At 43.5% G+C, this 144,179-nt stretch overlaps 3 protein-coding genes across 6 annotated transcripts; 2 read left to right on the forward strand and 1 right to left on the reverse strand.

The window, feature by feature from the left end:
- Window positions 1–38,525: 38,525 nt before the first annotated feature.
- On the reverse strand, window positions 38,526–58,602 carry CMPK1 (cytidine/uridine monophosphate kinase 1). Its single transcript, XM_050961755.1, has 6 exons — window positions 58,343–58,602; window positions 47,278–47,424; window positions 44,930–45,082; window positions 42,727–42,803; window positions 42,551–42,647; window positions 38,526–40,872 (listed from the first exon to the last, which is right to left on the reverse strand). Exons 1-6 carry the CDS (start codon window positions 58,508–58,510, stop codon window positions 40,831–40,833), a joined length of 684 nt encoding a protein of 227 aa, XP_050817712.1. The 5' UTR covers window positions 58,511–58,602; the 3' UTR covers window positions 38,526–40,830.
- Window positions 58,603–60,741: 2,139 nt separating this feature from the next.
- STIL (STIL centriolar assembly protein) lies at window positions 60,742–91,215 on the forward strand. Of its 2 annotated transcripts, none has more exons than XM_050961697.1 (17): window positions 60,742–61,178; window positions 61,851–61,913; window positions 65,819–65,926; window positions 67,851–67,966; window positions 68,155–68,342; window positions 70,464–70,711; window positions 71,654–71,737; window positions 71,870–71,956; window positions 73,829–73,976; window positions 75,262–75,371; window positions 76,548–76,662; window positions 78,727–79,809; window positions 81,396–81,522; window positions 83,319–83,541; window positions 85,780–85,969; window positions 86,478–86,734; window positions 89,307–91,215. In XM_050961697.1, the coding sequence occupies exons 2-17, from the start codon at window positions 61,870–61,872 to the stop codon at window positions 90,136–90,138; spliced, it is 3,960 nt and encodes a 1,319-aa protein (XP_050817654.1). In that variant the 5' UTR covers window positions 60,742–61,178; window positions 61,851–61,869; the 3' UTR covers window positions 90,139–91,215. The 2 variants fall into 2 exon arrangements, with proteins under 2 accessions (XP_050817654.1, XP_050817653.1); XM_050961696.1 differs by lacking the exon at window positions 60,742–61,178 and adding an exon at window positions 61,234–61,307.
- Window positions 91,216–98,386: 7,171 nt separating this feature from the next.
- On the forward strand, window positions 98,387–113,047 carry TAL1 (TAL bHLH transcription factor 1, erythroid differentiation factor). Of its 3 annotated transcripts, none has more exons than XM_050961742.1 (4): window positions 98,387–98,516; window positions 103,750–104,169; window positions 105,420–105,511; window positions 112,029–113,047. In XM_050961742.1, exons 1-4 carry the CDS (start codon window positions 98,503–98,505, stop codon window positions 112,445–112,447), a joined length of 945 nt encoding a protein of 314 aa, XP_050817699.1. In that variant the 5' UTR covers window positions 98,387–98,502; the 3' UTR covers window positions 112,448–113,047. The 3 variants fall into 3 exon arrangements, with proteins under 3 accessions (XP_050817699.1, XP_050817701.1, XP_050817700.1); XM_050961743.1 differs by lacking the exon at window positions 98,387–98,516 and adding an exon at window positions 102,487–103,433; XM_050961744.1 differs by lacking the exon at window positions 103,750–104,169 and having other exon boundaries at window positions 98,392–98,516.
- Window positions 113,048–144,179: the final 31,132 nt, after the last annotated feature.

Consider the following 144,179-nt stretch of genomic DNA (forward strand, 5'->3'; position numbering starts at 1 on the left):
TCCAATCCTTATTTGCCATATCATAAAGCTCCTAACACTGGGATGCACTTGAATTTTGGGATCCAGGACAAACTGCCTCCCGTTAAAGTCTCCTTATTTACCGGAGCATAGCGCACATTCAGAGATGGATATGGAGCTCTTCAAAGAAATGTTTTGGGCTCCCAAAAGCTAGAGGACTCACACACAACAAATAATTGGACTTATGAATGGGCTGAAAACTCAACTAGCAAAGTGAAGAAACCTAGTGGGGATCTCACGTTTCAGGTGAACTGGCAAAGCTACAGATGGAGATGTTTCTCCAGACTTGGAGAACTCCAAGGAAATGCTTCTTCATGAGATCCCATAACAGACCCATAACTCTTTTGCAGCATCTGGGCATTTTGGCCTTCTATTTTGGCTCCGTGTAGAGGCAGAGTGCAAATGAAAGATAAAGGGAGAACACAGTTATCAGGGCTCTTTCAAACCATCTACAGAGTCTCTGTAAGGTAGAATCTAGAAGAGGAAATATTTGAGGCAATAGAAGTAGGAGGAGAAGTTGGATGAAATTAACAAAAGGGAAATGTAGGTTCGATATCAGGAAATGTGTTCTCTCTGTGAGGGCTGTCACACTGCGGTAGCCTCTGCTGAAATCAGGATCTCTGGGATGCCATAGTTGTTTTGACTTAAAAGGCAAGGAGTCCATTAAAGGCGGCATTATGGAAGCAGAGTCAGATGCTAGTAGACACCCAGCGGTATTCAGCACTAACTGCACATGCCAGAATAAGACCCAGTGGAAATGGTTAGTAGGGCCCACAGTGTTGGCCAACACTCTTCCTGAAGATGTTATGCAGCTACTCAGCCTCTTCCACGAGTGCTAAATCCAGGACTTAGAGAGGGCCAGTGAAGTGGCAGCTAGCTAGGGAGCCAGAGGGACCCACAGGATCTGTCTGTGTCCAGGGGTCTCAGTAAAGGCTCCTTCTCTTCCCTTCCACTCCAAAACTGCTTCCCCCAACACAAAAATATTCAGAGAACCCAGCGCTCTAGTCCTGTATCTTAATCCCAAAACCATCCTTCTCCCTCTTCGTGATTCCAGCTCCCTGGAGCCCAATTCATAGAATCATAGAATATCAGGGTTGAAAGGGACCTCACGGAGATCATCTAGTCCAACCCCCTGCTCAAAGCAGGACTAATCCCCAACTAAATCATCTCAGCCAGGGCTTTGTCAAGCTGGGCCTTAAAAATTCAAAACAATGCATCAAGAAGCGTCCTTGTGTCAGATCCTTCCCAGTGCCGATCAAGGTCGCCAAGAGTCTGCTGCCAAAAACACCTAATACAACCCTTCCTTCCCTTTACAGAAACCACCACACTGGGAGATCAGGCATAGCAGTTAGGGTTTCAGAGATGGAAACTTGGCTTTTCAAAAGAAAGGGGAGGGGACGATAGATGACTGCAAACAGTTAAAAACAAATGAAGAAGGGGCTGGTCCGTAGTCAGAGCTTTAAGGAACCTCAGGGAAAGCCCCGTGTGTGGTTTACAATGTTTTGACTATAACAGCTGTGGCTACATTTCCCACCCTCCCTTCTCATTCTGTATCGGTTGATTGTTCCCACCTCTAAGCCTGAAGTGTAATAATCACTTCCTTGTGGCTTTTATGGCAATAACCATCTTCAGATGTGACCTCTGCCGGGTGCGTTTAGCACAAAGCTGTTTACAAGAGATCCCTGGGACGCCCAAATTGTTTTGAATTAAAAGGCAGCGGAGTCCATTAAAGTAGGAGAGGCAACATTGTGGAAGCGGAGTCAGTTGCTGATAGACAGCTAACTGCACATACCAGAATAAAATCCGGTGTAAACGGTTAGGGCCCAAAATGTTGGCCAACACTCTTCCTGAAGATGCTAAGCAGCTACTCAGCTTCTTCTGTGAGTGCCAAATCCAGGCCAGGACTTGGAGAGGACTAGGGAGCCAGAGAGAATCACAGGATCTGTCTGTGCCCAGGGGTCTCAATAAAGGCTCCTTCTCGTCTCTTGCTGCTTCCCCCAAAAATAAAATATTCAGAAATTCTGCATGCCAAGTTGGCTGAGGTGTCTGGAGTCGAAAACACAAGAGATCTCTGTATAGAGAGAGGCAGCTGCTTATGACACGCTGGGATAGAATTCAACTCCACTCACCGTGAATCCAGGTAAAAGCCTCTAATCACTTCCCGGTTGCTGGGCACAGGCAGCAGTTCTGGTGCAAACCTTGGCAGCTGAGTTGGGGGATAAAATGCTGCTCTTGGATCCACATGGCAGATCTTGATGCCCTGCTTCTCCCTGTCTCTGCAGGACTCCCGCAGGCAGGGAATATGAGATTCTAGATGCACAGCAAGGAAATGAGAGAATTGTATGGTCTTTAGGCAGCTTGCTGTGTGGGCAGTGGGGGCTATGGATTTGCTATAAACAGGGGCTCTGTGGTAGGCAGAGTTAGGCTTTTAAAGTTACATTAATACAAGGATGACACTGACGGGACAGAGGGTGCTTCACAGCAGCTGAACTCCTCAGAGAAAGCCTGGCTGACTTCTCCAGAATTCCTGCAGGGGATCTCTGGTAGCACACACTGGCACCATGCTTACATCCTCTGGAGTACTGTCTCTGGACCTTGGTTTCACAAGGGGAGGGATAGCTCAGTGGTTTGAGCATTGGCCTACTGTCATAACTTTCCTACTCAGATCTGAACCTTAGAGTTCAGAACATGAGAAGCTAGCATGAAACCTCCAGACTTAATTACCAGCTTGGATCTGATATCGCTGCCACCAGCCAGAAGATTCCAGTGTCTGGCTCACTGTGGTCACCCCAAAACCTTCCCTGGGGGACCCCAAGACTCAGATTCCTTGAGTCGCACAACAAAGGGGAATAGACCATTTCCCTTCCCCCTCCTCCCCTCCAGGTGTTCCCTCCCTGGGTTCCTCGAGAGATATACAGATTCAAGCTCTGTGAATCTAAACAAAGGGATTCCACCCTCTTTACCTCCTCCCAGATTTCCCCGCCCTGGGTACTCTAGGAGATTCCCTGCTTCGAGTCCTTGAAACACCACACCGAGAAATCAAATATTTCTCTCCCCTCACCCAGAGGTTATGCATATTCAGGCTTAGTAAATCTAACACAAAGAGATTTTCTCTTCCCCCCTGTCTTCTTCCTCCCACCAATTCCCTGGTGAGCTGCAGACTCAATCCCTTTGAGCCCCCACTAAAAAAAAAATCCACAGGTATTAAAAAGAAAGCTTTATATAAAAAGAAAGAAAAAGACATAAAATGGTCTCTGTATCAAGTTGATAATATACAAGGTCAATTTCTTAAAAGAAAAAATGAATAAACAGCCTTATCCAAAAAGAATACAATTTAAAACATTCCAGCAACTACACACATGTAAATACAAAAAAAAAATATAAACCTATTGTCTTACTATCCTTGTACTTACAACTGGGAAACAGAAGATTAGAAAGCCTGGAGATAGAGAGAGCACTCTCAGAGCCGAGAAAGAGAACAGACCAAGAACAAAGGACTCAAACCCAAAACTTCCCTCCACCCAGATTTGAAAAAGTCTTGTTTCCTGATTGGTCCTCTGGTCAGGTGTTTCAGGTCACTGTTTGTTAACCCTTTTATAGGTGAAAGAGACATTAACCCTTAGCTATCTGTTTATGACACCTACTCAACCCAGTGTTGTGAGTTCAATCCTTGAGGGGGCCATTTAGAGATCTGGGGCAAAAATCTGTCCGAGGATTGGTCCTGCTTTGAGCAGGAGGTTGGACTAGATGAGCTCCTGAGGTCCCTTCCAACCCTGATATTCTATGAATCACCCTACCCCACCCTTGTTCCTTTCCAGGCACTAGCAGGGAAAAGACCTACCAATGAGATAGTGTCAGGGCACAAGAAGTGTCACTTTCCCCCACACACACCCCCCAAGCGGGAAGTAGCTGGTGTCACTGTGTAAGGATGTGGGAAGTAGCCGATGAGCTTATAAAAGGCCACCCTGTATGTTGGCAGGAAGGGCTCAGTGGCTGCTGAGCAGAACAGATTTCTGCAGGATGCAGCAGCAGGCAGGGTCGTGTGTGTTAGATGTTTCACACGGCAAGAATAAAAGAATCATAACTGTTGAACACACGCTCTCCTTGCTTTAATGACAGAAGGGGCAGGGGGGCCAGCCTGTTCAGAGCCTATACCCTAGAGCAGAACCATCGCTAACAAAAGCCAGGGGCCCACCCAACCACTGAACTTTTTAAAAGTTCAGAACTGAATCCAAACTTTGTCTAACTCTCCTTTAAACCGACACCAATTTCTAAAGAGATTCAAAAACAACTGACATTGGCCCCTCCAAACATTGGTCCTTAGAACAGTAGCTGGTGCCACATCGAGGATCTGGGGTCTAAATTAACCTGTCAGTAATACCTGAGCAAACATTTTCAGTTTGCGACTTAATATACCTGGGAATGTCTGCAGTCTCTCAGGTGGATCTCAGGATAAACAAGGTCAGCTAAGCTATAATTTGACCATAAAAGGCTGTCAGTTAGTCAAGGAGGTCTGATTACAAGGTCAAATGGGTCCTGAAGGCTGAGTTTGGCATGTCACTCATTTTAAGTGCTGCTTTGTTTTCTCATTTCAATGTCAGGTATCCACAATTTTGGATTAACTGTCAGCTACATAATATTATTCCTAAAATAATAATAAACACAAAAAAATCTCCCCACTGCATAGGATTATGTAATGCCCCCATTGACTACCAAGCGCCTCGTACAGCCAAACTGCAGTTGACAGCTGCAAAGAAAACAGCATTTACTGAACTGACCTTCCCACACTGCATGTCGCATTTCCCAACACAAAAGAACCTGAAGGCATTTAGCAAAATCTGTCAGTCAAAATGTTTACCTGGATTGGGAGCAGGTAGGACAGGCATCCATAAAAAGGTCTGATGCCAGGGAAACACGTTGCCCTTCACCCCTAGATTGCTGGTTTGAAGCTCTCCTGGGTCAATGGTGAGCAAAAGCTGTTAGCATTGGATGACTCTTTGGTGGCACATACAGAGGGGGAAAAACGGTGGCAGTCGCCCTCTAATTCCCACTGTCCACAGCAAAGGATGAATGGCCAACGGAGACTCGGAGGTGATTTCTCCAGGTCAAGGCTAAGTCGCGTTGATTGAGTCACGTGAAGAAGCAGCATGGCCTACAGGATAAGGCAATAGGTGGGATGCAGAAGATCTGGATCCAACTTCTATCTTGGCAACCAACCTGCTGTGTGACCTTTCCGTACCTCTGTTTCCTCTTCCACCCTTTGTTTTGTCTATTTAGATTGTAACTGCTTTGGGGCAGGGATTCTCTCTTCCTATCATAGACTATCGGGGGGAAGGATAGCTCAGTGGTTTGAGCATTGGCCTGCTAAACCCAGGGTTGTAAGTTCAATCCTTGAGGGGACCATTTAGGTGTCTGGGGATTGGTCCTGCTTTGAGCAGGGGGTTGGACTAGATGATCTCCTGAGGTCCCTTCCAACCCTGATATTCTATTCTATTCTAAGGGGCCTCAGGAAGTCATCTAGTCCAACCCCCTGCTCAAAGCAGGACCAACCCCCAACTAAATCCCCAAATCCCTAAATGGTCCCCTCAAGGATTGAACTCACAACCCTGGGTTTAGCAGGCTTGTACAGAATCTAGAACACTAAAACTGCATTTCCGTATTAAAAAAAAAACACCTATATTGCACACTCAGTTATCCCCTAAGGTATAAAAGAATGAACAAACCACATGTGACAGATTTTAGTCAGGTCACTTAATGCATGACATGCAGGTGCTCAGATATTACAGTGACGAAAGGGGTTAAGAACCTATACAGAAGAGAATAACACCCCGGGTCTTGGCTGGAGACTCTAAGTGCTACCATAATGTGACACCCAGAGCCAGCTCTAGGCACCAGCGGAGGAAGCACATGCTGGGGCGACACATGGTCAGGGGCGACATTCCAGCTATTCTTGGAGTGGCACAGTCGGAGGTGGGGTTTTTTGGGTTTTTTTGCTTGGGGAAGCAAAAATGGTAGAGCTGGCCCTAGTGACACATGATCAATAATGGGGTGGGAGCATGATGGGAACTGCTCTGTGCATAAAAGGAAACCTGCAGAAAACGACCTTACAGAAAGAGCAGTGGGGAAGGACGCTACTGGTATATGTAAGTGTTCAGGTATCATGGTGAGGGGTGCAGCTTCGTAAACTAGTTAGAACAGAACAGAATCAGTCATTAATGACATAACAATTCCAGGTCTCTGGCTACTGCGGCAACATTTAAAACTAAACCCATGTATTACTGCTGGCAGCATGTCTCTGAAACATGGCATCTGTTAGCAGGTGTTGAGCCTGAGGGAAAGAGATGTCTGAGTTTTGCTGATGCCCTGGCATATTATTGTAGTACAGATCTCTTCAGTCCAGTGCCTTGACCTCAAGGCCAGCCTTCTTCTCAGATGTTATGGTCTTTGGGGTAAGGACTCCAGTAAATCAGGAATAAACCTGGTACAGTCATTGGTGTTATGTGGTGTAAAACCTTTGGAAGAGACAGGGAAATCAGGCTCTGTCTCCATGTTTGTCTGGTGAGTACCTGGTCCACTTTCAGCGCTGATAAAAACACCTTTTAAAATCATCCCATTTGCTCTAAATCACTCTTTCAAAGCCAGCCCGGGTCTGTCGTGACCAAAAGTTGCTCACATCAAATGCTTGCCTGAAATGAATGGTCCGAAGTTCAGTTCTTACTGGACAAATGTCCATATCACAAAAAAACCAGCAGTGTGAGTGGCAGTCATTTCATATCCAGCTTGTTTAATCCATATCAAATATTCATTGCTTCCGCCTGCATTTGTCTATTTCCCCTCACTCCTCTGAAGCGGGAACCTTTCTGAGCAAATAGTGCCCAAAGTGATCAGGGCAGAAAAGCTACTGGGAATGCATTTAAGAACTTAAGAGAGTCTGAATCTAGTGTTTAGGTCTTTTTAATGCATGTGTGTAATAACCTTAGTCCCAGATTTGGACCTTAGCGTCCAAAATATGGGGGTTAGCATGAAAACCTCCAAGCTTAGTTACCAGCTTGGACCTGGTACCTGCTGCCACCACCCAAAAAATTAGAGTGTTTTGGGGCACTCTGGTCCCTCTGAAAAAACCTTCCCTGGGGACCCCAAGACCCAAATCCCTTGAGTCTCACAACAAAGGGAAATAATCCTTTTTCCCTTCCCCCCTCCAGGTGCTCCTGGAGAGATACACAGACACCAGCTCTGTGAATCCAAACAGAGTGAATCTCCCTCTCTGTTCCCAATCCTGGAAACAAAAAGTACTTTCCTATTCCCCCAGAGGGAATGCAACATCAGGCTAGCAATCCAACACACAGATCTCCCCGATTCCTTCCTCCCACCAATTCCCTGGTGAGTACAGACTCAATTTCCCTGAAGTAAAGAAAAACTCCAACAGGTCTTAAAAAAAAGCTTTATATAAAAAGAAAGAAAAATAAGTACAAATGTTCTCTCTGTATTAGATGATACAACACAGGGTCAATTGCTTAAAAGAATATTGAATAAACAGCCTTATTCCAAAAGAATACAAATCAAAGCACTCCAGCACTTATATTCATGCAAATACCAAAGAAAAGAAACCATATAACTTACTATCTGATCTCTTTGTCCTTACACTTAGAAACAGAAGACTAGAAAGTAGAACTACTTCTCCAAAGCTCAGAGAAAGCAGGCAGCCAGAAAACAAAAGACTCAGACACTCAAATCCCTCCACCCAAAGTTGAAAAAATCCGGTTTCCTGATTGGTCCTCTGGTCAGGTGCTTCAGGTGAAAGAGACATTAACCCTTAGCTATCTGTTTATGACAATGTGCAATCAGAAGGATACCCCAGCCAACTAAAAAAGACAAAACTAAACTGGCCTCCTGGAGAAGAAATCCTCAAACTCCCATACAAAGAGTAGATCATCTAAAGAGACTTGTGCTCCAGTGAAATGAGGCTGATGAGTAACAGCAGCCTATTTCACCCTCTTGCTTTGCCTGCTTTATCTGACAGGGTGATTTTTCCCTTTTGCAACACAGCTCCTCGCAAGCTGCAGTTGTTAGAGGTGGTTGACTTCCCGTTTCAATGCCTGCAAATGGACTACGCTGAGATGCCTAAGAGCTCAGGGTTTCACCACCTCCTGGTAGTAGTGGACCAACTTGCTGGGTGGCCAGAAGCAATACCAGCTAGGAAAGCAGATGCAAGATCCGTGATAAAATTTCTAATGAAGGGCATTGTGCCTCGGTTTGATGTCCCTGAGGTTATTGACTCTGAGCGTGGTTCACACTTTACCACAAAGATTTTGGAGGAACTATACCGATGACTACAAATCAATAGACAATTACACACCCCGTATCATCCCCAATCTGCAGGACAGGTGAAGCATATGAACAGGACTATAAAAACAATGACGGCAAAGTTCTGTAAGGAAACTGGACTGAAATGGCCAAACATAGCCTATAGTCCTGTGGCACATAAGGCGGACCCCACGCACGCCGCTGGGTCTGTCTCCATTTGAAATATTGTTAGGCAGACCTACCTTGGTCCCACGAACCTACGTTCCTGCACACTCTAGCCTCTTGGATGGAGATGAAACACTGGCCAGATATGTCACAGGATTGCAGAAGGAACTGACTGATAATCAGTCAGAGGCTCAGTTGTTCCAGATTGCACCGCTGGGGTTACAGGTTCACTCTTTTAAGCCAGGATATTGGGTATTGGTGAAAAAGATTCCCTGTACTAATCCCCTAGAGCCCCGGTGGGACAGGCCATATCATGTTTTATTGTGTACTTATTCTGTTTTAAAGGTGGCAGGCAAGACCTTGTGGATCCATCATAGCCATGCCAAACAGGCTCCCTCACCTGAGGAAGCGTCAACAGGATCACCTACGTGAATGAACGATACCACCCATCCATGGACTATACCGTCTAACTACTACAATCTTGATACCCCACCTGGGCTCCTGATCCTATCGCTTTTTGGGCTTGGAATCATGGGTTTGTTTCTGATAGAGTACAAAAGGCAATGGCCTTGTTGGTATGGCTTGTCCTGGGTCTCCCCCTATTCCCGAGTCCAGTATGGGAGTGGAAGGATAACAGTTTCTTGAATTTGACCCGGGCCGTTCTGCTAAGTGTAAACCGCACCCAGTCCTGGATTTGCGTGCATTCTCCTTATCCATAGACCAGGGGATTCCCCTAATGGGAATACCTCTCCCAATGCCCAAATGGAGGTTGGCTCAAATTATTGCCAGTGGATCATATGATTTCCTTCATGCCTCTACCCGGTCTTGGGGTGTTGTGGTACCCTCGGAGGGAAAGTATGCTTACTGTATCTCCAGGCCTCCGTCTATCAATTGTATCAGGTTCATGGGTAACTTTACACAGTGTAATATTACGTGCCCCTATGACAATTCTGCTTACAGCCACTCTGGGGCTTCCAAATGGACTCCATGGCCCGTCCCAGGAGGGCTAGGGTGGTATTGGTTGTGCAACCACATGGGTTATAAAGCCCTCCCAAGCAATTGGTGGGGAACCCGCACCTTGGGATCCATAGTCCTTGCAGTAACAGTCCACCAGGCCTTAGCCCCCGAGGACATCCAGAATTTAGGAAGAAGAAATTGGCGAAGTGCCCCTAGTAACCCCCTTGCCAACCGGCCCACTGGATTTCACTCCTTTGTCCAGTGGTTCCTGCCATGGCTGGGGGTTAGTGAAGTGGAAAAGGCTATAGTTAATATTTCTGCGGCTATTGAAATCATGGCCAATGCTACAGCCGATGCGTTATCCACCCTACAAACTAAAATAACCCGATTATCTAAAATAACTGTCCAGAATCGTTTAGCCCTAGATTACCTTCTCGCTAATCAAGATGGGGTTTATGCCTTGGTAAATTCTAGTTGCTGTGTATTTGTGAATCAACACTGCCAGGTGGAAACAGACATCCATATCACCCGAGAGCAAGCAGCCCAGTTTCACCGTGCCAGCCTGGACGACACCTGGATGGGATTCCAAGAGGCTTGGAGCTGGTTGACTTCGTGGTTTCAGGACTTGGGGGTGTGGGGCCAGCTCATTCTGTATTTAATACTCTGTGTTGTGTCTGGTTTTGTACTTATGTTTGTATGCTTACAATGCTGTAGTATGTGCTGTTGGCAGTTTTTGACTTTGCATCACCCCAATATAGCTCACTGACGTACAAAAGAAAAGGAGGGACTGTTAGGGGTGGTTAGCCTGAGTGACTCCATCTTGTAAGTTCCCCCATTCTGCAAGGTACAGTTCTGCCATTAGCTAAAGGCAAACACATCATATATCAGGAAAATCACAAGGGCAGTGTTGAGACAGAAGGGTAAAACCACCAAAACAGGAAAAGGCATAACGGTTAGCGACAACCAAATAAGGAAAAGTTCTACTATGGTAAATAGCTATTTGCTTGTTAGCTATCGTGCAGGGCTTAGTTAAACGTAATACGTTAAAGATAAGTAAATAACTTTCTTATTGGCTAGGGGGTACGGTGCACGAGGGATGCATGCATTGCTAAAAGGTATATAGGTTCCTCAAAACCTATACTCTGGGTCGGCTCCCGACTAGCAGGGGCCCACCACATTCGAATGTTGTAACAAATTGCACAATAAGACTTTGGTCTCTTTTAAAACACTCTGAGTGTCTTGAATTCGTGTGCGTCAGTCTTGAAACGAACTGTGCGTATCCTAAAGAGATAATTCGCAGCACAGTGAACCATTTTCAAAGCAGAGAGCTCTGAGCACTGAAGCATCTTCAACCTCAGTGACGGGGGCTTGGATACTTGGTCAATATAAAGTACAGCACACAGTCACCATTGGGGATCTTCATCCTGATGGTAGAGCTGGACAGCTATCAAACTAGCCGCGTCACGGACTTGTTCTCTCTCAAGCATACCTGGGAGTCTGAGGTGGGGTTGAAAGGACTCTCTGTAACTCACCTCTGGTTATGTCTGAGAGACTAGGTAGCTCAGGGGTTTAGCAAGAGCAGAGCCTGTTCTCTCTGGTTGACACGCAGCCCAGGTCACTAAAAGTTAGCAGCAGTTGGTGGCCTGTGGGAAATGGATTTGGCAGAATCAGCCCAGGGCCTAGAGACTAACACAAAACCACAAATTGTAGGTGGTCTCAGCAGAGACACCGAGGACACAATACAGACTGCAATACTGCTCCCAGGTTGGCCATGGATTTTGGTACCTACCTACCATACCAGAGTGACAGTATCCTGCAGCCCTCTGATTGGCCAAACACCCTATTTAACCCCAGGGGTTACCCCAGAACATTGTCTGGGCAACCATACAGGCTTCAGCCTGTTGTGACTCCAGACTTTGCCTTGTCTCCTGATCCCTAGTGTCTGATCCCAGCCTGACTCCAACCCTGACTCTTGTTTACTGAATCTGGCTCTTGCAATTCCTCCAGCTCGTATTCAACAACTACCATCCCTGCCACACAGACCCCGCCCAGCAGTGACCGCTAGGCAAAACCACCGATGCCCCATTTCCCTGACACCCACTTTGTGATGCGGCTGTAGCAATGATTCGGTGAACTGCCCTTTAGTCTATGTAGTTCTCCACAGTCGCTCCCACAATTTCCTGGGCTGTATCTTCCCGCCTTTCAGCCTCTTCACTTCCTTTCTCTCCCACTTTCCCCTTGGACTGGACGTTCAGAGCCAGCACTAGGCATAAGCAGACTAAGCAATTGCTAAGGGGCCCCCCATTTGCTTTTTTAGTATGTGGTGGGAGGCGAGTTGCAAAACTATTCCTACTTAGGGCCCCCAGTGGCCTAGTCCTGCCTCTGAAGTTATCTTATATTTACATTCCCTTGAGCAGCATTCAACCCTCCACTTTTGTGCGAGTGGATTGAAACCACAGTTCACTCCAGCTAATCCCTGCTCCACCATTGGGAAAAAAAATAAAAATAAAGCTCGCCCGGCATTTCTAAACTAATAGAAGTAAATTCAGTTGCACCTGTGCTTTGCTGCACAGTTTTATTTTCTGTGGTTCCCCCCCACCCACACCTTTCATAGGCCTGAACGGGCTTTGATGTGCATAGCAAGTTTTCAGACTTCCCCCCTCCTTTTCTTTAGTACAGTGCACTGAAGCTTAATGGCACCATCGTCCATCCTACTCTACTTTTCCTTGTCTTCCACAGCTGCAGACTTTGTAGTGCCGTGTTCCAAATCTATGCCATGGAATTATTTATTATTTCTTGTTTTGTGGTGCTGGGAGGGGGGGCGGGTTCTGTTGGGCATATGCCGTAATGCACCCCCGCGATGTCTTTCCTTAATTCCTGCTGATATGCTGCAATAAGAGTTTTTATCCTGCACTAATGGAATCCATTGGAGACTTATCTCTTTTTCCACAATGGACGGTGGGCGTTCGCAAGGATCATAACAAAAGGGTTATGGGAGGAAGAAGAGACTCCCGCGGCCCTAGTCACCGGACACCTATCCAGCCTTGTGTTGGCACCTTCATCCATCACCATTTACTTTCTGGGTGGAAGACCCCTCAGTCCACTCCCCATCAAGAGGCTGCATATTGGGGTTCAGTTACCCCACAAAGGGACTCATGGTGCATGCTGGGGTGGTAATGGCACCGCATTATGGTGTCATCGTCCCACCGCCACCTGTGCAGAGGTTAATAACTGACAGGGGGAGCACAAGCTACAGTAATTCACCATCCAGGGTCCCAAACACACATAGGTCGTGGTGCATGCAGTAATGGCACCCAACATTAACGGGCCTGCTCCCCAGCCCCCTACAAAGCAATGGACGGATTGGTGACTGATGTGAAAACCGGCAAGGGAAGTAACATTTGTTAACGGTCCACGCAGTGTAGAGGCAATGGGACTTCATCGGATTTCATTAACTTCACTCTGACGGCCAAAAATGTGGGCACAGAGGGCATCCCTCACTTCACTTCCATGTGAGGAAGCAGACCCAGAGAGGACCAGGCCAGTGTGTTTTCTAGTTGCGTGTACCTGGCCTGCAAAGCGGTGGGGTGGGGTTTTCTGGGCACTTCATAAGAAAACATTGCCTTTAGCCTCGCAGGTGCTGTGGAGGGTGCAGCAGGCCATGATGGGATGGACAGCAGCAGCCACAGTGGCTTCCAAATAGTTCTGGAAAAGCTGCACCATCCTGCCTTCAGTCTGCCAAAGGCACACTCCTCAACCGTCTTGCAACTGCTGAGCAAGTAATGGAACCATTTCTGGTCAGTTGCTGGCCTGTTGGCATGGTTTCATGAGCCACATTAGAAGCAAGCACACAGGATTCCCCAAAATAGTGGTTGGCACCAATGCCCCCTCTTGATGACAATGCTATGAGGAGGAAATAAGGTCCCACCTTCTCCAGACAGGTACAGTCCAGATCTCCTGAAAACCATCACGTCATGTGCCCTGCCAGCGCTAACCTCACTGGTGTTCATGAACCTGCCTCGGTGGTCCATTCAGGCCAGAAGAATGTTGGTGTAGTACCTTTTGCAGTTAACATATTCACTTGCTCCTTGTGGCAGGCAAATTCTGGGCCATCAGTAGCACCAGAGCAGTTGGGGAACCTCATTCTCTGAAATCCAGCTCTTTTTTTCCTAGCACATTTCTAAAAGCCAGCAACATGTGGATACATCACAGTAACAACTGCCTGGCAAGCCTCCCCCACCAGAACCCCCACAGTAGACTTGCCCACAGCAAAGTGGTTAGTCAGGGACCTAGAGTAGTATGGAGGAGCCAGCTTCCGGGGAGCAATTGCAACCAGTGTCTGCACTGAAATGACCTGCATCAATTAAGTGTTCTAGTGCTGGAGGGCCAGAGCAAGCTCCTTATACAGTTCCAGGAAGGTCTGTTTCCTCACGTGGAGGTTCTGGATCTTCTGCTGGTCATCTCAGGTTTGCAGGATGCTGCGGTCCTCCCATGCTGTGCTAGTTATCCTGCACAAGGGATGTCACTCTATGCCACTCCACACATGGAAAGTAAGCTGCAGCGACCCTCAGAATCCCTCTGCCTTCTTCACTTCCGAAACTGTTCCTGAAATGCCACCCAGTGTCTCACCAAACATCTACCCCACTGATAAACCATTCACTCACAAAGAGGAGCAGCTGATGAGGTCGAGCCGCAGCTAGTCCCTGGGCTGGAATGGACAGAAGTTGAACAAGTTGTACAGCCAGATGTGGTGGGCTGAAAGCACTTCCACAGTGAGGTTGGGGAAGGACAGATAAACTCTAGCTTTAGAGCAGCTCCATGGGGTGAGGATGCTAAGGGCTATGGGATATGCACCTACAAATGCAGGCACGGAACAACACGTAGCTGCAACATCAGTGTGGATGCAGCTACATCGGGTATGGCGCGCATGCAGCTCTGCAGTGTGGACTCTGGAGATGGGCTTAGCAGATGCCTGGATGAACACACACAAGTCAAGACATGGGTACACTCCTAATGTAGACATACTCTTAGTCTCCAGGGCTATCAATGCAGCACCTTCACTGGCACATAATTCATACAAACAACAGGACAGCTTTTGCTGGTGAGTGGTTGTTTTGCTTTACTCTTATGAATACAGACAACACACACATTAACAGTGATTCTCGCAGCTACAAGGGCCTTCTAGAGCAATGTTTCTCAACAACCAGTCTGTGGACTGGTACCAGTCCCTGAGATCTCCCTGACACAGTTGAGGAAGGCAGTACGCCAATCCCCAGAATCAAAAAAAGGTTGAGAAACACTGTTCGGGAGGGAGTCAAGACTGGAACAAATTGGCTTTGCAGCGGGATATTTAGAGGAAGTAAAGATGACACCACGTGTCATCCATATTGTAACCTAGGGCGACCAGACAACAAGTGTGAAAAATCAGGACGGGGGTGGGGGGTAATAGGACACTATATAAGAAAAAGACCCCAAAATTGGGACTGCCCCTAACAAATCAGGACATCTGGTCACCCTATTGTAACCAAACCCAAACTCATGCAAAAAGTGAAAATGCGCCAAACTTGATGGTCTGTTACAATCAGGGCTGCACCATGAGACATTTTCTCCATGGCAACAGGTTGGAATGACATTTTGGAGCATGAATTCTGTGACATGGCTTGCTGATTGCATGTGGTCATGTGACTGTGTTTCAAGGACATTTTATCCTACTTCTGATCTTGATATAGGGCTTTGGTGCAAGATTTTAGACTCCAAACTCCATGTCAGACGAACAGGGACACATTGTCCTCAGGAAACTGGAGTGCTGCAAGGGAGATCTGCAGCCAAATGTTCATGTATCGAGGTCTTTATTTTGCTTGTGACATGATCCCCCTGGGGGTAGGTCTGGTCTATCAATACACAGGCCTACTTTTGAAATGAAGTAACCAAAAAGTAGAACTATCTGATAGCATTCATAAGAAAATTTGGATCGGGTGCCCCACTGGTGTTCAGAACTAGTTCCTGATACCATCAAAGTCAGAATTCTGGGTTAAGATTTTGATTTAATCCCTGACTGTTGGGCAGATCCTCATTCACGTACAGTATCCAAACCAAAATATGGTATATATAACACCAGATCCTCATAGACTCATAGACTCTAGGACTGGAAGGGACCTCGAGAGGTCATCAAGTCCAGTCCCCTGCCCTCATGGCAGGACCAAATACTGTCTAAACCATCCCTGATAGACATTTATCTAACCTACTCTTAAATATCTCCAGAGATGGAGATTCCACAACTTCCCTAGGCAATCTATTCCAGTGTTTAACTACCCTGACAGTTAGGAACTTTTTCCTAATGTCCAACCTAAATCTCCCTTGCTGCAGTTTAAGCCCATTGCTTCTTGTTCTATCATTGGAGGCTAAGGTGAACAAGTTTTCTCCCTCCTCCTGGTGACACCCTTTTAGATACCTGAAAACTGCTATCATGTCCCCTCTCAGTCTTCTCTTTTCCAAACTAAACAAACCCAATTCCTTCAGCCTTCCTTCATAGGTCATGTTCTCAAGACCTTTAATCATTCTTGTTGCTCTTCTCTGGACCCTCTCCAATTTCTCCACATCTTTCTTGAAATGCGGTGCCCAGAACTGGACACAATACTCCAGTTGAGGCCTAACCAGCGCAGAGTAAAGCGGAAGAATGACTTCTCGTGTCTTGTTTACAACACACCTGTTAATGCATCCCAGAATCACGTTTGCTTTTTTTTGCAACAGTATCACACTGTTGACTCATATTAAGCTTGTGGTCCACTATGACCCCTAGATCTCTTTCTGCCATACTCCTTCCTAGACAGTCTCTTCCCATTCTGTATGTGTGAAACTGATTGTTCCTTCCTAAGTGGAGCACTTTGCATTTATCTTTATTGAACTTCATCCTGTTTACCTCAGACCATTTCTCCAACTTGTCCAGATCATTTTGAATTTTGACCCTGTCCTCCAAAGCAGTTGCAATCCCTCCCAGTTTGGTATCGTCCGCAAACTTAATAAGCGTACTTTCTATGCCAACATCTAAATCGTTGATGAAGATATTGAACAGAACTGGTCCCAAAACAGAGCCCTGCGGAACCCCACTTGTTATACCTTTCCAGCAGGATTGGGAGCCATTAACAACTACTCTCTGAGTACGGTTGTCCAGCCAGTTATGCACCCACCTTATAGTAGCCCCATCTAAATTGTACTTTCCTAGCTTATCTATAAGAATATCATGTGAGACTGTATCAAATGCCTTACTGAAGTCTAGATATATCACATCCACCGCTTCTCCCTTATCCACAAGGCTCGTTATCCTATCAAAGAATGTTATCAGATTAGTTTGACACGATTTGTTCTTTACAAATCCATGCTGGCTATTCCCTATCACCTTACCACTTTCCAAATGTTTGCAGATGTTTTCTTTGATTACCTGCTCCATTATCTTCCCTGGCACAGAAGTTAAACTAACTGGTCTGTAGTTTCCTGGGTTGTTTTTATTTCCCTTTTTATAGATGGGCACTATATTTGCCCCCTTCCAGTCTTCTGGAATCTCCCCCGTCTCCCATGATTTCCCAAAGATAATAGCTAGAGGCTCAGATACCTCTTCTATTAACTCCTTGAGTATTCTAGGATGCATTCCATCAGGCCCTGGTGACTTGCAGGCATCTAACTTTTCTAAGTGATTTTTTACTTGCTCTTTCCTTATTTTCTCTTCTAAACCTACCCTCTTCCCGTAAGCATTCACCATACTAGACATTCCTTCAGACTTCTCAGTGAAGACCGAAACAAAGAAGTCATTAAGCATCTCTGCCATTTCCAAGTCTCCCGTTACTGTTACCCCCTCCTCATTGAGCAGTGGGCCTACCCTGTCCTTAGTCTTCCTCTTGCTTCTAATGTATTGATAAAAAGTCTTCTTGTTTCCCTTTATTCCCATAGCTAGTTTGAGTTCATTTTGTGCCTTTGCTTTTCTAATCTTGCCTCTGCATTCCTGTGTTATTTGCCTATATTCATCCTTCGTGATCTGACCTAGTTTCCATTTTTTATATGACGCCTTTTTATTTTGTAGGTCACGCAAGATCTCAAGGGTAAGCCAAGGTGATCTTTTGCCACATTTTCTATCTTTCCTAACCATCGGAATAACTTGCTTTTGGGCCCTTAATAGCGTCCCTTTGAAAAACTGCCAACTTTCCTCAGTTGTTTTTCCCCACAGTCTTAATTCCCATGGGACCTTGCCTATCAGCTCTCTGAGCTTACCAAAATCCGCCTTCCTGAAATCCATTGTCTCTATTCTGCTGTACTCCCTTCTACCCTTCCTTAGAATTGTAAATTCTATGATTTCATGATCACTTTCACCCAAGCTTCCTTCTACTTTCAAATTCTCAACAAGTTCCTCCCTATTTGTTAAGATCAAGTCTAGAACAGCTTCCCCCCTAGTAGCTTTTTCAACTTTCTGAAATAAAAAGTTGTCTGCAATGCAGTCCAGGAACTTATTGGATAGTCTGTGCCCTGCGGTGTTATTTCCCAACATATATCTGGATAGTTGAAGTCCCCCATCACCACCAAAATCTTGGGCTTTGGATGATTTTGTTAGTTGTTTGAAAAAAGCCTCATCCACCTCTTCCGCCTGATTAGGTGGCCTGTAGTAGACTCCCAGCACGACATCACCTGTGTTTTTTACCCCTTTTAGCTTAACCCAGAGACTCTCCAGCCTTCCGTCTCCTATGTCCATCTCCACCTCAGTCCAAGTGTGTACATTTTTAATATATAAGGCAACACCTCCTCCCTTTTTCCCCTGTCTATCCTTCCTGAGCAAACTATACCCATCCACACCAACATTCCAGTCGTGTGTATTATCCCACCAAGTTTCAGTAATGCCAATAATGTCATAGTTGTATTTATTTATTAGCACTTCCAGTTCTTCCTGCTTATTACCCATACTTCTCGCATTTGTATAAAGGCATCTAAGATAGTGGTTTGATTTTGCCTCCCAGCTTTGCCCTGACCCTCCTTCCTTTCTGCCATTATAGCCCGTGCTCCCTCCTGTTTCCAACCCATCTCCCAGGTCTTGTTCCCCACTTACCTGTGGGCTTTGCTCACCTGTCCCCGTCGAACCTAGTTTAAAGCCCTCCTTACCAGGTTAGCCAGTCTGTGCGCAAAGGAGGGCTTTAAACTTTAGACATCATCTGCTGTGGCACCTCTGATGTCTATCAGCTGAGGATGTGCCTCTTATGCTCTAGGAACTGAACTGAGAACTGCAAATTCACAAGATTTCCACCACACCCAACTTTCCCGCAAGCTATTTTCATCTTTTTTCCCCCCTTATTTCCACTGGTAACAGTTCATCATTTGTTCACAACGAGGAAGGGAATGCATGATAAACATGAAACAATGGTCTGGGGATATAAGTGAGGCCATGGAATTGGTTTCAGTTCACAATCAGCCCAGTCCTATACCAGAGAAGTCAACGGCATTATAACTGTGACTTCAGTGAAAATAGGGTTAGATACTGCTTCTGCCAAGGCTGGGCAGCATGCATGGAGGGAAAAGGGTGGGTTGAGACCTCATCCAAACCACAGATTTGGTATTTCAAGTGTTTGAGGTGAAACATCGTGGAGTGGGTTTACAGATTGCTCCCCAAAGTCATGGAATCTAGAAGTGGAAAGGGCTTATTGTAACAACTGGGCTGTGGGCACCCTTGCCTAATGGTCACGGGGGAGGCTGGCTTAACGGTTGGAGGAGAGGTAGCCAGGCTTAGTGACCAGATCAGGAGCTGAATTATCAAGTGAGGGTTGAGCCGGAGCTGAGAGCTGGAGACCAGGAGCCAAGGTTCAGAGCCGTGGTTAGAACACAAATACCAAGTCCTGGGAGCAGGGGCAGGAGCCAGGCGTGAGCAGGAACCAGGAGCAGAAAACAAGGAGTGGAACCAGGAAAAAGAAGGGAGTTGAGAGCAGGATGAGAACCACAGTTGTGGGCATAGAGCACTATTGCCCGGCCAGGATGCCAGGCCTTGTGGCCAATCAAGAGGCCAGGTTTGTTAGCTCAGGGCAATAGGCTGGGCTCAGCTGTGGGTCCCTGATGCTTCTTATAGCAGGACTGCTCCCTGCAGTACATTTAATATGCTGCAGTTTCCATCCTAATTTTAAGTATGCCCAGGAATGGGGCTTTCAGCATATCCCTAGGGAGATTGTTCCACAGATCAGGAAGTAGCTCCTGATATTCAGCCTACATCTGTTTCATAATGTCATCCCATTACTTCTCATTCTACCACATTTTTACATACATAATTCCATTCTCTCCTTCATGTTTCTCCCCTTCAATTATATGAAAGCTGTTATAGGTGTCCTCCACACAACCACTTTCCTGAATCACTCCTTAGCCAAGCTATGTATATTTCACTCTTCATCTTTGTTCAGATGTCTCCACTGCTTAAAGATTCATTCTGCCCTGGAGGCAATAGAGTTACTGCTGATTTACTCTGGTGTCAAACAGCAGACTTGTCCACAGTCTGCAAGATCTGTCCTTTGAACGCGATATTTTCCTGTGTACAGCCTGCATTCTGTTGAGGAGCATTCCTAGGCCCTGGCCCGTGGATCTGTTTATTACTGGTTTTGTCTAGTTTTGCCAAAAAGAAATCATGCTACACAAATGTGGTTTTTTTACTCTTAAGAAAGCATCTTCCTCTCCTGCATTCAGAGACAGCCAAAAACTATGACACATGACAGTGAAAATGTTAGTGGAGTGATTTAAATAGGGAACAAAAACGTTTCAAGCAAAGCTACGTCGCTGAGAAATAAAATTGTTTCGATATTTCAGTGGGGGTTATACATCTCCTCTCCCCTGTGCCCCCAAACTCAAACCCTTTACAGATGTTGCTTCCTGAAGAATAAGGATGATTTTGGATGCTTGCTTCACTTTTAATTTAAAGGAAAGCATTGTTAATGATTTGTATATTATGTTTACTTAGACTTAAATAATATTAAACTCAGACTGCTCTACGCAGTCCTTTGGAGAATCTTAAAACAGCACAGTAGACCCAGAAGCATTACAAATAAACAGTCAAATAGGAACAAATTGACTCCACACAACCAGTCAGCTGAATTAGCTACTAAAAAGCTGTTTTCCAGCCATCGTCTCTGGGAACGTGTCCTCAGCCTTCTCCAAAAAAAAAAACCAAACCCTTTTTAATAGTAACCGACTGGAATTCTGTGTGATGCAGGAGCTCGGGCTAGGGGAAAATGATGGCCCCTTCTGGCCTTGCAATCGAGGAATACAAGAGAGTTAAGCAGAGCTGGTACCAAACTGGAACTCCTGCTCCGTGCACCCGCAAATAAAGGGCAGCTTTCAAAATCCAGGCCAACATTTCAGGCTCTGTTGTGGCCACGCAGTGCAGTTAGAGGAAGTAAAGGAGACTCTCACCCCAAAGGGGAGGGGTCTCAGGACCACGGTTCTCTCTCACTCAGTGCATGGGCCAGTGGAGCTGGTTAGCTGGGTGGGAAGCTATTGTATCTGAGGGCGCCTGAGGAAGTGTTCCCTAGAACTCCCCCCTGGGTCAGTGCAGGCTGTAGCTTAACATGCCTTCTGCTGAGGGCCTGTCTCTATAAATAAGCCTATTCAGAGCCACCCCTAAACTTCTGGGTGGGGAGAGTCCAAGATCTGGACGTCCAGTTTGGGACAGATGCAGAAGACCTCGACTTGCTCTTCACGGGCGCACTCCTAACATCAGCCTTTGATGGAAAGACGCCAGCGGAGAAAGCTTCTGCAGCTGTCCTGAGTCCTCAGTCAAGCAACATCAAAGGGCCAGATTCTGTGCCAGGCTCAGTGCTTCTACGCTAGAAAGCCTATGGATACCTGCTGGAGTTAACCATGGGACTGACATTATATCCCTGTCGTAGCGGACGGCCTCTTCCACCCCATCAGTCGGCAGGGGGAGGCTTCCCGCTTGCATTCCCCTAGCAAAGAGACTGAAAAACTCTTGGGAATTCCTTCAACTCCACTGAATCTCCCTAATGCCTGGGCGCACACAACGCCAATTCTACACCTTGCTCTTCCTCCCGCTGCTCGCACCTAGTCATTCCATTTTTCCATTCATCTATTCACGGGCTGATCACACACCGGAGCCGGGGGGCTGGCACGAGAGCACACGTTCGGAGGGGGTGAAATTGGCCAGCGACACTTTGGAGAAAGCTGTAACATGGAAGCTTTCTGAAAAACAGACAGACATTTAGGCCCTCTTCTCAGACAGCTGTAAATTGCCATTGCTCAAGAGCTGGCCCACGTGTTACACAGCAACACATGTATATATATATATATATATATATATATATATATATATATATATATACACACACCGTACATCCTAATAAACCAGAACCCGCTCCTGCACACAAAACTCTCCCCATAAGAAAGGAGAAGAGGTGAGAAAGCACAAACCATGCAGGACAGCTGTTACTCACATTGCTTAATGCACAGCAGGAAGGCACCCAGATACTGTGGTGATGAAGGAGATAGACGAGGCGGCTCTAGCTTTTTGACTGTCCCAAGCACAGCAGGCAGGCTGCCTTCGGCGACATGCCTGCGGGAGGTCTGCCAGTCCTGCGGCTTCAGCATACCTGCTGCCGAATTGCCACTGAATTCATGGGTCCGGCACACCTCCCGCAGGCAAGCCTCCAAAGGCAGCCTGAGTGCCGCCCTCACAGGGACCGGCTGGGCGCCCCCCATGGCTTGCCACCCCAGGCACACACTTGGAGTGCTGGTGCCTGGAGCCGCCACTGGAGATAGAAGTACCTAAATAGAATAGAATAAGCATGTGATATAAGGTTTGCCCTCTTTCTCTTAGGGTCTTATATGGCTCCTGTCACCATAATCTCTGGGAGCCTCACAATCTTTAAATGTACTTATCCTCACAACACTGCTGTGAGGCAGAGGGGAGCACTATTATCCTCACTGTACAGATGGAGGAACTGAGGCACAGCAAGACCAAGTGACTTGCTCAAGGTCACACAGAAAGTCTGTAGCAGAGCAGTCCATTGACCCTACGATCCCTGTGGCTCAGGTTAGTGCTCTAACCATCCACTGGACCTTTCTTCCTTTCCCCTTGGTTATAGGTCCATGTGCACCTTCCTGTCATCAGGTTATCTCACATCAAATAGAAGAGCGTCTCTGGAGAAGCAGAAGTAATTGCAATACAAACCTGCCAAGCCACCATAGTTCAATATTTCATTTCATCCAATTTATAGTATGTGCATATGTAATTAAAATTACACATTCAGCATTCCAACAGCTCAGATATGCTTCCAGTTCACAGGTGATGGCTGGTTCCCAGCCCCTTACAACAAAGCTGAGGATAACTGGGGAGGCCACCAAAGGTTGGGTGATTGTCAGTACTGAATGTGATGGTAAAGAGGGCAGAATGTGGCTGAAGAGTTCAGGTAGGTGAGAAGTGAGGGATGAGCTAGCTGAATAAAACAGAGCCTCCCTCCCCACCACTGTCACTTGACATTTGAACCAGAACTTTGGGAGTTTGCAAAATATGGTTTAATCTATTTCCCATTTTAATTTCACTGACTGGTCTGACTTAGGATTTTCCATAGTGTCTATGATCCATGTTTATAAGCCATTTCCATGGGAGGAGAGAAAGTCTCATGAGTAGACATGTGGCTTGGGACTCATGAAATCTATGGTTAAGGCCTTGATCTGGTATAGACTTCTGGTGCGACAAGTTGCTTAACCTCTTCGTGACCAAGATCCCTGTCTGTAAAAGAGAGAGAATGGTCCTTCCTTTGTCTGTATCTTCTATTTATACCATGAGCTCTGTGGGGTAGGGACTGTCTCTATACCTAAAACTTAGGTTGACTTAATACACCTGACAGATGTAGTTAATAAAACCTAAGCCATGGCATAGACACTGCTAGATCAAGGAAACAATTCTTCTGTCAACCTAGCTACTGCTGCTCGAGGGGATAGATTTAAGGCTGGTCTTCATTGGGAGTGTACATTGGCATAGCTATAGCTCTCAGAGGAAATCTACACAGACCTAACCCCCAGCATAGGCAGCAATCGGCTGATGGAAGAATTCTTCCAAAAACTGAGCTACCACCTCTCATTAGCTACCTCAATGGCAGAACCCCACCCACCACCAGAGGTAGTGTCTACACTACAGTGCTACAGCTGTGTTTCTGTCGTTCTTATAGTGTAGACATGGTCTTGGTGTTTACAATGGGGTCCTGATCTTGGTTAGGGCCACTAGGCAATATAATAATTTCAGGGAGGAAGGATGCTCCAGTGATTAGAGCATTAGCCAGGGGTTCATTAGCCTGTTCCACTACAGACTTCCTGTGTGACCTGGGCAAGTCACTTAGCGTCTCTGTGCCCCAGGTCCCCACCTGTACAAGGGGGATGGTTGTACTTTCCAACCTCAGTGGTGCACTGTAAGGCTAAATATATGTTAGGTACTATGATGCTATAAAGCCTGATAGATAGATACTAATATATTCCAGAGCAATGTGTTAAATTCTTCTACTAGACAAGCCAAGACATGGTTTCAATGAGGCACAGTCTAACTTTTCTTTGTCCCATGAGGTCGGTGCAAATTACTAAGGTTTAAGAATTACAGTTTATAAACAGCCATCAGCAGCCAAGCTATGCCAGGACTACCAGCAACTGGGGCTTATGAAGATTTAGAGGTCTGCTCTTGTAAGATGCCAATTATTTATCTAGTTGATGACTCAAACTGTTTTATTGGCAAGAAGTGGAGTGGAAACATGTGGAATTGATGGGGCTGCATAGAAACAGAGAGCAAGTTCATATGAAATAATTAAACTGAACACAGAATACCAAATCATATTTTATTTCCAGATTACTGTATAAAAAGGCAGCATATTAATCATGCTGCTTTTACTGTTCAGGGTTCCTCCCTCCCCTGCTTTGTAAACACACTCCGCTGTACAACACAATCCCATATTTAACAAACATCTGCTTAACAGGTGCTTGCCTTCAGAATATTCATTCTACTCATGCAATTGCTTCTTTTAAAAAAAATGAGTATATCATTTAATAACAAAGCAATAAGTTATAGTTACGGGAAAATGTCATTTAAATGCACCAGACACAGACACCTACTGAGCATCAATTTTTCATTCATTCATACTTGCAGTGGGCCATGTTTTCTTCACATTTCATCTAATCTACATACGTTTAAGAACAATCCAGCGGTGAGAGCACTAAGCTGGAATTTGGCTAGACCTATGTACAATTCCCTGCTCTAGAACAGGCTATCTGTGAAAACTTGGGCAAGTCATTTTGTCTCTGTCTTTCAGTTCCCCATCTGTAAAATGGGTTAACAGCACCTCCCCTGCTGTTGTGAGGGTACGGGCTTGTCGGAAAATCTTCAACAGTCAGTTTTGTTGAAATCTCAAATCAATTTGGCTGAAATTTTGTTTTGGGAGGGAAAAAAAAGTCTTACAATAATAAAACAGTTCTATTTTTCCTTTCAAAATCACTTTTTGTTTCAGGGATTTTTCTGTGTGGTTTTATACAACATATTAGAAAACAAATGCTGACACAAAGCATTTTATTTTCATCTAAAAAAAACATTTGGATCGACCTAACACAAAATGTTTCCCAGACTTTTATTCCAGGGAGATTTCAAAATTTGGGGTTTCATTCCTGATCCGAATGAAAACAAGCCTCAAAAGTCTTGAAATCTTCCATGAAATAGAATTTGCATTCTCTGCACAGCTCCAGTAAATACATTACAGAGTGGGAGATGCTCAGCTACCATAGTAATGAGGGTCATGTGGCTACCTAAGCTCAGGTCCATATGGTTTAAAACTTTAAAGGGATACTAGGCTTGATAGAAGTCTGTAGAAGTCAACAGGAAAATTCTCATTGACTTCTATGGGCCATTGAGCAAGCTTATTATACAATACTTCATGCCAAAATAATTAGCTTTTCTTTTAAAAGAAGTGGGGCTGGTGGGTTACAAAGCCTAACATGAACAGATGTTTTATTATTCACATGTATATGAAAACAAGGTGTGGATCTAAATAGCCCCTGTAGTGTTGGGGCCCATTATTGCTCTTCCTTTCCCATGGGGTTCTGTCCTACATGATACTGAGCATGCTGGCCCCAGTCCAGCAAGAGACTTAAGCACATGCAGGACACAGATCTGGCCCTGCGGTGATGGATTCACACTAAACTGTGGTTCAGGGCAGATGCATTTTGTACTCCCCAAACAGTGACTGAAGGATGCAGTTTCTCTGTGTTTCAGAACAGGCCCCAAATCCCTCGAATCCAGCATCTGATTTCTCTCTTGATAAACTACCTCCTTCACTGCCCACGCAGACACCACAATAACATCAGTTCAATGTCATTCTGTTCTTCCTCTACAGCAAACTCGATTTTCTGAATGACTTGGCGAGATCACCTCTCATTAGCCTGACACACGAAAGGCAGCAAGATCTCGCCTTTTGTCCAAGCTGCCAGCCAGGTCCTGTTCGGAGCTCAGATGACCTTTTATTTTCGTTTTCAGTTAAGCAATCCTCATTTCACTGTCAAGCCATTCATTTAATGGACTCTTGACATAAGGGCGCTTGGAAACTTAGCCTACTGTTAACATTTCCTGTTTGCATTTCACTATTTGTATTGTCATCCAGTGGATTGGTTAAATGATTTTGAAGAACCAGGAGTTTAAAAGTGGGTTTATGATAGAGATCATGCCAAGCTGCAAAACTCAGACTTGCTCCAAATGGAAACCCTTTTCCCTCAAATTTCAACCTCTTTCTCCCTGCAAATTTCAGGGCTGCTTAGATTCTAGGGTTGGGTCCTCCTGTTATAGAGCAACAGGTATGGATTGGTATTAGAGAGCTCCCAACATGCTAGCCGAAGTATAAACATATTAAGAGATCGATCATCAGTTCTTTGAGTAGGGACTAAACAGACAAGACTGACGAAGCGTGGAAGGAGATTAGAGTCACAGAGATTCCCTCTGTGATTTGACCAAGGTTACTCAGCAGGGTTCGGAACAGAAGCCAGGTTTTCTGAGTGCCCATATAAACTGGACCGTGCTGTCTCTCCACCTGCGAATGATTTCATTGGATGTGCCAGAGCCCACTAGGGGTGCCTAATTACCTAATCAGCTAATTTGGTAATTTACAAGAAAAATATACTCACTAAGCCATCAATATTTTCTTTTGCAAATACACAGTGAGTGTTTGGTTGATTCCTGTTTTAACTCAACTTTGGTTTTTTGTGGTGTCTATTTGCACACAACTTTTCACCTCCAGGACCAGATTCAGATTCAGCCTATGTCAGCAAAGTAAGTAGCCAGAATTGATCTGTAGGCCTGGGTTTAATGGCCTATATGAAATGGCGCAGTGATCTAAGTCTGATTCCAGCTGATCAATAATAGCACTGGCTGATCAGGTGCCACGAATTTTATAAAGGATTATGGCATTGCCATGCCTATAATGTTGGCATAGGTATGCAACAGCAAGAGGTATCTGAAAAGGAAGGATTATTATGATTTATTATTTGTATTACCACTGCACCTAAGAGCCTTACCAGGATGCCATTGTGCTAGGGGCTGTACAAACACTGAACAAAAAGGTAGTTCCCTGCCCCAAGAGGCTTACAATCTAAGTAAATGGTTTTTGACTAAGGATCAGAAGTGGGAATCAAAAGGTCTGGGTTCTATGCCTCACTCTGCCCTAATGGGTAAAAATATAATGCTGTTTCGTGCCTCACTTTACCATCAGCAAAGAGGAGAATTTTTCCACCTTCCCATGTTAAATTAATTAGCATGTTTGCAAAACTGCTTTGAGATCTTTGGCTAGAAGGATCAAAAATTCAGAGCAGTCATTTACTGAATGGGGTTTCCTTGTATTCAGGAATATTGTTCCTTGTTATCTGTATACGAGTAGGGCCTAGGGGCCCCAGGCGACGTCAGGACCCCATTGTGCTGGGCGCTGCACATATGCATAGCACGAGAAAGTCCCTGTCCCAACGAGCTTGCAGTCTAAATAGACAAGGTCGGTATTATTACCTCTTTTTTTTTGTAGCAGGGCAAATGAACGAGAGAGAGACTAAGTGACTTGCTGTGACAAGGTTGAGACTCACCACCACAGCACCTCCTACTGGCTGTCTTGGTGAATTAGCTCATTCAGCCTCCGGAGTGCCTTCTGCAGGCTGGTGTCCTGCTGTCGCTTGGCCCCTGTGTCCCTCCCAGACCCGATGCCCTGTTATCTGGGGTGCAGCCCCCTGGCCATACACCCCTCAGTCTCAAGATGTCCCCTCCCCAGGGAACCCCCACCCACTATCCCCACCTTGCCTCAGACTGAGCTACTGTCAGTCCTCATCTAGCCCCCACTCCCTGGGGCAGACTGCAGTATGAGCCACTCATCACAGGCAAAGGGGTTTGGATCTGTTGCCTCTGGCTACCCATGGGCTGCCCCTGCAACCCAGTACCTAATAGGCCATACCAGGCCTGCAGCCTGGGGCTATCCTAGGCCAGAGCTCCCCAGCTCCCTTAGCCTTTCCCCAGCCCTGCTCCACTCCAGACACTAGGCTAAGCTCCCTGCAGCCAGGCCCTTCTCTCTCTGAACACAGAGACAGACTGTCTGCTTGAGCTTCTGGCTCAAGCCTTTACAGGGCCAGCTTGGCCCTGACTGGGGCATGGCCACAGCTGAGCCTGCTTCCTCCCAGTCAGGCCAGGAATCCTCCAGGGCTGTTTTAAACCCCTCAGGGCAGGAGTGGGTAACCACCCACTATACTTGCCCGTGGTCATACAGGGAGTTGTGGCAGAGCAAGATTTGAAACCAGTTCTCCCGAGCGTCAGCCCAGTGCCTTAATTCCTGTCTGTCCATTCAACTGATCATGGCTATTGAAAGAGAAGATCTGGTGGCTGGAGCAGTGGAATTATTACCAGATGTCCGTGCTGCAATAGCTGTTGCTGTAGCCAGTTCCACATCCTGTTATAGCTTGAGCCAGACCAGTTGCATTCCTGGTAGTGTCTGGTGATGAAGAGATCAAGGCCAAATCATCAGCTGCTTTGTCAGGGAGAATTTCTTATTCACTGGTGATTGCTTTTTATTATCTAGGATGTGTTAAATAATATTTTCCAACAGTTTCCATGGGAATGTTTTTCATCCCGGAGCTGCGAATGAAGGATTTCTGGCTGGTGCACCATCGACTGCAGGACCGTTGTCAATCCGAAGACAGGAAAACACTCGCTACTTGCCACAGCTCTGCAATCTATTCCTCTGCGAGGCAGGCATTGGTCAAAGGCTCCTTCTGAAGCCAGACCTGAACTGAGGGGGCTCACGCACAAGCCAAAGAGTTTACAACAAACCATTCCCCTCCACACTCCTCCAAATGACATTCGCTTCGGGAGGCCTCGGCGTCGGGAACAACGGCTCTATTGAAGAAGATACAAGCTTTGCTTTTGCCTTTCAGTCAGATGAGCCTTTCAACAGGAACTTTTGTTCACCTGAATCACAAGGAGGTGGAGACCAGGTAAATACGAAAAGCCACCTTAAAATAGAACGATGACCTCATGTGCCGTCTCTGGTCTTTTTTTGTCTTTTTTTTTATTAAGCAAGAGAGACAACCAGCATTCAAGCCGACTTAAAAGCTTCAGCAGTGTGATGACAGCTCCCATTCTAGGGAAGAAAGGCAAGAGGTGACGGGATTTGGATCCAGACTAAATCTTCATGGCAGCTAGTCTTCAATATGTACTTAAAGGTCAGAGGCCTGGAGAGGCTCCCTTAAAATAATAAAAAGCTTTTGGCTTTATTAGCCTTCAAAAAAAAGTTATTTCCACTGTTTATTGGTGGCATTTTCCACTCCCAGAGATGTCACTTGGATGTCATTTCAGGGACTATTCCGTGTTTACACAGCATGTCTGTATTTGGCAATCCCTCCCACACCTGTGGAATGGGGATAATATTTTCTTTGTCTTGACTATTTAGGTCCCAGTCCTGCAAACACCTCCACTTTAAGCAGGTGAGTAGTCACACTGACTTCAGTAGGACTGGTCACATGTTTGAACATAGGAGCTGCCACACTAGGTCAGACCATAGCACAGTATCATAGGCGGCTGGCATAAGAGGCCAGGAGGCTAAGCCTCCCCAAACAGCCAGTCCACCGCCTTTGGAGCACGCCGCTGCCGAAAGGGTGGGTGCCCCGGCTATGGCCTCGTTCGTGCTTGTCCTCTTCCCCCAGAGGCCCCGCCCTCCCATCGCCTCTTCCTGTCTTCGCTCCGCCCACATGGGGGCCTCTCAGGAGGGGGTGAAGAGGGGCATGCAAGCGGCGAGCAGCTAGCCCACCAGCAGGTGGGTGGGGTTGGGGGAGGATGCAAAGAGGCACGAGTGGTGGGGGAGGGGGCTGAGTGGGGCCAGAGGTGGAGTATGGGTGGGACCAAGCAGGGAGGGGACTCAGAGCGGGGCCACAGTCCGAGCAAACCCAGCCTCCCCAAAAGGAGGAGTCATGCACTGCCCATACACAGTATCCTGTCTCTGACAGTGACCCATACTGGAGCTTCAGGGGAAAATACACCACCGGGCAATTACAGAGTAATCTACCTCCGTCTTCCTGCTCCCAGCTTCTGGCAGTCAGAGGGTTAGGCTTGTCCTGAGCATGGGGCTGCACCCCTGACCATCTTGGCTAATAGCCACTGATAGATCTCTCCTCCATGAAGTTAGGAGCTATACTTTCGGTCATCGCAACATCCCATGGCAATGAGTTACACACGTTAGTTGTGTGTTGAGTAAAAATGAACTTCCTTTTGTTTGTATTAAACCTGCTGTCTTAATTTTACCAGGTGGCCCTGGTTTTTGTATTATGGGAATGAGTATGCAACACTTCCCCATTCATTTTTTCCACACCATTCATGATTTTATAGATCGCCTTCATACCCCCCCATCTCTGTCATCTCTTGTCTACACTGAAATGCCCTAATCTTTTTAGTCTGACCTCGTATGGAAGCTGTTCCAGATCTTTGATCAGCTCTGTTGCCCTTCTCTTAAACTTTTCCAGTTCCACTATCTCCTTTTTGAGATGGGGTGATCAGCACTGGACACAATATTCAAGGTGTTGAGACACCAGCGATTTATAAAGCAGCATTATAATTTTTTGTCTTATTTTCCATCCTGTTCCTAATCATTCCTAACATTCTCTTAGCCTTTTTGACCGCTGCTGCACACTAGGCAGAAGTTTGCAGAGAACTATCCACAGTGACTCCAAGATCTGTTTCCTATTTGGTAACAGCTAATATAGAACCCATTGTTATATATGTGTAGTTGGGATTATGTTTCCAGTGTGTATTATTTTGCATTTATGAGTGTCAAATCTCATCTGCCATTTTGTTGACCAGTTTTGTGAGATCCCTTTGTAGCTCTTCCAGCCAGCTTTTGGCCTTAACTGTCTTGAATAATTTTGTATCATCTGCAAACTTTGCCACTTCATTGTTCTCTCCCTTTTCCAGATCATTAATGAACATGCTGAACAGCACAGGTCCCAGTACAGATCTTTGGGGGACCCAGCTATTTACCCCTCTCATTACACAAACAGGCTTGATCATCATCTTGGCTAATACATCAGGGATTTATCCAGGGCCCTTCAGAGCTGAAAGCACAAAGGGCTACCTCTTGAGCTAAAGACCAAAGCTTGCTTAGCAACAAACTCTTATCCTCTGTGGAAAAAGCACAGAGAGGGACACACAACACAGTCACTGGTAAGTTACATAAAGTTGACAGGATCAGGTTCCTTGATAGAGTCTCCTCCCCTCCCCATTTAGGCTTTAGTATAAGTTTTTTTTCATATCCCACCTTATTGCAGAGCTGGCGAGTCCAGAAGAGAACTGCAGGCAAGATAAGACACCAGTTAATTAATTACTCTTGATGGAAGAATGACAACCAAGTTAATTGTGCATCTTAATATGCCTTCTGTCTACTACTGTTAACAGCAATGGTGACCCTCTACACATGTGGCAGAAATTAACCAACTGTCCCAACCTGCAGGCATTCACTATCACCTGTAATAATCTCTATCAGAAGGTCAGCTGCAGTCCTCACTCAGTCTCTTTTTATCTTATTTTAAATACTGAGGTTATCTCTCAATTTTTTATTAAGGTCACTTGGGCCTTATCGGTTTAATTAAATGACGTCCTTACTCACTTTAAAATACATGTAATCTGAAGTGTAGCTATCTAGTCTTTCATTCCTCAGTGGGGATGAACATTTGGTTGGTGTGGGTCAGGCAAGGTGAGGAGATAAGAAGAGGTTTTTTGGGGGGTGTGGAGGGAGTCTTACTTCTGTTCTCAGCCTATGAATGTAACTCCCATTAATCTATTCTCAAGGTACCTCTCTCCTGACACAGGCAATCTCACCAGAGTCTCTGCTTTGGTGAGTTTCCCAGCTAAATTTCTCCACTTTAGACAAAAATCAGAGCTTCTGGATGTTTATTCAGCACAAACTAAACCTTGAGTGATTCACCCTTTGCTAATCTAATCCAATTTGTGGTCTTGTCTACACAGAAATTGCAGCAATTTTACCAATATCTGTTTCCTGCATTGCTGTTGTTTAACTGCCGTAACTACCTCTTAAACCATTTTGAATGAATTAAGTTACAGTAATATAAGGTTCTCTTAAGATGATGTATGTTCAATAGAGCTTCATCCATTTAACTACATTGATTTAGAAACTGATTCAGTGCCATTTGTGTGTGTAGACTGGATTTATTTCTCTCTTCACTACCGGCTCAGGCTGTGTCTGGGGCCAAGTTTCTGAATTGCTCTGTGCCTCAGTTTCCCCATCTGTAATAGGGAGATAATGCAACATACCTTGGTTAAGCACTCTACATTGCTTAGATTTAAGCTAACACACTTGTCTCTACTGTTACTTCCCTCCTCTACACATCCCAGATGCGAGTTTATTCATCTGTTGCATGGTGTTAAAATCCTAGTTTGGGAGCTCCCGGGCCAGGGACTATCTTTGTGTTATTTGTTTTACACTGCACAGTACTGTGGGGCCCTGATTCCTGGCTGAAGTCTTTAAATGTTGCCACAACAATAAAGAATCAAATGGAAGGGGTTATGTAAGTGCAGAATATTGTTCTTACTAGAGCTGGTTGGGAATTTACCATCAGGATGGTTTTTCTGTGAAAAATGCCCTTTTTGCAAAAATCAAAATTTTCTGTGAGAAAATTTCAATTATGCAAATCAAAATTGATTCTCTACAGGGAAAATGAAATGAAGGCTCCCTGCCTGGAAAGCGCTTGTCAATTTCAGGCAACTGGGGGGAAGTGGGGAAGGCCCTTAATGAATTATACCTTCTGCCTGCAGGGAGAAAGAGAGAAATTGACACGACTCTTCAAGCAGGCAGCTGGGAAGCCGAAAAATACTATTTCAGGTCTTCCAAAATGGATTCTTTTTGTGGAAATCCCTTCCTGCCAAAAATTGTGGGGTTTTCTTTTTGTACTTTTCCTCCTGATTTGGGATGACTTTTTTTTCCAAAAATGCAAAAGTTTTTGAAGGAAAGGATTTCCATTTTCCAGACAGCTCCAATTCTTACCCTGTATTTTGGTCCCCATTTTATGCTTCAAATTCCCCTCGCCCAATGTGAACTAAGCGATATCCTCAAGCCAGATGGCTAGCCCCAGCCCTTTACCTTATATTTAATGTTCTTCCCCAAAGGGGATAAATATCCACATACAGAGCACTGCAGGAGTTGTATTGAAACAAGGCTGAGAAAATTAAAAAGCATAGGGGTTCTGAGAAGGTGTAGAAAATCAGGAGCAAACAAGTGTCTTATCCGAGCTTTGGAAGTGACTCATTAGATCAGCCATCCTGGGTCAGACCAGTGGTCCATCTAGCCCAGTAACTTATCTTCCAACAGTGGCCAGTGCCAGATGTTTTAAAGGGAAAAAACAGAACAAGGCAATTAATGAGTGATCCATCCCTTGTCCAGAACCAGCTTCTGGCAGTTGGAGGTTTAGAGACACACACAGCATGGAATTGCAACCCTAACCATCTTGGCTAATAGCCATTGATGGACCTATCCTCCAGGAATTTATCTAATTTTTTTGAACTCAGTTATACTTTTGACCCTCACAACACCCCCTGCCAACATGTTGCATGAAGTACTTCCTTAGGTTTAACTGCTATTAACTTTATTGAGTGACCCCTGGTTCTTGAGTTATGTGAAGAGGCAAATAACACTTCTTTATTCACTTTCTCCCCACCAGTCATGATTTTAAACACCTCTTGCATATCCCCCCTTAGTCATTTCTTTTCCAAGATGAACAGACCATCTTTTTAATCTCTCCTCATATGGAAGCTGTTCCATACCCCTTAATCATTTTTGTTACCCTTCTCTGTACCTTTTCCAATTTTAGTACATCTTTTTTGAGATGGGGCAACCAGAACCACACACAGTTTCCAAGGTGTGGGTGTTTTAGATTTAGATAGTAGTATTGTGATATTTTCAATCTTATTATCTATCCCTTTCCTCCTGGTTCCTAATATTGTTAGCTCTTTAGACTGCCGCTGCACATTGAGATGTTTTCAGAGAACTCTCCATGATGACTCCAAGATATTTTTTGAGTGGTAACAGATAATTTAGACCCCAAAATTTTGTATGTATATCTTGGATTATGTTTTCCAGTGTTCATTGCTTGGCACGTCTCAACATTTAATTTCATCTGTCATTTAGTTGTCCAGTCACTGAGTTTTGTGAGATCCCTCTTCTGAAGTAGCTTTGGACTTAACTATCTCAACTTCTTCAACCAGAGTGAAATTCACCCCTATGCAAAGTGCCAACACGAGGCTTAGATATTGCTTCAAATCTTATTTTAGAATCTTATGTAATACAGATGGCTTTACTTGGTTCTCCGCACAGATGTGAATTTCACCTTCATTAAACACTGACTTGACTGAATTCAACAGAGTTATTCCGGATATAGGCCAGATTAGCACAGAAAGAGTTTAGGCCTCGAGACTTTTTGTTACCATTATTTAAGCAGCAATGACTGTGCTCAGAGCTGCACACAGGAGAAATACAATCTGAGCCCAAAGCAGCCTACAATCTAAATGAAAGCCTAGTAGAATTTTAACACTGGCTACAATGAATGGCCAGAAGAGGGATTAGGCCTAAAGTAACATAGAATTTACCAAAAATTTTAAATATGTGCCATGTATTTAACTTCCAAATCACTTTTCAATGACTGCTTAATTTTGTGATGAAAATAAGTATCATCCCACTACTAGGGAGTCTCTATATGTAAAGTGAGGAAGACTGCAACTAACTGTATATGGTATCAATACACCATACCTTAAGAAGGCATCATAGAATACAATCATATCTAAATGAAATTGCAGAGGAAATTTAGGTTGGAAGGATGTAATTACCTGTGTTGGAATTTAGAATGGGCCTCAGCATTGGCACTTGTATGAATGTGAGATAAATATTACAGACTATTTCAGGACCTCAACTGTGTCTCTAGAAGACCTCCTACCAATCTGAGGTATTGATTCTGCATTGAATCAGACAAGCAGACCACCACCTAATGAACCACCAATACCCCCTTCCTGCAGTACTCAGGTGTTCCCTGAGGGGCTTTGAGGTCTGCTATACACGAAGGTTTGCCGGCATAGCTATGGTTGCGATGGATGTGATTATTTGCCAACAAGACTAATGCGTAATCTTTAATTATAATGGTGAAAAAAAGCCCTTTTGCCAACATAGCTTATTTTGCTTAAGGAAACACGCATAAGCTGTAGCAGCAAAAAGGACTTTTTTGCCAGTATAAACTGCATCTACTCTGGGAAAGCTCGTCAGTAGAACTATATTGGCAAACCTTTTCAGTGTAGCCAAGGCCTTAGACACATACAGCTTCACATCTGAGTTCTGACATGATTCCAGCACAAGGAGATGGCTGAAGCCACCACTTATGGAGTCTAACAAAGGTTGTTAGCTTTGAGCCCAAAGGACTCCGCTGTATACTTTCATGCCACTTTTTCATACTCATGGATTAAGCTGACTTCATTGAACCATTCAGCAGATTTTTTTTTGAAACACTATTTGAATGTCACATTTCCTGTGCTACTTGCAGAGAAACCCACGTGTCTTTTCCATTTCCTGAAAAAGAGCAAACACTTTCATTCTCCAAAATAGCCACTCAAGAGACGGGCACAAATCATTTGTGCTGGCTCCACCATATTTTCCAAGAGCTGTCTTCCTTCAGTCATTATTACAAAAAACAAAACTATACAAACAACTGTGTATGTCTGTGTGTATGTTATGAGCAGCACAAATCAGTATTTGCTTTAGGGTTAAATGGTAAATTGTGTTTAAAGAATGTTCCAGACAAAAGCAAACTTTTGAGCACATCCCTCTTTCTATCATGTGTCAAAGGGGAAGAGAAAAATTCTGCTATTGCCAGTAACTACAATAATAAACCTGGATTTAAAAATAGGCTGGAATTGATACTCCTGGTTAATAAATCCTTCATCAAGAGTGCCTCTGTCTGTCTTCATCTCATTCAGTCCAGGTATTACGGCCTCAGCCCAAAGTCGAATTTGCCATGGCAGCTTGTTGGATTTCAAAGGGACTGGGATGATGAATGAAGACACGGAGTGAATTGTGTGCCTTCTGGTTCTTCATTTTTATTCACAGAAGGTTCTCTGGCACAGTATACGCCGGAAAAGAGATGATAGACACTGTCTATTTGCCTTTAGCCTAACAGGTAAACATCTGAAAACTAAGCTTCCAGGAAAGCTTAAATCCTATTTATGATGTAGGATTTATGGGCTCTATCAGGCTTTCCACTGTAATGCTCAGATACTGGGCTGCCTTTTGGTTCTCTCACACTCATTCACTTCAGTCCAAGCACAATGGATTGTGGCGCGCTAAACATACAGGGAACACTGATGTACACCCATGTAATGTCTGCTATGTGTCAATTTGAAGATGCAACAGGCTCATAGGGGCATTTCTGATCTCATTTGCACTGGAGAAAACACAGTCACATTTATAAACAGAGACTTTATATTATATAATTAGAAGTATCAACTAAATACTAGTATAATAAACTCTACAACAGCTTGATATGGGACAGTGGATCTCCCTCACTTGTGTCAGTGAAAGGGAGTGTGCTCTGAAGACACTGATCGACAGTACTAGAATTTATTTGAATACCTCTCCTGTCCTCTTTTCCCAGGTATATCCTTCCCACTACCAAAGAATTGTAAATTGTGAAGGTTAAGGGGGGGCACATCAGTCAGCAGCAAGCGAGGTCCTGAACCCTGTTAAAATTTATACAAAGTACTGTACGGAAACTGAGTGAATCCCCATAGCTGCTTGGCTAGTGCAATCTACAGTCATTGACTGGCTAAGAGAAGGTACACATTCTATTATTTTTGTTGCTTTGTCTCCTGTACCCTTCACTCTTACTTGCTTGTTTATTATACCCACCTGTTATATCTTGTGTTTTAGGATATAAACTCTTAAGAGGCAGGGTCTGTGATTGTGTGTTTGTACAGCACCTAGCACAATACGGCCCCAACCTGGTTGGCCCCTAAGTGCTACAGCACTATAAATATGTGTCCTGGAGAAACAACCTAGTCTAGGTGAGGGACCAGGTACTGGCTTCCTCTGAGCACAGACTGCCAACTCTGTTCTAGGCAGTCCTTTTGAACCTACTGGCATCATATAAAGACAGCACTGATATAAAATTCATTTCAGCAAGGACTTCAAGTCATGTTTGAAGTAGAAATCTAGTCTCCTAGAATGTCACCTTTCCAGCTGAATAAAATATTCATGGCCGACTGCTGCAGTTTGAGTTACGGTTTTCCATGCAAATAATTAAAACTCTCCTCACTCAACTCAGTTCCTCCTGGTTAGCTGTGAACAAGTTGACACAGCAGCATAAATCAGAGTACTTTGCAGAGTAACTCAGTGTTACACTCATGACCTCTCTTTTTCGGTTCATGACAAACACTCCTGATGGGAATACACGGTAAAGTAACCAATAACCAACTCTCTGTTTACATTATCCTCTGATGATTTCTTCACTTTAAAGCTGGAAACTTTTAGCATTGAATCTCAACTCAAGAAGGAGTTTCAGCAATTGAACACCTAAACCAGAGCTTTGGCAGTTCCTGACATCAAGAATTAAGACCTCCAAGCAGACCCCATTTGAGGGGGGGAAAGTTGGGGGCTCAACGAACCAATCTTACTCCCGCTGACATCAGTGAGGTTTTGCCATTCATGTCCACTGAAGCAGTTGAGGACTAAACCTAAAAGCAAGTTCATCAGCCTTGCTGCATCTGAAATAGTGCCTTTAAAGCTACAAAGAGAAAAATACAACTCTGAAGTGGAAAAATGAATCACAAATGTCTCATCTAGAGCCAATAATGGGGTTCTATTGAGGAAACCAGAATTATGGGGCATCTAAGACTCAACAGGCTGCACACGGGGCTGACACACTTAGAGAAGACCAAGTGCCGTTGAAAAAAATTATGGGGGAACTCAGACAGCGAAAGGACATCCATAGCTGCTCAAAGGTGAAAAGTTCCCTTGAGAGCACAGAGATGGCTACAGGAGCTTGCAGTGCCTTAGCACCAAAGAGAGCAGCTGATGGTTGAATAAAGCTCTGGGGGGTCGGGGGCGGAAGGGGAAGAAATATGATCCCTTTGATAGCAGATGTAGACCAGAAACTGCTTTTTTGATCCATGTCCCAACACTGATGGGTCCTTTTTCTTTCACAGATGGATCAGATGAATTATCACTACATGATTAGATAACATTATGTACATATCAGAGAGAAGGAGCAAAGCCTTATATTCAAATACTGCATGCTTCCAGGTCTTAACTTGGGTTGAGTAGGGTCTCTGGGGCCTCATTTTCTGACCGTGGAACCTGTATGTTTAAGTGCAGGAATATATCCTTAATTTGTCATTTTTCATGGCAGATCATAAATGTAAGCCAGGAACTTGGATGAAGCCACAGAGCAAAATGTATTGGTCAAACTACTCAAATTCTTTATATAGTATGCCGCTGCTTGGAAAAGACACATTGATATATTACTTCTATTTTTTTATTTAATTTAATTTCAATTATGTCTCATCTTGAATAAACCCAAGTGCCACATTAATGCATCTTCAAAAAACAGAAGGACAAAATTATTCAAAGGACAAAATGCACAACTTACTCCAAATTCAATATTGCCAACATTTTTAAAAAACTGTTTTAAAAACAAAAAAACTTATTCCTAAGTAACTGATACTTATTTGGCTTCAGCTCTTAAATACATAGTAAGGTATATGATGAGAGGAAACAGAGTTTCTATTCTTAGCAGAACTCTTAAAAGCCAATATTATTAAAATAACACCAAAATAAATATTTACATATTCAGAGAGATTTCTTCAATCTGCCTACAAAAGTGTTTGAGTCTTGATTTTAGCTTTTATATCAACTGTAGTTCCATTTCATCCTGTCTTAGGTCAGCACATTTAGACACGGAAAACAGAGTTCAGTAGTTTTGAAAAGATGTGGGGGGGAATTAATCAGGTGAACGCATTTAAAGGATTTTGTGAAACTCTTCCAAATTCTCAGGAACAAGGCATGGTGCACATTTTCTGTGTTACTACACTTTATACTATTTGTGCTCAATAGTCTGACTTTAAACATCCAATGTGTTGGGGGAAAAAAATCTCTTTTAGCAGTGGCTATGTTCCATTCCATATTAAAAACTCTGAACTCGCAGTCTTATAAGCCTCAGTAAACAGAGCCTCATGCAAGAGTTGGCCTGAGCAGATCCAAGTGCAGGATCAGGACCAAAGTATTTGTAATTGAAAATCAAAACTACCATTAACTCACTTGTGACTTCCCCAAGTAGGATTTAATGATGAGCTGAAGCCCAAAACTTCAAAACCATTTCCCCCTATACATCACAGCGTCTGTTAGAGTATCACATCCAATTATAGCAACAGCTGATGTAGCAAAAATAACCTTAATTGATAATGTCGGGGGGGAAAGGCTAAAATACTCATCCTCAGGTTTCTGGATGTCCTTTAATGAAAGTTTTGGGTGCGTGAGGAATGCAGAATTGGACCCATATATGGCTATGAACGTTAATGCTTGTGGAAAAAATGATATTTAGCAAAAAAAAGTCATAACTATATCAACTGTACAATATTTAAATGCATGATGGCTTGTGTCAAAGTCACTTGTTTATTCCGATTATTACTGTTGACAACTGCACTAATTCAAGATAATGCAATAAAGCATGAACTAATTTGTTTAAGGGAATGAAACTTTTTTTTAAAAAATTCAAACTGGTCAAACGAAGTGCAATAATTAAAAAAAAACTTTTTAAAACAAACCATTAAAATTATAAAATTTTAGGGAAACTACAAGTTTAACCATAAAAATCTCTTTCCCTATAAAACAAACCTTAAAGTATTCAACAGTACAATATTCAATAATACAGAAATGCCCTTTCATTTGTTACAAAAACAGAACTCTTAAAAGAATAGTTTTACTACACATCTGCTTGGAGGTTTGTCACTGTCGAAGGACTTCATTATACTTAAGAGCATAATTACCATCACAAAGTGAGTGCATAGACACTAAACTGACTCTGCAATTCTATTCTTAACCCCTTGCATATGAGGACTACACAAAGGAGGTACATTTTCTCTAAGTACTCAATAAGTTACTACATATGGTATGCACCCAGAGTCATAAGAGAGTACCACTTTACCAAAGCACTCTGTACATCTATTGCTTAACAGCTTCACACTGTATTAAATTAGACAAGAAGTTCTAAAACAAATGCACATGCTAATTTTACAGTTCTGTTTACAGAATTCAGCTGTGGGATAAAAGAACAATTTGACTGCATAAAATTTTACTTGGAAAAAGTTTCCTAAGTTTGGTCCAAAAACAGGCAGAGAGTTTTGTTTAAAAATAATAATAATAATAAAAAAAAAGATATGTAGGCCCTGCCGCTTAATATTGCTATTTACTGGACTCTTACAAACAGATTTATGGCAATAAGAAATAAGAAAGGCTGCCCATGAATGGCACAAACTAAAAGGACTGATAGTCTCTCCAGATTGATTTTGACTACTCTCTTTATTTTATAAGTAACTGAACTAAGTTAGAGAAGAATCCTGAAATGTATTGTCTACTATAGCTACAATAAATGAATCCATTCCTATTTAAAAACAATTTAATTTTCAATTAATTACTTTTCCAACTATCCATGAATACAAGAAACATTTTAAAAAAACCTTTAAAATGATTACAAAAGTGTTGAATTTAGTAGCAGCTATTAACCCAAGATTCAAGCACAATTTCAAGGGAACGTTCAAGGATGGAACTAGCCTTCTTTGTCAAAAATTTTCACAACCTTACCAAAAACCTGAAAGAGAGAAACATTTAATTAAAATTAGGGAACGTTAAATATTCAGCAATTTTAAGTTAGGCCACCCCACACAGTTATGGATGGTAAATTTTAAAATGTACAATACATAGTTGATTTTTTTAAAGATGTGCATATCAGAAAAGAGGGGAGGGAATCTGGCACCAAATCCTATTTAATCTCTCATTTCCACCTTTTTTAGGTTATCAACATTATTACATTTTTGTGTGTGTGGCAGCATGAGAGCAAACCGTCTATAGCAGAAAACTCTTCAAAAGGAATATTAAATTAAAAAAAATCTAGATAACAAACACACAATTTAAAAAAACAAAACAAAACAGGCCTCTGCCACAAGCAGATCCAGGTAGGTGAACCCTTGTGGCTTGACTACAAGTGGTCTGTATGTACTGAACTAATTGCAAGATGGAGGCCCAATTTCCCAATCTCTGATATGAGGGTAACACCAATGATTAGTAAAACCAAAACTTTTTTTTACTTATAATGTTTAGTTTTTGCATTTTACTCAGCTTCAATAATGAAAAGAGGCTAATAAATTTCATTTTTGTTTTTAGTTAGTTTCTAATTTTACTTCATTTTCATATTTCCATGTGCTGGTATAAAAACTGCAGTATTTGGATTGTACGGGTATATTTGTTTGAAACAAAACTGGCTCCCAGTTGAGGAGGAAAAAAATTCAATTTATGGAAACATTTTGTTAAAGGACTGCTCTCTCTGTATATATGTAAATAATTAGTTAATAGTCAAGGTGGCAGTAGACAGAGCTTATGAATATGAAGCACAGTTCCTGAGTTTTGTAGAAGCAGTAAAACTTCCGGTTGTGTGCACTGTAAATGTCTTCCTTCAGATGCTATTTACATCAGTTCTTAACATATTTCATTTGGTTTTAGGTTTCATAACAATAAATTTTAACAAATTCTAAATTCTGGGCCAAATTTGACTAGACAGAGTCCATTTCAATTACAGATGTACCCAAACAAACACCCAGCTTTCAATCATCCTTGAGCTTTAGGAAAGTGAATCCTGATCCACCTTTGCTCCCCAGAACTCTCTTCTGGTATGTTTACACTATATCGCTGCCCGCCAATCGATCCAGCAGCGGTCCATTTATTGCATCTAGTCTAGACGTGATAAATCAACCCCTGAGCGCTCTCTCATTGACTCCTGTACTCCACCGCTGTGAAACGGGGGAGTGGCAGCAGTCGACTCACTGCGGTACGTAATTCTAAGTACATCGACTTCATCTACGTTATTCACATAGCTGAAGTGCCTTGGCCCTGAATGCACAAAGGCTAATAGCATTGTGCTGCAATGCATTCAGCCCTGGGGTGAACAGGAAGCATATCACGACCCCAGTTGACTTACTACATGGAGCCCTCTCTAGCCTTCCTGTGAGAAGGCAGTTTTTGAGAAGCAGAAAATGGAGGTGATTAAAGGTGATCAATGGGGAGCTCTTGTAAGAACCCTACCATCAAAAAAAAAAAAAAAAAAAAAATTGTTGTATAGTATTTGACATTTCATAGACAGACCAAAAAGAGGAAGCCTATATGTAAGAAATGGAAAGAAGGGATATCACTGACTCTACATCTCAGAAGAAAGGATCCAAAAATATATACCACGTTATTGAAAGCCCCAAAATTTATTTGTCCATGAAACTTACTTCATCAACAGATTTAGAGGCATCCACTTTCCTGACTTTTCCCATTTTCTCATATTGGTCTATTATGGGCCTAGTTGACTGCAGGTATGTGTGAAGTCTATAAGACAGAAAAACCATGTATCACATCATACAAAGAAAACAAGAAACGTAAGTATGAAAAGTTTTGGGTACAGTACCTCTTTTCTAGACTCTCTCGGTTATCATCACTCCTACCACTGCTCTTTCCTCTTTCAAGGCAGCGGTCAATACATATCTGCCAACAAACACAGAATGAACTCTTAAAAGCATGTGACCATTATCTTTCTATATCTGAAGACAGACTTAATAACAAACCTTTGTCCTTTGTTTAATAGGCCTAGTTCATTAACATGCAAAACAGATTTGAGGGCAACTGAGCATGCGCACACATGGTTCAGTGCACATATTTTACAAAAGATTAGCTAGATCTAGACAGTAATATGAATTAGTTTTTGATTCACTTGCCTTTTTAATTGTGGCTTGGGAAAGGGGGTGTGTGGGAAGGTGATGGCTTACAGTTTCAAAAGCAACTCATGATTTTGGGTGCCCAATCTGAGACACTAAGATTGAATACCTAACTTTCAGAGAGCAGATGCTCAGCACTGTCTGAAAATCGGACTCTTTAAGTGTCACGTTTGGCCACTAAAAATGAATACATCAAAAAAAGTCATTAGTCTCTTTTGAAAATGCAAGCCTACAATATTTAAGTATCAGGGGGTAGCTGTGTTAATCTGTATCCACAAAAACAACAAAGTCTGGTGGCACCTTAAAGACTAACAGATTTATTTGGGCATAAGCTTTCATGGGTAAAAAACCACTTCTTCAGATGCCACTTCTGAAGAAGTGTTTTTAACCCACAAAAGCTTATGCCCAAATAAATCTGTTAGTCTTTAAGGTGCCCCAGGACCTCTTGTTATTTTTATAATATTTAAGGTACACATACTACATGTTAACTTACTAGGTCTGAATGACAAGCGTCTTAATTTTTGTTCAGTCAATATCACTGTATTTATTAAGTTATTCTGATCTGTAATATATATTGTGAATAAAGTATAATTATGGTTAATAGATACTGAATACATATAAAGTTATGGTTATTCATTTAACATTAAAATGTAATATTGATAATATATGGCAAACAATTTTTGATATATGTCAAGATGCAAGAGAGGGATCTTTTAAAACAATTTTTCATATGGAATACATCCCTGATTTAACTTAAATAAAGTAAAAGACCATTCAGTTATTATTGTAGATTACTAGAGCTAGTCAAAAAAAATTGAACAAGAACTTTTGGGGAGGGGGAAAATTTTTTTTTTTTCCAAAAATGAAAATTTTCATTCAGGTTTTATTTTTCCCCTAATTTATCTGATTGATAGACATTTCTGATGGAAAAATGTAGCCTGTTGCTTGTTCTTTAGCATGTTTTTTTCAGCTTGTCATCTTTTGAATTCCCAAGTTTGACTGATCAGTTTAACTATGGGATTTTTTTCCAAAATTGAAAATTTGCTATTTTGAAATTGAAAAAAAAAATGAAAAGTTGATTTTTAAAATTAAAAAAATAATAATAAAAAGTTCCACAGAAGGTTAATCTAACATTTTAAAACTTTCAGTTTCTGGGTAGCTCTAATGCTTACATCTCAAGGGCAATGGCATAGTATAGAGTATATCATGGCATTTGTTGTTTTAATTTTAATACATCATTGCCAGAATATCATTGTAATCTAGGTTTCAGAGTGGTAGCTGTGTTAGTCTCCTTGTTCTTTTAATTGTAATCTAGTTACTCATTTAGAAAAGTTGTTTTGATTACTCAGTGTCCTAGTAAAATTCACCAACTATGAAAAATTTTGAATCATTCTGCCAGCACCTTAGAAGTGATCAGAGGAAGATGCTGGCTAACTGATTCTGCTCTCAACTATGGCATCAGGCTATACACACTGTAGGTGGAAAGTTTTCCTAACTTCACAGGAGCATCTTGTGTATTCTTATGTGACACAATCCTTTTGATTTCAAAGGTTTCTTAAGGAAAAACGAAATTGTTCAGAATTGTTGTTCAATATAATTTCTTTATGCAACTGAACACTTGATATTCTGAAGAACACAATAACAGCAATACCTAGATCTAAAACCATTCTACAAAGGAGGTCAGATTATTAACCCCATTTTATACAAGAAGTTTTATAGCTGCCAAGTGAACTGCCAAAAATCTTCAGTAATCATAGTCCAGAACTTCCTTCTCATGTTGCTAATGCTCATACATATTGGAAAATTCAGTACCTCCAACACAGTTTTACTGTTCTCGCTGTCTGCCTCTCATCATACAACATGTGAGACAAGTACACAGCAATGATATTTCAATACCTCGTTGTCACAGTCGAAAAACAGAACAAAAGACACATCTGCCTTTCCATCCATAGTCTTATTCCAGCCTTGAAGATTGTCTTCATTTCTGGGGAATCCATCAATCAAGAATTTGTACTTTTGGACATTGGCAGCCATTGTTTGATCCATAGCCTAATAGATAGCAGAGTTCAGTTCAAGAACTTCTTACACACAAAATAATATATTTGTCTCTTAAATTTTGGTCAGATGTTGACATGATTTACAAACTTTTAACTTGATAGTTTTATTGGACCAACGTCTGTTAGTGAAAGAGACAAGCTTTGGAGCTGACACAGAACTCTTCAGGTATGGGAAAAGTGAGGTACCCAGACTTTCACAGCTGAATACAAGGTGGAATAGATTGTTTAGCATAAGGAGTTAACACACATTGTAAGAGACCATTCAAGATGAAGTGGCCAGTTAACACCTCTGCAATCATAGGACAAAAAAAAAGAGAGAAGAGCAGGAGGGCCCCAAAGATCACATGCCCCTGCCCAAATGCCAGGGAAGGGGAGAGGCCAGCAGCCAGAGAGATGAAGGGGCGGGGACAGAGCCAGAAGGGAAGAGGTGGGGCCAGAGCCTCTCCGCTTCCAGCCACACTGCATGGGACACTGCCCGGTGCAGCACAGTGGCTGCATGCTCCTAGGCAGCTGCACTCTCCCAGGCAACTGCTGCGCTGCACTGGGCAGCATCTGGGAGTGGCTCCATATGCCAGGGGGAGCTGGCGCAGCGGGAGGACAGACCTCCTCCCCCAGGTAACGTGGGATGGTGAGAGTGCGGGGGCCCCCAGGCTGGGGGCGAGGAGTCATGTGGGGAGTCACGTGCTCCCCCTTTAGCTGGTATCCCCGTGGTGTCCCTCCCACACGTCACCTGTCCGAGTGTCTTTATTAAGTCCATGATATTTAGTGTCTAGCAAAGCTATGAATTTAAGCTCCCCAGCTCATCTTTTGAAGGTGTTGTGCAGACTTCCTTTGAGGATAAGGACTGAGTGGTCAGATACGGGGTGATCACTTTGTGAAAAATGTTCGCCCATGGACGTTATGGTGATTTTCTTTTATAATTTTTCTGTCTGAGTTCATTTCAGAGCATAGCGATTGTTTTATTTCACTCAGAGAGTTGTCATTGGGGCTTTTGGTGCACTGGATGAGATACACCACGTTATGACAGGCCTGTGTAGGACCCCTGGATCTTGAAAGGTGTATTGTGGGGGGTACTAATCAACATAATTTGGTCAGTCACGTATCTACAGAATGTACTCCTCTACTGTCTTAAAGGCATCCTCATTATTTCACTGCTTCATAGTGTGATACGCCAGGGCCAGAGTGCAGCAGGATAGTGATAGATGGGAGATACATAAGCCCCAGGATGATCAGGGCCTTACCTGCGGACTGAGGAAAGGTTGCTACAGGTTAATTAGAGTACTGGAGCCAATTAACGCCCTGCCAGAGACCTAATAAAAACCCCTGCTTCAGTCAGACAGCCAAAGGTAAGGAGTGCTGAGTACTGTTATTGACCAGAGGATCAGAGTACCAGGGGAAGGGAAACCCTGCCCAAGCAGAGCAGAAGGACTCCCCCAGCACAGAGGACCAAGAGAAACCCTGCCCAAGGGGAAAGAGAGTAAGCAGCCTGCGAAGATGAAGGGGTTGGGACCCAGAGTAGGGGGCAGACCCAGGTCCCTTCGCCACTCCCCTTTTCTCCCCCACTAGGGCACTAGCAGAGCTGTCAACTCCCAAGAATGGGGGCAAGGGGTGGCACCCTGACCCATCACACCAAAGAAAAGCGCAGGACCCACCTACAATAGCCGCAGCCATTTGCCACAACAGCTTTAGCAGTAATATTATTGATATAAACTTCACGATTCATTGTTTTACAATTTCAAAGGATGTAAGAGTTTACTCTGGGCTCCAGCTTGTCAAGCAAGATCTCAGCAATCTCATACTGTGCACAAATCTGGTTGGGGAAGTTATTTTTATATTCTACAAGATGCTGAAATGTACTCTTACAAAATACAATGTGCCCTGAATGTACTTGATTTTGAGTTAGTTTTAGTTAAAAACTTCAGAGAAAACATTATAAAAATAATAAAATGTATCAAGTGCCCTCTTTGTGCTTTATGTAATGAAAGGCATTACCTCTTGCCTTCTGTAAGGACCATAACATAGCCATATGTGGTTTTAAGGAGAAGCAAGGTATACAACATGCACCCATTGCCTATCATTTTCCTCTTGCTCACTTCAAAGGGAGGGAAATGTTTTCTCAGGCTACACTCGCTACCTTGTTTGCTTGGAAAGGTGAACCATCAAGACAAGAACATTGATTTTTCTTACCCTCTTCAACAAGCTGATAGTAATCTCCACTGGTACGATTGCTCCCTCTTTAATATATTTTTCAATTAGTTCTCCATACTGAGAGCCTGGTCTTTTTCGTTCATCTCGAAGGAGATCGCCTGCAGAAAGGTGAGTGTACCCATATTTCTGAAATACATATAACAATAGTGTTAAGCAGATGAAGACTCCTCTGAGTAAGTATATATACTAAATTAACCTAGCTGTTAAAATTAATTACAATATCCTATTAATAAAAAGGCAAGCTTACAGCCAATAATAGTCAGTTTGGTAAAAAGCATTCTGTTTTCAGCCTCTTGTCATGATTTCACGGTACACGCAATACATGCAGGAAGCCTGGCAGACTGTAGGACCTTGGGTAAAAAATTTTTAAAATGCCTACATGACTTTTGAAAATGAGACATAGGCTCCTTAGGCCTGGTCAACACTAAAAACTTAGGTTGCTTCAACTACGTTGGTCAAGGGTGCGCAAAATCCACACCCCCCAAGTGGCACAGTTAAACTGACCTAAATCCCCATGTAGACAGCACTAGATTGAAGTTTCTGCTTCACAGAGAGGTGGATTATCTTTGCCAACAGGAGACCCCCTCCCGTGGGTGTAGGCAGTGTTTACACTGTGCTGCTGTAGTGTTTTAAGTGTAGACAAGCCCTTAGTCACTTAGACACCTTTGAAAATTTTACCCCTTGTAATGAATTAGATGTTTAAAGTAAACCAAAAGACTAAAAGATACATGTTGCAGTCCCACCCAAAATACATGGCTATTTAGATATTCACTGGCAATGTTAGCCAGTAGATTCAATTTTAATTTAGCAAGTGAAAAGGAGTCAAAACTGCTTTACTTGGTAAGCATAAAGGCAGGCTTGCATTTTAAAATAACTACCTACCTTTGCTGCAGATATGGGACTACTATATGTTTTGACTAGAGTTCTTTATTTAGAAAGGCAGCATGCTCCAAGCACAGTGCTGGAAGCCAGAAAGACCCGCTTTCTACTTCTGACTATGACGCCTTCTGTGGCCTTGGACAAATCACTTATACTCCACTGTAAAAGCTGTGTGAATAATGGATTTTTTGGTCTGTTGGCAATTCCGAGAAACTGCTAAAAATAGTTTTCAGAGTGGTAGCCGTGTTAGTCTGTATCATTCTTTTTTTTTGTTAAAGAACCAAACAAAATGTTTCATTTCATTTGAGCATTTTTTACATTTCTAGTTCTTTTTAAAATAAAAAGAAAGGAAATTTCAAAGTGAAAAGTTATGTCAAATAAAAAAATTGGAGGAATCCCATGGCACCTTAAAGACTACGATTTATTTGGGCATGAGCTTTCGTGAGTAAAGAACCCACTTCTTCAGATGCATGAATTGAAAATTATAAATACAAGCATAAATATACTGGCAGATAAAGAGAAGAGAGTTACCTTACAAGTGGAGAATCAGTGATAACTAGGCCAATTCAATTAGGGTGGATGTGGTCAACTCCCAATAGCTGATGAGGAGGTGTCAATACCAAGAGAGGGAAAACTGCATTTGCAGTGAGCCAGCCACTCCCAGTCCCTATTCAGGCCCAAATTGATGGTGTTAAATTTGCATATGAATTGTAGCTCTGCAGTCTCTCTCTGAAGTCTGTTTTTGAAGCTCTTTTTTGTTGAAGGATGGCTACTTTTAAATCTGTCATTGAATGTCCAGGGAGATTGAAGTGTTCTCCTACTGGCTTTTGTATGTTACCATTCCTGATGCCTGATTTGTGTCCATTTATTATTTTACGTAGAGACTCTCCGATTTGGCCAATGTACATGGCAAAGGGGCATTGCTGGCACATGATGGCATATATCCCATTAGTAGATGTGTAGGTGAACGAGCCCCTGATGGTGTGGCTGATGTGACTGGATCCCATGATGGTGTCGCTAGAGTAAATATGGAGACAGAGTAGGCAACAGGGATTGGTTCCTGGGTTAAGTGTTTCTGTGGTGTGGTGTGTAGTTGCTGATGAGTATTTGCTTCAGATTGGGGGGCTATCCGTAAGCAAGGACTGGCCTGCCTCCCAAGGCCTGAGAGAGTGAGGGATCGTTTTCCAGGATAGGTTGTAGATCGTTGATGATGTGCTGGAGAGGTTTTAGTTGGGGGCTGTACGTGATAGCCAGTGGTGTTCTGTTATTTTCCTTGTTAAGCCTGTCCTGTAGTACATGACTTTTGGGTACTCGTCTCACTCTGTTAATCTGTTTCCTCACTTCCTCAGGTGAATATTGTAGTTTTAAGAATTCTTGATAAAGATCTTGTGGGTGTTTGTCTTCGTCTGAGGGATTGGAGCAAATGCGGTTGTATCTTAGGGTCTGGCTGTAGACAACGGATTGTGTGATGTGTCCTAGATGGAAGCTAGAGGCATGTAGGTAAGAACAGCAGTCAGTAAGTTTCCAATATAGGGTGGTGTTTATGTGACCATCACTTATTTGCACTGTCATGTCCAGGAAGTGGATCTCTTGCGTGGACTGGTCCAGGCTGAGATTGATGGTGGTGTGGAAATTGTTGAAATCCAGGTGGAATTCTTCAAGGGCCTTCTTCACATAGGCTCCATATGATGAAGATGTTATCAATGTAGCGCAAGTAGAGGAGGGGCGCTACGGGATGAAAGCTGAGGAAGCGTTCTTAGTCAGTCATAAAAATGTTGGCTTCCTGTGGGGCCATACGGGTACCTATAGCAGTGCCGCTGACTTGAAGGTATACGTTGTCACCAAATCTGAAATGGTTGTGAGTGAGGACAAAGTTACAAAGCTCAGCCACCAGGTGTGCCGTGGCCTCATCAGGGATACTGTTCCTGACAGCTTGTAGTCCATCCTCATGTGGACTATTGGTGTAAAGAGCTTCTACATCCATGGTGGCCAGGATGGTGTTTTCAGGAAGATCACCAATGCATTGTAGTTTTCTCAGGCATCGGTGGTGTATGCTTGTATCTGAAATTTTCACTCCATGCATCTGAAGAAGTGTTTTTTTACCCACAAAAGCTTATGCCCAAATAAATCTGTTAGTCTTTAAGGTGCCACCGAACTCCTCGTTGTTTTTGTGGATACAGACTAAGAGGGCTACCCTCTATGATAAAAAATTGGAAATGTTTCATTTATAAAATGGCATAACAAAATGTTTTGATTTTTAGTTAGGGGTGGGTTTTTTTGTTGTTGACCAAAACAATCTGGCAAAATAGAGGTGAATTGGCAAAATGTTTTGGTGTCATCCAACTTGCATATTTGCCAAAAAATTTCACCTAGCTGTATTCCAGTTTCCCTATTTGCTACATGGGGATAACATTACTAACCAAATGCCTAACAGCATTGTGAGAATGAGTTAATGTTTGCTAATGCTTTGGGGATGTAACATTACTAAGTAGTAGGAACTATATGTATATTAGGTAGTTTTGATGAAGTTGTCCTGGTTTCTTTATTCTTACTTTTTTTAAAAATCCCTGTTTTGTATGCATTTCAGTTATATGCTTACATTGAAACCAGGAAACTCAGCATATATATTGAGCCAGGTGGCAGTCTCCAGGGAGAGGGAGAGTGTCAGGATGCGACACGGAGTAATCCACAAGAGAAGCTAGTGTCTTCCCCTAGTGCTGATGTGGCAGTCCAGGCTAAGCAGCTAGACTGATGCTACTAGAAATCTCTCAATATACTGTATAGAAAGAAATACAGAAGGGAGTCCATACGCAAACATATCATACAGATAGATGTTTAGACTAAATACTGCTATCACCCTTGCATTTTGTGGTCAATTAAGGCATTTAAAAAACATTAAAATGCTCTAACATAAAACCTCACCAAAAAGCATGTGCTAGACCTATGCTTTTCTAAGGCACCCATCACCACAGAATCTAGACACTAGAAGTAAAATACATGTGTGATCATACTGTACAGAGAACAGATTTCAGAGTTCAGAATGATAAATCCCAGCAGAAAAAAGTTAAAAAAGGAGAGTTTTGATAGCTGTACTAGTATCAGTTAACTACAGAAATGTCAAGTACATAAGGTCTTTTTTAAAAGTAAGTTTTTAATATTACATGAAACTTTAACAAGATTACACATAGTTAGGTCTATAAAACAGGTATTAGAGACATAACCTAGGAACATACCAAAGTAAATTACGATTCTAAGAATACAAAATAGAGTACGAATGTATATCTTTACTCTAAGTTTTAGTACAGAACAAGAAAAACAAACAGATTTTAAAGTTATCCGCTTGGCTGCAGTGATAGTCACAGCAGATTTCAAAAAAGGAGCCTGGGCAGAATAATAATGAGCATACTTCCCTTTTATGGCTGTGATCTTGGGATTTAAAAACTTGGCTACTAAATAAATACAGTAGACACATTACACAACTCACCAAGCAAGCTTAAAAACATTTAGTTGCTTTCCAACTCTACCCACAGAAGCCTGGAAAGGCAGTTTTGCTATAATCACAATTTAAGAAACTATATAATTACTTAAATCCCCCCCAAAACTGCAGACAGCTGGAGAAAAAAATAAAGCATGCAAGATTTTGCCCTAAATGACCATGAAGAGAAACTCTAGCTATGTTCTCTATTACTTTACTGTATTTTTATTCAAACGGGCATTGCATTTAGATATGCTTATTCACATATTAACTATGAACTGCAGAAGCCATAAACCAGAGTAAAGCTTTATATAAACAAGAAGTTTTACTGTCCAGAACCAAAATTAACATGTAGCTCTTCTTGCTACAATTAAAGAATTATGATATTTTTAACATTAAGTTAAACATTAAGGAGAAAAGAGGAAGAAAAAAATAATCCCCTTGGTTTCATGGGATTACAGCACCATTTAATTTTCCTCAGCACTTTTTCTTTTCATGCAAGAAGAAATATTGACTCAATCTTTGGAATTCTCTTTACAACAGCAAACTAAAATAGTTTTAAATAGTTGAACAGGAAAGAGCAAGACAGGTATTTTAAAGTGAGCTTGTTAAACAGGGATGTTTCTAATTACATTAAATTCTAAACTGGAATGCTTTTCAGAATGGATTAGTTGGGCTACATAACAGACAGCCTGCTCCTCCAGAACTTGTTAAATTTTCAAACACCTTCCAGCCTTCTCCCATGCTGCCTCTCATGCTTGGGAGGAGCTCCCTGTAAATATCCATAAAGCTACCTCATTATCTTTCTTTTAACTCTCCTTCACTGAGATATCTATGAAAAACTTATGTCTGCTGACACCACTGTCTATGAGGCTGACCAGTACTGTCCCATTGTATCTCCCTGCTTCACTGTTTCCATCTGTTGACTATTGTCTTATACTTAGACTGTAATCTATTTGGAGCAGGGACCATCTTGTTGTTCTATTTGTACAGCACCTAGCACATCCATGGGGTCTTGATCCATGATGTAGGTGCTATGGTAATACAAATAATAAATCATAGTAACTCAATGGCAAAACATCCATTTGTTGACTTTGATGAGAACAAAATCCAAAGGAAACAGTTTTAAATCTTGTAAATAAATGTGGCAGAGTCTTGATTTCCAATCTTTAAATGGAAGACTGCTGAGAAGTGATATTCAACAGGTTGCTGCCTGTCTTCATGAAGCTCTCTCTTATGACTGTCAGAGGAGTGCTCCCTATTGTGTCATGCAAGGCAAGTATTTAGAAAATGAACTGGAGCTAAAGAGGTGTATTTTCTTTCCCAGAAGCCAAGAAAGGAGATGTCTCTGGCAAAACTTTTGTCTCTCAGGGTTGTGGGTGTGTTTTTTAACACCTCTGAAAAACAAAAGTTAGGCTCTCCTGCCAATAAAGCTAACACTGCTCGTTGGGGATAGAAGTTTTTTGTCATTCATTTGCCAGTGCAGACATAGCCTTAGCTCTACTTTTTATGTCTCTTATTCCCAGGGGTAAAAGGACTTACCGGTACGCAGGGCGGCCGGGCTCCTGGGCAAGGTGTTGGGTGTGTAAGAGAGAGAGCACTCTGGGCCCCTGGAAGAGGCGGGGCCTCAGGAGAAAAGGGCAGGGCTGGGGCCAGACTCCCCTAGCCAGCCCTTCAGCACTGCCTGGCCCGTGCCACCCAGGGCTCCGGCTGCGATTTAAAAGGCCACGGAGCAGCTACCCCTTTTGCCCCTCACCCCCGTCAGCAGCCCCGCCGGTATGGTCCTTAAAGCGCTGCCACAGCAACGCTTTATCATCGGCTGTGTACCAGCCCATACCGATGACCACTTTCTTACCGGTACGCCGTACAGCCCCGGACTGGTTTACTTTCATCTCTGCTTACTCCTAAGGATTTCCCCTTCCTAGGTTTAATACTAGCAAAGTTAACATGTAATACTTTTCTAGTAGTGTATACAATTCAAGCAGCAGTGACTCATTTGACTCTCTCCTCCTCAAGTGGTCTTTATCCAATTACTTTAGGATACCAACCCAAAATGATTTACATTTCTAAGTATAGGACAGCAGCCACATAAGCTACTTCGTCCCTGAGGCTGCATTAATGGCTTGTAATTATATTCCCTCCAGCTCTACAAAACTTCCCTATGGTTGACGCTTATTTGTTTGTTGTGTACCACGGACAGGATTTGACCCAAAGTAACAAAAAGGCTTTTTGAAAGTTACAAGCCTTACATCCCACACCTTAATTTTTTAAAAAAAAAAACCTGTTTGAGTTAAGAGTTCATAACTTATGGTGAAAACCCTTTTGTGGCTAAAATCTTAAATTAGAGAGACAGTATCCTTTTCTCTCTCGGTCTCTAATATCCCGAGACCAACACAGCTACAACACCACTTTATAAAATCTTAAATGTCAGTTTTCAGTCTGGACCAAATTTTTATAACCAAGTTATACAGTAAGGAGAACTAGGGTATAATGGCACAGTGGAGAAACTATAACAGTACTCTACCACGCATCACTAGAAAACAAACAAATGCTAGTGCCAGGACTTGTGGTTTCTCCTTCTGTAGTTTAAGTAATATGGGTGTTTTTATGGTTCTTAGTCATTGCTTTCATGTGGGTGTGGACAAACCTCCATCATTTATGGCACTCATCATGCATAAAATATCCACGTCTACTCCATTTTAAAAGGCTCTATTTGGAGGCATTTAGCCTTAAATACACCATAACTATCCAACAGAACAGAATTTCATCATCCTGATTTTTAAAGAGGTCTGCTTCCGTATGTAAATAATTGTCAGGTGTTAATCATCAGCTATTCCCCTCACTCTTCTAAACATCTTTTCCACCTTAAAGTACTGTTCAACTAAAACAAATTCTAAATATTTAGAAAATGTGTGTGAAATTCTATAATTAAATCATGTAATTGCTTAATGCTAGTTTGAAAATCTTTGATGGCAGAAAAGACAAGGATTAACTTAACACAGGACACACATAAAGAGTCACTCTGCATAACTTGTGACCTCCATCACATTCAGCTGCGGAGCAAAATTTCACTTCTATTTTTGCTTATAATATAATTTGACTTTCACAATTTACAGTGGCACAGAGAAAATTATCTGCCCTCAGAATTATCAACTCCCTGGTTGTACTGTTTGTATGTTTACATCATAAACTCTTTGGAACATGGGCTTGGATCTTTGGCTGACAATTTGTGTATTTAAACTACTGTAAAGCACCAGATTTGGTTTAAGATTGTTCTGGGTCAAAAGATACAGAGGATTTTTCTCAGGTTGTATGGAATGAAGACAGTTTAGACATATCAACTTTCTCATTCCCCAGTACTCTGCACTATAAAGTAGTGTTGAAAGTACACAACTCTGATAACAATCTCAAACCAAGATCTATTGACACAGTACAGCCAAGAGGATCTGAGCACCGTCATTGCTAGGAGGCGTTGAGATGGATCGGTCATGTGCTTCGGATGGAAACTGATTCCACCACCAGAGTAGCAATAAGATGGACACCTAAAGGCAAGCAAAAATGAGGCTGCCCAAAAACAACATGGCGAAGAACTGCGGAAGCCGAGCCGAAAAACCTGGGGCACAGGTGGGGAACCATTGAAAGACTTGCTAGAAACAGACAGGAGTGGAGGAGCTTCATCACTGCCCTAAACACCAGAGGTATAAAAGGAGTATGATGATGATGATGAAAGCATCATATACCTCTGAAATAATAAACCAATTGTACCTTCTATTGCAATCACCCCACAGTATCTTTGCAGGACATTCTCTTACATTTATGAATGGTTTATGTATGATTGTGTTCCACACCACAATGGGGGGGTTACCAACACCTTTTCCAGGAAATACAAACAGTAGGGGGTAATTAAGGCAAGTCATTGAGGGGACCATAGTTGTGTTAGGTTCTGTACAAAATATACAAAAGATACCTTGAGCAAAGGGGTAAGAAACAGGGGACACAGAAGGTATACCTACCCTGCAATAAAAGACCTGCAGCATGGCCACAGCTGGCCTGGGTTAGCTGACTCAGGCTCATGGGACTAAAAGTTGCAATATAGATGCTTGGGCTAGGGCTAAAGCCTGGGCTCTGAAACCCTGCAAGGTGGATGGGTCTCACAGCCTGGGCCCAAATGTCTACACACTGCAATTTTAACCCTGAAATTCAAGTCAGGTCTTGTCTACACTGAAAAAATTGCAGCAGTGCAGCTACACCACTGTAGTGCTTCAGTGAAGACACCTACTCCAGTGAGAGGGGTTCTCCCATTGAAGCAGGGACTCCACCTCCCTGAAAGGCAGTAGCTAGAGTGACAGGAGAATTCTCCCACTGAGGGTTTGGCTACACTTGCAGCAGTACAGCACTGGGAGTTAAAGCTGACTTCGTACAGCTGTGTAGGGAAAGCACTGCAGTGTGGCCACACTGACCGCTACCAGCGCTGCAGTGTGGCCACATCTGCAGCGGTGTTGGGAGTGGTGCATTATGGGCAGCTATCCCAGCATTCAAGTGGCTGCAACATGCTTTTCAAAAGAGGGGGGTGGGGTGGAGTGTGACAGGGAACCTGGGGGAGACAGAGAGAGCTGATTTTTGTCAGCTCCCTGCCTTGCAAGTTCTAAGGACCTGAAGATACATAGCACCAACCTTCAATCATTTGAAAAGTTTTGACCCCTTCCCACACCCCTCTCTCATTCACTAAATGCAAATAGCCTTCAGACCAGATAAGCAGCTGCTCCAAAACGGACCCCTCCACTCCCCTTCGGGGCTGCTTCTCTCCTCAAGCAAACACTAGCTGTGGACATTGATCCTCCTGTCTGCCTCTGCTCGAGCAAACAGTAGCTGGGTTTGGTTTTTAGATAAGCAGCTCCGGGAGCCCCGAGTTCACAACAAAACAAAGAGAGGCATCACAATAAAACAAAGAGTGTTATCTTTACTTAAAAGCATTATGGGAACATTCCGGAGGTCAGTTACAGCGCCACAAGAGCAACATGCTATAGTTGTTATTCCGCAGGCCGAGGTGGAGTACAGCCAGCACTGTAGCCAGGGAGATACAGCGCTGTATGTACCTTGCCAGTGTGGACGGGGAGTAAGTTACAGCGCTGTAAAGCCACCACCAGCGCTGTAACTCTCAAGTGTAGCCAAGCCCTGATTTAGCAGTGTCTATGCCTGGGGGATGAGGGATTAGTTTAATTGCATCACTCGGGTGTAGATTTTTCACACCCTTGAGCCATGTAGTTATATTGACCTAATTTCCTAGTGTAGGCCAGGCCTCAACCGACCCAGGCTCTGAGAGTCGATGCTGTGGATTTTGCAGTGTAAATGTATCCAAAGAGGCCCTGGCAGAAAGGTAAGGGGAAATGGGACACGGACTCTGGCAAGCACACCCATCAGCTCTAACTAGGGCTGTGATTAATATTCATAGACTCATAGACTCTAGGACTGGAAGGGACCTCGAGAGGTCATCGAGTCCAGTCCCCTGCCCTCATGGCAGGACCAAATACTGTCTAGACCATCCCTAATAGACATTTATCTAACCTACTCTTAAATATCTCCAGAGATGGAGATTCCACAACTTCCCTAGGCAATCTATTCCAGTGTTAAACTACTCTGACAGTTAGTAACTTTTTCCTAATGTCCAACCTAAATCTCCCTTCCTGCAGTTTAAGCCCATTGCTTCTTGTTCTATCACTGGAGGCTAAGGTGAACAAGTTTTCTCCCTCCTCCTGATGACACCCTTTTAGATACCTGAAAACTGCTATCACGTCCCCTCTCAGTCTTCTCTTTTCCAAACTAAACAAACCCAATTCCTTCAGCCTTCCTTCATAGGTCATGTTCTCAAGACCTTTAATCATTCTTGTTGCTCTTCTCTGGACCCTCTCCAATTTCTCCACATCTTTCTTGAAATGCGGTGCCCAGAACTGGACACAATACTCCAGTTGAGGCCTAACCAGCGCAGAGTAAAGTGGAAGAATGACTTCTCGTGTCTTGTTTACAACACACCTGTTAATGCATCCCATGAACATCTTCCCGCACCCCCAATCTTACCTCTGCCCAGGGTACTGTGAATAACATGCAGTCAGAACGTGGCCTACATACATAACAAGAGTGCATGACGTGTCTAGTTTGTACTGCTGTGCCTCTACCACACACACCCCTTGCAGAGATAGCCCATTTCCCCAGCTTTGCACTGAAGGAGCAAGGGCCCTAGAGGCTGGGAGTTCGGTCTGGGTGCACAGAAGGGAAATGTGGGGGCTCCAACGTGCACTTGGAGAAACAAATGAGTTTCTTTTAAAATACACCAAAAACAGCCTCTTGCACCTTCAACTAAGATTGAGAGCTAGAACTTCCCTAACCGCCTAGAAACAGAAACCGAACCCCAGGGAGACAATTATAACGGGCCGCCTTCCACCCCCATCGCTGGGGTCCCCATCTTCAAGCCCCCACTCAGCCCCGCAACGCCATGAAAGCGAGACCCCGCACAGACTGAGCCACAAGACTACTCGTCCCGTCATGCTCCGCGCCGCCTCGCAGGGAAGATACCAAGAGCCCCTCGCCGCGTTGCATGCTGGGAGGTGTAGTCCGCTCGCGCTCTGAGGCGGCGGCACTGGGGAGGGGTGTGTTCCCTGGGGTCACTGAGACCCTCCCCGCTGCGCTTCTCACCTCCACGATGCGGGCGCACTGGGTCCCCTTGCCAGCTCCGGGCCCGCCCAGGACGAACACAACCAGCGGCTTCATGAGGAGGAGGCTGCGGCGAGGAGCGGCAGGAGGCAGGCAGCGAGCGCGAGGGCTGAGGCGAGCCGCTACCACCAGCAGGCAGCGATAGAACATGCACGGCACGGCACGGCACGGGGTGAGGGGGGAAAGGGGAGCGGGGCCGGGAGAGAGGCCCAGGCCGCCAAACCGCCCCCTGCTGTCACACGCCGGCTGCTGACGTGTGAGGGAAAGTGCTTCCGGGTGCGGAGGCGCGCGGGCCGGTGTCTGCTGCTGGGGTGGGGTGGGGAGGTGATGACGTGACACCTGGCTGGCGGCCGGCGCAGGGGCTCTGCCAGGTGCAGCAGGACCCTGCTGAGAGCGCGGCCGGTTCAGAGGCGGGGGAGCACAAGGCCAATCTTGGCAGGAGTTCAGACAAGATTGGGGGGGAGCAGTGACACAGCCCGCTGCTGAACGGGGGGGGGGGGATTGCTCCTTTCCCTGCTCTCGGACCGCTGCGCGCTGAACCCCTGTGAGAGTCCAAGCTGGCTGCTGATCTACCCATTTCCCCAGCTTTGCACTGTAGGAGCGCGGCCCTAGAGGCTTGGAGTGCAGTCTGGGTGCACAGAAGGGAAATGTAGGGTTCCCCCACGTCTCCCAGGTGTTCCCAGCCAGCATTGTCCCTTTTTAGAGGTAGAGTGACCAGACAGTGTGAGAAAGTGGGGGGCAGGGGTGTGGTAAATAGGAACCTATATAAGTAAAAGACCCAAAAACCGGGACATCTGGTCTCCCTATTTTGAGGTAGCTACTATAGTTGCCTTGGGAAATCAGTAAGGATGCCCAATAGGCACTGCCATGCCAGCTGTTCAGTATTCCGGGCTCACAACACTAGGACATCCGGGAGGACCCTGAGGCTCAGGCTCCTCCTGGATCCTGATTTTGGCACCTCAGTGGTGGCACTCCTTATCAGTAAGCACCTGTTCGGGCTCACCCAACTAACAGGAATTTAAAGTCTAGTGGTGTTGCATAAAAGCAGTACACTACAAGTTCTGTATAAGTGCCAAGGAATCTTCAGGAAGAATGATACAATGGCAGATTTAGTGCTTGACCTTGCAGTAGGAGGCTTCTGGGTACACGTCTGGCTCTGTTGATCTGTTTCTTTATTTCCTTGTGTGGCTATCGTAGTTTTGAGAATGCTTGGCGAAGATTTTGTAGGTATTGGTCTCTGTCTGAGGGGTTGGAGCAGATGCGGAGGTACCTCCTACTGCAAGACAAGCCCAAGAAAGAAACCAACAGAACTCCACTGGCCATCACATACAGTCCCCAGCTAAAACCTCTCCAACGCATCATCAGTGATCTACAACCCATCCTGGACAATGAGCCCACACTTTCACAGGCCTTTGAGGGTAGGCCAGGCCTCTCCCACAGACAACCTGCCAACCTAAAGCATATTCTCACCGCACCATGGCAACTCTAACTCAGGAACCAATCCATGCAACAAACCTCAATGCCAGCTCTGCCCACATAGCTACACCAGCAACACCATCACAGGACCTACCCAGCTCAGGTACACCATCACCGGTTCATTCACCTTCATGTCCACCAATGTAATATATGCCATCATGTGCCAGCAGTGCCCCTCTGCTATGTACCTCGGCCAAACTGGACAGTCCCTATGTAAAAGGAAACATACACAAATCAGATATTAGGAATGGCAATATACAAAAACCTGTAGGAGAACACTTCGATCTCCCTGGACACACAATAGCAGATTTAAAGGTAGCCATCCTGCAGCAAAAAAACTTCAGGACCAGACTTCAAAGAGAAACTGCTGAGCTTCAGTTCATCTGCAAATTTGGCACCATCCGCTCAGGATTAAACAAAGACTGTGAATGGCTAGCCAACTACAAAAGCCATTTCTCCTCCCTTGGTGTTCACACCTCAACTGCTAGAAGAGGGCCTCATCCTCCCTGATTGAACTAACCTCGTTATCTCTAGCCTGACTCGTGCTTGCGTTTTTATACCTACCTCTGTAAATTTCCACTACATGCATCCGACAAAGTAGGTATTCACCCACGAAAGCTCATGCTTCAATACGTTTGTTAGTCTATAAGGTGCCACAGAACTCTTTGCCGCTTTTACAGATCCAGACTAAGTTAGCCCAGAGTTAGCCTATTTGTTTGTTGCAGTTGAGAAATTATATTTCCAGTTACTAGAAGGCTGAAAATATCCACCCAGGCTAGAATATGGGTTTAACAAAACCCCAGACAAAAAACGTGCTGGGGACAATTGTGCACATGAAATTCCAGTCTCCAGTGTGCCTTTCCCTCTTAGCCAGCAAACCAACCTCTTTATCCAGTGTGGGCTCCAGAGTGGTATCTTCCCCCCAAATCCATTCTGCCCCCAATCCTGCCCTGCACACTTACTCAATAGCCTCACATTCTAGACTTCTGATGATGAGAGGGGTCCCATGTAAACGCTATGAGAGCGTTTGGATTTCTTGTAAAATAATTAGGGGTGTGTCTCTTTAAAACGCTAACCTCAGACAACTCGCCTGTTGCTGTGGCATCCAAACCACGCCTCCCTCCCCCTCCCTCCCGAACGTGTGCGCCTGCGCAGTAGCGCTTGCTCGCTGGGTGACCGTTTAAAGCAGTAGTGTTTTTTAAATCCCACTTCGCTTGCGCGCGCAGGGCGGTTGGTTGCCCGGGGTGTCACCTGATTGGTTGAGCGGGCGAGTCGAAACTGGGTGCTGATTGAGCGACCGCAAAAAGAAGTGAGCGGAATTCAGGCTGCGCCTCCTGATTGGGTAAGAGGGGTGGGCGGGGCGGAGCGGCGCGCGGCGCCCATTGTTTGGAGGGCGTCGTAGGGGCGGGAGGCTGGCGGTGCCGCCGTTGGAGCCGCCACAGGCAGAAGGGCCGGGAAGGGGCCTGTCCAGGTGAGTCGGTTACCGAGCTCCCTACCTTGACCCGTGGCATTGCCCCTACTTGCGGCGGCAGTGGGGGGAGGGCCCCGTTCGGGGGTGAGGCTGGGGCGCCCCGCCTAGAGGGTGACGGGCTGGTGGTTGGGCACCGCGAGGCGCTGGGGTCTCGGCCTGCGGGAGTGCTGGCCTCCCGTTGGGTTGGGTGAGAGGATGCCAACCCCCCCCCCAGCTAGTTCCCGGTCCGGGGACCTCTCCCCCGGCCTGGCTCCTCCTGGTCCTGCGTGGGGCCCGCGCGCGTGGTGCGGGTGCGGGCTGGTTTTATTGGGTCACGCGCAGGCTGTGGTGGATTCATATGTCAGCCCTAGTCACCTTATCAATTGCCTTGCAATATCCTCTGGCTGGCTATCGGCTTTGATGTAAATCAGTCACTTGAGAAGATGTGATTTGTGTTCTTGTTGTTTTCTGTGTTTTGTTTATTTGTGTTACTATAGTGCCTGAGAGCCCTAGTCATGGGCAGGGCCACACTCTTTAATGTTCTTTCTTTTGTTTTCCTTGCAGGGGATTGAAGGCAGCAGTCATGGAGGCTATTTATGCTGTTTCAGATCGCCAAACAGATCCTAGGTATCCGCTCCTCTGTAGCGAAATTACTTTATGGAAAGCTTTTGATTTTAAAATTTTTCCTTACAAGGAGATCAAAGAAAGCACAAATCGCTTGATTCTTTGGACTACAAATAACTCAAGTTTATTATCTCTGCAATGGATGATATGCCATCATGAATTATTTGTATTACAGTAATGCCCAGTGACCCTAATCACGATAGGGGCCCCCTTGTACAGAGTGCTGCACAAATAGACTTTAAATGGCAGTTTCTTTTCTGAAGATGTTACAATTTAAGGCGCTGTTCTGCAGTCTGATCCATGTAGGTGGGTCCCTGTGCCTCCACAGAGCCTCATTCTTAGAGATCAGCTTTCACGATCAGGCCCTAAATATTATAACTAGTGAGAGTTCTTATGTTGAAAATGACTGAGTTTGGTGACCCATTATCTTTGCCCTTAAAGAGCAGGACCTATTAATAACAGTGTATGAAGGGAGTGGGGAAGGGGGGAGTGTGTGTGAGAGAGAGAGAGAGAGTGTGCAGAATGGTTCAGGCAGTGTACTTTTTTTAACTGCCTGGTCCCCTAACTAACTTATTTTTTTTAAACAAATAGTTGGAGAATTGGGCTCCACCATTATTAAATACCCATTGAAAGTCCATTTCCTAGTACACAGCTGTGCATGTTATAGAAACCATCACGACAGAAATCCTGGTATCCATCTAAACAGTGAGGCAAATATTCAATAAAGGTTTAAACTGATTTTTTTATTATAGTTATAAATTTTCGCTTATTTCTGATTGCATGGAAGTAGTAAGACTTGAATGTGGAGAGGCTGGGGAGCTTGACAAACCAAGATGGGGGAGAACTTTCCATGCATAAAAAGAACAGGAGTACTTGTGGCACCTTAGAGACTAACAAATTTATTTGAGCATAAGCTTTCCGTGCATAGTGACAGGTAATGGGCAGAAGGGGAGAGAAGACATGGAGATGAGATGACAAATGACACTACTTGGACAAACATAATTCAATACTACAGAGGGCTACTTACAAAAAAACATTAAGATTTTAAAGTTGCTGTTAGTGAGTGGCCTCCCTAGAAGTAGCACCTCTAAATAAACGTTGGGAAACATTGGTGAGGAAGTTTTGCAGTGGTGTGCTGCTACTTTGGTGAACATAGGACCTCAGTTTTCAGAGGTCTCAATCTATTGCCTTTTGCCAGGGTGGCGACTGTCCTATTTCTGTCTCTTTTTCCACCTCTTGCTATGGAATGTTCTCCCTATATTTTTTGAGTAATCCACAATCTTGTTGTTCCAGACAGTTATGGACGAAATTAATCTCTGCAGGGCCTGTAAGCGAACAAAAAATATATATAATAATTAAAAATCAGTTATTCATTCTTCTGGGCTTCCCAGTGCATCCTACCTTCATATAACTCTTTTTGGCATAGGGAATGTCTAAATTTTATGTCTTGTACAGTGTGAAGTACATTTTACACTTAAAAAATATATATATATTTTTTAATTGTGGCATGCTCCACCTTCTGTCTGGCTCAGTAGTTGCCAAAAACCCACAAAACCCTAAATCAAAAATACTACCTCCATTCCACAATTGAGCCCCACTTCTGCAAAGATCTATGTGCGGGCTTTACTTTAAGCTCGAGTCAGGGTGGATAAAAATTGATTGTCGATTAATTGCAGTTAACTCATGTGATTAACTAAAAAAAATTGCAATTGATCAGTTTTAATTGCCCTGTTAAATAATACAGTACCAATTGATTAAATATTTTCGGATGTTTCTCTGCATTTTCAAATATATTGATTTTTATTACAACACAGAATACAAAGTATACACTGCTCACTTTATATTTTTTATTATCAATATTTGAACTGTAAAAATGATAAAATAGATTGAACTGAAAAATACTATCGTAAAAAAGCAACTTATAAATGTCAATATTTTTTGTGCTTTGTTTGTTACATAACTGCACTCAAATGAAACAAAGCAAAACTTCAGAGCCTGCAAGTCCACTCAGTCCTACCTCTTGTTCAGCCCATATATATATATCATTCTGCCATATATTTCATGTTATAGTTGTCTCCGATGATGACTCGGCACGTGTTCATGTTAAGAACACTTTTGCTGCAGATTTTACAAAACGCAAAGAAGGTACCAATGTGAAATTTCTAAAGATAGCTACAGCACTCAACCCAAGGTTTTGGAATCTGAAGTACTTCCAAAATTTGAGAGAGATGAGGTGTGGAGCATGCTTTCAGAAGTCTTTAAAAGAGCAAAATTCCAATGCGGAAACTACGGAACCCAAACCACCAAAAAAAGAGAATCAGCCTCCTAGTGGCATCTGACTCAGAGGATGAAAATGAACATGCATCGGTCTGCACTGCTTTGGATTGTTACTGAGCAGATTGTGTCATCAGCATGGATTCATGTCCTCTGGAATGGCGATTGAAGCATGAAGGAACATATTAATCTTTAAAGCATCTGGCATCTAAATATCTTGTGACACCATCTACAAAAGTGCCATGCAAATGCCTGTTCTCACTTTCAGGTGACATTGTGAACAAGAAGTGGGCAGCATTATCTCCTGCAAATGTAACCAAACTTGATTGGCTTGATTTGCTGACCAAGAAATAGGACTGAGTGGATTCGTAGGCTCTAAAGTTTTAGATTGTTTTTGTTTTATTTTGAAATGCAGTTTTTTTTGTACTTAATTCTACATTTGTAAGTTCAACTTCATGATAAAGAGATTGCATACAGTATTTGAAAAATACTATTTCTTTTGTTTTTTACAGTGCAAATATTTGTGATAAAAAATAAATATAAAGTGAGCAAATATAAACTGGATACTTATGTGTCTAACTCACTTTCTGAAGTGCAGTATTTGAGCTGTAAACAGTACAGGAAGTATTGGTCCTTAATTCAACAAGACTTTGTTAAATTTAAAAAAAAAAACTTGTGTGAGCTTGTTGGGCTTTGCACCTTTTTAAAAAAAGAATCTAAAATGCAGACTTAAATTGACTGACAGCTTTGTTTTAATGAGAACCAATCCTCCATCATAACCAGCATGTGAGACAAGTGAGTGGACTGAGGTAGGGCATCAGAATAGAGAAATCTCTTTCTTATGGCAGCTAAAAGAGTGTGAGGGGGATTTACATGTATTGTTTTGATTAATGTAAAATATTTTAACGAAGGAGTCCTGAGTTGGTCTTTAGTCAAATGTTAGCAGTGGGTTATGAACTGTATTATATGGATTACTAAAAGATTATTTCTGTCAACTTGGAGAAATCTTAAAATAAAATTTGTAAGACTTTGTCAAGAAATTTGAATGGCTACAGCTTTTGAACACCTGTTTGTGACTGTGAACTTGGAGTTCTGTAGTCACAACACTCACAGTAATACTCTTTCTGTGTAATATGCTGTTTGACTTCAGATATAATTATGTTTCTTTAAATACGCTTCAAAACATGCTGCTTTTTAATGGAGCAAATCCTATGTAAAACTATCAAGGAAACTGGAAAGATGACCTTTTGGCAAGTTTTTTCTTAATCTGAATTTAAAGTGAGCTGAAAATCACTTATTTCTTGATATGGTTTATTCTTTCCAGTGTCTTATCCAGAACATCTTCATTTCCCAAGCTTTATCTAAAAATAATTAGTACCTTGGCATTCACACCTAAGACCATATGAAGGAACTGTAGTAATTAGCCCTTTAAAATGGCAAAATAAATGAAATCTCATTATCTTCCTTGTCCGTTTCTTAGGATGAGTTTTTTTTTCTTCAGCCAGTTTGACGTTCTTACGAGATGTTGGTGGGTTTTTTTTCTTCCTTCATCTTCTGGCCCCTGACCTAAACCGAATGAAGTGCAGCTTAAAAGATTAGGCTTAATATATTTGATTATTTTTTTTCTTTTGCAGAATTGCTTCAAGCAGGATGGTACCATTCAGTTTTCCTCTATCAAAATGTGCACTTTGGGATCCAACACCTGTGGGAGATGTTATTGGCGCACACATCAGTTATTACAGGTATAAGTAAGACTTGTTCCTCTTCAAGATACAAATAATTAAATTACAAGGGGGCTCTTCTGAGTATGTGCAGAACACTATTCTACAAGTTGCATCCTGGGTATTCAACCTTGTTAAAGACTATTCCAGTATCCGTTCATCATGTGTGGATGGTAAAGCTTTATTGAATTGTATTGTGCTGAGGAAGATTAACTTTTGTAGGGATCTGTTTATCCCTTACACCTCCACAGATGGGATTTTGATTTCCCCAACCCCACCCTGCAAAAGCAGTTCTTTGCTGGAACTCTACAGCATCTCAGGGTGGGACTGCGAGGAAGGGCTGTCAGCAGCATCTCTTTCTCCAATGGCAAATATCCATGTTCGTTTGTTTTGTCAGAAGCAGTAAATACTTGTCTTCTCTGCCTGTGCTTCTGGGGAGAAAAAAGGGGTTTGCTTACCACTGCATTGCTTCCATGCTTTTAGTAGGAACTGTCCTCCCAGGGAGGCAAAAAAACAATGGGGAGGAAATCACAGTGAGCACAGCATAAATATCTAGCTAGAGGGTTTCTTCCTTTTGAAGGACTGGGGAGTCCCTTCCTTGTGGATCAGCATAATCAACAGGTTTAAGAAGCCCCGGTGAAAAATACCCGCCCCTCAAGAGAGAAGCTGGAAGGAAACTATAAAGTATAATGATGATGGCAAACCTCTTGTTTCTTTAGGCCAGTTGTCCTCTGCCGCTACATGTCTGCAGGAAAGAGAGATCCTGATAAAAGCAAACTCCAAAATGCTGAACTAAGTTAAAACTCAACCTGGAAATCCTAATTAAGTGAAATGTTTACAGTCCTGTAAACATGTCAAAAGTTCTGATAAATACTCTTTAAAATAAGTCAGAAGGCAAATCCTGGCCCTCGTCAGTTCCTAGGGCAGTATGTGTCAGACCTGGGATGGGGGGAGGGGAGGTGGGAAAACCTGTTTGCACTGGCATGCCCTTGAGAATAAAAGCTGTGACTCTCATGATTTAAGAGGGTCAGATGGTAAAGAGGGTGTCAAAAGTTTGGTTATTCAAACAAAGTCCATTAACATTAGGAGAGGGAAAATCCTGCAACACAGCAGTGCAAGTGCAACAGCAGAGAGAATAATCTTTTACCAGCCGAGGTGAGTACTAGTTGAAGACAACATGGTTGCCTTCTGGGCAACCTAGAGATGCTATGGGTGCTTCACCAAAAAAATACATCTAGATAACTGCCTGTCAATGACAGAAAAATGTTCTTTTAATGGAGGATTAATCAGATTTATACATAATCTTCTGTGAAATTAAGCATTGAACAAAGTGAGGCATAGTGTGCAGGGGGCATTGCAGTAGTTCAGACATGTTCCTTTTCAGTTGAGCAGACTGTACTTTTGTTACACCTCTGCCGTTTATGGATTTTTCTCAGAGTATTCCTGAACCCTTTACAAGGTAGTTCCAAAATAGGCATTCATTGGTTAAAAATATGTTAAAGACTTAAAAATGTAATGCTTTCCTAACCATGACCAAGTAGGATTTGGGCCACACATTACAGCATTCTCACAGACAGCTTCAGTCTACAGTCATCTCTTGACGTTATGTTCTTCACAGACAGCTCACAATCAAAACTAGACATGCAGCTTCAAGCTAAAAAATTTCTGAGGCTTATTGCACCTAGATTCTACTATTCTTCCTGTTACTCTAATATCCAAATCTCTTCCTGTTTAGGGCATAGGATTGTTTCATTGTAGTAAAATATTGGTTTTATTCTTTGAAGTAGTTTATTCAGGACAAAAATTTTATATATTAAAACTTCCTAACTATACCAAAAATATTCTTGTTTATATAATATTCATAGAAATCATTGTTAATGTTGGTATTAAACACATTCATTGTCTCTCTTTCCCCCCTCCTGTCCCTCTCCCCTTTCCCCCCCAGAAATCCCAAACTATTGATGATGGAGAAGGCTCTTCGTCTTGCCTATCGCCATGCTAAGCAGAGTGAAAGAAAGTTCTTTTCCTGTTTTTTGCTTGGGACTCTTGCAGTGGATGAAGGTAACTTTTTGTTTTTTAACCTACATGAATGTTTTATTAAATCGTTTGTCACTGGCTTGCATCTTTCTGCATTTCTGGTGATTGAGCAAGCCTCAGTCAGTGAACTGAACTTGATGGTTTTGGTATGCAAGATGCAGTATACTTCTCCACATCCACTCTTTTTTTACCATATTTTTCCCCCACCCCAGATGATGAAGGTGTATCACTGACAATAGACAGATTTGATCCCGGTCGAGAAGTAACTGATGGTTCAGGGAAAGTCCCCACAGCACCTCTTCCTGGAGACTTTTTGATTCCATGTACAATTAGTGCTCGGGGATCTTCCTCTGGAGATATTATAGTACACAATTCTGAAGACTTCAACTTAGCTTTTAAGGTAAGCCACTCCTAGCAACTTTCTGATCTCTTAAAACAGTGACACAGAAAGGAGACTAATGGCTTTCGGTATCTTTTTTCACCTCCCTGCCGTTCATCTAAATCCAAACTAGAAGAGCAAAGGCCAGAAGGTTACCATTTAATGGCCAATGTGAAGAGAGCTGTTCTCAGTCCACATCATGATTGTCACCAGTAAGCTCCTTTTTTGGCAATCTCAGTAGAAATTCCTAAGACAAAATGAGCATGAAGACAAAACTCCTTTTCGTTCCTAGCTGAAACTCTCCCAGAATGGTGGGATAATATGGGAAGATCTCGCTCTATTGATGGTGTCACATCATTTTTGTGAATAACTATTTCCATCTGCAAGGCAATATTCAACACTAAAGATCCACAAAGTGGAGAGAGAGAAAAAAAAAGCCAAAAAAATGAACCCTAAACCCTCTTTAGTGGTTGATTTACAGTGTATAAAGAAAGTAATGCATGATTTTGGGTGGATTTTTTGTTTATATATGAGGAACATCAGTTCTTTAGCCCTGACTCTCAAAAGCCAAAGAGAAGTAAAGAATCCTCTTTGGGTACGTCTAAACAGCAGCTAGACACCTGTGGTTGGCCTTTGCCAGCCAACTCTGTTTCATTACAGTGTAGACTTCTGAGTTCTAGTATCCTCCTACCTTGCCGGGGTCCTAGAGCCCAGGCTGCAGCCTGAGCCCTCAAGACTACACTGTAACATAACAGCCCCGCAGCCTGAGTCAGCTGCCACCGGCCAGCTGTGGGTTTTTCATTGCAGTGTAGGCATACCCTTTGTTGCTGGAGAAACTGAAATAATTACATCACAAGAGACAGCAAGATAAGACAGCTTTCCAAACCTTCTGTTACAATAGGACGGGATATCTAGTTACACTGATTAGTTTTGCTGTTTTGAGAATTTTATTTCAAACTCTGATTTCTACTGAAGTCTGAGAGCTAATCTTAGGATTTCAGTCTGTTAGGATTTTTTTTATCCTTCTCTAGTTCTCCAGTTGGTCCTTCAAGCAAAATGAGTAAGGCAAGCCCTGATGATGATGACTCCCCCCGCCCCCTGCGCCACGGTTAAAAAATAAAGCAGAAAAATGCCTCATTCTTTTTTGCATCAAAAAGTATAAGTAATAAAAGTTTCTCTGATGTTCATCTTTGAAGAAAGAAATAATCAATTATACTATTCCTGAGCTTAAAGTTAAATATGTGCTTAAGTCTTTAAGATCAGACCCCAAGACGAGTTTGTGTGATTGGTTTAGGACCCAGTTAATTTAAAACAAAAATGTCAGGAATGCTTTGGTAGGGCATGTTGCACCTTGTATTGTTTGTGCATCCCTTAACTCTCTCAATACTTTGTGTTTTATCTAGACTATGAAAAACATTTAACGTGTTAGTGTGTAGAAACAGTATACCAGTAGCTACAGATATGGTACATAAACAAAAGATAAGTTACACAGATAACTTGTGAAGTAATGTGGTAAACTATCAAGAATGAGTGTAAACAGGATAACAAATGTAAATCTAGTAGGCTTAACAGCTGAACTAATTTCCTTTCCTACAAATTGTATAAATGAGAGCTGTACATCTTTAAATATTTTAAGCCTAGCTTAAGTAAACCTCTTCCTTGCCAAACTCTTCTGGGAGAGAAGGGATATTTGTTTTTCCCCAAAGAGGATGCTTCAGCAAGTATAGCTGCTGTTCAAGGAAACAGAGAATCTCGGGCAGCTAAACATTTTTTCCTGCTACCCTTGCCTTGTGACTGTACTTATAGGGTGGCTCTTCATATCTTGAAAAAGCAATTTATGTTTCAGTGAATAATTTCCTTGTGATGGCACATCCATTTTGTGTTATGAGGGTTTCTTGAATGCAAGCAATTGTCCCATTGCCAGGTTTTTGATAAACTAATTTTTGGATTTCATATTACTATTTACTATGTTCAATACAGTCACGAGCTGTTTGAAGAAGGGGCTGATCCTTTGTGTTTAAACAATGCCTGGCACAATGTTGGCCCTGATTCATGACAGGCACCTAGGCATTACTGTAATATACCTATTATGTATAAATGAGGTGTATAAAGACTAATCTCAGCACTTTTTGCCTCTCCTAGGGACTTGAACACAGTTTGTGCAGTAGAGACTCTTTGGATCTTTCCAAACTGCTCCCCGTAAGAGTTCACATTGCTTCAACAGAGAACATGGACAATCTAAACTTTGATTTTCACTGGGCAGCTGTTTCTATAACAAATACTTTAGAATACACTCCTGTAAAATCTGTCCCAATTATTCCTACAGCCCTGGCAAGAAACTTGAGCAGTCATATGAATATTGCACAGATTCAGGGGACTTATAAATGTGGGTAAGTTCGATGTTAAAACTTTCAGGCATGAAGTGCTGGTCAGTTGAATGTCCTCGGATCAGTTAGGTGGTGCAGGGAAATTATCTCCCATTAGTGTCAGTGGCTTAGCCTTCAGCTGTCTTTATGAGGAAGCAGGAAGGCATAAAGGATATTATTTCTGATTTAGCTTTCAGTATCTTGAATAAGAGGGCTTACACAGTGAGCACAGGAAGCTAGTCCTCTTGGAACAGGAATCGGGGGACATTCTGCACCGTTCTGTTCAACTAGAGCTATTGCTTTTGACTTTAATAGGGGGAGGATCAGTCTACAGGAGGAAAAAGAAAAACAATTACTGTTTTATTAGCTTTAAAAACAGTCTGTAGTGTTTTTTTAGATTATCGTATCAATATAAGTGCTAGACCCGGAAGTGAAGATCAGGCCATTTCAGTCAAAGCTCACCAATCTTAAACGCATTTGTAAATACTCACAATAAGATAACATTAGAGAATCTTAATTTTTGTCTGATTGTTCTATTGTTAATAGGGTGCACTGAGAATTTCATTTATGATATACATCAAGTAGTTTGAGCCTTCAGTACTGTCAGGATTTTTGTCCTAGATCCTTGACCATTCAAAATGTAGACTTTTTTTTTTTCTTTTTTCCCCCAACCTCCTCCTTTTATAACTTAAAATGTGACACATCTTACTACTTTTCTGGGTTCGTCAGTGCAACCAATATATTAAGCTGACTGTAGTGGCTTCAATAACAGCTTGGTGAGTTGTTGATAGCTAGGAAATAAGCTTGAGAATATCCATTCTTTCCCAAGATATGAGTACTTTGGCCACCTGAAGCCTTCATACAGCATCTTCTGAAAACATGCTTCCATCACAGGATTTTCTTTCTTTAAATGTTGTTCTGGAGTTCCTGAGTCCTAGAACAAACACTTAGCCTGTTATGTTCCAGATATCTTACAATGGACCAAACCCGAAAACTACTTCTGGTGCTGGAATCTGATCCCAAGGCTTATGCTTTGCCATTGGTTGGAATGTAAGTATTTGGCTAGTTTTGTGTAATACCTTTTCCTGATAGTAGTATAGTTTTGTCACTTACTTGGATGAGTGTTTAGTGAAGGATATAACAAATCCATTTCTAATGGCAGGTTTTTCCTTTCCCCTTTAGTTGGTTGAGTGGCATCACTCATATCTACAATCCACAGGTCTGGGCCTGCTGCCTGCGTTATTTGTTCAGTTCTTCAATTCAAGAAAGGTAAATGGCTTAAACTTTATTTGATGGAAGTCTTGTTTGAGCTGCTTAACATGAGATGCTATGGAAAACTTGCTTTTGGTTTGATCACATGCACCCCTTGTTGGAATGTTGGCTCTATATAAGTGTAACTGGGTGAAATTGCGTGGCCTATGCTAGTAAGGAATTCTGACTAGAAGATGATATAACGATGCCTTTTGGCCTTAAAATCTACTAATATAAAAATAAATTACTAATGTTCCTGAATATTAATTTCAGAAAATTGGTAAGTTGGGTCAGTATCTGTCTAATTACTTTTGGGAGGGGGAAGAATAGGTGTTGGTTTTTAAAATGGAGGACTACACATCCCAGTTCTTACTTTCCTGACTCTTAAGGTAGCTGATCTCTTCTCCTCCTTTCCACTCCCTTCCGCAAACAGACATTATTTTAAGAGTTCCTAGTACTCTTTTCTTGTGTACCAGTTTTTGGTTTATCTTCCCTTGTTGTCTACCATTTTTTTACTCATGTCCTTTCCTGTTCGTATAATCCTTCCATGAACTTCCAGCAATAGAAGTCAATGCTTGTTTTGGAGTCTTAACACTAGCAATACATACCTGTGATAAATAGCTAACTGGTAGTGTTTTTTCCCAATCCTTATGGGACAGAGTGCCACTCTGTTTCTGTGGGTTAAAAAATGCACTGCACTTCATGATTAAATACTAAGAATGTAGTTCTGTGGCCTGTTTGTACCATTCATTAAAATTATAATTTATTGGCCCTGAAATTAAACTTGAAAAACACGGTTTGCCGTTATCTGCCCCCGAAGGGGCAGTCAACTTACAAATAGGTACAAAATTTCAGACAGTTCAGATTTATGACAAGTGTTACTTGTAACAGTAATATCTATAATTACTTAAACTGAAAATTTAGAGAAAAATTTTGCTATTTCTCTGTATTTGACTGCACTTTATATAGTGTACTCTTTCTCTGTATAGTCAAGTTAGCAAGGGGGTAAGCTGTCTAGCTAAAAAGACCGTTAGACATTCAATGGGGGGAAAAAAGAACTTTTTTTTTTCTTTTTAATCAAGATGTACTGGTTTAAGGGTACTCTATCACTTAATGGAATTTTGAAATTAGCCACATCAAAAATTTTTGACTTTCCCTCTTGATTGTCTTTGTTCACTTCTCACAAACATAAAGAAATAGCCAACCTGCAAATGAAATTATTTTCACGATATTTGAAAACTAACTTATGAATAAACTGTACCGTTCCTCAATCTACATTTACTTTTTCATTTGTTCTTGATCTTGGGTTTCTTTGTTTCAAATGCTGAATTGGACTTACACGTTCAGTGTTATTCAGCTGTAGAAAATGTTAGTATATTATAGGATTAAGTTAGCATCCTCCCCAAACATTCATTTCAGTATGTTCAATAGAAGAGTTCTTCTGAGTATGTAGGAACAATTGAAATACTTTATTTAAAATAGAGGTTCACTGCTTGAACTTTTAGAAGCAACCTAGCTATCAGTTAAGATGCTACAACATTGGCTCTCAAAGCGCGACAGTTCTGTCTTGACATCAGCTCTGTGAATGGGTTCCTCCATTTTTGGATGCTAAGTGATCTAGAATAGCCTTTTGTTTTGTTTTTTTTAAAAAGCCCACAGTCTCCTTACTGTTCTCTCCACATACAGCATCAGTGAAAGGTCTAGCTGTTTTTGTATGCAGTTCCATACAGAATTCAGCTAAAAATGAGTATTGATATGTTTCATCTTGATTAGCTGGATGTTCCTCATTTTTCAGTGAACCATACAAGAAGTTTAGTTGGCCAAGTGGATTTTTCCTGTTTTGTAAAATAAGTAAATTTTTTTTAAATGAATGATTTTTCTTTTACCTAGGGTTCTTTCGGAGTCTGGAAGTTTCCTGATTGTTCTCTATTCGCTGACCCACAAGGAACCAGAGTTTTATGAGTGCCTTCCGTACAGTGGGCAAACTGAACTAGGGTTTCAGCTACTAACAAGTAAAGAAACATTACATCTCTTCAAAGTAAGTGGCTTAGTTGACTAATACATCTTCATGTATATTGTATTTTGATAATTAAAAGCTACACTGTAGCATAAAGTTAAAAATTACTAATATGACTTGCACAAATACAGTGTTAGTGTAGCTCTAAATCTAAGTTTATTACAGTAATTACTCTAATTTCCTAAGTTATGAAAGACTTAAAACCCAAGATGTCTTCCAAAGTCCGCAATTGTTTAACTATCTAATCATGGCAAGTGCTAAAAAATATTCTGCATATGGACAAACACCAAGAAGTTAAACTTGTCATGGCACAGCCCCTCCTTATGTATAGTCAACAAAACTCTGGGACATAACAGATTTAGAAGTAATATGAGCAATGTTATGCCACTAGTTTGTGTGTCCCATGTACACTGTGTAGGTGGAAGAACAATCCTGGCTGTTGCATGATAGTTCTGGAAGAAGTAGTAAATTGTGTTGCCCCACCCCTTTCCATTTCATAGGAACTGAGCAAAAAGGGGAAAATGTCAGGAATAGTGACTAGTTTGTGGCTTTCTTGCTGTTTTTAAGAGTGCAACTGCTATATATAAGTACATGAGAGACAAAGTAGGTGCAGTAATATCTTCTGTTGGACAACTTCTGTTAATGAGAGAGTCAAGCTTTTGAGGTCGCTCCAGAACCTTGTCTCTCTAATATCCTGGGACCAACACGGCTACAACCACACTGCATACAGCAATATAAGTATATCTTCGTTGTACTGTTTTCAAAGGAAATTTAAATTGCATCAGTAGTATCCAGCCTTTTCAGCCTGAGGTCCAGAATGGTTAAGGGGCCACAGTCAATACCTTAACTCTTCTCTGGGCTCAGGCAGAGCCAGTCAAGCTCCTGGCCTGCTCAAAGTAGGGCTCCTACATCCTGGCAGGGAAGTAAGTAGAGGAACAGTCTGAGTTACTGTCTCCTGCAATGCTGAAGGCTGCCAGGAGGGGAATTGCTGAGCAGCTACAACAAGGAAGGGACAGCAGCTGCTCACTATTCATGGTTCACACCAGATCTGCTTCTAGAGCTGCCGGGGAAGCAGTGGGAGACAGGTGGGAGGCATCGTTACTGACTCCCTGTAGTGATGAGCCTGATTCATAAACTTGAGTGGCAGATTTGCAGGGCATTTTACAGGGAACGTATTTTTTAATTGGTTACCAAATACAAACTTTCTTCTGTTTTTGATAGCCATTATATAGCACGTTGGGGAAGCCGGTTGGATGCCACTGACTTGCTTCAGCTTTCATTAATGCAACTCATTATTTAATTTCAGAATGTTCAACCTTCAGACAAGCACCCTATTCAATTTGAGCTGAATGCAGAAAAACAAAATGCAGAAACTGAGTTCTTCAGCAAAGTTTCCATGAATCTTTCCATTAGAAGGTGAAGAATCTCTCTCAAGTGTCATATTTATACACAGTCTATTTCCAACATCTGTTATTGGATGAAGTTCTTAACCTGTGTTATGTGTTTCAGGCTAGATGGTAATAAAATGGTCTTATCTGTCCATAAAGTCTATTAATTATGGATCACTTGCACCTTACCTAACTTAATGGCTTTTCATTAAATAAGGTCTACAAGTTGACCATATGTTTCTAGAGAAACTCTTGCATGTACCTATACTAGATATATTATTGGCATTAAAGGCTTTTACACACTTAAGTGGATGTTTCCTAAAATATGGATCTCCTCTAGTGTGCTGTATGACACTTAGTGTTGGTGAGTTCCAGTTGTCCAGGGAGGAATCTGTAACAGAAAACTGCTTGTATTCGTAAAATGCCTTTTTCCTTCTTATTTGTCAAAGCTGTGAGATGTGCATAGCAGGAATCTTGGTTTTTATAAATCTACCTTGCCATCAAAGCTTGTAGCTAACAATAAGATGGCCTTTATTCTGCTTAAAGCCATATTATATATTTTTTCCTCAACTCTTCCTTCCCTGTCAGTGTCTTACAGTGGGCCTGATAAATCGGTGCCTTGGCTTAAAATGTCATCTGAAATACTTGTATCTATCAAAGATTCTTTGACTAAAAACTAGATAATCCAGAAAGGGATATTTATTTTTTCCACCTTTTTTGTGATCCTTAGATCTTTTTGCCATCTCACACTTCCTAGCCAGTCAGAAGAGAGATGTTTATCAGTGGTTCTTCCAAACTGGTAACAGTACTGCTCTGTAGATCTCCTGGTATGGACCACAAGTGAGAAATGTCAGGATTCATGCACTCTGTCAATCCTATCATGTTAAAATACAAGTTACACCAGTGGTCCCCAACCTTTTCATCTGGCGCCTGCCAGACGAAGGACCACTGCGGCAGTGGAGCACCCGCCAAAATGCCGCCGAATTTCGGCAGGGACGCCTCTCGATGACACCACTTGTTGACGGCAAGCGGTGTCATCGAGAGGCGTCCCCGCCGAAATGCCACTGAAATTTGGTGGCATTTCAGCGGGTGCTCTCCCGGGGGTCAGGATGTGGGCGCATTAAGATGCCCCCGCGGGCGCCATGGCGTTCACGGGCACCGCATTGGGGACCACTGAGTTACACAAAGATCTTTTATTTTTTAGTCCTCCTCAAGGCTCTTCCCCCAGCAAATTGTCAGTAAGTGATCATGACTCAGGTGTGGAAGATGAAGATTTATCTCCAAGACCAATTCCAAGTCCTCTTCCAGTGAGTCAACAGGTAACTTCAGTTTTTCTATACTGCCTCTCTTCCAGGGATTCTGGGCATTTCTAAACATTATAGATAACTATTTCCTAACTCAAAAAGTGTGGCAGGGAGCACATGGGAATTCTATATTTGACCGATATTCTATTTCTAACAGATGAAGAGGAAGTGATCTGAGAACTAAAAATTAATGGTAGCTTGGCTTTAAGTGATCATGACTTTATTCTGTTTGTACAATATACAAATGCTATCAAGTCCAGACCAATGATATATAAACTTGGTACTTTACTAGGGACAATTTCACAAAGCTGAAAACAATTTATGAGCCAGATCAGATGGGAAAAATAACTTAATCAGAAAAATGTGAAGAATAATTGGGAATCATGTAAGAACATCTTACAAGATGCCCAAAAAGCCACAATCACACACATGAGGAAGAAGACTGTACTGTTTTAAAAAAAACTACCTGTTTTAGAGGAGAAATGAAGATAGCTAAAAAAGATAGTTATCAATATAAATCAGAAGTTAGGAATTGTAGACAATAAGGGAATCAAAGGGAGATGAGAAATTTATGGCCAGCAGAGTTAAGAATAGTAAAAAGGAGTGTGGTGGTTGTTTGGGTGGTGGGTGGGTGGTTGTTTGGTGGTTAGTGTTGATTGGTTTGTTTTTGTTTCTAATGTATCCGGAACAAAAAGAATCTCAACAATGGTATTGGTCCATTACTAGATAGAAATAGTAGAATTATCAATAACAACGCAAAAAAGGCAGAAGTGTTCAATAAATCTTTTTGTTCTGTGTTTGGGGGAAGAACGGATGATATAGTCTCGTCGTATTGTAGTAACACACTTTCCATTCCAATAGGATCTATGGAGACTAAAGAAACGAGTTAAATATTTTAAATCATCAAGTCCAGATAACTCGCTCTCTTAAAACTGTTGGAGGCAAACTGAGGAGCTCTCTGGATCATTAATGTTGATTTTTTTTTTTCAATGAGTCTTGGAGCACTGGGGAAATTCTGGAGGAAAGTTAATGTTGTCCCCATTTTTTAAAAGGGTAAACATATGTGCTCTAGGAATTTATTTTGAGGCAGTTCTGTGGCCTGTTATACATGTTAGACTACATAATTGCAATGATACATTCTGGCCTTGGTATCTGATCTCAAAGTGCTTTAACAAAGATAGTTTCACCACACCTTGAGGGAGGTAGACATGACTTTTTTAAGCTATCTACTTGGTAGCAGAACTGGAGGACCCAAGAATCTTGACTCCAAGTTCAGACTAATCCTTATTGCTGGTAATATAGTTCCTTCTGATGAAATGCTGCAAAGTGCATTAGCAGCTGTGAATAGAAACTCACTGGTGTTAGTCGTGAACCTGCAGGGTAAAGCCAGCGGAAACATACTTGCCCTAGAGTTGTTGGGGAACAGCGGTGTCTTCTCCCTTTTGGCAAGGGGAGAGGCAGCAGAAAAACTGACTAAAGAGTATGTTTCTGGGTGGGAAGATATCAAGGTCCCCTGTCTAACAGGAACACCTGTTTTTTCCTCTAAATTCTGTTCTGCGCTCCAGAAGCTATAAAATGCACCCATTCAAAAAACTTAAATACCCAGAAATCAGTAAATACCTAGTAATTCTAGACTTAAGTACACTAACTTAAAATCCCCAAGCTAGGGATGTTTTAGCTGCCTGGGCTGGGAGTACTGTGAAGGGCACACTCCATCCTGAAAGGGAAGGACCATGCTACTCTAGCAGTCTTGCCACTGTTTCTCTCCCAAACACCCATCCCCCAGAGTAACACATTGACTCTGACTCTTAGACCCAACATCCGGGTCTCCTTAGTGGCAGGAATTTTGCCTCAGAACAGGAATTCTGTAAAAGCCCTATCTTGCCACTCTTGGCTTCCTGTTGCCTTGAGCGTGTGGGGAAGAAGGCTTATTGACCTGAAGCAACATTATCTGTCCCATATTTATTTTGGCTAAGAGTTGCAGAGTAGTTGTGCTTTTAGAAACATAGGTCAAATAAGGTGACATGATGGTTCCCAAGCTAGCTTGACTTCACTCTTTTATAACTGTCTCCTATCCAGGTTACTAAGATCCATCCTTCGGTTCCTGAACTCTCCCTTGTCTTTGATGGCAGCTTCATGGAACCAAAACCAATGTCTCAGCCTATGGAGACTATGAATAACAAAAATCAACCGCTGCTGGTACCTCAGCCTAATAAAAAGATCTATTCAACAGGACCATTATACCAAAATCAATGCTTTGATAACAATAAACAAAGCTTCAGCACCCATGCTAGACATTCTTCATTGAGAAGGTTACAGAGCCAATTAAACCAGATAACTCCAACTTTAAAACCTTGCAGAGGAAAGCTGCTGCCACTACAGCAACAGCCTAATTGTAGGAGAGTTGGCCTTCAAACAAGAAAGAGTTCTGGATCTTCTTCCTCTTCATCATCCCCTTCCCCTTCAACACCTCGCAGTGGGCCCTCTCCTGATACATCTGTGCATCAACCCAGGATGCCATCTGAAAGGCTTGTATCAAATCCTGATAGAGCCACACAAAGAAAAGGGGAACCTCCAGCAACGAGACCCTCAACATCTAATTCTAAGCAGCCTCCTAGTGCCACACAGCCTCTCCAGTACAACTTTGCTTTTTCACATCAGAACTCAAGAAGACCAACAGAACTGCAGATGCCTGTCCCTCAAGTGCCATCTTGCTGTCCAGCCAGTGTATGTAGTTGTCCACTTCATGGACATATCCAATACAGTTCAACAAATGCTTGGCAAGGACTGGTTAAAATGGGCACCAATCATGCAGAAATCCAATCTGATGTTCCTCAGGAGAGCGCGTATTCAGTTTTCCATCAAAATGTCACTTGTCCAAATACTTGCGGTAGTCCAATACATACCCCAAGTAGTTCTGTAACTCATGGGTACAATGGGAAAATGGGGAGTTGTTCTCCCCTTGGTAGCAGCTTATCACCTGGGTCAAGACTTTCTTCACATCCAAGCCCTTGCCATCTCCAGTCTTGCGCAGCACATTCAGAATGCACACATGCACCTGCCCCTAAAATGGGGTCAGATAATGGAATGATGGGATTATCTCCAGATGCTTACAGGATTCTTACAGAACAAGACAGGCAGCTGAAATTACTTCAAGCTCAGGTTTGTTTGGGAGGTTGTCTCTTCTGCCCTCTTACTGATAGATACACTCTGGTAAATGTGTTCTGAAATAATACTAATGAAAATAACTTGGTTATAGCTATCTTTTTTTTTGGTTGGAATAGGATCCTGTCAAATTGGGACTCAATTCTCTCAGTAGGCAGCTCTGCTAATGATTTGGTCTCTGTTAAAGCAAATTGAAAGCAAATTCATTTGATTTTTCTAATTAGATTATTTTGGAATTACAATCAAGTTAACACCGGTAAATATTTGCTCTGCTTTCAGTAAACTGTTTTGTATTACTAGGAGATAGCTGTCTCTACCCATCCAGAAAGTAAACCGCACAGTTAAATGAGCCATGAACTAGTCTGGAATTAATATAAATATATGGTGAAAGCACGGTGCATTCTAATGTGTTTTCTTCCCCCATAACCAAATTTGCAACTTAATAGCTTATAACAGACTTGTGTGACCTCTTTTGAGAAGCACGAATACTTCCATTGTTTGCAACATGCTGTTGAAATTGAGCAGGGTCAAAGCACTGAGGTTGGAAGTGTGCTTTTCTTTTGGTTGTCCCATGGAATTCCATTCAGGATAAATTAAGTTGCCATTTTCCTTCTATCATTTGCATTCCTCTGGAAAATTGTCAGCCAGCCAAAATGGTAGGTGAACAAGAACATTCTAAAGAGCCAAGCTGCTTCCAGAGCAGCTGTAGCAACAGGAGGTGGAGCCAAGCCAGACTCCATTCCTCCCACTCCTCCTGATTATACCCCCTTCCTCCTCCATGGACTTAGCATGAGGTACCAATGGCCCATTCTCTTCCTCAGCCTGGGCCCCAGGATGATAGCCGCCTCCTTCTGCAAGTTCATGTAGTTCAAGTGTCAAGTTGAAGGTTCAGGGTTCAAATCCAGTGGATGATGCAAGAGGAAAGTGGAGGGACTGTAGTAATAACAGACCTTATCTGGTTTTGTTTTTGTTTTGTTTTAAAGAAACTAGGAAATGACATTGAAATAATATTATTTAGGTTGCAAAGATAAGCACTCCAAGGTTGATGCTAGATTTTTGGTTGCACATGAAACCTTAAGTCTGCCCCCTTATGCATATGCATTATGACATTTAATCATGTATTTAATTACATGATCATGTACTGTTTTTCCATAGTACCCCGGCCTCCTTTAGTGAACAGGATGGATGCAGAAGGGGTAAATCTGACTTTTCCAAGCTTTCGTGTACTTAGCTTTGCAACCTAAACAATGTTTTTTAACATGTTGGGAAGGGGGGAGCTATACAAAAGAAGCTAATGGGGGGGGCTTCTAACGGGCATAGTGCAAATAGGTACATAAAAGCTTTTTGGTGTAGTTCTGCCAGCGTGTCCTTCATTTGCCTGCTATTCCAAGCTGAAAATAGATCATATCATGCCAAACTCTCTGACAGTAACTAAAATACCATTAAACTTGTATTGCAACATAATCAGAATTTGAATCCAGATTTTCATCAATGAAAGTCTGGTATGGTAACTCGCTGTCAACTAGCATCCTGAATTTATTATACTTGCAGTACAAGTGATACTCTCCTAATAACTGTTCCAGATCCAGCGTTTGTTGGAAGCACAAACTCTTCAACCTTGTGAGAAGCAGTTGGAATTTGTTGCCATGGAAACACAATCTTCCCAAGGTTTGCACGTGAGAAAAAGTGTGAGCATTGCTGTAAGCACAGGTAATACTTTTTTTTAATTCCTTTTCAGAATGATAATGATATAAACCTGTTCTTAATATTGCTTCGACTTGTGCCTGATTTTCAGAAGTGCTGAGCACCCACCCCGCTAGTCATACTCAGTCCGTTGTTAGGGGCTAAGCACCTCAGAAAATCAGGCCTGTCTTTTGGGAATTGTCATGCAAGGTCAGACAGGAGTTCTTTTTGACAAGGAGATGAAGGCTTTGCATTCAACCCATGACTCAGTCACAAGAACTTTGGTCTCTTTTTCTTTATAAGCAAAATGATGTACATATTCTTGCTTTAGGTGTAATAGTTCTAATTCTCTGTGGCATGCTATCAAATATTTATCCAGGACAACATTAAGGGTCTCCATTTTTTCCCAATACTATATGTTAGGTATTGATGTCATATCCTTCTTCAGGGGGAAATTGACTTCCTTTAATGTCAGTGAGTCACACAACTGAAGCCAGTAGGCCATAAACTAATGTGTCTGGTCCTAATAACCTTTTTTACAAGCTTGTGGCTGGTTGTGGAGTTATCTCCCACTCCAAATCTTACAGATGGGCACATCCCTTTCTTAAAAAGTAAATTTAGAGGAGTACAAGACTAATTGTATTCCTATCTAGTTGTTTCATTTGTTAAATAAAATGCAGCATTTATTTGCTATTGTACATAAAGTAACACTTTTTAAATTGAAGAACAATGTTAATTTTTGCAATTTTTTCATTAACTAATAGGGGTCACCAAATGAAATTTAATAGGCAGCAGGTTTAAAACAAATAAAAGGAAGTTCTTCACACAGCACACAGTCAACTTGTGGAACTCCTTACCTGAGGCGGTTGTGAAGGCTGGGACTATAACAGTGTTAAAAGGGAACTGGATAAATTCATGGTGGTTAAGTCCATAAATGGCTATTAGCCAGGATGGGTAAGGAATGGTGTCCCTAGCCTCTGTTCGTCAGAGGTTGGAGCTGGATGGCAGGAGAGAGATCACTTGATCACTGCCTGTTGGGTTCACTCCCTCTGGGGCACCTGGCATTGGCCACTGTCGGTAGACAGATACTGGGCTAGATGGACCTTTGGTCTGACCCAGTACAGCCATTCTTATGTTAACTAAAAGCAACTTCCTCAGATTTTTTTTTTTTCCCTGAACGATGTTTTAGAACTTAGAATCATAGAATATTAGGGTTGGAAGGGACCTCGGGAGATCATCTAGTCCAACCCCCTGCTCAAAGCAGGACTAATCCCAAAATCCCTAAATGATTGAACTCCCAGCCCTGGGTTTAGCAGGCCAATGCTCAAACCACTGAGCTATCCCTCCCCCCAACTTGTCAATTTAAAAACAAGAAACTAGTGAAAATAAAACCAAACACAGCAATGGCTTTTATTTCTTTATAACTGTAGAGCAGGGGCAGGCAACCTATAGCACATGTGCTGAAGGCTGCATGCAAGCTGATTTTCAGTGACACTGACACTGCCCGGGTCCTGGCCACCGGTCCAGGGGGCTCTGCATTTTAATTTAATTTTAAATGAAGCTGCTTCAACATTTTAAAAACCTTATTTACTTTACATCAATAGTTTAGTTGTATATTATAGACTTTTATAGAAAGAGACCTTCTAAAAACGTTAAAATGTATTACTGGCACGTGAAACGTTAAATTAGAGTGAATAAATTTAAGACTCGGCGCACCACTTCTGAAAGGTTGCTGACCCCTGCTGTAGAGAATTAATTTATTGGAAAACAAGTGACCTTTTTAAAACTTAAAATCACAAACTGCATTAATTTTCCTTTGCTAGGTGCTAGCTTATTTTGGAATGCACCATGTGAAAAGCAAGAAGACTCTGTGTGTCCAGTTAAACAAGATGACACTGAAATATCTAAAGATATAAGTATTTCTATTAACAGTGAGCAAGATACAAGTAATACAAGTATTGCCTCCTCATTAAAGGCTGTTGACATACCCAGCTTCGTAGAAAGTTGCCATGTTGCAGAAGAAGGAACTAACCAGGTTGGACTCAGGTAAATATTTGATTTGAAAAATCTTGCTTGTGGGTGGTTAATACTCGTTCACTGTTTAGTTCACTCGCCGTTTAAATAATGTCATGTAGAAGCAACTAACTTTTTTACAGAACATCGTCAGTTGGCATCTGACTTAACTAAATGTTCTATATAATTCCTTTTGCCTTTAATCCTGTCTCTGAAATCATTTGTGCAGATGTACCAAATATAGTTGCCTATGGCAATCGGGCACCTTTGGTGACAGCTGTAGCTGATGGCAGCAAAACCCCCCTAGGTAACTTTAAATAAAAAAAAAAATGCAGTGATCTTCCAAGCAATATTCTCATCCTCCCTTTAAATCAGAAGGGGAAACACTGCTATACTTAGCATTTTCCTACATGAGTTCTCCACTGCAGAGAGTTGAAGGTCATATGACTTGGTTATCTCCCTGGATTCTTCTGTGTTTCCCACCTAATCACTGACTTTTTTCCCCTTGTGTTCTCACTGTGCTAAGTCAAAATATAGAATCTATTAATGTGGCACTAGAATAAGCCATTTTGATTACTTTTAAACCTCCCAGTCATAATTTTACAATGATGTTAAGAAAATTTAACTCAAAGCACTTCCGGTATTAGAATGAGATTAGAGTTTTTCATGCATAGAGATTCTCAATCTTTTCCCTTGATAAAGAATCAAGTGTTTTTCATTTTCAGAAGCTACATAAATATAAAATCCTGATCCAGTACATTTCACAGGTGTAAAAAGCTAAGTGAAGACATACCATTCAGGTCAGATTAAATTAGATGTCTAAAAATAGTCATACTGGGAAAAGGTTAGTCATTAAACTGATAAACTATGGATTTCTAACTAACTTGGGGCTCTGACTTGGAATTAGGGAAGAAGCATGCACATGTAGTTTTAGTTAATGTGAGCATTGGCTCAATCAGTCCTTTTCTAACATGGCTGGTTTTAGAGAGAACTCTCTCAAGCAGTGTTTTGTAACTTGGCTTTATACACATGAACTATTTTGATGATTTCTTCATAGGAAGAATGCACAGTAGCATTGGGTTTTACCTGTTTGTTTTTGCTGGGGATAATGAATTGCTTCTCCTTGCAGTAATTGATTATCTGGCACAGCACATGATTTAAATCTTATCTCTTTCAACATGCACTGTTGATTGGTTTGGGTTCCAATATTTCCACTATCGTTCATGTTTGTTTCTGGGAGTCACCTGGAGATCTGTCTGGGACCCCCAGCATTATCATTCCTTCTGACCTCAACTGTTACACATTTGTAGATAACACCCAGATACAGTGGTTTCCCCAAGCCCTGTGATAGTTCACTGTGGCATATCTGCCTTTCTGATGTGTGAAGACTTTGAATCAGATTCTTCCCTGAAGCTCCTATTCATGTCAGTAACAGTGAAAATTTTCATCTGAACTTCACTTATCTTATTGTAGAAACCAATTGGGTGCATAGTACTGTGAACATACCATCCTTTCAGCCAGGTTGATATCGTCACTAAAACTAAAGTATGTGAAAATATCGGTATGTGTTTACAGTGAAACACAATAACAATACTTGTCACTAATATTTGTGTTAAAGTGATTTTGAACTAAAAAGCCAAACAAACAAAAACAAAGAGTCTTAAGGGCTTTGAAGAAGGAGTAAAGTGCTGACATTTTGAAAACTTGGATGCAGCAGGTGAAACAGATTAAGGCCAGAGGGAGGATCATTAGTTCATCTAGTCTGATCTCCTATGTAACACAGGCAACACAATGTCATCATGATGAAAGTATATCTATCAGACAAACATTCAGTCTTGCTTTGAAGACTTACTCTTGGGGGGAATTCTGCATCACTGCACGTGCGCAGAATTCTTGTCCTCCACAGACTTCTTTGCTTCCCTGCAGAAAAATGGCTTCTAGCTGTTGGTTCTTGTGCCCTTCCTTTTGGTAGATTAGTAACCAGTATATCCTCTCCATGAAGGTACTTGTATAATGTAATCAGGTCAATGTTTGATCTTCTTTTTGATAAGTTAATCAGAGCTCCTTCAACCTCTCTGTAAAGCACTTTTTTCCAGCCCTTAAATCATTTTCGTAGCTCTTTGCTGCACGCACTCGTCTATTCAACATCTTGGAGAACAGTAAGAGAAATTGAGAGATGATATAATTTTCCAAGATCTAGTTTCATAAGTTACTTTCAAACAAAGTAAAAAAATCCAGTGGTGTATTAACTCATTGTTCTGTCTCCTTCAGAAATGAGCTAGTTTCCCCAGCATGTGCTCCGAATTCACTGTTGGAAGAAAGTGTTAGCATGTGTTTACAGTCAGGACCCATGGAGAAAGCTAACTACCACATGGTGGCACCAAATGAACCACAAGCTGAGCATGCTGGTCCATCACTACCTAGACACCCATCCGATCAAAAGTTTTACCAGGATATATTGGTAAAAGTATTTTAACACAAACCCTTTAATATCTGCTTGTCTTTCATATCTTACAATTATTTGCCACTTGTCCTTCATGGTGTGTTCTCATAACGAGAATAGGTTCCATGCAGTACATTACTGTGGCTTTCATGTTGCTGAAACTGGGAATGGTTGTCACATGCATCTCACCTCTTCATGTTTTCTGCAGTGCAAAAGAGAGGCAAGCTTGTGACTTGCTTTTCTTGGAGATTTAAATACTCATTCTGCCCTTCGCTCCCTTCTATGCATAAATGTTGTATCTTATTTTTGCACACCACTTAATACACAACATTTAGTGATACCAATAGTTAACTTATTCTGACAAACAAGTCACATTATTTTCAGATCTAGCTGTATGGTAGTTTTGATTTGGAGTAAATATGCCATAAATAACACAAAACAGGATTCTGTAGTAAACTCCTTTGTCATGTTTCTGTGCCCTTGACTAGTTAGTCCACACATGCTTATGCTTTTTCACCGATTATAGGGTCAAGTCAACCACTTCTTAAAGTCATCCTGTGAAGAAAGTGATCCTCCATCTACAAAACAAACAATGGTTGACAATGATGGTACCATATGTCGGAATATTAATGACCCAAAGGAAAGGAGTTCAGTATCTGACCCAGGCCTGACGGATAAAGAGAGCGTGATTAATGCAACCCTTAAGCAATTAAGGAACCTTGGTGTGCAAATTGAATCACCTGACAAAATGAAGAAAAATGCACACAAAGTAGAGAATGCCAGGTAAAGTGTTAGCCTTCATTGTTCGTTCTCTTCGGATAGAAAGACACAGAGGGACCAAGAGGTCCCAGTGAGCAAGTAGTGATGCGGAAAAGGCCTAAAACATTACCTCCAGGACCATGTTTTTGATACTCATGCACAGGGAACACAAGCTTAGTGTGACCTCTTCAGCCTAGTTCATGCTAGGCACTGCTAAAGCTGTTAGAAGAGAATGGCAGGAAAAGCTGGACTCCATCCAGATATTTACACAGGCACTAGATACAGGCTAGCCCCTTAATTTTTCTTTAAAAAAAGAAAACGTAGTAGTTCTCAAACTTGGGTTGGGCAGTGCATAACTAGCCACAATGTTCCTCCTATCACAGGTTAAACCACATTGTCCTTTAAGGAGTGGTGTTTGATGCTGGATATATCCCAGTACAAAACTCTGAGGATTGCTAGAGGCTTTCTTAACCAACGAAACTTTTAAAGTAAAATTCAAGCATCTCTGTATGCTGTGTGGCTGTTTCAAGCGCTCCTTTGTCTTGTATTTCATTGGTGTACGTTTTAGTTGTCATCAAACTTGTGCATGAGACTAAAACTAGAGGGACAGCAAACACATGAGATGAGGACAGACCCAGTCAATAAAGTAATATGGAGAGCTTAGAGCAGTGGGAAACTGGAGGCAATGAGAAGAGGTACAGGCCTGAATCCATGGAGAGGACATAGTTTAAAAATGGAGGGTGGGAAGATAAAGGTTACCAAGGAGATAACCCAGCTGCATTAAAGCAAGCTTTGTTTTCATCTTTATGCATCCTTAATGTGACCATGTTTCTTTATTCATGTAAACTAAGAGTTCTGGCTGCTGCAAAGAAGGTATAGTGGCAAGCAGGCAGGCATGGGGGAGATGTCTGTCCCAAGAACTTCTCCTCAATCGGAAAAAAATTGAGAATTGTTCTAACTTGCATTGCAGCAGGTGCTTTTACCAACGTTTAAGACAGCCTGTATTACTGGCTGTATCAAACTTTCCCCACCATCACTCTCAAGCTTGTATTCTGTTAATATGTTCCATTAACATGCTAATAGGTGTGAAACTATAAAACAAACTAGAGGTCTCTTTTCTTGATATACCTCTTTAAAAAAAAAAACAAAACACCTCCCTCCTTCTGTCATCTTTGTGGCTGATTTTGAGATCTTCACAATTGTCTCCATCACGGTAGGGAACAAGCTGAGAACAAGGCCCCTCCTGCTTATTTTTTGGTGGTCTGTTTTTCTCACAAGTCCGTCTTTCTACATGTACCACTGGAGTACATGGATGCCTTCAATTTTTGATATTGGGGAAACTGGATTTATTAATCTGAAGCACATAGCCTGTAATAGATGAAGTAATGAACACCAGTATCTTGGAGCCTGTCTGGACCGTGTATTTTTAGGATTAAACATTACAAGAGTTTAATGGAGCAAGGACAGGAAAGAGTGAACTTCCTTCACGTACTGAAAGAGCTCTTGAAAAACTATATCCTTCCCAGTAACAATAAAAGTCTCTCAACTTCTCTTTTCAGGCTTTTGGAAATGGGTATATTGGAAAAAATCTCTAGATGTCCTGGCATTATTTTGCCATAGAGACAAAAAAGCAATCCTTAACCAGTTATTGGTTTACAACAGAGGCTGTCTTCCATCTGGATAAAAATATTGGGCTACGTTGCAGTATATAAACAATAGTCAGCCCTCACATTAGCGCTTTTCACCAGTAGATCTCAAAGCAATCACGAAAGAGTCCAATATGATTCCCATTTTTATAGGTGGGGAAACAGAGACACGGAAGTGCTGTAACTTGTCCAAGGTCACCCAGCAGGTCAATGACCAAGCTGGGAATAGAACCGAGGTCTTCAGAGTCCTAGGCCAGTGCTCTAACCACTAGGACACATTGCATCTCGGGGTTGGGATCAACTAACTATTAATTAGTTTTTAGGTGGCATATTGAACTGTTGGTCTTAACGTACAAAGGCCTGAAGCTTGCCTGAGGCTTCCTATCACTGTGTTACACTACTGAAGTTGTGATCAGCATTGGATCAGGGATGATTATTCTCAATCCCCTAGTGCAGTGTTTCCCAAACTTGGGACGCTGCTTGTGTAGGGCTCCCACTGGCTGCGATTCACTGCTCGAGGCCAATGGGAGCTGCTGGAAGAGACAGCCAGTACACTCCTTGGCCCACGCCGCTTCCAGAAGCCCCCATTGGCCTGGAGCAGCAAACTGCAGCCAGTGGAAGCTGTGATCGGCCGGACCTGCGGATGTGGCAGGTAAACAAACTGGCCTGGCCCGCCAGGGGCTTTCCCTACACAAGTGATGTCCCAAATTTGGGAAACACTGCACTAGTGGATCTTTTTCTGTAATGTAGATCCCATTAGGTAAGATGCACAATCATACTATGTGAGGGGTGTATGTGTTAATTATATGAACAAATAGCCTGCTTAGAAGCCAGATATTTCAGCGAGTTTAGGAGGGGAGGAAATAAACTTCACGGTGTTGGTATTCTGAAATGACATGAACACAGTATAAAGCTAAATTTAACTTAATTTTCGGTGCTTTGTGTTTTAGCGTATTGGCCTGCATAAATCCTGAAGCAGTGGTCTCTGGACTAAACTACATGTCATTTGTTAATGTTGGCATGAGTGGGTTAACTCCCAATGGAGTTGATCTGAGTATGGAGGCAAATGCAATAGCACTCAAGTATCTAAGTGAAAGTCAACTGACACAGCTTTCTCTCAGTCACACAAGTGAAAAAAACCCTGAAGATTCGTCTTTCCAAAACCTTTTACATGCAAATATGGACAAGAGCATGTTGGGTCTTAGCTTAATTTCACCAAACAATATGTCCTTTGCAACCAAGAAGTACATGAAAAGATATGGGCTCCTACAGAGCAGTGACAATAGCGAAGATGAAGAGGAGCTGCAAACTCAGAACTGCAGTATCTCTAATATTAGCAAGAGTGAAGATGTGTTAGAGAGTCACTTTAAGCCCATGTTGGAGGGCTTTAACTTCTGGAAAGAATCTTCTGAAGGAGTTTGTGAAAGATTATCCATTAACCTGAAAGCTTACAAGGAGTCAACTGGAAGTTACTCTCTGTCAAAATCCGATGGTCCTGTATTGAGAAATATTACAAATGAGATCTGTCCTCCAAAAATACTACATCAGCCACATGAGAATTCACAGCAGATTCTGAGGGACTTAAAGCCAAAAACCGAACTTGTAGCTGGGAAAGTAGAGTTCACTCAGCAACCTGACAGAGAGAACCTGGGAAATGTTCGGATCTTCTCTGAAAATCTACAAACTCCCACCCTTGAGACATTAAATCAGGCAGACAGCATGAGTTCAGTTGGTACCTTTCTCGATGTAAAACACCTCAGACAGTTGCCAAAATTGTTCTGAACCTTTTTTTGGGGGGGAGGGGAGGGGAAGACTGGCAACCAGCATTTCTTGGATTTGAAGCCTTCTGAAGGTTGGACAAGATTAGAAGAAGCCAATGATTACGTTGCCTTTATAGGTTACTTAGCTTTCTTGGCAACAAAGGACTAACAAAACTGAGTATGTCATACAGTGCTGGTCCACTAGATGCTCAGCTGACCAGGATTTGGCTGTCAGATTTTTAAAGTACATATGTACTTTTGTTTACAGTTTGGATACACCTTTAATATCCAAAAGGTCAATCAATTTAGAATTGTCTGGACATAAGCTGTGCTCCAATGTATTTTTAATGATGCCTGTTTCTTAACTTTTCAATTATTGCATTTTTTTTAAAGCATCATTGACATTTTTATACATTTGTGCCAACTTTGAGCTATAGGGTATAATGTGTAGGTGGGAGTTTAAACTCAGATAGAATGAACACACTGACTGACTTCAGAGTCTACCCAAGCATATGGCAGGGTTACTGTATGTGGAAAAGCATAACCTTGACTTCAATTAGTATAAAATTATTTAAAATTGAGCCACAATTGCACATATAATAGACATTAAATGTATCATGAAAACCCAAGAAGGTCAGTAAAATTAGCACTAAATGTTTATACCTTTTTTGTGTTTTTTCTTTCTACTGAATGAGTGTCTATTTATTTGGAAAGTACACATTAATCATAAAAGACCAAGCAAATCTGTATGATACAAAACTGAACTATTGATATGTTGCTTATTTACGTTTGATGTGGTGTTTAATCCTTTGTTAAAACACTTACAATATAGCAATCACAGTTAATTGTTAAATGAGTGACTAACCTTAAGTAAAATTGCAAGTACGCTGTTTCACTTGGTTTTCAAATTTTTTAACAACTCTTGAGTTCAAGACAGACAAACTAATTGGTTTACTTTGTTCTTCTGTGTTAATATGTAAATTAACCTGTCATCAACACTCTGGAGTGCATTACTGAAATAGCCTTTTTTTTTTGTAATCCTATAAGATATACATTTGTTGAGTTCATGAATCTAATAAATTATTCATTCTTTCTTTAACTGGTCCATTTCTGTAATGAGCTTTTAGATTTTTTTGGTTCAATATTTTGTCTGTTGTCACTGGCTTCACTTAATAAGTTATTTACAATCTTAAATATAACTGAAAATGGCATTTCATGTACTGACTTTAATGGTAACCCCTCTACCTACTTTTTATCAGGTGCTCTCCAGCCATGTAAAAACAATTCTTCCTGAGCTCTGTTAATTCTGACCTGGAGCCTAGCTTCTGCTCAGGACTCCAAGAATAGCAATCAATTGTCATAGTCAATAGGAACCAAGTGCCTGATCTAGCTCCTGCTGAAGTCCAGTGCCACTGAATTCAGGGGAAGTTGAAGTCATAAATGGGAAAATAAACTCCTCCCTAATGGAACTAGAGCCATCTAGTGTCTTGCTGATAAATCCACTGTATTTATGCTAAATCAGCATTTAGTTACAACTTCTTTCAATGGAGGTTAAGTCCATTAATAGCTGTTAGCCAGGATGGGTAATGAATGGTGTCCCTAGAGATCACTTTTTCATTACCTGTTAGGTTCACTCCCTCTGGTGAACCTGGCATTGGCCACTGGCAGTAGACAGGATATGGGGCTCGATGGACCTTTGGTCTGTCGAAGTACGACCATTCTTATGTTCTAATGCAAGATGGATCAATGACAGGCTGTGTATGACAGTTGATCAACCCAGATTTCACCCTGCTTCAGGAGCTAAGAACCCCTACCTTCTTTCCCAACTTCTAAATTAGGGAGCAAAAAAAAATGCTTCCTAGAACTCCTTTCACTTTAGACCACCAAGCAAGCAATTGCTTTACCTCTGAACTCTTAGCAGGGATTTAGTGTTGTGAAAAGGCGCTACAGTAGAAGCAGCAAGCTTTATCCCTGCCACTGTGCTTCCACTGTGACCTCAAAGACTTTACAGAACAGAGTAGCACTACAAGGGTTGGCTAGGGGTTGTGGAGAGCAGGCTTTGTCAACACCACTTGCACTGGAAGTTTTTGCAGTATATAAAGAAGATAATCTTACTCCTTCCTCTCCGAATGTGATGTGAACCCTCTGGAAGTCTGGCTCTCTACTTGGCCCAGCTGGAATCCAGGGCAGTAAATATATCTTCTGTTACAATTCTTAAGAATTTTTATTCTAGTTATTGTTAGCTCATACTTTAGAACAGAAGCCAGGTACTAGTGGTGGGATCCAGACAGGGGACTTAGGCATTGCAACACTGAGCATCATGGCGCCTAGAAAATCCAAGAACGATACTATGATCAACAAAGCCGAGTTCGATGCTGAGTTCAATGCCTAAGAATGAGATCCAGCTTGCTAGGTGGGTAGCTGCCTAGGCTAACCAATGGGAGATGCTGATTCGAAGGGGGTGGGAAAGTCCTGCCCTCTCTCAGAGATAGGCACCTATCAATGCTAGCGATCTGTTAACAGAAACCAGCTCCCTGGAGCTGGACATCTTAGGAGCCTACAGTTTTTTGCCGGAATGAGTTGGGTGTCTGTTTTGCTCTACACAAAAGAGCTGGAGGAGGTGTTCACCTTGTAACTCACCGGGGATGTGTCAAACCAGCTTCAAATTACCCCCTCTGGCAGAAGGGGGGGATAAGATTTGACAGCAGTGTCCCACCTCTCAGGAATATGCTCTAGCCACTGAGAGAGATCCACACATCTGAATATCCGTTTTCTCCTGTTTGAAGCTGTTCCACTGTGCATAAATAATTGAAAGGGTGATTGGAATGAGGGAATTGGACACCTCCCCACAATTACTCTCCAAGTATTTGCTCCACTACAGATATTCTGATTTCTCTGCACAGGGCCAACTCCAGGCCCCAGCGTGCCAAGCACGTGCTTGGGACGGCATGCCGCGGGGGGGGAGCACTCTGCCAGTTGCTAGGAGGGCAGCAAGCGGCTCCGGTGGACCTACCGCAGGTATGCCTGTGGAGGGTCCGCTGGTCCCGCGGCTCAGGTGGAGCATCCACAGGCATGCCTGTGGGAGATCCACCAGAGCCGTGGGACCGGCAAGCGGCAGAGCACCCCCCCGCTGCTTGCCACTGTGCTTGGGGTGGCGAAATAGCTAGAGCCAGCCCTGTCTCTGCAATACCAGTCCCTTTCTCAGCAGAGCCCAACTTTCCTCCTAAGAGGAACCTAAGTGCTGGTGGGGAGGAAGGGGGGATTGGGGTAGTAGCTGGGAGCAGGCTTTCAACAGGTTAGTATGTCTGCTTGTTAACATCAAGCTGTCACTGAGGGATGTGTCTACACAACAACTAGACAGCTGCATCTGGCCTGTGCCAGCTGGCTCGAGCTGTTTCATTGCTGTGTAGACTTCTGGGCTCTGGCTGGAGCCCAAGTTCTGGGACCCTGTGATAATTAGAACTGGAGAAAATACTGAGAATATGCTGTAATGAGTCCTGCATTGTGCCCTAGGGCAATGAATAGATGGCCTCATAAGTTTTATCTCAATTTCTGCTTGTGTGCAACCAAGAGATCAGATGCACTTTTCAGCTGTAGCCTTCTGCCTCAGGCACTTACCTCTAGAGGACAATCTCATGACCTTTGGCCCTGCTGCCTGTGGTTGGTATTTTTTAGAGCTAGCAGGGTTATTTTTTGTGCAATTTGTTATAATAAAGCTACAATCTTGTCTTCCATTACACTCCCAAGTGGGGCTAATGGAAGAATAAAAATATTGGTAAGATATTGGCTACTTAAAGCAAAATATTTAATGGCATCATCTAGACTCCAGTGGTCTTTAACCTATATATTTCTGTCCATGTTATGACCAGTTGTATCTTGTCAAAGTGGATTGTTTTAATGATCAACAAGAATATTTGTTGGCTCTTCTTAGGCCTTTTCCCCCATTGTCTACATATTTTGAAGCCCCTTCGGAATATGTTTGAAGGTACAAACCTCTCGTAATCAGGTATAAGCCCACTAGCTATCTGGATGTGTTTGCTCAAATAATAAAATGGTTTAATGTTCTAAAGCTGTCATTACTATATTTCAGAGTTAACATCTCATGAACATTGATGAGGCCATTCATACCTCTGACCTGCTTTGTTTTGTTTTGTTCAGTATTTCCCACTGGAAACTCAAGAAGATGCCAACTACATTGGTTTAGACTGTCAACATTCTGAAGACTTTTTTTTTTTTAAGATCTTTAGAAAGGTAATTTTAAAAACAAAAGCTCAGCTGCTAGAGGACAATCTTGAAGCAGGGGTTGACAGAACCCTGAATAAGGATAGACAGGAACCTGATCATGTCATTTTCAACCACCTGAAGAAAAAACGGTTATTTATCTTCTCCTAACCTCTTCTGTAATGTGTTGTTCATGTCCATTCCGATACCCACCCTCCTACCTGAACTGAAGGGGGGTGTCAGGCTTCCAGGGCACTACATTGAGCGCCATGAGGGCACAACTCCAGGGGCCACCTAGGCGGCCTGTACAGATACTGTTAGGGGCAAAATCTTCCAGCTGCCATGCACGCAGCACATGCACACCTGATTGGAATGGACATGAACAACACATCTCAAAGAACAACAGTTACACAAAGGTGAGTAACTGTTTAATCCATTCAGACTCTGATGCTACACTGGGTCAAGGTGGGAGGTGTTAATATTGCTCTCTGCTGCAATAGTCACTTGGCATCTCCCCTGAGATCAGCACTGTGGTGTCCTAAAATTAACTAGACACAGAGACAGTGACCGTCCTTGCCCCAATTAGATTATTTTCTATACAGACAAGATGTATGAAAAGGGGAAAGGGGGGAAGATAGGTTAAATAATTGCCCTGGTCTCTAGGGGGCAATTATAAGTCAGGGGAAACACTCCCAGTGCATTCAGGGGGCTTTGGCTCTGGGGCAGAGTAGAGAATACAGGCCCAGTCTGTTAAATGTGGGTTCTTTTCCTTTAGCCTACCTTGCTTTCACCGTTGGTGTCCATCCCTGCAGAGAATACCTCAATTATAACTAAAGTAAAAGGGGCGTTGGTATGAACCTCTCCAAGGCAGATCCCATTCACACGGCAGGGGGCTGGTGAAGGTAGGGTAAGGCGATGGATCCCCCTGTTGATCTATACAGTGTGTGATACAGAAATGAGGTACAATGGACGCGAGTGAGGCCATGGCTATATGGATCGGGAGGCACACACAAGGCTTGACTTCCTAATCTCCCCTCCCCAGCCCAGTCTGTTCTATCTTTAACGTTTCCTGTTGCTGAGAGGAGCCGGGCTGAAACTGATCGTGCTTCCTGGATGTAGCTGGAAACACGCACAGCAAAGACTCCGCTGGTCGTGACTGCCCCATATCTCCCCCCACCCCGCCCCATTCACACTCCACATCAAACACAGGGCAGGAAACCCATCAATCCAGCCAGCCCCGAGACGTCTCTCCCACCGGGGCCTCGAAAAGCCGCTGCAGGAAAGTTGAAACGAGGAAAGCTCAAGGGCCCTTCTCCCTTCCCCTCTCAGCAGTTGGTACAGGTGTGTGTGTGGGGGGGACACGTGGGTAAAACATTTCCACGCGAGGGGGGCCCTTCCGAGGAGACCGCAGCTCAAGTGCAAGCAGGGAGCCCCCAAAGGACAGCTTGGAGTTGGCAATGAAGGGAAGTGGGGAGGGGAGACCAGACATAATTTCTGCTCATCCTTCCCCTGGCCAGGGAGAGAGAGAGCGAGATCTGGATCTAGCCAGAGAAGGGGTGGCCGGTGGGAAATAACCAGCCTTTGGTTTAGCCCCACGTGTGTTTTACGATGTGCCACCCTGCAAGCTGCTTTGCTCAAGCGCCTGGCGGCGGGGGGTGCGTTGCTAAACCGCTAGCAAAGGGCCTTAGGTTCAAGGGCCCAGTGGCGGAGACAAGAGCGGAGGATGGGGGAGGAGGGCAGGATTTGTGGTTGAGCCTGGGGGCGCCGTGCCTAGCGGGAGCGGGAGACCCCTGTCTCAGGAGGCTAAGTGAAAAGCTCGGGGGCGGAACCTGCTTCCTGGCAGGGTTCCTGGGTCCCCTAGAGGGGATCACATCCCCCCGCACGCCCATTCCCTTCCCCGCCTTTTGGGGGGGCGGTAATGCTAATGAATTAATCGCTGTTCGTTGTCGGGTTCCGCTAACCTGCACGGCCTGGCGTCCCCCCGCTTTCTGGTTTGTGTGTTTTGGGGAGTCTCTGCTGCTCAGAACTGGCTCGCCTGGAGCCACCAGCCTTTGGGTGGAAGGAGAATTGGCCGCAAAGGCGCCTGTGAAACCCCGGCCAAACCCGATCTTTTCTCTTCCTCGTCCCTCGCCTGCGGGGGGGGTGAAAGGACCAGGATTCTGGTGGCTTTGCGTGGCCCTCGGACCCTTTGTTCTGAAATGCCCAACGCACCGCGTTTGCCTTCTCTGCCTCCCACGACTGACGAGGCTGGCTGCGTTTTAGGAAACGGGTGATGGGATCTCTTGCAAAGAGCCAGGCTCCCACGCCAAACCCTCCTGCAGGCAAACCGCTCAGGGCTGGGAAGCGGGAGGTAGCCAGGTAGGAGTGTGTGGGTAAGAGAGAAAAACTGTGTGTGGGCTGCGTCTTTTCCTCACATGACAGCTGGTAAAAACCCAGGCAGCTTCTAACTATGGTGATCCAGCGCAGAGACCTCTACGGCGCAGCCATCAACTATTCCCTGCCTCGTGTCTTTGCTGATCAAACAGAAAACCGCTGAGATACAAGCGGCCAACACATTGTTCCAAAGGGGGTGGGGGAAATAAATCAAGGTGGGGGGTTTAGTGCCCCAACACTACACTCTATTTCCCAGTCATTCCCCTGAAGGTTGCTTGGCCATTCCGCAATTGTAAAAGACAGCACATGTGCAACCAAATCACGATCTAATCCTGGGCAAACCAGGGTGGCATCATATATTTGGTTTCGTTATCTACTTAGTTGTTTTTTGTTTTGTTTATTTATGTGTCACGCTCGGAGTTGTAACGGTGATTAGTTGATTAGTAGGGTTCATTCACATATATGTGGGACCTAGGCCTGTGGGCTACACTTTAATACTGAAAGTGAATAGGTTGGTATTTCAATCGAGGTAGTTAGCACGTTTGTAAAAAGCTAGTGTGGACCCTTCCCCACATGACTGATCCAGATTTATTCTTTACCTTGTGTTAATCATAGAATCATAGAATCTCAGGGTTGGATGGGACCTCAGGAGATCATCTAGTCCAACCCCCTGCTCAATCCCCAGATAATCCCCTTGATACAGCGTATATTGTATGGTTTAGAATTTAAAAAGCCAATGTATTTCTCAAGGATAGGGGAAAATACCCCCGAAATTCCTGCTGCCCTCCAACTTTAAAGAACGGCAATCATTTTCCACCCGATCTTCTATTTTGTAAATGGCACTAACTTGCTATCTTGGCAGATCATTCTCTTCCAGCCATGGCTTATTGTTTTAAAGAATCAGATTCTCTCCCCCCAGTCCCTTCCACCACACGTTTCACAGGCCAGCTACACTGACCGAGCACGATCCGAGATGCTTTTGTGTTTTCCCAGTTTCAAGATGATTATTTCCCAGGATTTACCTTTTATTTCTCACACACTCCTCGCCCCACTTTAAATCCCCTAGCCCCACATAGATTGCAGAGTCTTTTACCACCCCTTCCTAAACTTAATCAGATTAAATTAAAACTAGAGATGCCCCCTTCCCCATTTATGCTTGCAATGAAGAAATATTGGGGGGGGGGGAATCTTGCTTAATTGTTCCCTGTCAATTTGCTTTATTTACCCTATTGTCCCAGACAGCCCTCCCCCACTCAATATCTCCAGCAATTTATTTTGGCTCATTAAATTTAATTAAGAACCGAATAGGTGTTCCATATTTAATCAAAAAAATGCAGGGGCATAATAACCTCCAGGAAGACTAAAATAAAGAATTGCTATTCAAATGTGGGCAGTCATGGTGCATTTTTTATTACTCTTTTTCTACGGTGTCTTTTTAAGAGCCTCTGGGCATACACACAGAAAAAGCTATAAGGCAGGCAGTCCTAAGTTATTCCTATGCATATCCCTGCAAGAAGTTCCCGCTTTCCTTCGATAAAATTGCCAAATAATAATGAATCATTTCATAAATAATGGGTTTAGAAGCTTATCAGGGCAGGCGGGCCATTGCTGGGGCGTTATCTCTGTTGGCCACATTGCTCTAGTGTTCCGTTCTCCATACTAAATAGGAAACTGGACGTGATGTGGAATTAGATCCTGCTCCAGTGAAGCCACCCAGCACTACCGAAGGGGGGGGGGGGGGGAATATAGCAGCGATGAATAGGCCACAAAATGGCTCCACTCACTTTTACCAATGAAAAGCAAATGGTGAGTATATAGATCTCTGTATATATAAAGGGGACAGCGTTGTATTTTGCGCATTGTTTGCAGGGCTTCCTTTTGGAGACAAAGCGAGCATTTTCACTGTTGTTGCGCAATATGTAATAATGCGCAACTAAAATTAAAAAACAATTCTCAGTTGTTCAATGGGTGGAGGCGAGGGGGGAAGGGACGGATCTTTTTTCTTTTTGGGAAATTTCGTTGAGCAAATTGATCCCAAAGCAGCCGGACATTTGATGCTGCAGAGAGAAGGCAGGATTAACAACCCTTTCTTCGGGGCAGATGCAGAAGCGAAGTATAGATATGGGTGTATAGGTTTGGGTAGGGTCGGTTTTGTTCCTTTGCATCGGGATCTGGTTTTGCTATGGAGCCAGTTCGTCGGAAAGGCCCTATTTGAATCTAGCTGGCAAGAAGCAACTCCAAAATAATGTTTTATTTCGTTTTGTTTTTGTTGGTGGTGGTGCTCCTGGAGGGGACATGAACGAATACTTGGATTAATGGGCACAAATTTCCCGTCAGATCCACAGTTCTAAACAAAGAATCTAGGACAGGGGTTACGACCAGCACAAATTACGTAGGAGAAGTGGAAATTAAGACATTAAAATTATAGGATTCACCACCCTCATGTTTTTCTAGTAATAAATTCTATCCGAAAGACACAAATTCAATCCGGTTCTCTGCTGATGTTTGAAAAGTGTGAAATATTATGAAGGCAAAGAGGAAAATCGATTGGGAAGGGTTATTTATTTATCTTCCTTCGGAAAATGAAACGATTATTATTTTCTACCATTGCATTTGAACAGGCTCGGGAAATGCTCTGTGAAATGATCAGAAAATAAGGTTCTTTGGCTAATGGCTTGTTGGTGATTGTCTGTGTGTTTCGCTGTTATTTCACCTTGTATATTTGTGAAGGGAAAGGAAGGATGTGTTTAAAATTGCTGATTCTTTCTTGTTTTATTGTACGCTGGTTTAACTCGTTGAAAGAGATCCCAGAATGAAATATTTCCACTTCTCAACTTTATGGAGAGAGATGCGGACTAGACAGACATTAGGCAGAGCTCTCGACCCAGGGAGTTCATGTAGCCTTTAGGATTACATCCCTTAAGCAGGCACAAAGATCGGATTTTTAAAAAATATCGTCCTGATTCATAACTAATTTCATGCTAAAGGAATCGACAGGAGGGAAATCTTTCTATTGTGTGGGTGGGACTGAAAATAACCGATATTCAGGATTGGATTCCATCTCAGACTTTCAATGAGAAATCCTAACAGACTGTACTATATAAAAGCTTCAACCTGCCTATTCATCCCCGACTGGCTTTTAGGTTTAATTTCTAGGCCCTGCACTTTTAATAGCCTGTCTGCAAATCTGCAGGCATCGGTTTGAGAAATGCCAGCTGAAGACAAACATCCTGTTTTCGGCTCTAGTCCGGTAATACAAATACATCGTTTGTTTTATTTCGACCCGTGTGTGTGATGGGATATATGTAGAGAGAAATCTTCACGTCATATGTCTGTTAGTAAGGGGTTTGCATCCATGTTAAACCCCCTTATTAATAGAAATATATGAATAAGAAGAACAAGATATTTACATATATATTACATGTATTATAAATTTGTTATATATAATTAAAACAAACAAATATTTATAAATGTGTTTAATTATATATATAATTATAAATTTATATATATGTGTGTGTGTGTGTATATCATTATAATTTAATTAAAGAGAATAAACGTAGCGTGCATAGACAGGGTGTGTTTCTGTTTATATAACCTATGAATAAGATAAACATCCCTATATACATCGAAACTAAATACTTTTTAATGTGATATCCAAATTCCAAGCCCAATTGACACACAAGGGGGGATGATATTCGGGTCCAGTCTCCCAGTCCCCCAGTCCGGATTGGCTAGGGTGGGTGTGCTTCCGGCCCCCGTAGCTACACACCTTTCTATCAGCGTTTGCTATCTTGATGTCGATCACGTCGGCTCCAGGGTTTTAATGTGCAGTTGATCTAAAGGAACTGGGACAAGAGATCTCCCCCCGCCCCCGGGAATTAGCTGCATTATTCCGATGTGGGTTTCCTTTCTCCTTACCTCCTTGAGGTGAGAGGGGAGAAGGCAGCCCTGGGCCGGAGAGATCTTTTGTTGGAACAGGCCACTCGAGGGGTTCCTGCTTCACTAGGACAGATGTGCCTAATGGCCCACACGATGCCATATCCCCACAGACCCTTTCTGGAGAGGTGGCTGGGAAAGGGCCAAAGCCCTGGGATTTTCTCAGGTCTTCTCTACAAACGACCTGGTTAACTGAACCCCGCAGAAGCCAAGGACATTAAGGTTAGAAAGGCCGAGTCTGGGATCAGATCAGACTTCTGCTTTCGGCAAAGCACTGGGCCCCCTTTACTTACCCCAGCCCTGAAATGACCAAACCAAACTTTAGGAGGAAATAATAATTTATCAGCATTAAATGCGTTTTGTGTAACGATACATCCATGTGTTTGTCTGATGGCAGACGAGCCACTAAACACCTCCTTGCCCAGCTGATGGGTCCTGTCTCCTGCCTGCCTTGGCTAATGGATAGAGAAGGAGCCCATAGATTGTTTTTTAAACAACTTGACTTCAAACATACCTAACACATTTTGGATACGATCAGGTAGAACAGGTGCAGGATTGGGGTCTTTCGGCCCAAAGCCACGGGCCATTCTGCTTAAAACAAAAACCGACGGTGTAATATGTCCCCCAAATAGGAAACATCAAATGAACCCGATGCTGCTCTCTTTACTCAAGAATAGGCCCTGAGTAGACATTTGTTTTGGAGCAATATAACTATTTCCCATTGCTGTCACATTTGATCAGACTCCACGTCTTGGTTATAGACAAAGCTAGTCGTTTGAAATGAATGGGAAGTCTGTCTGTCTGTCTGTCTATCCACATACAGCCTGCCTATCTATCTATCTATCTATCTATCTATCTATCTATCTATCTATCTATCTATCTATCTATCTATCTATCTATCGTATAATATTCTACTACGTTAATACGGAAATACGAAATTCTTATATTTCTCAGCAAAACATTGCAATCATTGTATATAGATTAAGTATTAAATTCTCCTCATGCAAGATTTTATGTATATCTGGTTTTATATATCCAAATTGCAAGCTTAATTTACGCATAAGGGGGGATTATAATATTTATATATAGATAGATAGTTATATATATAGTTATATAGTTATAGTTGTATATATAGAAAGAAAGAGTTATAGCGTTATATAGTCATATTGTTATATATATAGTTAAAGTTAGTTATATATATAGAGAGAGAGAGTGTATAAAAATATACAGACACCGTATATATTTCTCAGCAAAGCCATTGTGATCACTCTGTTGCATGAGTAGAATGTCATGCTTCAGCTGTATCTCCCTGTATAACAATATAATTATCACAATGACTTTGCTGAGAAATACATACATTATGTGTGTGTGTATTAGATTGCAATGGTTCAGTGTTAAAACAATCAAACGTACTACTATGTTTATAGCGAAGGATTATAATAGAATGCTATATATTTGTATATAAAATTATTGTGATGCAATATAATCGCCACAATGGCCCTGCATGTTATAGTGTATGTGTGTGCATATATATATATATATATATATATATACACACACACATACACTATAACATGCACTATAACATATATATATATATATATATATATATATATATATATATATGTTATAGTGCATGTGTGTGTATATATATATATACATACACACAGACATACACTATAACATGCAGGGCCATTGTGGCGATTATATTGCATCACAATAATTTTATATACAAATATATAGCATTCTATTATAATCCTTCGCTATAAACATAGTAGTACGTTTGATTGTTTTAACACTGAACCATTGCAATATATATATATATATGCGTGTGTATATAATGTAGGATACACACATATATGTAAATACTGCTATCCAGTGTGTGTATGTGTCCAGATAGAAATAGAATCCCCCTTTAAACAGTTCTGGAATTAGAAATAGACACGTTCTTTCATGCTCTTTAGAGCTCGTAACCACGATACATTCATCTTCAAATCAATCGTTTCCACGAAGGTTGGTTGAGTTCAAAAGTGTAACCTGCGGTAGCAGCAAAGCGGGGTTTCCATTGGAAATCTCGCCAACAAACGCCTATTTAGCCCTGTCCTTTCGTCAGCATTAACTGAAATCAAACGAAAAAGAATGTTTTATTTCGTTCTATTTTTGTTGTTGTTGCTGCTCCTGGAGGGGAAATGAACGAATACTTGGATTAATGGGTCCCGAAGCTCTCGGTTTACCCTTCGATAAAAATGTGCTGTTCTTTAAACACCATCCCGTCCGCGTCTTCAGACCCTGGAGTTTATTCTCTCTCTCCGGACAGCAAAAAAATTAATAGAAAATAAACCGATTCCAGCGGTGGCTGAGTCACCTGCCAGTGCAACAGCAAATGTTGGCTCAAGGAAAAGATTAAATGTGAGGCTTAAACAGGCAGCACAGAGATATTACGCTAAGGCTACCGGTGGAAGGAAAAGTGATCCGTGGGCTTTGAGGGATTGCACCCAGCCCATCTCTTGGCCGCCCCTGGCTCCAGTGAACCCTCATCTGTTTAAGGACTGGGTGAAATCCTGGCCCCACGGAGGTCCAGGGGCCTTTTGCCATTGACTTGAATGGGGCCAGGATTTCATTTCTCGTCCTGCATTAGCGGAGAAGCTGCCCGAGCGCTTCGGTACAAAGAGCTAAGCGCGCTGCTCTTCTGAGCCAAAGAATCGTTCGGCTAATTCTCCTGCTACGAAATCATTGCGGCAGGAGCCTGGCTCCCAGGCCGGAACAATGGGCTCCTTCGCGGCCCAGGTGTGTTTGCCTGGACGCTGCTGTCAAACTGGCAACATCTGTCACGGTCACCTCTTTTCTGTTCCTTTTTTCCTTCACCTCCTCTTTTTATCCCTTTTCTTTCTTTCTTTCTTTCTTTCTTTCTTTCTTTCTTTCTTTCTTTCTTTCTTTCTTTCTTTCTTTTTCCCTCCCACTTTTCTTCTTTCTTTCTTTCCATCCCTCTCCCAAGCGTCTTTCTTTCTTTCTTTCTCCCCCCGCTCGGCTGGGCGGTCTGTCCGCCTCGCAGGGGTGCCCTGGGCTCCCTCCACCCCCTCACCTCCTCTCCTCTCTCCCCCAGGACGATGGAGCGGCTGCCGGCGGAGCTGCCCCCCAGTGACCCGCGGGATGCCCGGCCCCCCCAGCAGCACGATCCGGGAGCGGAAGGCACGAGCGAGCCGGAGAGCAGCCGCGGGGGGATGGAGGTCCCAGGAGAGCCCCAGCTGCTGCTCAATGGGGTTTCCAAGGAGACGGGCCGGCCCTCCCCCGGGCCCCCCGCCGCCGCCGTGCCGGTGATCGAGCTGGTGCGCAGGGACATAAAAGGCCGCGAGGCGCCCGGCGAGGCGATGCAGAGAGCGCCGGGCGCCGAGCCGTGCAGAGCCCCGGCCGAGGCCGCCTGCGACGCCCGCATGGTGCAGCTGAGCCCTCCGGCGCTTCCCCTGCCGGCGGCCGGCAGAGCCATGCTCTACAACATCGGCCAGCCGCTGGCCGCCATCAACAGGTCCGTGCCCTGCCCGATCTCCCCGTCCGTCCGTCTGTCCGTCCTGTCTGTCTGTCTGTTTGTCTGCCCCTCGCTCCCGCTGGCTCCCCACTAGTGTCCTACAGCAGCATCCGCGCCCTCTCCTAGCCTGAGATGAAGTCTTTAGTACCGTTTCTTCGGAAACCTGCAGGATTGTTTCTCTTCTTCTGTCTCTCCGACCGCTCTCTGTCTTCCTGTCCTGCACGTGGCTATCTATCTATCTATCTATCTATCATAAAACCCGAAGTTCATAAGGACAGGAGGTTGTCTGGCAAAGGAACCTTTCTCTATCCGGGCATGCAATATTTGTGTGTGGATAATTGTGGGAGAGTTTGTATGTATGTAATTTTGCAAAGCAAAACATCTGTTGTAGCCGTTGGAACAAGGGTAATTTTTATATATATACTGCATATGTTAAAATCATATTAAAATGTAATATTTTAAATGCAAAGGTGTAAATGTAGCCAGTGCTATATTTATCTAATGGGCAATTGTTTTGGTTCCTTGAAGAAATCTCTCAGCTCTTTGCAGCCAGCGAGATGTGTGTGACCCTACAAATAATCATGACAGTGGGAAGAGATTGCTTCAGAATATGCATTGTATGTAGTGCGTGTAAATGAATATACATACACCCTACATTGCAGTTATATAATGCAATTCAATTCCATTTTCTCTCATTTAATACAAATTAATAGTAGTTTAGCATATGTGTGTTATATATCATCTAGAGAAATCTGTTCCAGAGATCAGGTAGCCTCCTGTCTTAAAAGACATGCCAGAAAGTGCACATAAGTGTATTAGAATTCTATCACGTTGATTGGAAGCCCTACAGATTTTTATCCTGGTCACTTAAGACAAATGTCTGTTATGCTGCATATGTAAGTGTATGTATAATATGTATATGTATAATATGTGTATGTGTATATATATCTGTACACACAAATGCATACATAGATCCTCAACTGGTATCAACTGGCATAGCTCGATAGATTTGAAAGTCCCTTTGATGTCAGTGGAGCTATGCTGATTTACACCAGCTGAAGATCTGGCCTATAATATCTAATAGTTCGTCTTCAAGTGGCTGCTGCACAGATGCCCATGGTGCTTTCCATGAGTGGAAATGTGCAGAGTCCATCTCGAAGAACCCTGACGACATGGGAGAACTCTTCATGAAGTGTATCTATGTGTTTTCCTCATTTTTTTCTGACTTTTTCTTTGTACCTTGTTTGCAGTGGGTTTTTTGGAGAGCCAGACAGCTTCTCAATGTACAACAACAACAGAATGAAAAGAAGACCATCTCCTTATGAAGTGGAGATCAGTGATGGTGAGAATCTTTTATTCTGCCCCTGATGGTGTATATCCAGTGCAAAGGGGTGTAGATGGTGCTTAATGTTGGTGACATAGAATATCAAGGTTGGAAGGGACCTCAGGAGGTCATCTATCTAGTCCAACCCTCTGACAGATTAATGTCCTAGATCCCTAAATGGTCTTCCCAAGGATTGGGCTCATAACCCTGGGTTTAGCAGGCTAATGCTCAAACCACTGAGCTATCCTATTCTATCCCATCCCTCCCATGGGAAAGTTGCTTAGACCAACATATGTTGGGATAAAATACAAAGCACTAAAGGGATGAGGGAGAGGATGACATCACTCCTACTGTCTGATAGCATGCTCCTGCCCTGGTCTTGACTCCTGCATAATGGAGCCAATATTTCCTGCTCCATCTGGTAACCAGTCTATGATGAAGGACTTAATAATATTGCCCCAGTTCAGCAATGCACTCTAGCAGGTGTTTAATTCCATTCCTGTTCTGCAAACCACTTAGCTCTTGTTTAAGGTTATGTCTACAGAGCCCATGCTGGCCTAGCCCCCTAGTGTAGATAAAGTGTACAAGACAGAAGGGGTTTTTCTGCCAGTGCAGGAACGCCACTTCCCTGAACAGCATTAGCTATGTTGACTGAAGTGGTCCTCTGTCAGCATAGCTGCATGCACACGGGGGGTTTTATCAGCATAGCTACATTGTCTAGGGAATGTGGGTTTTTCACCCCCTGACTGACATAGCTATGCCAGTATAAGTTTTAAGTGGAGACCAGGCCTAAGTCCCATTGTAGTGAGAGAGACTTGTATACATGCTTGAGTGCTTTGCTGAACTGGGGCCATTCTTCCGAGGTGCAGTAATTGCAAAGACACCTCAGAGAGTCACCATACATAGAGGCTTGCCTTGTGCCAGAAGCTCTCAAGCAGAATTCTCCTTTGAAATTGACCAGTTCTGCTTCCAGACTGATGACCCAGAGTTTATAATGTATTTTTAAAAATCTTTCAAAGTAGGGAAGGAATTAAAAAGCCTAGGATATTATGTCACTACCTGCCCCTGCACAGTCCTATGGGTTTCAATGGGAATGGCTGTGTGAGTAAACACTCCTATGTGTGTATGTTTCCAGTCAAAGGGCCTTAGTTTTTAAATCAAAGCCTAAAGCTCTCCACAGTGACAGATGTCTATATAAATGAGATGAAAGGATAAAAAGAAAACACATTTTAAATGAGAAAACATTGAAATCCACAAAAGCTTGGAAATTCAGTTACCTTCATTTGTCTTTCTTTTCAGCTAACCTATCCAAATAAAACCCCAGTCCTCCATATTTCAAAAGAAAATGATGAGGCTAACATAATACTTGCAGAACATCACTCCATGCTCACTGCACTGATGTTATTCCCTTTCCCTCCATCCTCTGTCTGTTTGTCCATTTATATTGTAAGCTGGTTGGGGCAGGGACTGTCTCTCGCCATGTTTCTGCACAGCACCTAGCAGAATAGGGGCCGTATCTTGGTTGGGGCCTTTAGGTTCTACCATTATATAAATAATAATTAAGGCTGACAAGTAAAAACACAAGTGTGTATCAATGTCATAAGAGTCTGAGCAAGAGTTTTAACCTTACCACTGAGTTCACTTGTTTTTAGCTTAGATGTGAAGTTTTACTTATATATAATACACTCAATAACTGTTTAGATGAGCAGTACACGTATAAATGTATTTGAAAGAAAACTGAATATGTATTTACTCGATAATGTATTAGGTATAATCATTGGGCCTGATCCTGTGCCTCCCAAATTGGTTGATTAAATATTTGCTGGATCAGGCCATTGAACTAGGATAGTTTTGGGGGGTGTATCTCAGAAAGCAGACTGAGACACTGAGCTTGCAAACACTTATGCATGTGAATAACCTTAAAGTTACATGAGTGAGCATTTGCAGGCCCAGAGGGCCTGATCCAAAGCCCACTGAAGTCAGTGGAAAGATTCCAAGGGGTTTTGGATCAAATTTATATTTAGCAAATCAAGTAAATAGGGCAAAATTGTGCCCCTAAACATGACCATGCAACTTCCACTAACATCAATGGACTGCAGCTGATACAAGCAAGTGTAATGTCTTCAGAACGGTTGTGGTTTGTCTGTCAAGGAGTATTTCATATCTGACAAGATTTGCAACATGGGGCATTTGGGGGGAGAAACAGAGACGTTAAACTAGGAGCGGTCTTTGGGAGATAGAATGGCAAAATAAGCCTGGACTGTTTCTCCTAAAATAGGGGCAATATAGGTATGCAAATTTCAGTTTTTGGGTCAATGGCAGCTCTCAAGCTTTGCAAGTCAGTTTGATTTATGATCAAACCAGAATGAGCAGGTGGAGAATTGGCATTCACAGGGGCAGGGGACTGGACAGCGCATAAGCGAGGTACAGAAATGAGAGTATGGTGGCCAAGTTTAGGCCTTTCAGTTGCTTCCTCTGCCAACCAGAATAGTGGCTTAATCTGGCCTGTTTGAAACCTGCACTGAGAAGAAACTGATAGCAGACAGGCCAGTCACTGACCTAGAAATATGTCTGAAGGTTCTAAGATAACAATATATATTGCAAGCAGAGTCTCAGTAGCTCCTGATGTCAGCTGGGCAGATTCTTCACTGGCTTCCCCGCCTGCAGTGCCTGCTCCTCTCAGCTTATTGGATCATGAGTAACAAGCCACCTGGCTTCCTGGCTTTCTCCCAACCTTCATGTTCACCGCCACAGGGCTCAGCCCTGAACTGCACAAGCTGAACTGCTTCAGAGAGGAAGAATTGTGAAGCCCCAAAAGTAACTCCAATCAAATCCTTTTTCGTGAAAACGTTTTGTTGAAGTGTGAAAATGTTTTGACCGCTCTCCAAGCCAGCTGCAAAACAAATAAATACATAAAGTTCACAAAAAGTTTTGAAAACTGTTTGCAAAAAAAAATTCTGTTGGGATTTTGAAAAATGTCTTCTGCTTCTCCTTTTAATTTTTGTTATATTTAATAAATTATGGAGAAAGCCCTATTCAATCTTCCGAATTACTTACTGGACAAATTTCATTTAGAAGCGCACCTCCGTTTTTCACGACCTATCCACAAAGCATCCTGTGTTATCTCTCACTTAAAATCTTTAAATCAAGAAAGGATGATTGTTTTTCTAAAAGATATGCTTCAGTTCAACCATAGATACTGTGTTCAGTGCAGGAATCCGGAGATGAAATTCTACACCTGCATTGTGTCTGATGTCAACGCAGGAATCGGGGTGAAATTCTATGGTCTGCGTTATGCCTGATGTCATCTTAGATAATCACAGCATTTAAAAAAATTTATGAATGACTTCCTTAGGGGCACCAGCGACCTCAATGGGTATTCTGTGCATGCAAGATTGGACTCTTGGTTATTTTAAATTTTTTGTTAGGCTAGTGATCTCTAATATTTTCCCACTCAAATTCAAAAGCAGCAAAAGAGATTTTGTGATATTAAACAAAATCCTCTCTGCATGAGAATCTGATTTCCATGTTCTTGATATTTTTTTTAAGCTCAGAGGAGTCTGTTTGAGTCTTGGAATTGGGCTTTGTAACAGGAACGCTGAGGTTATGTCTACACTGCGTTGTAAATCTAGGTCTATGGGACCTGCACTTGGTGTTTCCACACTCATGCTCATGCTTGAGTGTCCACACTGCATTGTAAACCTGGGTTTGCAATTGCTGGACCTCGGCCTCACAGCTGTGCTGCCAGTACACGCATTCTGCAAGGTCTGGAGCTTGAGCTGTGTCCACAGTGCAAAATGACAAGGCTTGGACCTGAGTCCCAGCAGGAATCGGACTCTGGCCCAACCTCCCCCAGCTGGGTCCTAGTAGGACCCAGCTCCTGAGTGCTTGCTGTTCCAAGTCAGACTGATTTGCACGTGGATGGAAAAGGGCCGTGGGCTTAAACCTGAGTCAGACCCCGGGCTTAATGTGCAGCATAAACATACCCTGAGAGATCTTTAATGATAGGCTAGCAGTGCAAATAGCCCTGCTATTGCTATTATTTGGGTCATGGTATTGCCTGGATGCCCCACCTGGCATTGGGGACCTGTGTTCAGGGTGCTGTACAAATCCAGAGTAAGAACCAATCCCTGTCATTAAGATGGTACAACTGCATTTGAATGCTCAGTTAGGGTGCTCTTTGAGAGGGGAAGAATGGTGTCATGGCTTAGGTACTTGACTGGGATTGTGGAGATGTGGGTTTTAGTCCTGGCTCTGCCAGCAACTCCCATTGTGACCTTAGGCAGGTCACTTTGATCTCTCTGAGCTTCTCTTTTCCATCTGTACAATGGGGATGAGAGTGCTTCTGACCTCCCAGGGCAATCAGGAGGGTAAATTCATTCATGCTTGTGAAAGTGCTTAGATGCTACAGGGATGGAGGCCCAATAAGTGCCCAGATAACTAGATCCCCTCTAAGGACCTGAAAGTTGCAAAATTAAATTTTTACTTAATGATGGTGATTCTTGCTCTCATGCACAGGGTTGAACTGACCACCAGATTTGGGTCGGGAAGGACATTTCCCCCCCACGGCGCATTGGCAGATACCTTGGCTTTTTCGCCTTCCTCTGGAGCATTGAGCATCTGTTAGGATCAGGTGGGCGTATCCCACACGATCAATTTCCTGCGTATGCAGGGGAGGAGGGAATCTGGGGTGGGAAATGATGGACCTCAGTCCTTCCCATTTTCTGTGATTGTTCTTGTTGTTATTTTGGATGGATTTATTTTTAACGGTGGGGAGGAGAAAGGGACTATTGTGCATTTCAACTATGCAGCTCCTGGTAATGTGACTGAGATGTGTCTGTTTGCTTATACGTGGCTGATTTGGTTTGGAGGGGCCAGTAGCTTGAATCTGTCGCAGCGATGACTGCGGTTGCTTAGAAGTGTTTCCAGTTGCAAAGCCCATGGAATGGATTTTTCTTGCAACACATCATGTGTCAGTGTTTTCTTTTCCCCAGCCAGCATTTCATTTCCTAGCATTTGGGATTTCTGTCTTCTCTGATCTTGAGGGTGGATTTATCAGGAGGCAGCCACATTTTACTAGTATGTTGCAACAATATTGTAAGTGAGCTTCAGAGCACATGATCTATTATCCATTTGCTACAGCTGAACTCCCCACTCCAGGAGTCCATGTGCATGTTAACAACCAAAACACCCACAGTGCTGTGGGCACATGGCTAGAGCCAAAGCATCACACTGGTAGGCCCAAGCATTGTGTGATGATGGAACACGGGGCAGTCTAAACAACTGACCACAGGCAGGTGCATATTGGTCAGTGACTTATTCCCGCCATGATGCAGTAATCAGACAAGGGATTTCAAGAGATTAGCACGTGGTCATGTGTCTGTACAAGGTCATGAGATCTGTCATTCAGTGTCACCCCCATAGATATTATACATACATTTGTCCTTGGTGCTGTGCTTTTCCAGGCACATCTCTCATCTTTAGAGTGGTTTTTGCCGTGGCAACCCTTCCAGAGGCTCATGAGGTCTCCTGCTAGGCCCCTTCAATAATGATTTATGGAAAGCAAAATATGTAATAATAATAATACACTCTGTGGGTACTATTTGGGTAGAAGTTGCACTGTCCAATAGTTGGAATGAATGCCTGCTTGTACATGCTTCCACTGGTCCAGGGAAATGGGATGCTGAGACTGCACTCCAGCCTGGATCTTATGCATGGCAGGACCCACTGATAAATCTTTCCCCTCCATGCATGCAACCCCCCACCAATGGCAGTAGGTGTTATGTTCACACATTGAAAGGAGAACACACTGTCAATGTTGCTCTCTATCTGGTCTTCTGGGACGTTACCTGTTTTAGGTTAACACACTCATTCTAAAACTGGCCATTGGGTAAAACTAGCAATTTTAAATGGAGTCGCTGCTGGCCAGGCTAAATTAACAGCAGTATGTTATTGTTGTTTTCCCTCCTACAAAAGTAAATCAAAATAGAATCAGGTTGAGGGTATCTACAGGACAGGAAAAGCATGGTCAGCGACCGCGTCATTGTAAGGTGCTCCAGCTGCTTTGCCAATGCTCCACAATGCTGACCTGATGAGAAAGCTTCTAAAACTGGTAGGGCAGTTCCAGGATGATTTGGTTCCTGGTCTCCATTCAGAATTCCAACAGAGGCACTAATTTTTGTTTGGTTGGTTTTGGTATTGGGTTTTCTTTTTGTGGGGGAGGGAGGCTGGTTTTGTAATGTGGCTACCTGTTCCCAAGGAATTGGTCTGAGTACCAGCAACTCATTTCACATATGGACACGTAACAGCTTTAAGCTCCCTACCAGCTTTGGGTTTGTATCAAAATTTTCAGTTCCCATTGGCTTGAACGGAAGTTGTGGCAATTCTAAAAAAACAGACCACTTCTGTTGAGATGCCTACCTAGGGAAGTAGGTGCCTAAAGTTAGTCAGTCACACTGGGAAATTTTGACCATTAAGTGAAATGATAAATAATCTGTTTAACGGCTCCCCTAATCATGCACTATTGTAATTTCAGGTCCTCATACAAAAGTGGTCCGCCGTATTTTTACCAATAGCCGGGAAAGGTGGAGACAACAGAATGTCAACGGTGCATTCGCAGAGCTTCGTAAACTCATTCCGACCCACCCACCTGATAAAAAACTGAGCAAGAATGAAATTTTACGTCTGGCTATGAAATACATCAACTTCCTGGCCAAACTGCTTAATGACCAGGAAGAAGAAGGAAACCAAAGGGGCAAAGTGAACAAAGACACTGGGATAGTCCAAGAGGATCTCCTGCAGGACATGTTGTCTCCAAATTCTAGCTGTGGAAGCTCTTTAGATGGAGCAGGGAGCCCAGACAGCTTCACAGAAGAACAGGAAACATTAGATTCAAAGCATACGAGGAGTCTTCATCACTCCATTCTTCCTGTAGAAGGCAATGCCCAGCGATGACAACCTTACAGATCCCTCCTAAAACACAGAGGGGAAAAGTAAACTTTAAGTCTCTGGGTCTTGGAATTACACTGTATTTTCCCAACTCTACATCTCCAGAAAGAATATTTCTAAAGGTCACAATCCCTGAACTAAAAGGATAGCGAGTTGATGGAGAACAAGACCAAATCAAGTGGACATTCAACATTTAGGTACTTGATCGGACGGAGACGAAAGTCATTTTATTGTACATATTGTTCATGGACGTAATACTGGATGGGGGGAGGGAACATTGCTGACGCCTCTTCAATATCGAGTGATTTGATGATGGTCTCTTGAAACAGAATAATCATGGCTCAGAAACAGGCAGCAACTCCCTCTTTCACTATCAATGGAAGCTACATGTCCCTTTCATTTGCATGTGGCGCTTGGAAACTACCAAAATCTCTAACAGTTCTGCAGCATCTCTCCAAACTATTTTAATGACGTATATGCAACTTGTTGGTGTGGAAGCTAGGACAATGCCTTCTTGTTGTCCAAGAGCTTTTGACTTTACCTTTTTAAAACGCTGAAAAATGCCTCCCACTAAAGAACTATTATAAGGAATGAGACTTTTTTTTTTTTCAAAAAACCCCCAAACCTTAGCCTAACTTTGGATTGTTTGAGGTGTTGTATTTATGATGTGGAATTACTTCTGTTTAATAACCGTCGTGCAGTATCCACTGAAAGAAAAGGTACATAGATGTTTCCTTCTCTCTCCCCTCCCAACTATTGCGCAATGGCTGAAATCCTGGCCCTGTTGAAGTCTATGGGAATCTCATCATTGGCTTCAGTGGGGACATGACGTCACCCAAGGACTACACATTTCAGTATGGGTGAGCAGGAATTTTCCTTGCAATTGTCATCCTGGTATTTTAGTTTAAAAAAAAGGCAGGAGTGGAATAACAAATTGTGTGTGTGTGTTTGTGTGTGTGTATGTAGAAGGGATATAAAAGAGATTTAATTATGTGCTTTCGATCGTTGGGTTTTACCCATTTGGAAAGGATGGTTATTTCACTTACTCTCTCCCCCTTCCCCCCGCCCCCCAGTCTGTTCATTAGTCCCCCGGTTTGATCCTGACACTTTGTCTACTTAAGATTTCCACTGGAGCCTTGTCTACACAAGGATGTGGCCATCTCTAGAGTTCTCAGAAGCAAAGCAGTTGACCTGGACTCTGAGACTCACAGCCACAGGTTTGTTCTTGCTATGTAGATTTACACTAAGGCCTGGTCTACACTTGGGAGGTGGGGGGATCGACCTAAGATACGCAACTTCAGCTACGAGAATAGTGTAGCTGAAGTCAATGTATCTTAATTCGACTTACCTTGCATCCTCACGGCACTGGGTCGATTGCCACGGCTACCCCCGTCGACTTTGCTTCTACCTGTCACCGAGCTGGAGTACAGCAGTCGACGGGAGAGCGATTGGGGATCAATTTATCACGTCTACACTACATGCAATGAATCGATCCCCGATAGATCGATGGCTACCCACTGATCCGTGGGTAGTGTAGATGTAGCCTGAGTTTCAGCGCTTTTGCATATAGCAATTCCCAGGCATGCAGACGTACTGTAAGTTGGTGGCCGCATACAACCAGATCACTTTAAAACAGAAATTATCCTCCGACTGGAGATGTCCACTGAAGGACTTCAAAAATGTGGCCTAGATTCTCAGCTAGTGCAAATCAGGGTCATTCCATTGACTCCCATACTAAGCCAGTTTGCACAGGCTGAGGAGCTAGACCCTGCATATCCCATGAACAGCAGAACCTACACAGGACTCTCTCTTTTTCCCACTTGCTAATGCTTGATGGAGCAACCGCACCAGAAACAAACAATCTCATTATCCACTTACTCGACAGAGATTCAGAAAAATCCACCCGACGCTGGAAAGTCCCCTTCTTTGTAAGGGAAAATCACTAGAATGAGTACACTTCATACAACCCTATCTCTTATTTATCGTAGGTGTTGAGGTACAAGGCGATGCAGATATTTCCACGTGTGAGCATTTAGAGCCATTAGTTTGCCTATTGGAAAGCCAGGTTGTCCCAATTTTACTTCAGGGTACAGTCACTTCCTTTTTTTAATGCCTGTTTATGAAAATGGGTCGATACTATCTTGGAAGTAATATGAGCGAGCCTGGGTTCTCTCGGTGTTGTGTGGGGGTATATTTAGGAAGATGCTCTGAGTTCCCCACTGATATTTTAGAGTGATCCCAATCCCGTAAATGGTCTTAGAATTCACCTCTATGCAGAGGGCCAGTACATCGCACATATAAAGTCCTCAAATGGGGCTCAGTTGAGGCTTACATTATGTGGGCATTAGTCAGGGTCAGTTTCACCGTCTGGTCTTATCTAAAGGCCAGACCTTGCTCCAAAGGGAGTTGCACTGACTTCAGCTCAGACACTGGTCGGGGATGCGTTCTGTGGAACTATATAGTGGGGTAAGAAATTGGAACCTGAGCCTGAGAGATGCTGAGGACTCTTAGCTCCTGCAGGGGGCGCTCATCACTTTGCAAGATCAGGGGCTCAGTAGTTTCTGGGGGAGGAGGGAGAGAAATTTTGTTAGGACGATGAAGCCTTGTTCTTTTTTTAAAGGGATTGAAATAATGACATTTTACCCCTTTTTGGATGGATAGTCCAAGACAAGTCATTTCAAATGTTAGAAATCCCCCTCCCCTCCCTTTTTTTTTGTATCTGAAAGGAAGACAAAAATGGTACAACTGATAATCCTTTTACAAAACACGTGTATTTGTAGCCTCTTAGCAGAATACAACTTAAGTATATCTGAGGTATGTATAGTTGTACTTTAATTGTGATTTGAATGGTACATCTCCTGTTTCTCTGTCTCTTCTGCCTGCTGTATGTCTTGGTGTATATAACATCATCCCATTTATGTTTGGAATCAGCACTTTCAGTCAATGTTGTACTCTGCGATGAATTCTTTTCTTTTTTAAAATTCCTTTGGTTTCTGCATTTTTCTGCAGAAGTTAAGTAACCAGACCTGGTACCCTTATTTTCTTTGTAAAGCCGATTAGGCAACCCACTGTGGATGTGCTATTTAGAAAACACATTTGTTGTAATGTGTGTGTATATATAAATATATATATATATAATGAATATATCAAGAATATTTCTAAATAAAGTTTTACAAATCAGCCTCTGCTCTTTTTTTTAATGCTTGTCATTCAGTATTTTTCCCCTCCATTTTCATGAGCTGTAACTGCAACGAGATGTCAGTGGGTGTTATAACAGAAGGTGGGAGTCGACTGCAATCTCTTTAGCTCAAGCTGGAGGGAGTCCAGTATTGCCTACCTCAAGCATGAGTGTAGCTTTACAAAAATAAAAGGTAAGATGGACTTTAAAATCGTGAGATCCTTTTAACAATAATAAAACATATTCCTTTTCTCTGCCTTTTCCAGCTCTTCTCTGCAACCAGCAGGGCTAGAAATTTCACTTATTTTCAAAAATAAAAGCTGAGATTCTCTTGCCGCCTCTTGATTCCAAGGGCTGGGGATTTAAGAAAAACTCCAAACATCGTGAGACACACGAAAGTTGGCAACATGGAGACTCATGCGATTAGTTGTGGTGGTCATCACGACACATTTAAGTGCAACACACTGGACACAAGTGACTCGGACACTGACCTGGGCTTGAGGAGACCTGGGTTCCAATCCCAGCTCTGTCATGTGCATCCTGTGCCTCAGTTTTCCCATCAGGAATTAATAATACTGACTTTCTTTGTACTGTGCGTTGATATCTGAAGATGAAAAGTGCTATATAAGTAGTAGGTATTATTGTACTATTTCTAACTTTCATGATTCAGCCAACTCTGATGATAAATATTTTGTGTCTCTTAGCAGGAGCAGAGAAGGGGAGAAATCCTATACATAGAGAAAGAATTAAATTAAAAGTGAAAGAAATAAAGATAATAGGAAGGAGGAAGGTGTTAAGGGAGCCCTCCTGTTTAATGTGCTCATTTCAAACATGGCCATTGTGACCAAGAGCAAATTAGCTGTGTTGCTTGACTGCTAAATGTTCCCATGGGGGAAAAAAATTCCCCCTTCACATCTGGGCTCACCACTTATTTATGAAACAAACTGACATTTTTACAATGGAGAAAATGGTGTTGCCATCCTATACTCAAGTCTCTGAGGTGAGGGCTCAGTGGAGAGAACATAAGAACATAAGATCGGCCATATTGGGTTTGACCACAGGTCCATCTAGCCCAGTATCCTGTCTTCCAACAGTCCCCAGTTCCAGGTGCCCCAAAGGGAATGAACAGAACAGGTCATCCTCAAGTGATCCATCCCCTGTCGCCCATTCCCAGCTTCTGGCAAATAGACACCATCCCTGCCCATCCTGGCTAATAGCCATTGATGGACCTATCATCCAGGAATTTATCTAGTTCTTTTTTAAATCCTGTTATAGTTTTGGCCTTCCTCTGGCGAGGAGTTCCGCAGACTGACTGTGTGTTGTGTGAGAAGATACTTCCTTTTGTTTGTTTTAAACCTGCTGCCTATTAATTTCATTTGGTGACCCCTAGTTCTTGTGTTATGAGAAGGAGTAAATAACACTTCCTTATGTACTTTATCCTCACCAGTCATGATTTTATAGACCTCTATCATATCCCCCTTCAGTCGTCTCTTTTCCAAGATGAAAAGTCCCAGTCTTATTAATCTCTCCTCATATGGAAGCTGTTCCATACCCTAATCATTTTTGTTGCCCTTCTTTGTATCTTTTTCAATTCCAATATATCTTTTTTGAGATGGGGCAACCACATTTGCTTGCAGTATTCAAGGTGTGGGCGTATCATGGATTTATATAGAAGCAATATGATATTTTCTGTCTTATTATCTATTCCTTTCTTAATGATTCCCAGCATTCTGTTTGCCTTTTTGACTGCCACTGCACATTGAGAGGATGTTTTCAGAGAACTATCCACAGTGACTCCAAGATCTCTTTCTTGAGTGGTAACAGCTAATTTAGACCCCATCATTGTATATGTATCGTTGGGATTATGTTTTCCAATATGCATTACTTTGCACAATGAACTGAGCTTCTATTTAAACAAAGTCAACTTTTAGAAATGCTTTAATACATGAGGAGGATAATTGCTTTTTAAAATAGATCATTATCAAGCGATGTGTAGAAATAAATGCTGTTTAAATGAGTGACCCTACAGCACTTACTTACAAACTAAGTTACATACAATTATTGAGTCTGTGTGTGTGTGTGTCTGTGTGTGTGTGTGTGTGTGTGTGTGTGTAAAAACAGCTATGCTGGGTCAGATCAATGATCCATCTAGCCCAGTATCCTGTTGTCTAAGCGTGGCCAGTGCTTCACAGGGAATGAACAGAAAAGGGCAATTTAGAGTGATCCACCTCTGTCATCCAGTCCCAGCTTCTGACAGGTGGAGACTTAAGAACACCCGGACCACGGAGTTATGTCCCTGACCATCTTAGCATAGCCACTGATGGACCTATTCTCCATGGACTTATCTAATTCTTTTGGCTTCACACCATCCCCTGGCGAGGAGTTCCACAGGTTGACTGTCCCTTGTGTGAAGAAATACTTCCTTTTGTTTGTTTTAAACCTGCTGCCAATTAATTTCATGGGGTGACCCCTGGTTCTTGTGTTATATGAAGGGATCAATAACATTTTCTTATGCACATTCTCCACACCAGTCACACTTTTGTAGACCTCGATCATATTCCCCTTATGCGTCTCTTTCTTAAACTGAACAGTCCCAGTCTTTCCTCATATTGTAGCCGCTCCATACCCCTAATCATTTTTGTTGCATTTACCACACAGCTCATTTTATAAGGGCTAGGATCACATGCATTACATGGTGCAGTCTTGCTGCGACATGGACTGGACTAGCTAGATGTCTTTCCCACTTCTAATTTCTATGATCCTATAATAATTTGTTTGGATAAAAATAGCATTCTTCTATTAACTATTCGCAGCAAATTATCTAAACGTGCCCCCTGGATTTGTATAGAGTTTCGAGAAAGTTCATTTAAAAACCCCCAAACACCTGCTTTTAGTTTCTCTCAGTGAAATTTACCTTTTAGCAGCAAGAGGTCCATGCACCACTTAAGCTTTCAAAGTAGGGCACAGATGGGCCTGAAACAGAGCACAGCACTCTACATATGCTGATCTGCCCCTTCTGAGATTGGCTGGCAACACCCTGCGGAACAGGGTCAGACATTGTTCATGTTCTACCCTTCACTTTAAACAGTTGTCCAGGCTGTTGGTTTTTTTTAATTATGAGAGCCCACTGGCCTGCGGATCAGACGTTGGCCTGTGAGCACCGTGGCGCAAACACCCATTGTGTGTTTATCGGTAGCATGGTTGATCGCTGCCTGACAGCTGCTTTTCACCCTGCCCTTTTGGACACTGTCATCCCAACCCAGGCGGGGAAAAGAGCTGATAGTTTGCATGTACTTTATCTCTCCCTGACACCTCACCCCATCCCTCTTCCTCGCCAGGAAAACTTCACCCTCCCTGGTGTATTTCTTTTAAATTTAACTGCCTTCAGAATCCCGCTCTCCTTTGCTCAGTCTGTTCTGCGTGGGATCAAGAACGGGCTGTTGGTTTTGCAAATAGTCAGACTGAGGAATTAAAAGCACCAGCAAAACACCATCATAACACTGGGACAAATGGGCCTGACCCCAAACCCACTGATGCCAAAGGAAAGACTCCTACTGATTTCAGTGGGGTTGGGATCATCAAGCCCCTCGCAAAGCAGTTTAAGTTCAAACCATACAAAATAGTCTATGAACAGACTAAGGTCCAGATCCTCCAAATTGTTTAGGTGCCCAACTCCCACTGAAATCTATGAGAGTTAGGCACCTGTGAGGATCTGAATTTAACACCCCGTGGTGGCATGTATAAAACCCACACCAACCAAGAAGGGATTAATTAGTTCTCTAGAGTTCTAATTGGCCTCACCTCGTTACATCTGCAGGCTTAGGGAGGGGTGCAAAGAAGGAGATCAGTGCAGTGAGGAGAAGGAGATCCAGGTGTAAGCTCAGGTTAGGTGGAAGTTGTGTAGCTTGTTTCTGTGTCTGTGTTTTGAGAGTTGCTGAGGGACTCCAGGGGCAGCTCTGGGAGCTGCTGCTCTGGAAGAAGAGTGGGGCTGAAAAGGAGGTGTTTGGTGTTTGCCCTTGTTTTGTGGGCCATTATTTGTTTGGGACATTTTCACCCTGGAAGGGATGGAACTAAAGGGTGACCTGGCTGGAGGGCCGAGTCACCACCCCTACAGACCACTGAAGTCCTAGGGAGAGGGAGGCAGAGGCTCAACGTGCTATCCTTCATCTGTAGGGCAGGAGAAGTCCAGATCAGTGAGTTGGTGGGTAGCTTGGCTTGCTGGAACTCTGGCAAACGATAGAAGCGGGCATTGATTTACAGTGTGCTCCATAGTATGCCACCGGCGGTCAGAGTCCCATTGTGCATTGTCTCTCATCTTCCAAAGGTGAAAGGGAGGTGACAGCAGCCCCCTTGCAATGTTCTAAAATGGCTCAGTGTGTACCATTATTTCCAGGGAAGGGTGAAGCCTGTACAATATTTTGTGGGGTCAGCAATCAGGTGTATGTTTGGGACATTCGCCTTCTCCCAGAATTCTTTCCAGAGTGAGTCAGGATTTCATGAGAACACGTTCAGAGCACTGGCCTAACCCCTAAAAGGCTTGCAAGATTTCAGACGTGGGGACAAGGCAACGACATTCACATGGTGCTCCTGTGGTGTGTTATTGACTAACCCAATGAACGTCATCAGAAGGTCAGTGGACATAGACATGTTGATCTCCTGGTATGATTAGCAACATGAAATGCTGTGTCATGCCATGAGAGGGTGCTCTGGGATAGTCAGACCAGGACAGAGCCCAATCCAGAAAAGCCCCATACCACGTGTTTCACTTTAAGCATGCGAGTAGTTCGATATTTTTCAAAGCAGCTACTCACATGCTTAAAGCTAAGTGTGTGCCTAAGTGCTTTGCCGGATTGGGACCTTAAAAAGGATTGGATCAAATCTACAAATGCTAGTGCAGTAGATCGTAATTCATATACATCCAAGCTACAGATGCAATACTGCATTAAAGAGAACGAGTATATACCTCAGGTGAACATGTGAAAATAAGAGAGCGCCAGGATATGTGCACAAAATGAGTGTATAAAGAAGAAATATAAATATATGGGAAGAAATCCTGCCTATGAGGCTCTCCTGGACTTTAATGGGAGTTGTCTGCTTAGGTAGTGCCTGCATAGACCCTGTGCTGCCCTTCTGCAGAATCTAATCCTGAGTGCATCCAGGAGATGCATCCGGCCCGCTGATAGCCCATGACTGGAGTGTGAATAGAAATGAAGAAATACTAGGGGAGCATAATTCCCCGCACTTTAGGACTGAGTGAAATTCTGTGGCCTGTGTTATGCAGGCGGCTTAGTATGAGAAATTAAATGAGCCTAGTGCTTCCTTCTGGCCTTAAAATCTATGAATCTAGAACAGGAGTAGGCAATCTATGGCATGTGTGCCAAAGGCGGCACGCAAGCTGATTTTCAGTGGCACTCACACTGCCCGGGTACTGGCCACCTGTCCAGGGGGCTCTGCATTTTAATTTAATTTTAAATAGAGCTTCTTAAACGTTTCAAAAACCTTATTTACTCTACATACAACAATAGTTTAGTTCTATATTATAGACTTATAGAAAGAGACCTTCTAAAAACGTTAAAATGTATTACTGGCAAGCGAAAACTTAAATCAGAGTGAATAAATGAAGACTCGGCACAGCACTTCTGAAAGGTTGCCGATCCCTGATCTAGAATAATAGGATCAAATCCAGGCTAGAGGATGATCGGGCTCCAGCTCTATTGAGGCTAGCTGCAAAATTCAGATCCAGAATGTTTATAATGAGCCAATCCAAATCCTCCCCGCAAATCTAGAGAAAGGCAGAGAAGCAGCATTCAGCTCCATGCCTGTATCTGAATTTTCCCAAAGGCAGGAGGTAGAATCTTGGGTACTGGTTCAGGCCCATCTACGTTGGATCCATCTTCCTCGTAAACAAGCGCCATGTTATAAAAAGAATCAAATATGTTCTTATTAGCAATGGTTTCCCAGCTGCGGTTCAGAGTGGCATTGCTGAGTGAAGCCATGTTTAAAAATAGGACACTGAGGAATCATTCAGATTTTACTTTAATCCAATCACCTGCAAGGTAGAGGTGGCCCAAAATGTCTGCCAGCAGCTATTTATTCAACAGTGGAAGAGTTCAGCCTTATAGAACCAATGTGTATTGTCAGCGTGGGTGGCCAGGTCTGCCCTGAGGCAGGAGTACTCTACTGGGCCTTGGCTGATTGTGCCACATTCTCGAATGCCTTAAGAGCCCACTCTGCTGAAATAACCCCTGTGGAAAACGAGTGAGCCCCTCCAGAATGCCCTCCAAATGGTTCCTTAGGTCCTGATCCAAAGCCCACTGAAATCAAGGGTCAGGCCCTTATGGAGGGCTGGGTTGGCTGCTTACCAAACGCTCTAAAGACTCTAGTCTGACATTCCAAACACACCCAGATCTCCCAGTGGGAATCCATGTGAAATCTGGATGCACAGAGAACGCAGGCTCAGTCTCATCCTTTGTACAAAGAAGAATAGATTGCAGCTTTCCACATCTTTACTACAGAGGTGGGGCTTGTGGTGAGTGCAGGTGCTTGCTGCCAACTGTCCATTTTGATCACCATGGTCCCTAAGATGTGAGCTTGGCCCATGAGTTCCATATTATCTGACTTCCCATATAACACAGGCTATCAAAGCTTCCCTGACCTATTTCCTGTTGGAACGACAGCAGATCTTTTAGAAAAAACATCCAACCTTGATTTAAAAATTGCCCAGTGCTAGAGAATTCACCACAACCCTTGGTAAACTGCTTTAATGATTAATTGCCCTCACTGCTAGAAATGTATGCCTTATTGCCAGCTTGAATTTGTCTACTTCAATTTCCAGCCATTGGCTACTGACAAACCTTTGTCTAGTGTTGGAGAGCGGAGACGTTTTTGACTCAAAACAGCTCAATGAAAACCTTCATGGGAAATGGTCATAGTGGCCAAAATTTTCTGCATTTTAATGAAAAATAAAATCCCCAATTTTTTTTTACCAATTGTTTTTTAGTATTTAGAACACCAAAAAGTGTGCAGGGTGTTGTGTCTCCCCCTCTGCCCCCTGATTTGTTTTTGGGTTTTTTTGCAAAACATTTTCACAGGGAATTCTGAAAAAAACCTCATTCAAATACTTCAAAATTTCCCACTGGAAATAATTAAGCTTTCGATCAGATTTGTTTGGTTTTTGATCTACAGGGCTTGGAGAATTGAAATATATTCACAGGCTCAATGTACATCACTGTTCTTTTTGATGCTTACTTACGTGAAACAGATTAGAGACCTGTAGATAGAATCTTAAGGCATCATTTTATCCTACAAGGGAATAAACCACACAGCAGTGTGGAAACATTGAGTTTCAACTGGTAGAGTAAATGCTTCCAATGAGGAGGGAGGGACCTCTCTGAAAAGAGCTGTGAGATGAGCCTTCACAAATAACAGTGTCAGGACAAATTAATTGGCTGCATGCATCCTTTCCAAAGGTGATCAGCATTTTGGCATGCTTTCACCATGGGAAATGTCTTGGCAAACAGTAGTTCTCCTCTTGTTTCGTAAACTCTAAGCCCAAAAATTCAAAGACATGAAAAATGCATTCTGGTTTTGTTTGTTCATTCAAGTGTCTACCATGTAATGCCCTAAAAGCTCAGCGACAGAATTCCAGCTGGGCATTTTCAGAAAGATCTCACGTTGCACCAGAATACGCAGTGTAACCAGCCAGAAATATTCGAGTCCTTCCTCACAATCCATAGTTTTTGTCAATTTAATCCCCAGGGCCTGTTCTCATATAGTGCTTGCAACCATCAAAGAAACTGGGATGGGGGTTAGATTAAAAAATAAATAAATACAAAGGAGAAGCTGGTAAATATACTTAGTTCAGACAAAAAAAACCCAAAAACACAATAAGGTCACCCTGACTTTTGAAGATTTCATCTTTAAGCTTGATTATCTGCATATAAATAGAAATAAAAAGACAGTCTTTCTGGAAGGAGCATGTTACAAGACAGTCTAAACTGCCATTCAGTGCTTTTTTCATGTACCTGTATTGTTAACGGGATTCCCACAGTCATAAATTAAAATATGCTGAAACACAGGATCCAAACATTCCCAGCCTCGAGAGTGATGAGAAAGCTTCACCTCCTCATTATTATACAGAATCAGCAATGGGAACGAGCAATTTATTGCTCTCTGAAATGATTCAATATGTCCCTTTTCCCATGTGCTTGACAGAGCTCAGCTAGTTATCTGCCTTGCCTCAATGTTCCTGCTGCAGGACAAAAACTGGATCAAACTAACTGGACCCAGGGGAGAAAAAGTGGCCATATCAGATGTATTTACTAGATAAGCCCAGAGTAAGCAGAGACCAGTATCCTATCAGCTCTCATTCAAGAACTGCAGCATAGCTAACTAGCATGTGGTGGCTGGTGAGGGAAATGCAAGTTAAAAAAAATGTTTTGAGCCTTTTCTCATTGATTCTCAGTTAAACTAAGGCCTTAAAATGGTTATAACTGTGGGTATGTCTGCCCTGCAAGTGAAAGTGTGTAAAAGTCCTCACTTGAGGAGCATGGCCTAGTGGTCACAGCTGCAACTCCTCACTGCTGGGGAGGTTGTAGGGAAGGGAGCCTGGGCCCTTCCACTCCCTTTCCCTAGTGGGGAAACCCAAACCACAATAAGTCAGAGGGGGTTATCAATGTCTAAGGTCCACAGGATACTTCCCGCTTTGGTTGTCTCCAGGGTGGGTCCTCCCTTCCCTCAGGGAGGGCCCTCTTGGGCAGCTGTGTCTGAGTCTTGGGCTGCCCTCTGCCCTGCCCTGCCTTGCCTTGCCTTGCTCTGCTCTGCTCTGCTGGAGCTGTGGGCTGCAGGTCTGCTCACCTCCAGCTCTGCCACCCAGTGAGCTAATCCCCTGTCTTTTAATTCCTCCGGCAGATGGAGCATTTGCGGCAGGTGTGGCGGGGTGGGGCTGGCTGAGCCCAGAACAATCCCTTCATCCCTGTTGCCCGGTGTGAGGTTTGTACACCCCATCACAAGGTGTGATTTTAGTATGGGCAGATTGAAATGTGCCAGCTTTAATCTAGCTACCACGGGTAACAATAGCAGTGAAGATGTGGCAGTGTGGGATTCTGGCCACGTTGTCACCACAATTGTGATTGGTGCTAGCTAGATTAAAGTGGGCATGGGTATGCCTATCTGTGCTACAGTCGCACCTTTCCTTTGCTGTGTAGACATTCCCTAACCGAGAATCAAGCCCATGATCTAATGCAGGGGTTCTCAAAATTTTTCTTTCTGAGGCTCCCCCAACATGCTATAAAAACTCCACAACCCCCCTGTGCCACAAATGTTTAGCTGCATATACAATCCAGGGCCAGCGTTAGGGGGTAGCAAGCAAGGCAGCTGCCTGGGGCCCCATGCCACAGGAGCCCCTGTGTAGCTAAGTTGCTCGGGCTTTGGCTTCAGCCCTGGGTGGTGGGGCTCAGGGCTCAGCATCCCGGGGTGGGGCTTCAGCTTTCTGCCCTGGGCCCCAGAGTGTCTAATGCTGGCCCTGCTTGGTGGACTCCCTGAAACCTACAGGTGGTCCCCTAGAGGTCCCTGGACCCCTGGTGGAGAACCACCGATCTAATGTAGACACTACTGCAAAACGCTAAGAGAGGCTGCCAAAACCCTGGGGCCAATCCTACAACTTTTACTTACCTCATTTGTTCTGGCTCCCATGAGTGTCCTCCTGGCCTCAACGGGCCTTCTGGAATGAATTAGGGATGCAGGACTGGGCTGTTTTCTTGATTCAGGTCCCTACAGTCTATGTTCCTCGAGCCCCTCAAAATTGCGCTTGGAATGCAGGATTGGGCCATCTCCCTGGATTTTCACCGGGTCTCCTCTGCTTCCTTCTTTTCCTTATTCCCTTGCTCCCGATATATAATGATAAATGGTTCAACAATTGCTACAGGTACTTATCAAGTCCAACAGTTGCTTACAGCCGCAGAGTAAAATGATCCTTAACACCTCGCACTGACATGCTTCTAACCATTTGTAACAATTAATCATGTTTATTATGGGAGTGCCTAGCAACCAGCCCAGATCACGGCCCCATCGTGCGAGGCATAATACAACCACAGAGTAGCGGACACAGGCTACTCATGCCAGTAAAGTCTCCGTAAGTCATTTAGAAATGGAATCTTATTATCAAATGTAACCAAAGGTTCATAATGCTCCCCTTGACTTAGGAAAGGAAAGTACAGACACAGATGCCTTGATAGAGTCGTTTTCAAGTTTGTTGCTGTTTTGTTGTTGTTTTTTTAGCTTCTTGCAGAGCTAGTTATGGAGAGTTGTTCTAAGAAGCCACCGTGACCTTTCCAGGGAACAATTTGCCATTGTTTTTGTGCAGACTTGCCTCTATTTTTACACTCTGTTTTGCTGATATGGGGAAAGGGAATCCCTTGGGAATCTAGCAGTTAAAGGAGGGAGTGGCTGCAGCTCTGTGAGAAGTGTCTGGGCACTCTGATCTGTCTGTGGGAGATTTGTCTAGATGGGGTGCTGTGAAATTGCTGGTCTTGCAGTGGCGAGGTATGCTGATTCCTCGTGGCAGGAATTGTCACTCCCAGCACAAGTCCTGCAGACCCTAACTCCCACTGATGAGGCATGCTCATGGTTTGTCCCATTGAAATCATGACACTACTCATGTCATTAAAGGTTTTCCAGGCCACAGCAACTGAAGATGCTTTGTTATTACTTGCATTGCAGTAGTGACTAGAGGCCAGGAATGTAGCACGAGACAGCATCTGCCTTAAAGATCTTACAATCTAGAGACAAGACAAAGCAGGGATCATTAACCTCATTTTACAGATGGAGAAAATGAGGCACTGATGGATTAAGTGACTTGCCCAAGGTCATAAAGGACGTTTTGTGGTAAAGCCAAGAATTAGACCCGTATGCCTTTAGTCTCAGGCCAGTACTTTAACCACAGGGCTAACTTTTCTCTTTAAAACATCATCTCTAACCAGCTTTTCTGTTTAGTTGCTTCTGAGCTCCCTTCTCAAGTCGTATCTCAGCATGGCCACACATCGACCTTCTTTTTGTGTTGTTACTGGTCATACTTGATTTAAAGGTGGCTAGCTTGTGTCACAGTGAAGTTATGTGCCCAAAACCACACAATGAAATCGGTGGTAGCGTTGGGAAGTAGAACCCAGGCATCCTGGGTGCCTCCTGCTGAACAGTGCGTCCTCGTTAATATACAAAGGAACAATATGTGCCTAATTAAGTTACTTTGTACAGCAACTGCCCTCACCTCTCTAACATGATTTCTTTTTTAGTTTCTGACCTTGGTGCTCTGGAAAGTATAAGCACTAAAATCCTTAGGTGAAGCTGGTATGAAGCAAGAAGGTTTTCTGTATACTGAGCCCCTCCCTGCCCTATAGCACTGCGAATCCATCCCAGTCCTGACCTACAACAGCCTTACTACGCCAGCGCTACACACCTGCTATGTCTTGTACAGCTCTGCTGATGCAGGACGCTCTGAATCTGCACGACCTCTGCTCTGCCAATGCACCTTGATCCTCATAGTCTAATCCTGGGCCCAAGAGTGGTTGTTCCTGCTTCAAATCAGTGTCCAAACTGACTGGTTAGACACTCTGCCCATTCTAATATCCTCCCACTCAAAGGGCCCAGGCTGTATGTCAGTACCCAGTGCCACTAGTTAGTTAGAATTCAGATCTTGTCAGTCAATCTGATACACACTTTCCAGCCCTCATTCCCCTTAAGCAGCAACAGCTGGCTCTTCAAACAGACAGCATGTGCACCCACTATGAAACAACCAAGGTGTAAATCAGATGCAGCTCAACTACAGTCATTGGGACTAAATGACTGGTACAAACGCAAGCAGACTCCGGCCTCATATCTGCAGCTCTTATGCACCTTTCAGCCTCAGTCATGACCCACAGTCTAACCAAAGCCTTCAGTTATGTGCTGTGACACATGGCGGACTTTGGGACTGATCCAAAGCTCATTGAAATCAGCGGAAAGATTCTCATTAGCTTCAGTGGGCTTTGGAGCAAGCCACTTTTCACATGCTGTCCTGCCTCCTCATACAGGATCGTTTATAGCATCTGATGCTATGGCGTGCACATGAATGGAAGAGTCTTTGAGAGCCAGCATGACCATTCTGGAGCATACGTAGTTGATGCTTTTAGAAATACATGCAAATGCACTGGAACAGAAATGAAAAACGTTAACCCCCCAAACCAGCGGTTATATTATAGCAACCGGCACACCACGTAGTGTCAATTCTCTTCAGCGTTGTCCTCAAGGAAAAGGGAAAGGGGATCTGGAAATACAGAGAAAAGTTGTATGAAGTAACCTCTGGGGCCACACTGTGTCTTGTTAGCGACGTCCTGTTGCAGAAGTTCTGGACAGGGATGGGAGAGCCCTGCTCGGGATCAGGAAACACACATGAAGACTTGAAATGACTCCCGCTTTGCTGAACATCTGGTTTGCAAATCAGCGGTCTGCATTTCCGATTTCATACCTGCCCTCCAAACCAAAGCCACAGGCTTGTGGAGAGAAACACGGCTTCCCATTTCTTATGTGACAGGACATCACACTATCACTGCCCCGGAGGTACTGTAGGGAGGGGAGCCCCATTAGTCCCTATTGTTAATTACATTATTTTTCTAGCACCAAGAGACCCCAACAGGCTCTGTTGTGTTAGGTGCTGTACAAACACATAATAAGAAGCAGCCCCTGCCCTGAAGACAGTATAATAGAAAAGTCACACAATGAGTGAGAGGGAACAGAGCAGGAGGAGAGGAAATTACTAGCCCATTGCGGCTCATTGCCGCAGCCAGGAGTAGAAACAGGTCTCCTGACTCGCTCTCCATGGTCCTATCCACTAGACAACGCTGCCTTCCTGTGAAAGAGAGGAGACTGGCTAGATCTGTGCGGCAACTATTGTGTGAGGTGCATAATACAATGCGATTGAGCTTGGTAGAATTTGATTTCTAGTTTTTTATAATTTCAGTGGATAACATCGGTGCTTATTTTTAAGCATTTTTTAAAGATTTTGATTCACAGTTGTGTGACATTATGGGTGGGGTGGGGTGGGAGGTGTCGGCCAATAAGTATTTAATGACGGTAGGCATTGAGATTCCCAGAGTTAAAGCTTTTCAGCTGTTCCACCACAAATTGTCAACGTTGCTGGTCAAAATATACACCATACATATCCTTAAAGCAAACTGTAATATGCTCTCAAGTAGCATTTTCTTTCTTTGCCTCTCTGTACATTTCAGTTCTTATATCTAGAAATTATTTTTTGGAGTGAATTGCTTTTTGGGGTGCACAGTGGAATCGCGATGTTTACTGATAAAAATCCAACCCTTCCAAATGTAAACACAACCTCTAGTGTTTTCGGTTTTAAGCAGAGACTTGGAAGCAAGGCAGTCAGTGTGGACTTCTGCTTATAAACTGACGCGCTATGGCCCAGTACTATTGCAAGGTCAGGCTTGACAAAGCCCTGGCTGGGATGTTTTGGTTGGGGTTGGTCCTGCTTTGAGCAGGGGGTTGGACTAGATGACCTCCTGAGGTCCCGTCTAACCCTGAGATTCTATGATTCTATGATTCTACGCACATACCAATGGGTGACTAAGAAAGGGAGCCAAAGACTGAAACTACTACTAATAAAAAATACTAACCCAATGCATGGTAACTAACAACACAGTGTACTGTATACTGGCCACCAGCGTGTCATCGCCCCTTATCTATGTGCTATCGGACGTCCAATCTTGTCTCTCACACTAAAGAAATTCAAAAGAACTTGGAACCACTACTGAGCTTTTAGTAAAACAAATTGAACATGCACAAAAATAGCAACTCTAGTAAACTGGCACAGAGCCTGGTCTATTGTTTCACCAAATATAAATGCTCCCAGCTGGCAGTTTCACTCCTATTTTTGTGTGGGTCTATATAGGAAAACGCTCATTCTCCGGTCTTGGTCTTCATGCCCTAAGACGTCTGTGCTGTTATTGTCTTTATAGGTCAGCCTATGTTAAACCACCGGGGATAGGAACCCCGGTCAGATTGTGGAGCTGTTTTTAATTGGATTCTGACGGCTGCAATAGGAATAGTGTTGGAAAGTGGCGATTTGCTTGAGAGCTACTATTGTTTTCGGTGTCTGACCGTATTACAGTAATGGCCAAAATAGAATATCAGGGTTGGAAGGGACCTGAGAAGGTCATCTAGTCCCCCCACACCCTGCTCAAAACAGGACCAACCCCCAGGCAGATTTTTACCCCAGTTTTCTAAATGGCCCCCTCAAGGCCACAAGCTCACAACTCTGGGTTTAGCAGGCCAATGCTCAAACCACAGAGCTATCCTGGTTAAAGTTGCCTGATACTTCCCATGATGAGATACAGTTTTCAGTAGCTTATAACTTTGCCAAACTTTAAGCATTTGGGCTCAAGTTTCCCATGCAAGGTGTCTACCTCAGCATAGGCACCAACTTCCCCTCCAGCCGGGGGTTGCTCAACGCCCCAGCCCCTGTCTGCCCCAGGCCCTGCCCCCACACCAGCCCTTCCCCCAAACCCCTGCCCCTGCCCTGCCTCTTCCTGCCCCACCACCACTCCACCCTTTTCCCCAAGCCCCTGCCCTGCCTCTTTCTGCCCCCTCCCCTGAGCACACCCCATTCCCAGTCCTCCCCCTCCCTCCCAGCGCCTCCTGCATGCCATGAAACAGCTGTTTGCAGGAGGTGCTGGGAGGGAGGGGAAGGAGTTGATTAGTGGGGCTATCAGTAGGCGGGAGGCACTGGAGGAGGGGAGAGCTTGGCTGCTGGTGAGTGCTAAGCACCTGCTAATTTCTTTTTAATTTAATGAATTTGGTGCTGCAGACTGATTTTTTATATTATGTTTTAAGTTTCAGCTAGATTGACTCTGCCATTTCTGAGAATGAGATTAGGGCAAAATGTAACTTGTTTTGCCCATGGGGGGCAATTTGCTCCAGGCCCCTATGATAGTTTTTGACTGGTTTTCAGTGCCTATGAACACACCCAGATTGAGTAAAGGACCTGCTGCCAGAGACCTGGAGCTGTTTTTTTTTTTAAAAATAAATATGGAGATATACCTATCTCATAAAACTGGAAGGGACCATGAAAGGTCATTGAGTCTAGTCCCATGCCTTCACTAGCAGGACCAAGTACTGATTTTGCCCCAGATCCCTAAGTGGCCCCTTCAAGGGCTGAGTTCATAACCCTTGGTTTAGCAGGCCAATGCTCAAACCACTGAGCCATCCCTCCCCCCTGAGTTTCTTTTTTGCTGGCTCTTCGGTGGCAATTCAGCAGCGAGGGATCCTTCCACTCCAGGTCTTCAGCGGTGGGTCCTTCACGCACTCTGGGACGTGTTGCCAAAGTGCCCTGAAGACTCGGAGTGGAAGGATCCCCGCTGCTGAAGACCCCAGGCCCCCTGAATCCTCTGGGCTGCCCTGTTTGTCCATGTTAAAACATTCTTACAGCCATTTCGCTGAGAAACTCTAGCACCTTCATTCTCTGGAGCAGGAACTTAACTTGGGCTGGGGGAGGAGAGGGGTGTAGGCCTTGTTGGAGCCCTTGGCATAACTAACAGTGAGAACCAAAGGCTGTGAACCAGAGTAGGCCTGGCCTTGGCAAAATAGCAACACACTAGATATTGGCTAATCAAGTAAGCCCACTCCTGACTGGAAAGTATGGTACAAGAACACCAAGAGTTCTCAAGTAACTACATAAACACATTCCTAAGAGATGGTAGCGGAACACACCGACCTCTTGTAAGATAAGGATGAGGTGACAGGATAACGGACGAGGGCATTGGGTTCGAACTAGCAGGTACAGGGTGTAAGGTGGTAACTAATCACGTCAGGAGTGTCATACAGAACTCATTTGTATCAATGTATAAAAGGAGACGTCACAGGAGAGGCAGCTTTGGCCAGCCGAGGGGGCAGTGTCCTGGTGCACAGACTGAGCTGGTACCATTGTCGCGGGCATACATGTGTCAGTGCCCCATAGAGCGCTTTGTCGACAATTAACCTGGCCAAGCACCTTTGCCCCTGAGCCTAGCCCATGGTCTTGTTTGTGAATAACTTCAGGGTCTGCTGAATGAAGACACTTGCACTGTCAGCTAATGCCGCTGACTGTGGAGTGCCAAGAACCGTAACAATGCTGCAGCAGCAATAATGTTCCTCAGCACTTAACAACAAAGGGTCGAGAGGGGTCAAGGATGTGTTTTTTGGTATCTCTGTGAAAATCAACCCACAGGTGGCCCATTTATAAGCCTCTGGTCAAATCTCAATTTGCACATGCTCAGTCGAGGGTTGTTAGAGTTTGGCAGCTAAATTCCCGGGCCCCTCCCCTGCTCGGGTCCCTACCAGCTCGCCACATGCATCCCTCCTCTTCTCCCCCCTCCCCGCTCAGCCCCCCTCACCCGCCACTTGCTGTACGCGTCCCTCCTTTCCTCCACCCTCTCCTCGGTCCCTCCACCACCACTCGCTGCGTGTGGCCCTCCGCTTCTCTCCCCTTCTCCCTCACCCACCCCCAGCGTGCAACCCTCCTCCCCACTTGAGTGGTAGTGAGTAGAAGGGGAGGGCTGTGGCGAGCAGTGGTGGTGGGGGCTGAATGGGGAAGAGAGGATGAACCAGTGAACGCTAGCAGGGACCTCTGGAGAGGGGGGTGGATTGCTGGAGAGAAGCAGCCAGGAAGCGGCGGGTGGCGAACGCGGAGCTTTTATATATGCCATGCAGGTTCCCGGGCAGCAGAGGAGGTGGCATCTGCTACTCAGCTTCCCGGGTTCATCAGTAATCTCCCTGGGGAGTCCTCCTCAGCCACCCAGGAACCTGCATGGTGCATAATAAATAAGCAAAGCTTCTGGTAGAAGCTCACTCCCAGCAGGGAGGGGAAGAGGCAGGGTCACCACAGCCCAGGCCTCCGGTGGCCAGGTGGGTGGCAGCTGCGTCCCCTGGCCTAGGCTGCCACTGCTTATGAGTTCTGCAACCCTAACTTGTAATGGGCTATATTGTAATATACCATTGTTAGATTGTGTTACACAGGAGGCCAGACTAGATGATCACAACAGTCCCTTCTTGCCTTAGAATCTATGACTGTGAATTGAAATTTACACCTGGGCTAATCCCATTGATGTCCATGGGGGCTAGCATAGAAGCACAGGGAAGGGTAGCTCAGTGGTTTGAGCATTGGCCTGCTAAACCCAAGGTTGTGAGTTTGATTCTTGAGGGAGCCATTTAGAGAACTGGGGTAAAAATCTGTCTGGGGCTTGGTTCTCCTTTGAAGAGGGGACCTCTGAGGTCCCTTCTAGCCCTGATAGAAAAAAAAGTTTCCAGCTATTAGGTCCTGTTATTTATATCTTTCTCTGTTGACTAAAAAGCCCATTATTAAATATTTGTTCCCCAAGACTGCAATCAAGTCACCATCTTTAAGTACCTAGACAGGGAGCAATTATCTGATAATAGGTTCTTCGGTCTAGCAGTTTGTTTGTTCACTTTGTGTGTATCATTCGCCTTCGAGAAGACGACGACTCAGGTGCGTCTCACACAGACTGCTCCAGCTTTTGATTTTACAGCACAGCAGTTTTTCAACACTGACTTAAAAAAAAATCTGAGAAGTGCCTATTTTTTTGTAAGTTTTAGAGAAGGCTTCTTTTACATGGAAATGCTAGGTCAGGCGACAGTGACTGGGTAACACCCATGTTAGCGCCGTCTAAGTCAGGACTAGTGGGTTGAAATTAAACAAGGGAAAGGTAATGCCAAAGATGAAGAAAAACATCCTGACGGTGAGATGCATTAGGCTGTGGGATAGTCTCCCAGGGAGAAATGATGGAAGCCTCGTTGCTTGGAACTTTTCAAACCAGCTTGGACACAGGACTAGCAAATATACTGTAGGCAATGGGCTAGAATGACTCTAGGAGGACTTTTCCATGTGTGGTTCTATGGTAACGTAATCAATCCATGGCCACCAAGAGCATCAAGGTTATTGCTGTGCTGCGCAACGTGGCAGTTTTGAAATTCCTGGCAACAGTGGGAATAGAACTCATACCTCTGCGTTGATAGCACAGGCCCTGCCCCTTAAAGGGGAATAACTGTTAGTATCTTTCCAGTAGAGAGCAGCGGTATGCAGGGCCAGCTCCAGGGGGTTTACTGCCCCAAGCAGCCAAAACAAAAAGAAAAGCCGAGATCACAATCTGCGGCAATTCCGCGGGAGGTCTTTCGCTCAGACCAGGAGTGACAGAAGCTCCGCCGAATTGCCGCCGAATAGCTGAACGTGCCTCCCCTCTCTGGAGTGGCTGTCCCAAGCACCTGCTTGCTAAGCTGGTGCCTGGAGCCAGCCCTGGTGGTACGCAAATGCTAGACAGCGCTTTACAATAATTAGCCCAGTGCACAGATCTCGCGGGCGTTATTTCTGGCATCAGCAGCTATCTAGCCTCCACGCCATACTTTTACTCTGGAAATAATTGCATTTCGAGCCACATGCTGTTTGTTCTTATGCCTCATAACTAGGGTTGGTCAACAAATAGGAAGTATTTTTTGCAAAAAATTTGAAAAGAAAGAAAACATTTTCATTTTGTTTAACATTGTTCATGGCATTTTTTGGTTTTTTCAATAATGTGAAACGAATTTTTTTCTTCGTTCCCCTCCCTCCTTTCCCTTTCTCCTGCTCTTTTAACATTTTTCACCCAGGGGAAAAAATAATAAAGAAAACAAGAAGAAAAATAACCCCCAAAACATGCACCAACCTCCCCCCCCTTTTTTTTTCGGTTGCCACAATTTTTCAGTTTTAGCTTCATTTGAAAAAAATGTTGATGAACAAAAATTGTTGTGGGAGTTGAAAAGTTTTTTCCACTGAAACAATGTTTGGAGGATAATTTTTCTACCAACTCAAATCACGCTTGTGTCAGACTTGCCCAGAAATGTTTGTTTTCATTTAGAACATCTGGATTTCAGCCCTTCATGATCCATCACAGGTTGATCTCAACACAAAAATCCAAGGAAAAGAACTCATGGGAAATCAGTTAGGACCTGTCGGCAGAAATGGTGCCCTTCATGATGGACTTTGTGCATTTAAGAAGTAGAGCCATTTGTGTCACTGATACTCCATTTGATTCTGCACCATTGCTCCGTGAGACCCTACAATGGTTGACTCTTTCACATGGCCTGGGAGACTTGTTTGTCAATTGTCAGAGGGATCATTTGGGAATCCCAGTATGAGAAATTGGTGTTTTCCAATTGGGAAGAATGGGAATGGGGCAGTGCCTTGTTCTTGGCGGTGGTGTTCTGTTTTGTATTTTTTTAATTAATAGATCTCTCCATCCTGGAGACCTGCTCTTCTCTCTGATCCCAGGCAAAAGCATCTCTCAAGGGTCTCAGACTTCTGTCCTTGAAATCTATTCACACTGCCAATCTAAAGGGCATGGCTGTTCCCAGGGACCATATGACACAATGACATTTCTCTGCTTTATTCAGCTCTTTCTCTTCCTGCCTCCCTTGGGGAAACCCGGCTGTTAGCCCCCCTGCCCTACAACACTCTCACGGCTCAGTAAGTGTGACAGTCCCACTCAGCGAGGAAGAACCTTCGACATTTCAGAGGCACGCAGCCGCTGCTTCCTTATAATGGTTCCTTCTGTACTAGCATACCTTTAAAAATCACATCCCCTTGGGTTAATATGAAATCCATTCAGCATTTCTGGCTTCCTCCTCAGTGCCTCATTACAATGGAAGGCCCATAGTGATTATGTGAAGCAGAGATGTATGTGCTCAGATTCATCCCCCCCTTTAGTACCTGCATCTGCTTGTTTGGTCTATGGCCAAAAAAGTGACTCAAGTGCTTGTTTTTTTGTTAGATTTTTTTTTAAACCAAACAAACCCGCCTGCCTATTGCAAAGCTATAGCCAAGAGGCTAGGCCAAAATCCTGGGTCTCTGTTATGGTAATTGCAAGGTTGCAGTCTCCACGAAGCAGATGCAGACTGGTTAATAATAAGACTGTTTAACAGCCACAGAGGAGGAGAGTGACTCTTTTGTGAGGCACTTGCCGGGGCTGGAGGACACTTATAAGGAAACAACTGGAGCTTGTTGAACAGAAGTGTGGGTTATCAGATGGGTTTCACTGGTTTCTGATGGGTCTGGTTTTTGGGAGAGGTAGAGGCTGGGTTTTGTTTTCCCTGCTGCTGAATTAGAGAAGTGCCTTGGCTGTATCGATTGGTGGGAATAACGCTCCCGTCCCACGGTGGAGTGTTTGCCTTTCCGGAAGGGCCAGGGGTGGCTGAGAAAAGCAGGGCAGTCTTTTAATATTACTGACGGGCGCAGGTCGGAAGTAGGGTGGGTCCCCGCCGGGGAGTCTGGCTTCTGCAGCTGAATCCGGGTTGACGGAGCTCAGACTCTCCAGGGCTGTTTGGAACTGGGGTTTGGTCCAACCTGTTATAAAGGAGAGGGTGTTGGTGACATTGCGAGCAGGGTGTGGAATTCAAATCCCCTCCAAAGTGAATTTCCGATTCACAGGGAGTGGGACACAGAGGGCAGGCCAGGGATGGGGAAGGAGCATGGTCAGGTCACGTTGCATACAGCTATTCTCTGCTTCTAGGGCTTGGTGAGGACCAAGAGAAGAGGCTGCTCCAACTGAGGGCAGTGGCCAAGCAGGGCCCTGCCTCACCCCAGAATATGGGACATGTAAAAGTGATTTAAAGCCCAAGAGACAGAATACTAGAGAATCGGAGCAAGGGGATTCAAGAAAACCATTTTGTTTGGTCACCGTCGGAATGAAGGGTATAAGCGACTCCTGTCGCAGCGTGGAGATGAAGACCTGGTCTAGTGGGAGCATGGAGAGCCTGAGAGCTAATCCTGGCTCTGACACCCACACCCTCTGTAGACTTTAGCAAGTCACTTAACCCTTGTGTGTCTCTGTTCCTCTAGCTGTACAAAGAGGAGAAGAATTCTTAGTTGCCTACCCATGTCTTGGCGGGGTGGGAAGGATTAACCAATTAGTTTTACAAAATGCTTAGAAGATGAATAATGCTGCATGGGCAAAATCCATCGCTCCGCCTTGGTGGAGTTGCATTTGCGTCTGTCTGCTGCTGTGTTATTTTCATCCATGCTTTTCCTTCACTCGTCCGCAGGGTGTTGCTAATGACCAACAAAAGGCACTCAGCCCAATCTGAGCCTGAACATGCTGGTTCTAAGTCACCCCAGATGTGCGTGTGACATCATTGACTGTCGGGGGGTGCTTAGACCTTCCTCTGAAGCAACTAGTCCTGGTGATTGTCATACAGTATCTATCTATCTATCAATCTATCTATCTATCTAATCAGCAATCGTGATCCCCTCTGTAAGACAAGGGTTGAACAATCACTCCAGCAGTTTAAGTAATTCTGCCAGCAAAAGATTCAGATAAATAAGTATATTCCCTCTCCAATTCAGGTACCTCCTCCTATAGCTCCTCCAGGCTTCAGTGTGGTCTCCTAGGACTCCAGGGTCAGTAGCAACCCTATTTAATCAGCCCATACGATCAGTCCCGTTCGTCCCTCCCAAGTTGCAGAAAGGCCCTTTGAAACCTTTGTCTCTTTAATGAATTATCCGCACGTTGCTGTTGATGATTTAACCAGCCAGCCTATTTTGCACAACAGTTCTCGGGTTAATAATGTGCAATGCTGGCTGCAGTTGAGAGCTTTAAAAAAGCAAACCAAAAAGCCAAAACCCTGAAAGAGCAAAGCACTGTGAATAATCACAACTGTCAATTTCCCTTTGCAAATCTCCCATTGTGCCATTGCCCTCGGTGGTTTCAGTTGTAGATCTTAGTCACTGAGCGTTCCATTTAAAAAATGTGGTTTATACACAGATAGTGCACTGGAATGGAAGGGTTCCCAATGAAATCCACAGCAAAACTCCCATTGGTGTGAATGGGAGCAGGAGCAGAGCCAGGCTAGGCACTTCGGCGAAGGTAACAAGAGTTGAGATAGCTCAGGATTTGGCCTCAAAAATCCTGATCCAAAGCTAGGACTCTTCCTATTGACTTCAGCCTTCAGCCTTCTTTGGGTCAGGTCCATAAACACTGGTTCAGGAAAACACTTACATGCCCTTCTGGACTGGGAGCCCTAGCTGAGAAAGTTGCTTCTGCCGGGTTCTGTTGAAGGTGAATTTCCCCCAAGAGGTTTGCTACCTGTCACAGTCTGAATGCTTCCCTTAATAACATCAGATGGGCATCAGCTTGCATATTGCTCCAAAATTGACAATAATAATAATAAATATGTAAGCAAATGCATCCAGCTCACCTCCTCCCAACTCACGGGATACGGAGTTTTCCAGGAGGATACTGTTGTTAATAAATCACAGGCATGTCAATACGGCCCACCACCAAGACAGGCAAGGCAACCTAATCTGCAAGCGCATTAGGATGTGGGAAAACAATCATCCAAGAAGGAAACACATTATCTGGCCTTGTCACTTTACAAAGTAATTTAAATTAATTTTTCCCTAGAGTGGTTAGAGACCACTGCTGCTTGCCCTTGTCTATTCTCTCTGGTTAATGAAGCTTTACCAGCTACTGCTAGTGAATTTCTATTAAGACCTCATCTTAGAGGTTACGGGGCAAAATCATTTCTGCTCCTGGGAAAGATGTCTATGAATCTGTAATTGTAAGTCCATGTTTGATAGGGATTAGCATCTGAAAGGCACAGAGTGTGTGATGGGGTGGGGGTGGGGAACATTATTTCAATTAGTAGAAGAAAAGCAACTTAACATCTGATTATAGTTTATGCTTTTAATTTTCTTCTATTCAGGCATCTGGGATAATTATTTTCATAGGACATTTCTCTCCACCGCCACTGCCTCACGGCTCTGTTGAAGTACACACGATGAGATAGGGTGGTTTCATTCTTCTGACTTTTCTCCCACGTGATAGCCATAGCTTCAAAATGTAGGGGAGAAAGTTGGTTCCTCTCCAGCTGTATCTTCTCTGGGCCTGACCAGCTGTTTGTGCGGGTGATATTAGCTATGATGCTGTTGTTCATAAAGGGGCACTGAACTATGAATTAGTTGCTTTATTCTTATTTATTTAGACAGGAAGCTGCTCTTGTTTTAAGGCACTGGACATCAGGGCCACCCAGAGGATTCAGGGGGCCTGGGGCAAAGCAATTTTGGAGGCCCCTTCCATAAAAAAAATTGCAATACTATAGAATACTATATTTTTGTGGGGGCCCCTATGGGGCCCGGGACAAATCGGGTGTTGTGCCGTATGACTGGAGGATTGCTAATGTAGTTCCTATTTTTAAGAAAGGGAAAAAGAGTGATCCGGGTAATTATAGGCCTGTTAGCTTGACGTCTGTAGTATGTAAGGTCTTGGAAAAAATTTTAAGGGAGAAAGTAGTTAAGGACATAGAGGTCAATGGTAATTGGGACGAACTGCAACACGGATTTACTAAAGGTAGATCGTGCCAAACCAATCTGATCTCCTTCTTTGAGAAGGTGACGGATTACTTAGATAAAGGAAATGCGGTAGATATAATTTACCTAGATTTCAGTAAGGCGTTCGACACGGTTCCGCACGGGGAGCTGTTAGTTAAATTGGAAAAGCTGGGAGTGAATATGAAAGTTGTAAGGTGGATAAGGAACTGGTTAAAGGGGAGACTCCAGAGGGTCGTATTGAAAGGTGAACTGTCGGACTGGAAGGAGGTCACCAGTGGAGTCCCTCAAGGATCGGTCTTGGGACCGATCTTATTTAACCTTTTATTACTGACCTTGGCACAAAGAGCGGGAATGTGCTAATAAAGTTCGCGGATGACACGAAGCTGGGGGGTATTGCTAACACGGAGAAGGACAGGGATACTATTCAAGAAGATCTGAACCACCTTGTAAACTGGAGTAATAGAAATAGGATGAAATACAATAGTGAAAAGTGCAAGGTCATGCATTTAGGAATTAATAATAAGAATTTTGGATATACGTTGGGGGCGCATCAGTTGGAAGCGACGGAGGAAGAGAAGGACCTTGGGGTACTGGTTGATAGCAGGATGACTATGAGTCGCCAATGTGATACGGCTGTTAAAAAAAGCAAATGCGATTTTGGGATGCATCAGGCGGGGTATTTCCTGCAAGGATAAGGAGGTGTTAGTACCGTTGTATACGGCGTTGGTGAGACCCCATCTGGAATACTGTGTGCAGTTCTGGTGTCCCATGTTCAAGAAGGATGAATTCAAACTGGAACAGGTTCAGAGACGGGCTACGAGGATGATCCGAGGAATGGAAAAACTGCCTTATGAAAGGAGACTCAAAGAGCTTGGCTTGTTTAGCCTGGCCAAAAGAAGGCTGAGGGGGGATATGCTCGCCCTATATAAATATATCAAGGGGGTTAACGTTAGGGAGGGAGAGGAATTATTTAAGTTTAGTACTAATGTAGCCACGAGGACGAATGGGTATAAACTGGATATTAGGAAGTTTAGACTTGAAATTAGACGAAGGTTTCTGACCATTAGGGGAGTGAAGTTCTGGAATAGCCTTCCGAGGGAAGTAGTAGGGGCAAAAGACTTTCCTGGCTTTAAGACAAAGCTTGATAAGTATATGGAGGGGATGTTATGATAGGATCGTCAATTTGGGCAATTGATCTTGAATTACCACCAGACAGGTCTGCTCAATGGTCTGCGGGGAGATGTTGCATGCGATGGGTACTGAGTTGCTGCGGAGAACTCCTTCTTGGGTGCTGGCTGGTGACTCTTGCCCACATGCTCAGGGTTTAGCTGATCGCCATATTTGGGGTCGGGAAGGAATTTTCCTCCAGGGCGGATTGGCAGGTGCCCTGGAGGTTTTTCCGCCTTCCCCTGCAGCGTGGGGCACGGGTCGCTTGCTGGTGGTGTCTCTGCAGCTTGAGGTCTTCAAACCATTTTTGAGGATTTCAATAACTCGGTCCTGGGATAGGGGTTGTATAAAATTGGATGGGTGGGGTTCTGTGGCCTGCCTTGTGCAGGAGGTCAGACTAGATGATCAGATTGGTCCCTTCTGACCTATGAGTCTATGAGTCTATGAGTCTATAAATTGCCCCACTTGCCCCCCTTCTGGGTGGCCCAGCTGGACATGGATCTAGGTCAGGGGTGGGCAAACTATGGCCCATGGGCCACATCCGGCCTGCGGGACCGTCCTGCCCGGCCCCCGAGCTCCTGGTTTGGGAGGCTCGCCCCCGGCCCCTCCCCTGTTGTTCCTCCTCCCCCACAGCAGCTCGCTCACTCTGCCAGCAGCGCAGTGCTCTGGTGGGTGCGGCTGTGAGCTCCTAGAGCAGCGCAACTGCAGACCCAGGCCTGACCCGGTTTCTGTGCTGCATGGTGGCAGCAGTGGCGTGGGCCGGCCCCAGCTGGGCGGCATGGCTGTAGCTCCGCCAGCCACCGGTGCTCCAGGCAGTGCGGTAAGGGGGCAGGGAGCAGGGGGGATTGGATAGAGGGCTGGGGAGTTCAGGGTAGTGGCCAGGGAGTGTGGGTGTGGATGGGGTCAGGGTGGTAACAGGGGGTTGAATGGGGGCAGGGGTCCTGGGGGGCAGTCAGGAAGAAGGGGGGGTTGGATGGGGTGGCAGGAGGCAGTCAGGGGCAGGGGTTCCGGGGGCAGTTAGGGGACAGGGAGAAGGGGTGGTTGGATGGGGCAGGGGTCCCAGAGGGGGCCATCAGTAATGAGAGGAGGGGTTAAATGGGGAAGTGGAGGTCCAGGGGCAGTCAGGAGACAGGGAGTGGGGGTGTGTGGATGGGGCAGGGGTCCCAGAGGGGTCATCAGGGAACAGGGGGGGTTGGATGGGGCAGGAGTCCTGGGGGGGATAGATAGGAGATGGGGGCCTAGCCATGACCCCCCCAACTGACCCTCAATACTATTTACAAAACCCAACGCGACCCTCAGGACAAAAAGTTTGCCCATCCCTGGTCTAGGTTCAATTCCTGGGTCTTCCAGAGACTCCCTGGGGGACCCTGTGGAAGTCACTCCATTTCTCTGGAGATATTTAAGAGTAGGTTAGATAAATGTCTATCAGGGATGGTCTAGACAGTATTTGGTCCTGCCATGAGGGCAGGGGACTGGACTCGATGACCTCTCGAGGTCCCTTCCAGTCCTAGAATGTATGAGTCTATGAGTCTCCGTTCCTCATCCGAAAAATGGGGCTGCAGACAATGCTCTCTTCTTTGCAGATGGTAAGACCATTGCGACTGGGCCTGGCTCTGATTATGTGGCGATACAGTGCTTAGCACAATGGGAGCCTGATCTCAGGTGCTACCGTAATACTAAAATTATAAGAATTAAAAGGGATTAATAATAATGTCACCCTAGCTTTGGAGGGGGTAGGTCTGTGTAATTTCATCTCAGCCTGTGAATAGCTTCTCCATCAGGGCTAAGTCAGCCACATACACCAAAACCAGCTTTGTGCTGAGGGGCAGTGGCCCCCACATAAGACTAGCGCTTAATTTCACATCAGGCAAATTTGATCGCCCTGGCCTCAGCTCTGCCAATTTCAAACCACACAATGAAGGCCAGGGCAGATTATCGGCGCTCCAACGGGGCTCAGTCCAAGGCCGGAACCTATAGCCCATGTGCTGTCTCTGCTCAGTCGGGTCAGCTACTCCTTGGCAACTGTGCAATCAGTATTCATGACTGGAGAGTCGCCGTGACAAAGGGCAGTTATTATTTTGGGATGATCATGAAATCCATTTAGGGTCATGCCTAGTGAAAAGACGAGAGAAAACTCTTCCACCACCTCCGCTGTCAGCTGAGATTATCATTGTTATGGGGTTTCCAGTCCTTCCAGCTTCCTGGCTTATCAGTGAATGCAGCTGGAGGCTTCAAACACCCGCCCAGCTTGCTGCTGATTTTATGGGGTGAAGATTAGAGATGATGATCGGATAGTAAATTATGCATTCCATTTGATACTGCTGGGCAATAGGGAATATCTAGATACAATTAATCTCTCCCCTCTTTTTAAGTATCACATATTGGAATACTTTCTATCTCCCACTGCAGTATTACAGCAACACTTGTCCTTGAATTACTAGTCATGCAACATCCTTCTGTGCTCTGACCAGAGAGCAGAAGGAAAATAATGAATGAAAGGTCTCAACTACTGCACTCAGGCAGGACTGGAGTTACATGACTAGAATCCCTGGAATTATTCAGAGTTTCATAGATTAAGGTGAGAAGGGACCAGGGGTGGCTCCAGGCCCCAGCACACCAAGCACGTGCTTGGGGCGGCAAGCCACGAAGGGCGCTCTGCCGGTCGCCGTGAGGTTGGCAGGCAGGCTGCTTTCAGCGGCATGCCTGCGGAGGGTCCGCTGGTCCTGCGGTTTCAGCGGACCTCCCGCAGGCAAGCCACCGAAGGCAGCCTGCCTGCTGTGCTTGGGGTGGCAAAATGCCTAGAGCCGCCCCTAGAAGGGACCACTGGTATAAAGTAGTCTGAACGTCTCCATAACACCGGCCAGAGAATTTCACCCAGGATGAGGCAGAACAGGACAGGTTGGCTTTTTTGGGAGAGTGGAAGTTTTAACTTCTTTGTCCTGGCCGAGTTGCCGTTTGGCTGATCACATTTTGCCAGGCTGAAATTCCCTCTGCAGCTTCTACTGGACTGAGTGTTCTTTGCTTCCACTCCAAATCCACTGTGCACAGTTGCTGTGTGCTGCCAGGCCGTTGCCGCATTCATCTCAAGAGTGGAACAGAACAAATCATTTGCCTTGAGTAACACAGTCAATGAATGCAGGATGCTCCTGCGGCTTGGGAAGGAACAGCCAGCAGGGGGCAACTTCCTAAGATTTATTCAAGAAATGGTTGCGGCTTTCCCCCAGGCAGCTCTGCTCAAGAGCTAGATGCATTTCTGATGGATGAGTCTGTCTGTCTGCAGTGTTGTTGTGGCTGCATTGGTTCCAGAATATTAGCGTGACCAGGTGGGTGAGATCTTTGATTGGATTGGACCAGCTTCTGCTGGTGACAGAGGCAAACTTTCGAGCTACACGGAACTCTCCTTCGGGTCTGGGAAAGGTACTCCCAGCATCACAGCTAAATACAAGGTGGAGCAGATTGTTTAGAACAGGTAGTGAGCAGCACATATTCTAATGGACCATTCAGGCCCGTTAACACCTCTGCATAGGACAAATAAGGGGAGGGGGGCTAGTGAGTTATAGATTGTTGTAATAAGCCATGAATCCAGTATCTCTGTTCAGTCCATGACTTTCAGTGTCTCACAAAGTTACAAATTTAAGCTCCCAGGCTCATTTTTGGAAAGTGTTGTGCAGGTTTCCTTTGAGGACGAGGACTGAGAGGTCAGCTATAGAGTGATCGCTTTGTGACAAGTGCTCACCCATAGGTGACAGGGTGTTTTTGTCTTTTATCATTTTTCAGTGTGAGTTCATTCGAGAGCCTAGTGATTGTCTGGTTTCACCCACGTATTGTTATTGGGGCATTAAGTGCACTGGATGAGATACACCACGTGTTGTGATGGGCATGTGTAGGACCCATGGATCTTGAAAGGTGTGTTGGGGTGGGAGTTGGTCATTGTAGCAGTGGAGAAATTCTGCAGGTTTTGCATTTGTTGTTGTGACAGGGTCAGGTGCCACTCTTGA

This window comes from Gopherus flavomarginatus, chromosome 7, assembly GCF_025201925.1.
Source record: "Gopherus flavomarginatus isolate rGopFla2 chromosome 7, rGopFla2.mat.asm, whole genome shotgun sequence".
Taxonomy (NCBI): Eukaryota; Metazoa; Chordata; order Testudines; family Testudinidae; genus Gopherus; species Gopherus flavomarginatus.

What these genes read in the sequence shown, in the direction of transcription:
- CMPK1 (XM_050961755.1), bottom strand. Translation starts at nt 58,510, where the DNA reads ATGTTCTATCGCTGCCTGCTGGTGGTAGCGGCTCGCCTCAGCCCTCGC. An exon ending in TTTTCGACTGTGACAACGAG is followed by an intron (nt 42,804 to 44,929) that starts GTATTGAAATAT and finishes GTTTGTTGGCAG; the next exon opens with ATATGTATTGACCGCTGCCT. An exon ending in CGAGAGAGTCTAGAAAAGAG is followed by an intron (nt 42,648 to 42,726) that starts GTACTGTACCCA and finishes TCTGTCTTATAG; the next exon opens with ACTTCACACATACCTGCAGT.
- STIL (XM_050961697.1), top strand. Translation starts at nt 61,870, where the DNA reads ATGGAGGCTATTTATGCTGTTTCAGATCGCCAAACAGATCCTAG. An exon ending in TGAAATTACTTCAAGCTCAG is followed by an intron (nt 79,810 to 81,395) that starts GTTTGTTTGGGA and finishes TAACTGTTCCAG; the next exon opens with ATCCAGCGTTTGTTGGAAGC. An exon ending in CACAAAGTAGAGAATGCCAG is followed by an intron (nt 86,735 to 89,306) that starts GTAAAGTGTTAG and finishes TTTGTGTTTTAG; the next exon opens with CGTATTGGCCTGCATAAATC.
- TAL1 (XM_050961742.1), top strand. An exon ending in CCGCTGGCCGCCATCAACAG is followed by an intron (nt 104,170 to 105,419) that starts GTCCGTGCCCTG and finishes CCTTGTTTGCAG; the next exon opens with TGGGTTTTTTGGAGAGCCAG. An exon ending in TGAAGTGGAGATCAGTGATG is followed by an intron (nt 105,512 to 112,028) that starts GTGAGAATCTTT and finishes TTGTAATTTCAG; the next exon opens with GTCCTCATACAAAAGTGGTC.